This window comes from Chroicocephalus ridibundus, chromosome 16, assembly GCF_963924245.1.
Source record: "Chroicocephalus ridibundus chromosome 16, bChrRid1.1, whole genome shotgun sequence".
In the NCBI taxonomy this organism is placed as follows: domain Eukaryota; kingdom Metazoa; phylum Chordata; class Aves; order Charadriiformes; family Laridae; genus Chroicocephalus; species Chroicocephalus ridibundus.
Window position 1 is genome coordinate 9,615,016 of NC_086299.1, and position 135,059 is coordinate 9,750,074.

Below are 135,059 nucleotides of genomic sequence, written 5' to 3' on the forward strand. Positions count from 1 at the left end.
GTGCACAACTCATCACACCCATGGGATGCTGGAGGAGGGTGTGTGGACACACACACCCCACACCCCCCCCTGCCTGAAATAAATTGTGGCCGCCGAGGCTGTACACAACTCATCGCACCTGTGGGGAACTCAAACATGGTCCCGGATAAAAGTTGGAGGGGGGGGGGGGGGGTGGGGGGGGGGGGGTGGCGAAGCAGCAGCAGGGGCAGGAGGCGCGTGACCCCGTGCCTCAGTTTCCCCACTCTGCCCCCGCGCAGGTGGCCATGGGCTACGCCCACTCGCTGGTCATCGCCCGCGACGAGACCGACGCCGAGAAGGAGAAGCTGCGCAAACTGCCCGAGTACAACCCCGCACCATCTGAGGAGGGGGGGGGGCAGGGGGGGGTTTCCCCATGTGTGTGTCCCCCCCCCCCCGCCTCCCCGCAGCGGGACCCGGCGTCCCGCCCCCCCCCCCCCCCCAAAACCCCGCTTTTCCGAGCCAGCCGCCGTTTAACTACCTGTCCTCCCCATTCCGAAACTTTGGGGGGGGGGGGGGCTGCATGTTATTTCCAACCCCCCCCCACCGCCCCCCCCCCAAGGCTTTTGAGTTCCCGACTGTAGCAGGATCTTTCGGCACATCCAGCTTAGATTTTTTTTTTTTTTTTTTTGGGTGGGGGGGTGTGGGTGTGTGGAAATAACACTTTTTTTTTTTTAATTTGGGGGTTTTTTCTCCCCCCCCAATATTCCAATTTTTTGGCATTTTTCCCAAATCCCTCCCCCCCCCCCTCGCTTTGGGTGCTATAATTTTGGGGGGGGGGGGGGGGGGGGGGGGGGGGGGGGGGGTGTGCCCTGCCCTGTCTCCCCCCCCCTTCCTCATCCTACACACACCCCCCCCGCGGCATCCCTTTATCCCCTCCCAGCATCCCTTTATCCCAGAGGGATTCGGGATCAGCCCCCCCCCCGCCATGGACCACCCCCATCCCCAGCATTTTGGGGCTCCCCTCCCCGCTGTCGTGCCCCCCCCCCCGGGGAAGATCTCAGGTATGAAGAGGGGAGCCCCCGCTCCGCCCCCCCCCCCCCCCCAAAGCATCGCATAAGCTTTTCCTTTGACTTAATTAATTTGGGGGGGGGGGGGGGGATTTTTTTGGGGGGGGGGGATTTTTGGGGGTTTTGGGGTTTTTTTTTTGTTTAATTATTATTAATTATTTCCGCCTGGTATCGGCCCAAAGTCCCTCCCCCGAGGCTGTGCACTGTGCTGGAGAAAACAGGTGCCTTTTTGGAGCAGAGCCCGGCTCTGCCCCCCCCCCCCCGACCCCCCCTCCCCCCCCCCCGCAACCCGTGGGTCATTCGTTTGGGTTTGGTCGTTTTTTAGGGTTTGGTTTTTTGGTTTTTTTTTTTTTTAATTATTATTATTTTTTTTAATGTTATTTTTCCGTGTTTAGGCTTTCTTTGGAATTATCGCGTTTGGGGTTTTTTGAAAGTCCTTTCCGCTCTCCCCCCCCCCCCCCCCCCCGGGGGGGCGGTGGGGGGGGGGATGGAGGGCGGTGGCGTTCGCACCCATTCGGGAGGTTTTGCAGTATAAAAAAAAAAAAGGGGGGTTTTGGGTTTTTTTTTAAAAAAAAATATTTCTTTGGGGTTGGGGTTATTTGAGGGGGAGGGGGGGGGCGCTATTAGAACTAAACCATCCAGGACAGGGAGAGCAGCTGGGCCGGGGGGGGGGGGGCAAAAAAAAAAAACAAAAAAACAAAAAAACAACAAAAAAAAGAAATATTCCGCTTTTTTAGCAATATTCAGTTTTTGGGGGGATGCCCATAAAACAGGGGGGGGGGGGGGCGGTGGAGAAAACACCAAAAAAAAGCCCCCGCTTTTTACCTCTCCCACCCCCCCCCCAAAAAAAAAAAAAAAGAAAAAAAAATAAATAAAAGCATCATTTTTTCGGTTGATCCCGCCCGCCGGCAAAGTATTTTTTAGGAGGAAGCTCAAGGAATAAAATAATGCGGAAGCGCCGGGATCCGGCCTTTAGCGGAGGCTCCTGGGTTAGGGCTGTCGGCGTCTTCTTCGGGGGGGGGGGTTGAGGGGGGGTGGGGGGGGGGTGGGTTTTTATATTTCTTGGAGTAAATGTTTAAATAAAGGCCGTCATTGTGTACCCCCCCTCGCTCGGCTCCCTTTATCCGCCCCCACCCCCCCGGCTCCGCTCGGGGCGTTTTATTTTATTTTTAAATTTCTTTTTTATTTTTATTATTAGGATAAAGTATAAGGATATAAAGATAAATATAAATTTATCCTAACAATCCATAATTATTAGGGTAAAATATATATATTTATATAAAAAATATAAAAATAAAAATTATAAGGAATTTTTAAATTCCTTTCGCGGGACGCGGGCAGGGAGGCTTTTTTTTTTTTTTTTTTTCCCCTCCCCTCCCCGCGTCCCCAAAAGCGCCGCTTTCCATCCCAAAATAGGGTTGTCCGTCCCCGTCTTCCCCCCCCCCCCCAAATATTATATTCGCGGCTCGGCGCGGGTTCTGCGTCTTTTTTTTTTTTTTTTTTTTTTTTTGGCAGGGGCGCGGGTGGGTTTTTTGTGCGTGGATTTTGGTGCGTCCGTGCGCATTATTTTTTTTTTTGTGCATCCCCGGGCGTTTTTCTACGTGCCTACGCGTGCTGTCGGGGCCCGTGGGGGCAATTCGGGCCACAGGCGGGGGGATTTTTACCTCTTTTCCCTGCTTTCGGGGCGTTCCCGTGCACGCCTGGATTTGCCTCCGTGCGCGGGCTCTTCGCCGCACGCGTGCGGAGTTTTGGGCAGGCGCGGGGATGCTTTTGGGGGCACGCACGGGCATTCGGGCGCACGTGTGCGTGGTTTTGGGCACGCGCGCGGATTTTTTCTGCATGCACCTATGTGCCTTTGGTGCACGCGTGTGCATTTCTGTGCGTACACGCGTGGATTTGTGCGTTTGCGTGGATTTTTGGGGCACGCACATGCAGGGATTTGCATATGCCCGTGGATTTTTGTGCATGCATACGCGTGCTCTTTGGGCACGCATGGGGATTTTGGGGCACGCACAGGCACGTGTGTGCGTGGTTTTGGGCACGCACGCAGATTTTTCTGCATGCACCTACGTGCCTTTTGTGCGTTTGCGTGCATTTCGGTGCGTACACGCGTGGATTTGTGCGTTTGTGTGGATTTTGGGGGGTGCATACGCGTGCTCTTTGGGCACACGTGGATTTTGGGGCACGCACGGGCTTTCGGGCGCACGTGTGCGTGGTTTGGGGCACGCATGCAGATTTTTCTGCATGCACCTATGTGCCTTTTGTGTGTTTGCGTGCATTTCGGTGCGTACACGTGTGGATTTGTGCGTTTACGTGGATTTCTGTGCATGCATACGCGTGCTCTTTGGGCACGCACGTGGATTTTGGGGCACGCACGGGCATTCGGGCGCACGTGTGCGTGGTTTTGGGCACGCGCGCGGATTTTTCTGCATGCACCTATGTGCCTTTGGTGCACGCGTGTGCATTTCTGTGCGTACACGCGTGGATTTGTGCATTTGCGTGGATTTTGGGGGGTGCATACGCGTGCTCTTTGGGCACACGTGGATTTTGGGGCACGCACGGGCTTTCGGGCGCACGTGTGCGTGGTTTGGGGCACGCATGCAGATTTTTCTGCATGCACCTATGTGCCTTTTGTGCGTTTGCGTGCATTTCGGTGCGTACACGCGTGGATTTGTGCGTTTACGTGGATTTCTGTGCATGCATACGCGTGCTCTTTGGGCACGCACATGGATTTTGGGGCACGCACGGGCATTCGGACGCACATGTGCGTGGTTTGGGGCACGCATGCGGATTTTTCTGCATGCACCTATGTGCCTTTGGTGCACGCATGTGCATTTCTGTGCGTACACGCGTGGATTTGTGCGTTTGTATGGATTTTGGGGGGTGCATACGCATGCTCTTCGGGCACGCGTGTGGGATTTGGGGCATGCAGGCACGGTTTTGTGCATGCACGGGTGCCTGCGTGGGTGTTTTCCGCACATGGGTGCATGGGTTTGTGCGTGCATGTGGGGTTTCGTGCATTTCTGTGCGTGCGTCCACGGATTTGTGCGTCCATGTGGATTTCTGTGCGTGCACGCGTGCGCATTTTTCTCGTGCACACGCGTGGCTTTTCGTGCGTGCAAATACGTGCTTTGTGTGCACGTATGCATGGGTTTGTGCGTGCGTGTGGAGTCCTGCGTGTGCGCGGGGATGCTCTTTGCGCACACGGCTGCCGTTCTGCACGCACGTGCGGTGGGTTTGCCTGCACGTGTGTTTTTTCACATGCCTGTGCTTCCGCCCGCGTGCGCGGGGTTTGTGCCCGTGGTTTTTTGCCCGTGCACGTGCCTTTCTGCGCAGGCACGTGTGCACAAACGTCTGCATTTTTCTGCCCGCCTGGGTTTTGACGCGTTGCCCACCCCTGGTTATGTGCCCGCGTACCCGTGCCTGCCCACGTGGCTTTGCCCCGCTGTGTTTTGGGGGACGCACACGTGCGTTTTTCACGTGCATCGCCGCAGCCGGGACTGCGTCACCCCACGCAGCAGTTTTGTTTTGTCACACACAAACCCCCCCCCGGGCCTTTACCCGTTTCCATTTGAATCGCAGCGCGGGGAGAGGGGGACGCCCGTGTCCCGTGCCACCACGCGGGGTCACCCGGAGAGTGCAAAAACCCACCTTTCCGCTTCAAACCTTGCGCCCCAGCGAAAGGGAGGCCAGGAGAAAGCTGCAGCCCCTTTTTTATTTCAAACGCAGGCGAGGGCCGCCGCCGCTGCTGAAGGCACTTGCAGGGATGGGGAGAGGGATTATGGGGGAGGGGGAACGTGGGTGCTGAGGCCACTTCAGGGCACCATGTGCCACCATTTGAAGGCGAAGGGCTTACGCCGGACGTTGGTGCCGCAGTGGACCTCCCCCGAGAGGACGTGGTAGGAGAAGTAGTCGTCGATGAAGGTGCAGGTAAGGCCCAGGGGCTCCAGCAGCGCCCGCACCCGCTCCTCCAGGCAGCACTGCCCACCCACCAGTGGTCCAAAGGGCTTGGGGATGCCCAGGTGCCTGCCCAGCACCAGCATGTTCACCTGCGGCACGGGGATGCCGGTGAGAGGACCAAATCCCAGCCCAAATTCCCCGCCCGGGGAGGTCGGGGCGAAAGGAGGAGAGGAGGATGATGGGGGTGTTACCATGTCGGGGAAGAAGGCTTCGGCGCCCATGGTCACGTCGCCTCGGAAGAGCTGGGGGATGTCGAGGATGTCCGGCTCCGCCAGCCCCAGCGCCCGCTTGAGGATGTCCCTGTTCCAGCTGATGCAGCTCTGGGGGGAGGCAGGGGGGTGTCAGCGGTGGTGATGGGGGAGAGAGGGAGGGAGGGAGGGATGGATGGAGGGAGGGATAGAGGGAGGGAGGGAGGAATGGATGGAGGGATAGAGGGAGGGAGGGAGGAATGGATGGAGGGATGGAGGGAGGAATGGATAGATGGAGGGAGGGAGGGAGGGAGGAATGGATAGAGGGAGGAATGGATAGAGGGAGGAAGGGATGGAGGGAGGAAGGGAGGAATGGATGGAGGGATGGATAGAGAGGGATAGAGGGAGGGAGAGATGGGTGGATGGGCAGAGGGATGGGCAGAGGGATGAGTGGATGGACAGGGATGGAAGGAAGGATGGACAGAGGGCCAGAGAGAGGGATGGAGGGGTGAGTGGATGGGCAGAGGGACAACGGAACGGACAGAGGAATAGGTGGACAGAGGGAGGGATGGATAGAGGAATAGGTGGATGGAGGGAGGGAGGGAGGGATGGATAGACAGAGGGAGGAATGGGTGGATGGGTGGTTGGAAGAATGGACAGAAGGATGGATGGGTGGATGGACGGACAAAGGGATGGACAGCAGAATAGGTGGACAGATGGAGGGAGGGATGGGTGGAGGGATGTATGGACGCACAGAGGGAGGAATGGGTGGATGGGTGGTTGGAAGGACAGAGGGATAGATGGAAGGATGGGTGGATGGAAGAATGGGCAGAAGGATGGGTAGATGGACAGACAAAGGGATGGACAGAGGAATAGGTGGACAGATGGAGGGAGGGATGGGTGGGTGGATGAAGGGGTGGATGGACGGACAGAGGGACAAAGGGATGGGCAGACAGATGGACAGGGTGGGCTGGGAAGGAGCCCCCTGCTCCCCTTCCTCACCTGGACGTAATTATTGAATTTCCGGAGGCTTTCATTAGCCAGAATCTCGTTTATCGTCGGCTTGGGCACCTTCTCCAGTCCTGCAGCACAAATAACCAGGCAGGAATTCTTCCCTCAACACGTTTGGGAGAAGACTGTCGGGTCTGAGCCAGGAGCTCCCCCAGTCGGGGGTCACCAGCAGCGAGCTCCAACCCCGGGAAATCAAATCCATGCAGCTTTTTAATTAATACAGCTTATTTCTGCCCCCCAATCCTTGCTGCCGGCAGCACTTTCCAGCCATTAGCTGGGTTTCAGGGGGGCCGTGCGTTCACCCGCCCCATTGCATTTTGCAGGAAAAAAAAGGGAAAAACAACCCATCGAGCCCCGTTTTTCATCCTCCCCTTACCCTCGAACATCGCCGCCTCGCCGAACCCCTCCTCTTGCTTCTCCTTGAGGAGCTGGTAGCAGGCGCTGGGGCTGGCCAGGAGCAGCCGAAAACCCTGGAGAGGGAGAAAGGGATGATTTTTTTTTTTGGGGGTGGGGGGTGGTATAAAGGTTGCACCCCACTTTTTCCGCCCCCCACCCCCCCACCCAGGGCTGTTTACCTTCCTATCGGGCGCAGGGACGAAGCTGAGGAACTCGTCTACGTGGCCGACGTGGAGCCAGTCGGAAAACAGCTCCACCGGCGCTTGCACTTGTTGGGCGATGAGAAAATCCTTGACGGCTTTCGCCATCCGCCGGCCACCGAATCTGGGGAGGGGAAGGGGGGGGGGGGGGGCACAAGGGGGGAGTTGCCATTTTAGGGTGCCCGAGGTGATGCTCTGCTTGCACCCAACCTCAAATTGTGCATAAAAATCCCCTTTTTGTGTTTGTTTGGGGTTTTTTTTTCCCCCACCCCCAGATGCTTTGGTGCCTCCCATCCTGCATCTCACCTGGGGAAGCTGCTGCCGATCAGGATGCGGCCCAAGGGGTACTCCTTGCCCCGCACCGTCACGGGGGGGCTCACCTCCAAATTACCGAAGGAATCAAGGCTGGAAGCACCCTCCGGCGCTTGCCGGGCCACGTAGCCAAAATCAGGGCCCTGGGTAGGGCGGGAAAAAAGGTGACAATTGTTAAAAAAAAAAAAAAAAAAAAAGCAATAATGGTTAAATGGTTAAAAAATAAGCTGTAAGCACACAAAATGCAGCACTCTCAAATCCTCTTTGATGCTGGCTCTTCAAAAATGCAAGGAAAAACCCTTGATTTATTCTATTTTTTTATGTGTTTGCAAAGCTTTATGCCTTGCTGGGGAAGGGAGGAGGAAGGAGTCAGGTACCAGGATGCTCTTGACGGGGAAATCCTTCAGCCCCCGGTCGCGGGGGGAGTCGAAGACGACGGGGAAGGTCTTGTGGGGGGCTTGCACATAGCCAAATTCGACCTCGTCCTGGAGAAGGGATGGAGAAGATGGGGGGAGCCCCCCTGGAGCCGCTGCAGGGAGGACGGGGCTGGGCATCATCCTGCACCCACCTGGATCCAGCGGTCCTGGCGGTTCTCCGGCAGCGGGCAGACAGTGAGCGGGCACTTGGCTTTCTCGGCCACGGCGCCCACGGCCGCCACGAAATCCTCGTTATCGTCCACGCTGGGAAGAAAAATGGGATGTGGGGGCTGATCCAGCACCGGGCAGGATGCGGCCGCCTCCCCGGCACCCACCTGCAGACGAAGACCTCCAGCGGTGCCGCCGTGTTGGGGGTCATGATCCAGGGAGCCACGCGGAAAACCACCGTGTCGGTGAAAATCGGTGTCTCCAGAAAACCCTGAGGATGAGGGAACGGAGACGGGACAGAATTTGGGCTCTGCTGCCCCCCATTAAGGGTCCCCCTGCCTGCCCCGCTCCAGACTCCGCCATGGCCAGTACCTTCTCAGGGCTCTCCAGCAGGGTGACATGGAACGCCACCAGTCCCGAGAAGCCGACGTCGGGGAAGGCGAGCCCCTCCACGTAGAAGATGCTCTCCTCCTGGTGCCGGCTGGGTTTGACGGCGTAGGCAAGCTTCGAGCCCCCCAGCACGTGCTTGTACTCCTCCAGCGCGACGCTGTCTGCGGGTGCAAGCACCATGCGACCCCCTTAAACAACCGACCCCTTTTCCGCCCCGTTTCAGCTCCATTTTTTTTTTTTTTTTCCCTAAAACCTTGCAAAAAAAGGCATATTTCAATCCCATGGACAGGGGGAGCAAAATCACCCGGTGCATGAGATAAAACCCCCGCCATGGGGTGTAGGTTGGGTGCTGCAGAAGAGACACTCGCTCTGCTGCAAGCATTTGGCTTGCGCCCCGAAAATTTGGGTGTGTCTGTCCGTCCCCTGACCCCCCCCCACCAAAGCACTCACTGCCGCCGTAGAAAACCCCGACTTTGTCAGCGTTGCCAAAGTCCACGTGGAGGACGAGGCGGTGGCCGGTGAAGATGGTGCGAGGTCCTCGGGTCCGCAGCACCATCTGCGACATGTCCTTCAGATCTAGGGAGGGGAAAGGGAGTGTTACAAAGGAAAATTGGGGAGAAAACTCTAGGAAAATGGGGGTTCCTTGTACGGGATGTGCCAGTACCGGCGTAGGAGCGGACGGCGGTGTCGCAGTTATCCAGCATCTTGGCTTTGGGGTCGTCGCGGTCGCAGTTCACCAGCAGGATGGCCCCGTGTCCGTCGGGACCCCACGTCCACGTCGCCTGGAGCAGGGGGGAAACAAAGCAGGGCTGGGGGTGTCAGCCATCACCCTCACCCCCCCATCCCATGGTGGTCCCGGGGGGGCTCCCACTCCCCTTCTTTATACCTTATCAAGCAGCGTCCTGCTCACAGCCCCGCTGCGGCTGGTGTCGGCGTCCAGCGAGACCTCTGCAGGGAGAGGGATGCTGGGTGGGGGGGGTGGAGGGGGAAGGCACACATCCCCACCATGATTTGGGGGTGTCCCCCCGCTACTTACCCACGCAGGTGAGGTACAGCATGGCTCTGGCCACGGGCACCCCGCCGGCCTCCCCGAAATACGAAATCCTGACCTGCAAGAAGGAGCGGGTGCTCGCCAGGGTGCAAAGAAGGGCCGTATCCTGCCGGTGGCCCCCGGCACCCACCTTTTCATCGCCCACGTCCTTGCTGAGGGCGTCCATGGCCAGCAGCACCTCGGTGCCGGCGGCCAGGGGCCAGCGGCACACGCTGGAGGGCAACTTGACGCTCTGGGTCTCATGGACCACGTAGAGTTTCACACCCGGTGTCCCCTGCACGTGGAAGGCGACGGCATCTTTGGGTGCAGATCTGGGGGGGGGGAGAAAACACCCGGTGAGAGCCCCAGGGTGGGGTAATGCTGGAATAAAATAATGCGCAGCCATCCGCAGGGGATGCCAACCCTGCCGCGCGCATGAAATCTTGCGACGTGCAAGGAACCCTTGCGACAAGTGGTGCAAAAGGCGACGAATCCTGCGAAATGCAATTGGAACGAATCCCACCACGCGCCGTTGCAGTAAATCCTGCGATACGCGACAAATCCTGCGAAAGGCAACTCCATAAAGTTGCAACTTCAATACGCAACAAAAGCCGCAATTCGCAGCCGCAGCAAGTCCAGCGAAACGCAACGACTCCCACCAACCGCAGTCACGACGAGTTCTTCGATACCCAGGAAACCCCGCGAGACGCAATCGCAGGAAATCCTGCGACACGCCACGAATCCTGCAGAAGGCAACCGCAGCAAATCCCGCGACGTGCGAGGGAACCCCGCAAAATTCAGTTGCAAGCCGTCCTTCCACACGCAACCAATCCCGCAAAACACGATTGTGACAAATCCCGCGAAAGGCAATTGCAACAAATCCCGCACAAGGTGATTACAACAAATCCTGCCCGAGGCAACAAATCCTGCGGAAAGGCAACGGCGCTAAATCCCGCGACGTTAATTGCAACGAACCCGGCGATACGCGCAAAAGCTTGCGATATTCAAGCGCGTCGAAGGATGCAAAACGCAGCAAGTCCCGCAATATGAAATTGCAACAAACCCCGCAGTTATTGTATTAATTGCAAATCAGCCCCACCACGGGCCCCGATTTTTGCAATATTCCATCGCAACGAACCCCGCGACAGGCACCGAGTCCTGCGAAACGCAATTGCAACGCATCCTGCAAAGACACGATGGCAACAAACCCTGCAATATTCCATCGCAGCAAAACCCCAGAGCTGTTTGGGGGGGGATGTACTTTGGCACGGGGCTGCCCGAATCTTCGGATTTCACCCTGTGGCGGGGAGCCCCGACCGGTTGCATCTCCTTAAGAGGGAAGCGAAGCTGGGACGGCGGGGCAGGCTGCAGCTCACATGGCTCCGTCTCGGTGCAAGAAGCCACGGGCGACGGGCCAAGGAGCACAAATCCTCAACCCCGAGGAGGAAAACCCGGATCCGTCCCCGGGGGGGGGGGAGAGGAAAAACCCACCCTGCGGCCAGCGGGATGCTGCCGGCGGCGACGGTGCAGCAGGTTTGGAGGCATTAAGGGAAATATAAATCCCCGAGCGGCTGCTTGAGCTGGGGTTTAAGGAAGCAAAAAGCAAAACCTGCTGCCGAAAAGCACTTGAACTTGGGCAGGGGCCAGCGGAGCAGCTGAAACACCCCGTGCCGGGAGGTGACACCCCGGCGGTTTCACTCCCCGCGTTCTGCCAAAACAAGGAAATATTTCCATTCTGCAGGAGGACGCAGCAGCCCCCCCGGCTGGGATGTGAAATTCAGCCCGCGGTATCACTTAAAGCTCCCAGGAAGGGGGTTTTTGCACCCGAAAATTGCAAAATCCCCCTTGGAGAGGTCACCGTCCAGCTGCTACATCACGATTCGGAGCATCCTTTTCCTCCCGGGGATCCGCATCCCCTGGGAAAACCACCCCCAGCACAGCAGCGTTGCCCCCACCCCACCTCGAGCTATTTTTAATCGGCTTGATTAAGGGGCTAAAAGCAAAAAACCCTAATAATAATTTAAAAAAGCAGATTTTTTTTGTTTCGCCACTTACCCGCGGACATCCAGGGAGAGCTCGGTGCCCAGCACGCAGACGGTGCTGGTGGGACGTTGGGTGGAAAGCTGGACGTGGCGCTGCTGGGCCATGCCGGCGGGCCCCTGGGGCACCCTTGGGTGCTGCGACGGGTGGCACAAGGGGATTTATAAAGCCCGGCTGCTGGGAGGGGATTAACCAAAGCCCGGCTTAATCCCACCTCCGGGCGCCCAGCCTGCGGGCTGGGTGTGCTCGCTGCCCGGCCATGGAGCATGAAACAGCCGCAGCGGGGGGGGAAAAAGCACCCCAAGACACCCACCGGAGTTTTTATTTTTCTTTTTAAGAAGCTCGGGGGTGGGATTTTTTGGTTTTTTTCAGGTTTTTTTTTTTTTCTTCCTCCCCTCTTAGCACAAAGACATGCTGATGGGACCAGCCCCCCCTCCAACCTTAAACCCACGCCATAAAATATTCAGCGTGACACTGGAGCCGAGCTGGGGACGTGCCAGCGCCGGGCTCGGCGGGGTTTTGTTTCTCCTCTTAAAGGGTTTTATTGACTAGCTAGAAAAATTGGCTTTCATTCGCATTTTGGGAGGGTTTGCTTATTTTGGGAGGGTTTTCTTCTTTTTGCTAACTGGGTGCTTGCCCCATCCCCTGGGTGCTGCACGGGGTCGAGGGGTGGGTCCGTCACCTGCGGTGGGGACAGCAGACCCCGCCACGGCTTTAATCGTCTTTCTTTTAATTAAATCCTCCTCTTGGCGTGGGAGAGCCCTTTGCCGATGCAGCTGTCCCCCCACCAACTCCCTGCGGGGTCATGCGCCGCTGGAATTTAATATCGCTCCTCGGGGTGGGGGAAACTCAGCAGAGCCGTAAGCGCAGGGAAAGGGGGTTCCTGGGGTTAGGAATCCTCTTTTTTTTTTTTTTTTTAATTTTTTTTTTTTTTACCAAAAAGTGGGGTGTCAAGAGGGATGCACGATCCTTTCGGAGAGCATCCCCGCTTGATTCTCCGGCACCGTTTGCAAACACGGCGTCGCAGCGGTTTGTACCGGAGGCACAGCTACGCTTTTACATCTCAAAAAGTATGGCTAGAAAAGCAAATTTCTGGGGAAAAAAAAAAAAAAAAAAAAAAAAAGTGGTTTTAGCCACATAATAGCTTCCGGGGTTGCACAGGGCTATGCGATGCCCGGGGCAGGGGAGCAGTTTCTGTTCCTGCTGGGTGAGGGCAGCGCTGGCAGCAGGGACGTGCAGGGGTGCCAGGTCGGATGGGGAAATGCCACGCTCCGTTTGCCATGAAAAGAAGGAAAGAAAGGGCGGTCAGGGCGGCTGCAAAGGGACAAGGAAATTTTCTCGTTGGGGAAGGTGTAAAATGATTTGCATGAGGACGGGACTCTGCCTCCACACCGTGCTGGGGTGAAGAGCTGGTCACCCCAAAGGGAGGTGGTTTTTTGGCCGATAAATTGGGAATTTTTAGGGGGGGATTATTAGCTACAAACCTGGGATAAGGGACTATAAGACTCTTTAGCAGGGGGACGGGGCCTGAAGCCCTCCAAGCAGCCTCCTTGCCTGCTGACACGCATGCGCCACGCTCCCAAAGACGGTCCGTGTCTGTCCTCCACCCACCGTGGTTGTCCCCATCCCATAAAACCACAATTCCCGTAACAAGCCCATGTGCTTAAAAAAAAAAAAAAAAAAACAAAAACACAAACACATTTCAAATGACATTTTCAACCCAAGAGCCGAGGAAGAAAGGACGGGAGATGGGGAAGAGCTGCGCCCTCAGTGTTAATGCAGCTTTATTGGCAAAACCCTTTATTTTGATGCATCTCCTGATGCACCAAAGGCACCTTCATCCTCCAGTTGCAGGACCCAAGCCCGACCCCGGGTTCTTCAGGGCATCATGTGCCACCATTTGAAGGTGAAGGGCTTACGCCGGACGTTGGTGCCACAGTGGACATCGCCAGAGAGGACGTGGTAGGAGAAGTAGTCGTCGATGAAGGTGCAGGTGAGGCCCAGGGGCTCCAGCAGCGCCCGCACCCGCTCCTCCAGGCAGCACTGCCCACCCACCAGTGGTCCAAAGGGCTTGGGGATGCCCAGGTGCCTGCCCAGCACCAGCATGTTCACCTGCCAGCCGGACCAAAAAATCAGTGTTTTCCACTCAAAATGTGTGTTTGCATCAAGTGTGGATGGAAAAAGAGGGGTTGGAGGGGAGAAGGTGCCGGAGGGTCTTACCATGTCTGGGAAGAGGGCATCTGCGCGGGAGCCATGCATGATGAAGAGCTGGGGGATGTCGATGATGTCCTGTTCGCTCAAACCCAGCTCCTGCTTCAGGAGGTCGCGGTTCCAGTCGATGCAGCGCTGCAGAGAGGGAGGACATGGAATTGACACCCCAGGCCATCCCAGCACCCCAAATCCCATGCATGGACCCCTGTGTGCCCTATTGCACCCTGCCCAGATCCTCACCCATCCCATCCCTCTGAGCAACGTCCTGAACCCATCCCCAACCTGAGCAACCTCTTTCCTTTGGTTTTGACACTTCTGCAGTCACCTCCCACTGGGACAATGGGCTGGGGTGACCCAGCACCCAAGGGTGCCTGGCTCCTTCACGGTTGGTCTTCTTGCCCGTCTGCTTTCACGCCACACAGTGCGACTTGTACCACGGTTTCTTGCTCTTCCCCAGGATCTCTAAAAACACTCCCTGCACCCCGAAAGCACCCTGCAGCGATGTGAGCAAACCCACCCAAATCCATGGGTGCAAAGACCCACCTGCACGTGCCTGTTGTCGTTCCTCAGCGACTCATCCGCCAGGATCTCATCGATGCTTCTCCTCTCAGTGCTCTTCAGCCCTGTGTGGGGACCAGAGCAGAGCGGTAAGGGACACCAGTAACAGATGCCAGTGGTCCCCACCAGGCCGCAGGGATGCCCTCGCCTGCTCCCTTACCAACGAGCTGCTTGGCTTCACCGTGGCCCTGCTTCTGCTTCTCCTTGAAGAGCTTGTAGCAGGCATTGGGGCTGGCCAAGAGGAGCCGGAAACCCTGCGGGAGAGAGCCAAGGGCTTCAGGCTTTGCTGCTGGTGGAATATTTTATTCCCACCCTCCTGCCGAGAGACACCACGCTGACTCCAAACCCAGCCCCAGGTGTTGCAGGTTGTACGGGATGCCACCATCACAGGTTGTACGGGATGCCACGATCATCACAGGGTGCACAGGATGCCACCCAGGGACTCGCCGTTTTCCAGGAAGCCACCCCAAACGCAGGTGCATCACCCAGCCACCGTGGGGAGGACAAGCAATTACAACAATTACAAAAAAGGCTTCTTTTTTTTTTTTTTTTTTCTTTTTGGCATTTGCAGAAGAAGCCTCGTGCAGGAGCAGGAACAACTCCAGGAACCGGTACCTTCCTATCAAAGGTGGGGACGAAGGTGAGGAATTCATCCACGTGGCCCACACTCAGCCATTCCGAGTAAATCTCCACCGGAGCCTGCACTTTCTGGGCGTAAAGAAAATCCCTGACCGCCTTGGACATCCTCCGGCCGGAGGCCCTAGGGAGCAGAGGGAGGAGAAGAAAGCGGGCGGCCATCACACCCCTCCCCAAAATTTACCCCCATCCTTCCCCCAAACATCACATCAAGGGGAGAAGCAGCATCTGCACATCCCATTTTAATGGGAAACACCGGGAAGAGGCTGGAAATAGTCTGAGCAATATATGTCTAGATTATATATTAATATATACAAATATGTTATATATGAATATATTTACAGTATATATTAATATATAGTATAGTAATATACATACAAAATATTATATATTACTATATCTATATTATATATAATATATACCTGTATTATATATTAAAATACATATATATTTTATATATATATATATATATATATATATATATATATAGGCTGTATGTATCTATAGGCATCCGGGCATTACATCCCCCGTTCTGTTCAGGCACCTTTGGATTTATTTTCCCCTGTCCCTGTGAATCTTAAATCCCTCCTTATGCAGCGCTTTACGCAGGGGTGAAGTTTTCTTAGACAGACGGCAGCAGGCTGGGAAAACATTAATTAAACTTCTTGTAATAAGGGATAATTACGGTCCCAGCGAGGCTGGGAAAATGCCATTTACCCGCCGCTGTAACCAAAGCAAGCTCCCTGGCTTGCAGCGGGGCTGGGGTGGGAGCATCCCATTTGTTATCCCGGATCAAACCCCATCTGGATTGGTCCCCGTTGTTATTTTTCCAGGAAAATAACCTCCTTTGTGGAGGATTTTGCAGGGCGCTGTTGTTCCCACGGGGCTGCCTAGCACTGCCTGCCCAGAGCAAAACAATTTCCAGTTATTCAGGATTCTACTCTTTCCTGGATTCCCCTGTTTTTCCTTTTAATAGAGGGAAAATAAAAACAAGGCGGGATGCTTACAGCACTGTAGGATCAGAGCAAAAGCACCAACAGTTTGGGAGAAGTTAAAAATCAGAGCGGTGGCAGGATTTTGTAAGGGATGAAGGAATAATGACGCACGTTGAATCCAGGATTTGATGGGAATTGGCCCCAAATTCCCATTTTGATGAGAAGTGGCCCCCAAATTTCCGCTCTGAAGGGTGCAACCTTTTCTCATGCAAGGATTTTCGGTGCTTCCCTGCATCCCGGAAGTAGGGCTTGAGCCCCACCGCGTCTCACCAAGGCAGGGAGCTGCCGATGAGGATCCGGCCCAGGGGATACTCCTTCCCTCGCACCGTCACCGGTGGGCTGACGTCCAGGTTGCCAAAGGAGTCGAGGCTGGTGACCTCTCTCCCGGGGAGCTCACGGGTCACGTAGCCAAAATCGGGGCCCTGGGGAAGAGGGGAGCGGTGATGGGGACTCCCCGGGTGGAGGTTTTGGGCAGGGAAAAGGGGGTTGGCAACGCAACAACGCACCAGGATCTTTTTAAAAGCAAAATCCTTCAAGCCTCTGTTCCTGGGTGAGTCGAAGACAACAGGGAAGGTCTTATGCGGCGCTTCCACGTAGCCGAACTCCAGCTCGTCCTGTTGTGGGAAGAAGAGGAGAGAAAGAAGAGGAGGAGGAAAAAGGGGAGGAAGGAGGAGGAGGAAAACTCGTGGCGGGGTGATAGCCATCTCGGCAAGGTGTGCGGTGAAGGTGGAGCAGGAAATGGGGCAAACTTGGCAAAGCCTGGCAGTTCCCCATAAGCCCAAGGGAAGCGGTTGCCTTGCTCTCCCTGGGGGTGACACCCTACCCAGCACCGTGGCGCCTGGCGTAGGTCACCCCCGGGGAAGCAACTTGGAGCCACAATGGGCAGGGAAGCGGGAAAGGGAGAGCAGGGCTTGGGCACGCTGCAGGGAGCACACGGCACATCCAGCCCGTGTCCTCCTGTAGAGGTACTGTGGGGTCCCTCTTGCAACGGAAACTCTCTTGCAATGCCCCACAGGGTCCCCTCTTGCAACAGGGTCTCTCTTGAAATGTCTCACAGGGTCTCTCTTGCAGTGGGGACCCTCTTGCATTGCTCTGTAGGGTTCCTCTTGCAGTGGGGAGCCCCTTGCAAAGCCCCACAGGGTCCCTCTTGCAATGGGACCCCTCTTGCAATGTTCTATAGGGTCCCTCTTGCAGTGGAGACCCTCTGGTAAAGCCCAATGAGGCCCCTCTCGCAATGGGGCCCCTCTCACAATGCCTCCGTTAGGTCTCTCTTGTAATGGGGCCCCTCTTGCGATGTCCCATGGGGTCTCTCTTGCAATGGGGTACCTCTTGGAATGACCCCTTGGGTCTCTGGACAACGTCTGCGCTGGTTGCCACCACCAGCAGCATCTCCCCATGCTTTAGTTCACGGTTGCCTGGTTCACCTCTTAGCATCTAGGTGCTTGCCCCAGCAACTCAGCTAGTCCCTCCCAGGGGTGTCAGCAACAGGGACACACCCTACATGCCCAGGAGCCTGTAAGGGACCAGGAGAGCTGTGTATTACAAGCATCGATTGATGACCTGGATCCAGCGGTCACTGCGGGTTTCCACCTCCGAGCAGATGGTCAACTTGCAGTTGGCTTTCCTCAGCAGGACCTTCAGCCCTTCCAGAAAGGCTTCGTTGGAGTCTGGGCCCCGCTGGATGCTGGAGGGAGAGGAAGGAGCAAATGCTGCAAGGGGGGATCATGAGAAGCGCCCCCCCCCCCCCCCCAACTCTGCAGCACATTCCTTATTTCTAATTGCACTGGGTAATAGTCCTGCATGTAGTTAGACCCTGGAGAGGGTCCTCCGACCTTTCTCCTTGGGGTTGCAATGAGTGCAGCAGTGCCAGCAGGCTTCCCACCCAAATATTGCCTCCATTATAGCATGCATAAAGCCTGGCTCACCCTATGGCTGCTACGTAGCAAGGAAAGGTCAAAAGCTCCTCCTTGGAGAGTCACCCAAGGCAGGAGAGCAATGGGTTGATGTCCCTCCTACCTGCAGACAAAAACCTCCATAGGCTGCTGGGTGTTGGGCATCATTATCCAGGGCGCCATGCGGAAAACCACTGTATCCGTGAAAATTGGGGTGCCCGGCAAATTCTGCGAGGGGCGAAACACCAGGGAGCGATGGTTGACACCCCACTGTTAGGGGACTTTGCAGGGGATGAGGCAAACCCCACGTACCTTATGAGGAAGCTCCAGCAAGCTGGCGCTGAAGGAAACCAACCCAGAGAAGCCCACGTCGGGGAAAGCCAACCCTTCAACGTAGAAGATGTTTTCTCCACTGCCGACATGGTCCAGCACGTAGGAGAGCTTGTCCGGCCCCAACACGGGTTTGTAGTGGGGGTGTGAGTCACTCCCTAGAGAAACACCAAAATACCCAACCCAAGACGGAGTGACCAACCTGTCCACCGGGCTGGAAGGAGGCACCAGCAAGGAGGTGGCTGATGCCAGCGCGGTTTGCAGAGGAGCGGGTGTGCCTCCTCTTCTCTGGGGAGCACACTTGATCTTCCTCATACAAAGAGGACTCTATACCCTCAGGTCCAACCCTTTCAAGGTGCGTGGCTCCAGTTAAGCATCTAATGATATGCTTGGGTTCCCTGACCTGATTTTCGGCGGGGAGCTGCTGGAGATCCAGCTGCCAGGGTGTTCAAAGGCAAAACGCGCTGCCCAACAAGATGGGCTGCTTTGGCAGCTGGGTCATTGCCCTCACTGAAACGGTGCCGGGAGCCACGCAGGGGTTATCCACCCCGTGGGAACATCAACATTTCAGCAACCCCCCTGAGAAAAGCCTTTTTTTACCCTTTCCCCTTTGATTTTTCCCATATAACCCCAATCTTCTAGAATAGTAGAGGAGCTTTGGGGATAAATGAGCGTTTCCAGCAATTGGAGGTACCCAGCCTCTAGCTGCGGTAAACAAAAAGAAATCGGGGTCCACTCGCCTCGGGGTCATGCATGGATATCTGGGAAGGAAGGAATACTCACGGATAGCATGGAAAACCCGCACTTTATCTGCATCCGACTCGGGGACGTGCAGGATCACCTGGTACTCAGCAAAGATAGCGCTGGGACCTTGAGTCCGCAGCAGCATGACGGACATGTCCTGAAGGTCTACGGAGCAGAAGAAGATGGAAAGAGGGGAGAGAGGTCTTACAAGTGGGAAACACCCCGGTGAGATCTTTTGGGTCCCCTTGCGCTGCAGATGACACCCTACCTGCAGTGGTCCGTATGTCCACCTGACCGCTGTCTGGCCCCCCTGTACCAGGGCTGTCCCGGTCGCAGTTGACCAGGAGCACAGCACCTTGCCCATTGGGACCCCACGTCCACTTGGCCTGGAGGAGAAGCACCCAAAGAGGTTGGGAGTGAGATTTCCCCCATCCCAGCCTCCTCCCAAACCAGGGAAAACCTCACGACCACGCTCAGAGGACAACCCACAACATGCAGTCAAGACTGGCGGGGAGACAGCAGCGATGCTTTCAAGCCACTAAATTTCCTAACCCTCCGCTTCTAGCAGGGCCAGCAAAGACTATTTCAAACAGATCTTATCTTCTAACAAGCCAGACAGTATCTGCCAGGCCTCATCTGGACAACACTACACAGTTTCTAGGAATGCATCTCATCTCGATGTACAATTTGCGCTGCCAATTGGGCTACAGCTAATTACCCGGGTGTAAGTGCTTGGGCATATGCAGATTTGTTGCCAAAGGGGTAAATCTCTTGCTGTTTGCAAAATTTGCAGCTGACTCATTTAGTGGCACGTTTCAAGTCCAAAAAGAAAAAAAAAAAAAAAGAAAAAAAAAGAAAGAAAAGAAAAGAAAACAGAGTATTTTCTCCTATACGATCCTTGGGGCTGGACTGGAGAGGCAGGAGATTTTGGCACGGAATAAGAAAATAAAGTCTTTTCCACCTCAATTAGTACATTTAGATTTTGCCATGTTATTTTCTCTAATTCAGACACCAATGATACCATCCAAGTCCCACTCCCTCCTGGCAGTTTTTAGGGAAGAGACTGTAAACGGCTGCACCCTGCTTTGACCCTCCATACTTTGCCTCCAGCAAAGCTTCTCCTTACCTTGTCCTTCCCTCTGCTCTTCACTCTCCCATTACGGCTCAAGTCCACGTCCAGGGATACCTCTGAAACATCAAGAGAGAAGGAAGCCAATAGCAGGGGAATGAGCTCTGGGTGGCATTTTGGGCTCATCCTTGGCAGTAGTCATGAGTCAGCCAACCCCAACCCCACCTTCACGCCCCAAAGCTGCTCCAGACCCAACGTCTCCAACAGAATGCCAATAGAAAAGCCAACTCGATGGCTTTTTCACGCCTTTCCCTCTTCGGTCTCCAGCTACCTTCTCCCTTCTCGGCACCCCCAGCAGGGACGTACTCACTTCAGGGCATATTTTGTGTTTTCAACAATTTCATATTGATTGTAGAGTTTTTCACAAAGCCAAAACACGGTGGAGGCATGAAAATGTTTTCACCACACGTGAGTGGACATCTGAATAATTACTAGGCTCAATGCAGTGTTTGAGAAGGACTTTCCCTTACAGAGCTCTTCTTGGCCCAATAAAGCAACCTCATCTAAACCCCACTTAAATCTGTATTAAGCCTATCTTAATACAGAAACTCCTCCGAATCGGATATTCGGCTTGTGAAAAACACGGGCACTGAAGCAGAGATTGTCCTCCTTCACGCAGAGAGGAGGGCGTGGAAAAGCTGGAAATGGAGCTCTTAAATCTAAGCAAGAGAAGAGCATTTGTAAGGCAGAAGCCCTGCAGACAGCTGTGGCCCCAGATGGCTCCAGTGGAGACCATCAGTTATGGGACGTGGGAAACCATCAGCCTCTTCAGGTGCAATTTTTGGAAGGCATATGCATGACTTTAGGACACAGGTCTGGCTGTCATGTGAACGCTTTAGAAAATTCCAAATTTAGGGTAATTAATCCATCCAAGTGGAAGGCTCTGCATCCAGACTGGTTGTCTAGACTCCCTTTGTAGTCAGCAGAGGAAAATAGGCATTTCAAGGGAATGATTCATCTCATCCTAAACTTCTAAAATAGGTCAGACAACTGCTCTTTGGTACCTATTCCTCTCCACTAGCTGCAACAGAGGTCGAGGAGGGGGACGCCGGCCAAAGTTGGGTGAGATGGTCTCCTTCGGATCCTCTTCTGCTAACGCAATGGTCTTGGCAAGCAGAGAAGGATGCTTGGTGTATGTGTTGGGTGGGGACATGGCCCAGCCTGTGTCTTTTTTGCACCATATAAGGCAGCATAATAACATTTTAATTATTTCCCTCTTGCTTGTCAGCATCAGTCAACACCCAAACCTTCATTGCACATCACAGATGGGTAGCCCGCGCCCCCCACTTAACTCCCATCCCATGAACCCAACTAGATCTTGGCATCAGAAAGGGTTGGCCAGGTTTTGAACAAGCATTGCTGTAATACCTACCTACGCAGGTGAGGTACAACCAAGCCACCGAGAGCTCATTGCCTTCCCGTCCGTAGTATGAAATCTTAACCTGCAAAGACATCACCACATCGTGACCCAAGTCCCATGTCCCGTCATGCTGAGTAGGTCTTTCCACTCAGTGGGTTGACCAACCAACGCTATACAACAAGCTCATGGAAGGTTCATCCAAGTCATTCTCCATTAATCATAGTTCAGCCGAACCATTTCTGCCTGGACTACTTTTGCTGCCTGGCATGGAGTTTCTGACACCAGCTTTTGCAACCACTGCTGCCTCACATTTAGGGCACAAAATGTGATCATCTCATCTCCTTCTCCTTCTTAGTTTCATTTTTTGTACATGATAACTTCACAATTCTTTTTTAAGTTTGAGTTTCCTCCACGGAAACAAGCCCAATGTCAGTATTACCTAGAAATGCTTGAGCCTGCCCACAATCCTCCACTCTTTCCTGGAAAGTTTAACTTTTTTTTCCAGTTTCAGTGCGCAAAAAGCAACTTACCTTATTGTCATTGACGGTCTTGCTGGTGACATCAATGGTCACTATAATCTCTATATCAGGATCCAGGGGCCATCTGGAGTTAATCATGGGTTTTGTCGTGGGGTTGTGGACGATGTGGACCGTAACTGCGGAGGTGGCATGGACATCAAATGACATGGCACTTTTGGGGGTAGATCTGAAACAGAGAGCAGTGTGGGGTTATAGACCAAGTTGTCTCTCCTGTTCTCCTCTGTGGAGCCAAATACTTGAACCTGGAATTAAAATCCAGCCTTAACTGGGTGGAAAGGACACCTTCAGGTGACGAAACACGTCGTCTGAATTTTATATGTATTATCTCTGTGGTGGTGTTGAGCAAGAAGAGCTCCCACTGGAGCTTTGGCACGTCCGTTCGTGGTCAAGCCTAGATTGCAAATTGCTGAAGTTTGGGCATCCAGCCTCCCTCCACAACAGCAAGAAAACCCCCAAAACTTCAGCATTCCACAACAAAACCCCGACAATGAGCCAGGACAACTTCTGATGTCAGCCATCTGGGGAGATAGTTATCATGGGACCATCCCCTGACCCGAGAGATGCCCAAACTGGAGTAGAGCCCGAATCCCAGCATGGAGAACCCGCACCCCACCTGCATGACGTCCCTTGCCTTTGAAGTGCTGCCTACCTGCTCATTACAGGCCCAGCACCTCCATCCCAGGAGCATGAGTGCTCCAACCTGTCTGCCATCGGGAGCCAGCCTCCCCAGCCACACGCAAAAAGGGACAGAGCAGTAAATTTTAACAGCGAGAATAAAACCAAAAATAAATCCCAGAAGAGATTTATTCCCAGTGCTGCTCTTGGCATGGTATCCCTGGTGCCTGCAGCAGCTTGTAAGGGGAGATTAAAGTGTCATCTCATTCGTCATTCCGTGTATTTAACATCGTGCAACATCATAAATCCACCTGCATGTTGTTGTACACCAGGACTTCTTGAATTTGGGTCTATTTGCCCTGATTTTACAGCCCTCACACCTCAGCATCACCATCAGATTCCCACTGTGCTCCATTTTCTGCCCCAAAACGGACCAAACCGCAGTCAAACCTTGACGCATCCATCACCGAGTTCCCCCTGGCCAGTGCTCTCGGGGAACAAAATGACCCCATTTTTTTTACTTGAAAGAACATTCACCCTCTGCTTTTTTGGACCAAAGATCAGATTTTGCTACTGAGAAGCCAAATCAGCCCATTTAGGGGCTCGAGCTCCATGTTTAAATAGGACTGAGCTCGCTTTCGGTCCAAAGCCAGGGAAAAAAAGTCAAATAATAGGTTTTATATATTCCCATCCGGCTGAGAAGAAAAAGAATACTTTTTAAGGGCAGCTAAAGCTCAATCCAAAGCCCTTCAGAGGGACGACAGCACGTCCTGGCCTGGCTCCAACACACGATCCCAATAATTGCCCCGGATGCGATCCCAACTGGCTTGTCCTGTAGTCTCTATCATTATAAACGTGATTTATTAAATAACGACAACGTAACAGCAGGGTAAATACAGCCTCATATCTGGCCAATAAAGCAACCCCCGTATTTAATGCTGGAAAAAAAATCTCTTTTTGTGAAATCACCCATGCAAACCTGCTGGTGGATTTTTTCTGCCTGAGCCACACATTTTATTCTTTACCCCATTTTAGCTCCGACCAAGTTACTCATCTTGAATTGCTCTTGCCTAATGTTTTCACAGACAGAAATAGATCCCGCTTAGCTGGGGTGTGCATGGGCTTTGCCTGCAAATCGTCATGGCTCGGCTACGCTTCGACGCCTCACATTTGCCAGAATGACGTCCCTCCTTTGGGTGCAGCTCCGCATGGGACGTTGTCCCTTAACACAGCCCCAGCGAGATGTGTCCCCCGTGCACCGAACAAGCTCGCCAAATCCTTGGCTGAACTCATGGTGTGGGCTCAAAATGAGCTCCGATTTCCCCCCTAGCGCTCATTTCTCCTCCAAAGAAAGAGTAAAGACACTGTTGGGCTCCCCCAAAACCCATCAGCCCTATGGAAAACGATGGGGGTACCCCCCATCCCAAGCCTTACCGGCGCGTATCGAGGAAGACCTCAGTACCCAACACGCAGACGCCGTAGCTGGCGTGGCTGGTGGACATCTGCACGACGTGTCGTTGGGGCATGATGCGCCGGGGACTGCGGCTGCATGTGAAGGAAGCTGCTGCCTGGCTTTGTAGGTAAACCAGCACGACTGGATTAAAAGGCAGGGGAATTTTAACTCCTCCTTCCCTCGATGACGGGGTTTAGCCAGGGGACCCTGCCGTCTCCACCTCCACCACCCAGCAAGCTGCCGCCCCACTCGGGGAGATGGAGGTGATAAGGCAGCCCCTGGGGGGAGCCAGGCAGCTCCAGGGAGGGGACACAAGGCAAAGGGGCAGGACAGGGTGGGTGACACCCAGCCCTGCCCTGGGATGCTCGGCAGCGAGCTCTTTTGGGGCTTATTCTCACCTTTTTATTCCCTTATAGATCCATATAAGGACTCCAAAGCTTAATGCATTAAACATTTCAACTCCTCCTGTTGCGCAAAGTGGTTGTTTAGGGTTATTATAATACACAGTATCATTAAAATAAAGCATTTTCTTTAAAACAACCCAAATTTTCCATCTAGCCTCTCCACAGGTGACTCACGGCCTCGGCCACCCCACTAGGGCAATGCCCGAATAAAGCCTAACAAAAGGAAATGTTTGTCCAGGTCGGTCCTTCCCATCATAACAATTCCCGAGGAGTGCGACGGACAGAAACGGGTGCAGGGAAAACTGGTTATTTGGCACGCAGGGAAGGGGAAAACAAAAAAACAACAACAAAACAAAACAAGCTTTCAATGGAAATTAAAAGTTCTCAGTGTTTCGCTTGGACCTCGCATTTCAGGGGAATTGGGGCTTTTGGGCAGGCAGCAAAAGTCTCACGGGAAACATCCCCGTGGCTGGAAGATGTCGTCTACCAGAGATAGGCATCTCTCTCCGGGCCATCCCAGGAGGTTTCACCTGCCTGCGAAGAGGGAAACCAGGTGAGGTTATTCTTGCTGAAGCCGGGAAGGAATTCTCCGTCACGCTCGGGGATGGAGGCAGCAGCTAAAATGGAGGAAAAAGGCAGCGTAGGGACAGAGAGCATGCTGGTAGCCCCGTTGCCACAAGGTTCATCCTCGTAGCCAGGGGGATGGGGCAACGTGGTCCCCATTCTCATGGCGTGTTAGCAATGCAATGGGCAGGAGAGGGCTGGAGCCAGGAAAAACTCGGTTTTACGAGCGGCAGGACCCCTTGCAAGCCAAAAAGGTCAAAGCAAGCTCAGTAGAGCTAGAAGGACCAGTCCCCACCAGTGCACTGAGCCGTGTGTCCTCAGCCGGAGGAGCAGCGACCTGCACGCACCTTCCCCTGCAAGATCAAACCAGCTGCTTTAAACATCTCCCAGCCAGTCTACATTAAAGGGCTCCTTCCGACTTTAATTGCAGCAGAAAAATAACCAACAGCACCATGTCTCGTATGCGAGCACGGCTTTAATAAGATCGTGGGAGCCTGCCGGGGCAGCCAGGATGCTCGAGTGGGAAACGCTAGCGGCACTTCCAGGCTCTCCAGGACCTCGCCTTGCTTGAGATTTTAGATAAAATCCTATTTCCCAAAACCCAGCACGAGCCAAACTCCTGATGTTCACAGACTGGTGAATTTTGTTGGTTCTCAAGCCCTCATGAGGGAACACAAGGCTTCACGCCCCGTTAAAACCCTGTGAGCTGGGGTGAAGCAGAGCTGGCGGCGGGGGCGAGGAGCTCATTGCATCCTCCCAGGAAGAGTCTGGCCACAGCAGCATCTCTACCGAAGAGAGCTGCAAGTTGGATTTCCCACTCGCAGCTGCTGGTCGCACTGGTTTGGACTGGGCACGGTGCTGAGTTTGCCGCCTGCTGTGATTTTAGCATCGCATCCTGCTTGGCTGGTTTGAACCCTGTGCCGGACAGGGAACACACCTTAATCCCCACGGGGTCAGGCTGGTACGGTCTGTAATCTGGAGGGAGGTGGAGGATGGTGGTTTCGGGCTCCCAGCAAGCACGAGGGCTTCAGCAGAGGGTTTGAGAGCATACGCTTCTCAAAATCCACCCGGGATCACACCTATCCAGAAAGGATGGAGACACAGTGCTGAAACCTCATCTTCATTTTGGATTTGGGTTTTTTCTTCGGCAAGTTTAGTCACGGCACATTTTGAGCCACCACAATCACTGCGGATGCTCGCTCAAGCCTAAAACACCTCGTCTTCGTTGGGTGGTACCTACACTCACCTCTTCTTCCTCCTCCACCTTCTATTAGCACCGACATGCCCATGCACAGGGAGAATGATGATTTTAAGTCATCTGGCCCATACAGAGCTGAGTGTTTCTTCCTAATAACACCTTGTCCGGAGAAGTTGCTATTAAGATCCCTGGTACATGACGGATGGGATCCTGCCTCTCCATCAGATTGAGTGAGCTTGGTCAGCCTTGTGTTTTGGGGCTCACTTCATCTTTTTCCCAATTTCAGCCTGGTTTTAGCCATGATGGAGCAATACCTGACCCCCTCAGTGCTCCCCCAGGAACACCACCAATGGCCCAGACCCTCTTCGGGCGTTTCTTCTCACCCATCCTGCACCACCACTCCGTCAAGGAAAGTTTGATAATCTCCCTGAGCCAATAATTACACCTTATTTATTACTCTGCATACGTAATTGCAGGCAGGAACTTTTAAGAGCCATGTCAGCCTAATTACTTGCAATAAGGCACAGCATCAAACCAGTTATCAAGTCCTGCTCCGGTTTGCATGGGGGTTTATTTTCTTCAGGTGCGTAGCTGTAACAGCACGGCAGGAGCATCCCAGGTGGCCACCAAGTCCCTTCCTGGGGACCTGCCTTCCCCATCCTGCTTGGAAGCCAGGGAAGAAGAGCAGGAGGAGTATGGACCAGTAAAAAATGCTTTGAAAGCCAGTAAAACCCATGAGAGGTTGGTCCCCATCCTGGTAAAACACCTGAGGTCAGGACTCGTCAGAGCTGGCTTAGCATCTGCCTTCTCCTGGGTGAGAAAGCACCAGAAATCCCCCTCCATCCTTCCTTCTTCCCAAAATAAAGGCGTCTGCCTGCTGAGCGACTTCATACCTGGCAATCCAAGAGCCAAGCACACCATAAAACTGCTTTTACCCCCTGGGGCTGCAGCCGTGCACGCACCCGGTGCTCACGCTCTCCTCCAGCTTTGCATGAAATTTGCTGCCCTATAAATATCTCCCTCACTGGGACAGCAACAAAGCTACGGGTGGGCTCAGCTTCGCCCAAGCTCCTTCATCCTCACCAGTGGGTTGGTTTCGCCTCCTCGAAGCTGCCTGCCTCTTCCAAAATAAAGCCAGCGCAGGCAGGAACGGGCAGGAATGGGCAGCGCCTCGTGGCTCGATCGGGACAGGCACCTGTTTGCACCTCCTAAACGCAAAAGGTCAGCTTGAAAGGACGCCGCGAGGGGGGACATTTCCCTCCTACTCTTTGCAATAAGGCACGTGCCTGGCAGGAAGGGAGCTGCAAAACCACGCCAAAAACCCTCACCGAGCACCCATGGAGCTTAAAACCCCCTTGCACTCACCGGCTCGGTCCTCCTCGTGGAGGAGATGCTGGGCGACACGGACGTGAAAACCCTCAGGAATCGGCTCGCCGCGGTTGTTTGCAAGCTCCAGCGCTGGGATCTGTTCCCAGGTCCTCGAAATTAGGGCAGGCAGAGATCCATCGGCGGCGGGGAAGTTTATGCAGAGCAGCTCCCAATCTGGCAGATCTGATTTTTAAAAAAAACACCGGAGAACTACTCTGACCAGACTGACTATAGCCACGAAACCACGAGCCTCCAGACATCTACGTGCGTGTGTATATCCGTATCTATATATCCGTCCTGGGATGGTTTACCATGTCTGATCTCCCACCTGATAGCACAGAGCAGAGCCTGCATCGCCAATAGCACTTTCGCACCCTGAAAAATCCCATTCTTGCAGCATAAAACCAGGTTTATTCAGTAACTGGCGCGGGGATTCACGCAGGCTTTTCCTGCCCCTCGTGCGATGGGGACATACAGGTCCTCACGCTTGTCCCCAGCGCCGGCAGCAGGTACGGGAAGGATGCCTTGGATGCCTCTTGGGTGTGATTGTCCCTCTCCTTCCTCCCCAAATGCAGACATTGCAAGGGGTGGGTGCTTTGCCAAAGCCTCCCCAGGAAGGATTTCATATTATCCTCACTGCAAACATTGCTGCAGGGGCTCTGCAAAGACACACACACCCCCCCCCCCAGGCTTGCAAAGACCCCAAAAAGCTTACAAAGAACCTGCATGGCTTGGGAAGACCCCCAAGAAGCTTGGAAAGACCCCTTGGCTTTTACACATGCCAGCACCATCACGCCAGCTGGACCATGGGGGATATAAATACATTTATATTTATATATAGATGTATAAAACAAACCCCGTAACCAGCTAGAAATACTCCTGCTGATTTCAAAAGTCACAAGTGATGCAGTGACCTTGGGGTCTTCCTGTAAGACGGGAAGGCTCTGGGGTTGGGGCGTTTTTTTTCTGGAGAAAAGGAGGATTTAAATAGCATATGTTTTCCTTACTGACAACCAAAATACCAAATCCTCAGGTGCAGGAATCGGGAAGTGAAAGCAGTAAAGGAGAAGCTGCTTTTGGCTCATTTTCTTCCGAACTGGTGCATTTACACTTCTATTTCCACAGCCCACAGGTCCCAGGAAAGCGCAAGGAGGTAAAGCCACCCCAGCCCATTCAATGCCAGCTGCTGGCTCTGCGTTGGGGTAAAAAGAGGGGAAAATAAGTCTCATGCGGTGCATGAGAACAGAGCCCGCTTGTGCAAGCAACACGCAGTTTGGGGGTTTTTGGGTTTTTCGGGTTTTTCGTCGTGTGTCCCCCCCCACTTTTTAAATCATTTCTCTTTCTCATTCCTCTTTCACCAGCGTTTCTTACTACCGGTGGTTTAAACAGATAAATCATGATGCTTCTCTCTCAGCAGAAGGAGCATGCCAGAAAGCTCAGCTCCCAGGTCAGAGTGTCTCAAACAGGGGTCATTTAAACCCAAGTCCCCATAACGTTTTGCCCAGCAGCGGTGCCACCCTGACCACGATACTCTACAAAAGGCACATTCCAGGAGCAAAGTGATTTACATTTTCTTATATTCTTAGAGGAGAACATCTACAGCCTTCAATAAATCCCCTCCTCACCACAAACCTCACTTTTACATGTGCAGAAAAGCAAGAAAACTGCCTCTTTTTTTTTTTTTCCTTTCTAGAAGTTTGTTCAGCAAGGCAAAGCCCTCGGCCGCGTTTGCTCAGGTCACAGCAAAATAAAACAACATCTGCTTCCGATGGAAAACTGGATTTGAGCTTGTTTCCTATGCCCTGGCCACAGAGGGAAGAAAGCACTAAAAAAAAATAAAAGCCCAAAAGGGATACAAATAAAGAACATCAACCTGAACGCTTCCGCTCCTCCACTAATTGCTTGTGGCTTCCAAAATCTGGGGCATAAGTTTGGTTTTTAACATGAATATTTACCTTGACGGTAATAAATAATGCAAACGCCTGCGTGGGCAGCAATTGCTCCCAACGTGCTCTGCTGTGGCACAGGGTGGCAAGCGGCAGGTTCACCGTGCAAAACCGCCTCTGATTTCGCCTCATTGGCAACTCGCTCCCCAATTTCTCTTTGAAAATAAGGTTAAAAAAAAAATAAAAAAAGAAAGGAGTGTCCTGCTCTAGCCTGAGAGCTGGGAAATTGTATTTCTTCCTCCCAAGAGCAGCCAGTGCTTTGCCCTAGAGAGCAGAGTGGATACCCCATGGATGCAAACACCAGCCGAAACCCAAAGCACTGCAAAATCGCCTCCGTGTTGGGCTGCTCATCCCAGTTTGGGGTCAGGGAGATGCTGGACAGACAAGAGTTGGGGACAGCTGGGGGAGCTCCTTGCACAGGGCTGGGAGCCAGCTGGTCTTCAGGCCAGCTGCCCTCCCTCTCCATCCCTTCCCTCCCCTTTGAGATCATTTTCCTGGGGCTTTAGAGGGTCCAATCCAACCGCCCCCTCCTTTCAGACCCGGGTGGCGGCTGCAAATTTGCCATCCCAAACTTTGCAAGCTCCAAAAGCCGATTGATTTGCTCCGGGGACAGTCGAGGAGGAGGGGGGAGGCTTGCCAGGGAGGAAGGAGAAGAGGCTGGGCGCTGCTGGGGGGCTCAGTGCCAACCGGAGCAGGTGGGAAAGGGTGCGCGTGCCCATTGTTGGAGCGCCTGGGCTGCTGCGGAGGGAGATGTCAGGGGACCGCACACTCCGGCTGCAGCATGGAAACCGCATCGAGGCCCTGTGCGTGCTGGGCACCCGCATCTCCGTCGACGTCTATGGGTGAGTGGGATTCCCCAACGCTCCCTTTCCTCCCTCCGTTTCTGCACCTCCACTTTTCTCCTCGCCTTTACCTCCCTGCAAATCCCCCCTCCTCGTTTTGCCTTCCGCTCCCCCAAAACCCACAGCCCTGACACTGTGATTTAATGCAAATTGTGGGCAAAATCCTCCCTGGCTTTGCGAATCCCAGGAAAGCTTTGAGCATCCACGTTTGCATGACACGGTATTTACCCTGGGTCTACAACAGCGACAGGTTTGATCCATTTGCGGTCAACAGATCCGGCATCATCTTGGAAAGCTGCTGGAGAGCGCAGGGATAAGCAGGAGCCATGGGGATGGACTGGAAAGGAGGGGATGCAGCTAGAAGAGGGGAGGAAAACAAGATTTAGTGACCAAGCAGTGTCCTGGGAAAGCATGGAAGTCCCCACAACACCAGCCCTGCACTCCTAAAACCAACGTAACGCATTGCAAGATAATTATTCCCCCAAAGGAAAAAGTTTTAAAGCTCATTTCGTGGTTAATTCTGGTCTTTGCTGCTTTTGCAAATCTCACCCTCGCTCTTCAAGCCAAGCAGCGCAGTTACAAACTCATCTGGCATCTCTCTCCAGGTCAAATCTCCTCCCGGTGGGATTCCCAAAACCCAGAAACAAGGAAACCAAACCAGTTTTTCCATGCATAATTAAATGTAATTTAACAGTTTAAGAAACGCCCGGGCAGCAGCAAACGAGCGCTCAGATTTCCTTCTCCCCCTCATCTACCCGGTGTGGGTTTGGCGGGGCCGTTGGCATCCAGAAACCCAATAAATGATGCTGTAACGGTGATACGGTGCAAGCTCTCGGGTGTCAGGAACATGCATGCTCAAAGGGAGCCTGTACCTCGGGAGCTGCAAGCAGCCCAAAAATAATAATCCTGGAAAGACGGGGAAATTAGGGACAAGAAGCCAGGAGAAGGGAAGGGGATGCGTGGAGGAGCTGGAGAAAAGCAAAGGCACACAAGACTGGGAGCGGTGCGACACCAGCTGCTTTGGGGTTGGATAAAATCACCCTGAAAATTAGAGTTTCCCATGGTAAAGTCTCTCAGCGGGGTTGCCACACCATTACGATGAGCTGTTAAATACCAGGTTTGCCTTGGTTGGAAAACAAACGCGGATTTCTCCATTGAAGTGCAAACCCGAGTCCGGTTCCAGCTGCACGGATTGTTTCGGCTGCGATTATTACAGATTGTAATCTGCACCGGTGGCTACAAAATAGATTCATTTTGCTAAAATAGTGTGTTCTGCCCTAAAAAAAAAAAAAAAAAAAAAAAAAAGACACTTAAAGCACTCCCAGAGAGGGAGGAAAGGGCAGAAAGGTGCCGGCGGTGAGCGTGGAGACGCCAGCGTGCCCAGTCTTGGCTGTGTTTTGGGCAGTGAAATTAATTGCAGTGAGAACCAGGTGTTTTCAGTGCAAACCTCTAAAAAGATGGCGTGTTTTCGGCAGGTCGGCCCCAGCTGGGGCAGTCGCCTTCGGCGTGAAACACACAGAGGGGGTGAGCATAGAGGTGGCATGCCAGGGCCGAAGTGAGGACGGGTCAGCTGCCAGCAGCCCGACACGGTGGCCACTCGACAAGGGGACAGTCCTGAGGTTCAGCATGAGCCAGGCCAGCACCGAAGTCAACGATAACAAGGTAAGAAGTGGGGTGCTGGGGTGTGGGACCTCCATGGAGGTAGAGAATCCTTCCCCAACCAGGGATTTGGGGGTTTGCAGGTAACCGTCAGCTTTTACGCAGAGGGAGGGCAGCCCATCAACCAAGCCGGGGTCTTCCTCACTGGCATCGGTGAGTATGAAGACTGCTGCAATGCAAAAATCCCTCTTCAGCCCTTCAGTCCCTCGGAGTGGGGTGTTTTGATGTCAGGGGCAAAGATGAACCCAGGTTTGTTTGGTCTGGGGGTGGGGGGGGCACTTTTGCACACACTCAACCTTGCCATACCCTGGTCTGCCCATCCAGGGATCTCTCTGGACGTCGATGCGGATCGGGACGGCGTGGTGGAGAACAACAACCCCAACAAGGTAATTCAGCCTCTTCCGCCGCACAGAAAGCCCACGGGCTTGCAAAAGCCTGAGCTTGCTAAGCCCCAGCGGGGTGTTTTAGGCAAGCTGGACCTGGGGGCCCGAGGGACACGGGGCCATCCTGCTCGTCAGCTGCGACAAGGAGAGCCCCTTCACTCCAGCATCAGACTGCAACGACGAAAGGGTATTCAGCAAAGAAGGTAACACAGCTTCAAAAAAAAAAAAAAAAACAAAACAACACAAAACATCATCTAAATCAAAAATGCTCCATTATTCCCCCCTCTTTAATCTTTTTGGAGATGAAATTTTGCTTGGGAACCGAGTGCCCACGAGCTGCTCTCCACCAAGCTGCTGAGTAAGCTTCCCACATGGGGATTTTATTTATTTTTTTTTAATGCCACTCAAACTAATTGTGGTCGAGCAGGGGCACGAAGCACAGGCAGAAAAATAGAAGTGCCAGTGACGGCAGAGCTCGGCACACGGATGCTTCATGCAGGTGAAAGGAGCTCAGGGCAAGGCATGCAGCCAGCGGCTGGGAATACCCGCCTGTTCCTGGAAAACTAAACCCGGAGTCAGTGCCCATCGACTTCTTGAGGCCAGGGATCAGCTCTGCCAGGGCTGTTGAGGGAAAGGGAAAAAAAAAAAAAAAAAAAAAAAAAAAGAAGAAAGAGGACATTTGTTCCAAAGCACAAGCCACAAGCTTTGCTAGCAGGACCGCAGGTTGTTTTTCCAGCTTGCAAAGGCCGGTAGTGAGGGAAGAGCAGATTTCTTGGCATGGGAGATGCGAACCCCACGCGGGAGCACGCAAGCTGGCCAGAGCTGCATGGTGCGGTCACCCATCACCCAATTTCCTTTTTTGTTTTGCACCCCAGAATTGCTGGACATGTCTCGGATGGTCTTGAGGACCGAAGGGCCACAGCGCCTGCCCCGGGGGTATGAAATTGTTCTCTATATTCCTGTCTCCCACGCTGACAAAGTTGGGGTCTTTCACATGCAGAGTAAGTCCTTCCTCCCCTCCTCCTCTGCCCCTTCCTCCTTGTTTGCGGTGCTTTTGAGATCCCTGCAAACTCTTTTCCTTTCCGTCTCTGACCTTGTCCTCTCCACGCTCTTCAAATGGCACTTCTGAAGCAAATCATGCTCTCAGCCTCCTTCCTCCAAATTTTTCCGGCGTTGAACATTTTCTCTTCTTAGTCAATTGGAAAACTTTGGTGATTAACAAGCAGAGGCACAGGGCCATAAAGCCGTTTATCCAAGGTCATCCAGAAAAAAAAAAAAAAAAAAAGAGCCATGTGTCCTGACACCCAGATACTTCATGTCCACATGTGGGCACAGAGACTTATTCCCTGGGACTAAAAGCCATCATCCAGCCCAGAAACGTGCCATGAAGTAGCTTGGCTTTGTTCTCCAATACAGAGGCAGTCTGTCAGTGGGGGGTTTGGTGGTCAGAGGGGCTGCAAAGGCAGAAACCCCATGAAAACATCTTGCCAATGACCGCTCCATCCAAGGAAAGGCTGAGACATTTTTCCTCGCCCTTCTCATCCACAACTGTAAAACTGCAAGCCCTTAACTCCTGTTTTAAGGTACTTCTGCCAGGTGAAGATGTATCCACCCACGGAGGTGGAGAAGCTCCAGCACAGAGGGATTGCGGTACCTCCTTGCACACAAGCAAAATAGGCTTCGAAACCATCGCTGAAACTTTGGAAATTATCCACTTTCCCCTTTCTCTCCTTGCAGACCCCTTCTTCGGGCAGCGCTACATCCACGTGCTGGGGCGGAGGAAACTGTACCACACTGTGCAGTACATCGGTGGGGCCGCCGAGCTCGACTTCTTCGTCGAGGGGCTCCGCTTTCCCGATGACACTTTCCCTGGGCTGGTCTCCATCCACGTCAGCCTCCTGGAGACCCTGGCTGAGGTCTGGGGGCTCCAGGCAAGGGGTGCAGATGGGAGGCCGCAACAGCCTGAGGGGCATGGAGAAGGGGAAGGGGATTGAATGGCGAGCGGTCCTCACTAATTCACCGCAAACATGACCTCAGGGGCAGGGTATCTGGGGAAAATAGCGGTAAACAGGCTGTGGAAATTCCCCAATTTCTGCTTGCCTCCCTCAGGGTATCCCCCATACGCCAATCTTCACCGACACAGTAATGTTCAGGGTAGCACCGTGGATCATGACCCCCAACACTTTGGCACCGGTGAACGTCTTTGTCTGCAGGTAAAGGCCAAGGGATGACCCTTTCCCAGCCAAACCAGCATCAGCCCCACCGAGACAGGCTGGGGAGGTGATGGGCAGAGGGAACGGCAGCTGCCTGCAGGGGATATCAATCCTCCAGCAGCCCTTCATCCCCTTCCCTCCTGCCATCCACTTTCCCAGCATGAAGGACAACTACCTCTTCATCAAGGAGATAAAAAACCTGGTGAACAAGGCCGGCTGTGAGCTGAGGGCTTGCTTCGGCTACATCAACCGTGGGGACCGCTGGATGCAGGTAGGCGGACACCAGAGAGGGGGCAAAGCTTTCCCTCCCTGCTGATGTGCCCCATGAGGGTTTTCCTGCCTTCTTTAGGAAGAGATTGAGTTTGGCTACACCCACGCTCCCCACAAAAGCTTCCCGGTGGTGCTGGACTCGCCTCGAGATGGAGGGCTGGAGCGATTCCCCATCAAGGAGCTGCTGGTAAGAGCAGGACAGTCACTTGCACTGCCTGAGGAGCAGCTTGAAGGATTTTATGCTTACCCTATTTTACTGCTCCTAAAACCCTCCTTGCACTTGGCAAGTCCTAGAATGCATTCCCTGAAAAATGAGAGTTTAACAGCTCTGCATGCAGCTGCACGGAGACGCTACCCCATGCATTTCCAGCTGGGAGGCCACCAACAGCCTCACCCCCCTCAAAGCAAGGATCAGAGCCCAATCCACATCCCAGCCATCTGGAAAACCCTTTATCCAGAAGGTGCTGGATGAGAGAGGCAAGGAGGAGCTCATGCCTCTGGGAACGAAAGGCTCCCGCCAAGCTCCAGGAGAGGAATGGATTTCTTCACCCTGAATATCTGAGCAATGGGCTGGTGTTTTTCCTTTCCTCTTCTATGCCTGCAAATATGTAGCCGCTCCCAAGCAGGAGAGGAAAGGAAAGTGTGAGAGGGTCAATTTACTTGCTCAGAAGGAAGCAAGATGCAGCCAGCTGCCAAAAACATCCCTGTGGGGCTTCTCTGCCAAGGCAGAGCAACAGCCACAGACAGGGCGTGCAAACAAAGCCGCCTGGGAGAGCAGTGACCCTGGCCAGGGCGTTTTGTGAGAGCCCAGCAAAGACAAGCATAGGGAAAAAGATGGATTGAACAATCCCTTTGAGATATCACCAAAAGGCAGGACGTCCCCAGGTAGCCACCAATAAACCCCATAAACCCAGCTGGGCCCTCTGGGCAGCCTTAGCCCCGCTCATCTCTCCAGCAGTAATGGGAGAAGAGGGCAGCGTATTGGCAGCTCACTTTTTTTTTTTTTTTGCTGCATGGCACTTTGGGGAAGGTTAAGCGCTTTCAAAAGCTTTGAAATACATCTTTTCTCATGCCTGAAATGAGTACGTGCAGTCCCGGATTCACCAGGCGGGATGGGAAAGCGCACTGATCTGCTCCTTCGCAAATAAGCCGGGCAACCGCTCCTATCTGCCCTCTTTAGGAATTGCTTTGCTTCATATTTAGAGAAGCAATTTCAGCCTTTGGAGCTGCTAATACATTATACTCCAATTTCTGCTTTGAAGCCTTCCCTAATCCCCACTCCTATCTTTCCAATCTCATTTTCCAGCTAGGAATATTTAGCCAAATGCAACACGCACGGGTCCTCCTCTCGCCCCGGCCAAGCCCTAAGCCCCTGGGACCCCGCGCCAGGGAAAAAGGAGACGAGAGGGAATTAGCCCCTCAAAATCAATCTGGAACTGATAGGACTTGGATGTGACCCGCAAACCTGGGATGAACCAGCGCCTTGACAGTTGAAACCGTACCGGCTCCGTGGTTTATTAAACTGAAATAAGCTGAGAGCAGGTGTTTCATCCTCAGTCCCTCCTGCAGCACCCGGGGAAAGGAGCTGACCCCCTGCCATCCTCCAGATATGCACCCCAAAAACGCATGGAGGACCCCGGCTAAAGGCAGCCCTGCTGCCCTCTCTCTATCCCAGCTTCTCCAAACACCCTCAGTTTTAAAAAAAAAAAATAAATATATCAACTTTTGAGATCAAAGCCATGCACCCTCAGGTCTCCCTGCTCATTTTTACCAACCTGTATATTTGGTTTGCCCCCAAGGAAACCCAACACTAATAAGCGATTGGGATTTAATGCAAACCCAAGAGATACCTGATCTCATCCCAGCGGCTGCCGTGAGCTCCAAGCCCATGTTGACTTGAACCGGAGAGCAAGGACAGGTTCAAGGCAGGATTTTTGTCCCACCACTGCCATTTCTGCCCTGTTTTTAGCATTGCAATCTCTCCTTTGGGCATTTGACCCTGGCACATCACAACCAAGGGTTAATTACCCCTGCATGCACGACGCCTTAAATCCCAGATATATTAAGTCCTGAAAATCAGGGCTTAAATAGGATTTAAGTGAAGCACAGCCCTTTGGGTGGCTCTTACGCCTGGGGTGGATCCTCCTCAGGGGCTGAAGTTCATCTAGCTCCACAAGAGCCATCCAGAAACTCAGCTTCAGGGCTACCCCAGCACCTAATTAGCCTAATGCAGACATTTAAACATTGGCTGTGGGATAGCAGAGGAGATCTCGCCCCAGCTCAACGCCCCAGCTCTACCCCTGGCACTTGCCATTTATTACTGAGCCCAGATGACCCAGAGACCTTTATCCTCTTGCCTTTCCTTTAGCCTCTCGCCACCCATGGGGAGGCTTCACTCTTGATATTTTTACCCACGGGAGCAGCTCTGAGGCCAGCAGAAGGGATAAAAGCAAAAGCATGGAAGCAGGGGGGATTCAGGGCAAAGCCCACAGCGGTTTTTGTTTCCCCAGGGCCCAGACTTTGGCTACGTGTGCCAAGAGCCCCTCTTCGAAGCCATCACCACCCTCGACTCCTTCGGCAACCTGGAGGTCAGCCCACCCGTGACCGTGGCAGGGAAGGAATATCCCCTGGGACGTATTCTCATCGGCAGCAGCTTCCCCACGTAAGAGATGGGAAACCCATGCATTTGGGAGCAAAGAAACCACAATTGTCCCTAAACATCATAAAAAAAAACTTACATTAAGGGCCTCAATTAGCCTTTCCTTAACCATCTGCAGAACTGGTACCCTATGGAGTGGATACACCCAATCTCTGCCTTTACATTTGCACCCTCCTTTCCTTCCCCCACCTTGATCGCAATTTAGGTGTACGGACATATCAATGCAAAAATATTTATCCCCCTTATTCCCTCTCTCGGGGGTATTTCGCCCCCAGATCCGCAGGAAGGCGAATGACTAGAGTGGTGCGGGATTTTCTCTACGCCCAGCAAGTGCAGGCTCCCGTGGAGCTCTACTCCGACTGGCTGTCCGTGGGCCATGTCGACGAGTTCGTCACTTTTGTGCCCACCTCCGACACGAAGGTACCCCAAAACCCCACCCCGCTCCATGCTTTCTCTCCTGAGCAGCTAATCCTATTGGGGCACCTCTAGGGAAAAATCCCAAAGCTCTTTTTTTTTTTTTTTGACAGTTCCAACCGGTATTTGCTCAGGTTCTCACCTCTGTCCCCAAAATGAGGGCTCTGAACACAAAAAGGGACTTGCTGAGCTCATGATCAACACAGAGAAGAAAAAGAGATGCTTGCAAAGGTAGTCTAAGAAATTTAAACCTCAAGATTCACGTGGATTGGCCAGGGCTTACAGCTGCTCAGCATGTCCCAGATGTTTTCAGAAGCCAGCTCTTTCCTCTAGCACAGTTTTTACTGCTTCTGACACAAGATTTTTCCCCCTGGGGAAATCACATCTTGACCTGAAGGGTTCAGAAGAGGAGTATTTGTGTACACACAACACCCCACAAACCCTCCCCACAGCACTTTTACCCTCCTGAGGGCTGTGCTAAGCCCTGGCAAGAGATACCATAAGACCACAACAAGCAGCCTCCAGCGCTCCACCAAGCAGACCATTTCTGACGGTGGGAAGCAAGTCAGGACTGTCGTGATTTGGGCTGAGACCCTACAAATTCAAAAGTCCCCTGAATTGCAACATCAGCCTAGAAACAAACATAAAACCACCAAAAAAAACCCCAGCACAAACCAAAATCAACAACAACCCCACTCACCACCTCAGCTCTCCCAACCCTCCAGCAAACACCCTGCCTGGGGTTTATATACCCCACCTGGGATGGGCAGGATTGGACCCAGGTGCAGCCGAGCCTGCAGTTTTCCTCCCTGTCCCAGCAGCAGTTTAACCCCTCGGGGACGCTCAGGTGGCTATTTGCCAACAGCATAAATCACGACACCTCATTCAGGCATATCCCCTCAGCACCCCATTAAAAAAAGGCACTAAATAACAGCCAAAATGCCTCATTTTAAGAGTTTGGGCTTAGGTTCCTTGCAAAAAGAAGCCACTCAGGGCTTTGGATAAGGCACTTTTGGTGACTGCTTTCCCTCCTGTCTTGTCCCAGCGATTTCGGATGCTGATGGCCAGCCCCGCAGCATGCTACAAGCTCTTTCGGGAGAAGCAGAAAGAAGGTCAGGGTGAAGCCACCATGTTCAAAGGCAAGGGGACAGCGGGCAGCTTCGGCTGAGCTTTGATGTCGGCTGAGACAGCCGGAGCCACCCTGCAGAGCAGCCGGCACGAGGGCGGCAGCGCCTGACTGTCGTGCGGGTATCGGGGGGACATGGGGACCTTTTCCCATGCCGTTGTCCTTCACGGCTGGCAAACGGGATGCCTGCCCACCATACCCAGCCTCCTCAAGCCCTATTTTGGGAAAGCGAGTGGGACGGGAGGGATAAAGCCCTCTGCACGGAGGGGATGCTTGCTTGGTGGGATGGAGCATCTCTGTAAAGGCCAGCAGAGTTCCAGCACGGAGTGGGGACAACCGAGGGGCTCTCGTGTCACCCCAAATTAGCAGCATTTTTTTCTCGCTTGCCCTTGCCTCCCTGCAGCAATGATATTTTGTCAGCCAGTTTGGGCACCCTTTAATTGTCAACACCATCCATCCGCGATGGGGTTGGGGGGAAGATCTCCATACCTTCACAGGTCCCTCTGGGTCACTGCCACCTGCCCGGGACATGGCTGTCCCCAAACAAGGGGTGGAGGTGGTAGCTCTGGTTTTATGGAGCTGGGTGGAGAAATTTAGGAGCTAACAATTCCTGTGGGCAGGAGGATGGGTGATATGACCTTTCCAACGCTCTTTCCAATGGGGAAAGGTTTTCCTCCCACCCAGTTTCCCAATAAACTAAGAATTGGGACTCCCGGCAGCCTTAACCCCAAGCTCAGGAAATGGGGATTTGTTTTTTTTTTTTCCCATCTCTGTGCCCTGTTTTAAGCTGGGCTCCTACCAGTGACGCTTCATTTTGACAGGGCTTTGCATTTGCAGGGTACTCGGGGGCGGACACGAAACGGGTCACCATTAACAAGGTCCTTTCCAACGACATCCTGGTGCAGCAGAACCAGTATGTCCAGGTAATAACCGATATTTCTGTCAATAATTGATATTTCCTGCAATAACTGCCCCAGGGTGGTGCAAAATCTTAAGGGAAGGTGTTGCATTTTGGTTCCCTTCCTGCCTGAGATGGTTTTGGGGGACTGTGCCCACCTGTGTCCCCCTTCTCGACCTGCTCTTCTCCACCCCCTCCAGCGCTGCGTCGACTGGAACAGGGACGTCCTCAAGAAGGAGCTGGGCTTGACGGAGGAGGACATCATCGACCTGCCGGCCCTCTTCAAGCTTGACAAGCAGGGCAAAGCCGTGCCGTATTTCCCCAACATGGTGAGGGGGGGATCCCCGTTCCTCAGGTCCTCCCCAAAATCAGCTTATTCAGACAGGATGAGTCCCCAAAATCGTCCCAAAACAGCACAATATTTACAGCTGCCCAGGAAAAGAAAATATCTCCAACCAGGCTTGGATAAATCCGGGTCTACCACTTTGTGGCTTTGTATTGCTTGTGGTTGGGTTAAACCACGCAGTTTTGAGGCGAAAACCCTCCAAAGCGGTGAAATGGCAAGGTGTGGGGTGCTTTTTAATGATAAAAGAAGGGAAAGCAATGCCGGATTTGGAGGCCTGGGGGAAGGCAGCTGCAAAACGTGGTGTCGATGCCCCATTGTGGGGCGAGGCTGATGGAGGAGGGTGTCCAGCGGCTTTCCTTCAGCTTCATCAGTCCCAACACCGCTGGGCTCCCCTTGTGTCATCCCACAGGTCACCATGATCGTCCTGGCCATGGACCTGGGCATCCCCAAGCCCTTTGGCCCCGTAGTGGGGGGCGAATGCTGCCTGGAGCGGCAGATCCGTTCCCTCCTGGAGCCGCTGGGCCTCCGCTGCCGCTTCCTCGAGGATGTGGCCTCCTACCACGGCCGGCTCGGGGAGGTCCGCTGCGGCACCAACGTCCAGCGGCGGCCCTTCGCCTTCAAATGGTGGCACGTAACGCCGTAGCGGGGCCTCCTTCCCCCTCCACCCTCGCCCCCGGCGGCTTTTTCGGTGTGTGTTGCTTGCAATTCAGTTCATTAATAAATTTGCTGTGAGGAACAAGGCGGGAAATCAATTAATAAGGGGCGATAATCGCGAGAGAAAAGGTGGGAAGCACTCAGGGAGGGTGAGGTGGGGGGACACGTGCCATGTCAGCCCTCAGCACCCACCATTTAGCTCTGCCTGGTGTTGGGGCAGGCAGGAGGGCCTGGGCATCTTCCCTGCAGAAAGAATTCGGCTGGGAATTAAAGGGGGGGGCCGCACTGGTCTCCCTCCACCCCAAAAAGGGGGGATCCAGGCGCCCTGGCACCGCCATCCCCCCTTGTGCCGCAGGACGCGCCACATTCAAGATGGCGCCTCCCGTCAGGCCGCCGCCACATCCAAGATGGCTGCCGGAAGAGCCCGCCCCGCCTTCCCTCCCTGGCCGTGCGGGGGCTCCTTCCGCTTCCGGGGCGAGAGCGGGGTCGGAACTGCGCAACGCCAAGATGGCGGCGGCCGTGGTGGGAGTCTCCTTGAGGCGCGGCGTCCCCGCCCGGCTCCTGCGGGCCTGCCCGCGGCCGGTGAGGGGCCTGGGGTCGCCCTGCGCCCGGCAGCCGGGTGGGGGGGACCCTCGGGGGAGGCGTGGTGCGAGGGGCTGAGGCCTTCGTGGGGAGATGGGGGGTGAGGTGGGCTGAGATAGCGGGGGCCTGGTGGGTGGGAGGGGCTGTGTGGGGTTTGGGGTGGGCGCGAACAGTGGGAGCAGGGGAGCAAGAGCGGTCTGCAAAGGGCCCTGGGAGGGAGCTGGGAGGGCAGGAGGGGGGAAAGAGGGGCCTGGGAGGGAGCTGGGGGGCAGGGAGGGAGGCAGAGGGTTCTGGGAGGGAGCTGGGGAGGAGGAGAGGGGTGCAGAGGGGCCTGGGAAGGAGTTCAGGGGCAGGAGGGGGGACAGAGGGGCCTGGGAGGGAGCTGGGGGGCGGGGGAGGAGGTGCAGAGGGGCCTGGGCGGGAGCTGGGGGGCAGGAGGGGGGATAGTGGGGCCTGGGAGGGAGTTGGGGAGTGGCGGGGTGGTGCAGAGGGGTCTGGGAGGGAACTGGAGGGTAGGAGGGGGTGCAGAGGGTCCTGGGAGGGAGCTGGGGGCAGGGGAGGGGGTGCAGAGGGGCCTGGGAGGGAGCTGGGGATCAGGAGAGGGGGTGCAGAGGGGCCTGGGAGGGAGCTGGGGATCAGGAGAGAGGGTGCAGAGGGGCCTGGGAGGGAGCTGGGGGGCAGGAGAGGGGGTGCAGAGGGTCGTGGGAGGGAGCTGGGGGCAGGGGAGGGGGTGTAGAGGGGCCTGGGAGGGAGCTGGGGGGCAGGAGAGGGGGTGCAGAGGGGCCTGGGAGGGAGCTGGGGGGCAGGAGAGGGGGTGCAGAGGGGGCTGAGGGGGGGCTGTGGGGCAGGAGGGGGGACAGAGGGGGCTGGGAGGGAGCTGGAAGGGGTGCAGAGGGGCTTGGGGGCAGGAGGGGGTCCAGAGTGCAGTACAGGATGGAAAGAAGGTTCAGAGTGGATAAGGGAAGGGGAGATGAGTTTTGGGGGGCAAGAGGATGCGTGAGGGGGATGCTGGGGAGGGTCTGGGGGCAAAAAGGAGCAGGAAGGGGTCTGGGATGTGTTTAGGAGAAGGTAGAGATTGATAGGAGGCTGGGGGGTGCAGGAGATCCAGAAAGGGGTTGGGAAGAGATGTGGGAACAGGAGGAATAGGGATGTGGGACAATTTGGAGAGAGGTGAGTAGGGGGTCAGGTGGCCTGGGACGGGTAGAAGCTCCTGAGGGAATACTGGGAGAAATGGTTGGTTGATCTGGAGCTGGGTAAAGATGTGGCCCAGCTTCTGAGGGTGGGAGCTTCTGAGGGCAGGGAGAGTTTTCAGGGCTGTGAAGGAAAGAGTGTCCGCAGGCACCGCAGGAGCACCTGTGGGTTGCCTTTTTAGTTCGGGGATTATCTCCTCTGCCTCGTGGAGGAAGGAGCCCCAGGACAGAGGTGGTTGCCTGGGCCCAGGTGTACTGCTCCAACAGATCCTTGGGAGGATTTTCCAAAAACTGTACAAACGCCCAAATATGAAGCAGCGATGGGTCCTGCAGCTCTCACCCGGAACACATGGCCTCAAGTCATTTTATTGCTCAACTAAAAGCCGCCCGAAGGGACCTAAGGGCTGTTTTGCTGTTGTTTGAATACAGATGTGTCGAGGAGCTCAGACAGCAGCTGCGGCAGCGCCCCGTCTCAAGAAGTTTGCCATCTACAGATGGGATCCCGATAAGCCTGGGGACAAGCCCCGCATGCAGACATACGAAGTGGATTTGAATAAGTGAGTAGGGCCCATTAGGGAGAAGCTTTGCTGCCAGGCAGGTGCGCTGGGGCTGCGTGTGCACAGAGGTTATCTGACGAGTGATAACAGAACGTGGTTGAGGAGCACTTGAGCTGACAGCTAAAGGTGTTAGCAGACTCATTAAGCTTCAGGGACTGTTAAAACCTTGTTGGAATGCCTCAGGAAGGTGGTGCCTCAGCTGCGTTACAGAGCACCTTGTCCTCAGCACAGGCGAGATCAGCTTTATTTCCTGATAAAGCAGATCTTACTGTGCTTATTTTCCCCTCCTTCACCTGTCAGTGCTAAGTGTGGCAAATGAAACTATCCTGAATGCCAGTGTCTCAACAGCTGTCGGGAGTAAAATGGTCCCTTTGTTTTGTGACTTCTGTGAGGTTTTACCTGTGTCCCTGAGTTGTGTTGAATACTTGAATGTGTTTGTGGCTTTAATAAGCTTTAGTTATATGGTAAATTTGGGGGCATGTACCAAAAGGAAACGTTTACGTGTAGCTCACAATCGCAGACCCAAGAGAAGGCTGTTTTCTTGACTCTTCTCATAGTTTTCTTAACGCTTAGTTACTCCTAGTAACCACCTGCGTGCTTTGGTGTCGCCATCACCAAGAAAGCTCTTACTTCTCCGTACTTCGGAGGGGTGCAGTCTTCTCTGTGTGCAGAAACCTTCACGTGGGCACGAGCGTCTTGATTTCCCTCAGCTCTAGTTGCTGCTGTGCTCTTGCCAGAGGAATTCACCTCGAGCCCTTTCTGAAAGCTTCAGATATGAAACCACGCAGCTCCCTACTTAAGAAGGGCATGAAGGAGAACTCACACTTTTGTGCGACTTACACCAGTTAATCATTTCTGGGTGTTGCCTTGTCTGCTATATATAAAATTACATAAGTTGCCCAAGACTGTTTGGTTTTTGTGCGCAGCACTGCCTCTTGTGACTAATGAGGACAGGCAGACTTGTTAAAACCTGACCCAAGAGGAGAGAACCAGTAGCAAGGTGCTCTGTTTTCAGCTGTGCGTGCTGAACCCTCCCCAGCTGAGCCAAATCTTCAGGGTATCAGCAAAATAAAAGAGCTTCTCTCCCACCCTGACCCTGGGGTGTGCTGAGGCGAATGGATTATGGTGCTGCAAGAGATCTCTATCTTCTTGCCTGGGGTTGGCCAAAAAAAGTGTATTTTTAATTGTAATTGATCGAAGTCATTTTAGGTGCTGCTCAGTTGGGGTGCCAGAGATCAGGGGCTGGGGGTGAATTATACAGGTTCACCGGCTTTGTTTTCTGTTCTAGATGTGGGCCTATGGTGCTCGATGCTCTGATCAAGATCAAAAATGAGCTGGACTCCACTCTGACCTTCCGCAGATCCTGCAGGGAAGGTAAGAAGGATTTTCCAGCCTGCTAAAGTGAAGATTGTCCTTGAAGACTGTTGCTGACAGTGTACGTGTAACCATGAGAAAACGTCAGGGTAGACGGCAATGTACCACTCTCCCCTTCCAGCTGCTGCCTGTGAAATACCTCAATAAATCAAGGAGTAAAGTTAAAGCTCGTATTCACAGGGCGTAATCGCGCAACATTGAGCTATGAGCAGCTTAAACAGCCCCAGTCCTTCCTGTTTCTGTCCTAATCTTGCTCATCTTGCTGCCCTCCAGTGACAGGCAGCGTAGGGAAATCCAGCAAGAGAGATTACAACAGCAAAATTGAGGGGGCAGACATGAATGGGAACGAATTGTAGGGGCTGCTTTATCTAGTGCTGCTGCGGAAATAAGAAAGGGTGTAACTGGAAGACTACTTATGACTTCTAGGAATAGCTTCAGGAATCTTTTTTTTGGCTCTTTGACTAAGCTAAATGATTGATCGAGGAAAAGGCCATCTGGTGGTGTGACATTGCAGAGCGACGGGCTGGTTCTCGTACAGGTACAGATGAGCATGTCTGTTTAACTGCATTAAAACTTACCTGTCCAGTTGACTTTCCCCGTAAAAAAAAAAAAAAAAAAAAAAAAAATCCTAATTCGTGGGTAATGTCGGAGTGCCGAGCTTAAAATGATAGTTGCGGAGATGCGGAAAGGGAGGACGCCTTTATGGCATGACTTTTGATTTAATTAGGTGGGTTTGCAAGTAGGGAGAATTTCAGGTGCAGTTGATGCCTAAAGATGTTTTGACTTGGATCGAAATGAAAAGCACGCTTTAATGCGGCCGTTTCCTGTAGAATCTGCATGGAGGAATTTCATGCAGCGTGGTTGTTCTCAGTGTCTGATATTTAGATAGCCGACACTGTTCCCAAGCAACTGGAATGAATTGCCCTGAATACTTTTCTTTGGGAACCTGAAGACAGATTTTCAAGCTGGGCTGGTTCAATCTTGACCCTTTTTTACCGGGGGTGGGGTGGGGGGCGGCCAAAGAAACCCAAAAATCCTGATCACGCGTTCCTGTTGCGTGCTCGTGGGCCTGTGTCTGCAGTCCTGGTTCCCTCTCCAGTTGACTGGAAAATGCTCGCAACCATTTCTCGAGTGGGAGGAATAACCTTGTTGAAGTGCCAGCCTTTTGTCTGGCAGCGAGGGGAAGGCCAGTGCGTCAGGCGCTGAGGCGGACTGGCTCGTCAGTGTGAGGAGCGGTGGCATTTCTCTGACTCATATCAATTGATATGTGTCAAATCCTCTGAAATTCGAGTTCTGCCCTTTCAACATTTGTCTTCTTTCTAACGTGATGTCTTAAGCACCAGTCGGAATTGGATACCCGAGCTCCTGACCTGAGCAGTATCTGTGACGGTTCTGCGCTGGTTTTTCTTGTAAACCTTGGCCTTTCCTGGGCTACATCTGATCCTTTTATTACTGGGAGATCATTAGCGGTGTCATTTAATCCATTTGTTAAGCTATTTATATGCTGTTTGTTCTGGAGAGTGTCTGTCCTCTCACCTTCGGGAGTTAAGGAATGTCGTTTATGGCACCACTCTACCCTGCTGCAAAGGCACAGAAAGAAGCTTCTGTCTTAGAGACTTCGTTTTATGTTCCTGACCTTCAGGGCTGCTTTTGACTGTAACTGCAGGGCTGATGGGCGATGCGACTGGTTCCCGTGTTATAATCTTAGCGTTAGTTGCTTGGCATCAATACGAGCTTGTGCTTCAAACTTGGGAACAAAGCTGACTGTTTTCCCCACCCTAAGTAGCATGTCAAACTAATGAATGATGCGAAAGGGATGAAGTGTCCAAGCTTTTTCTGCCTGTGGAAGAAAGTTCCAACGCTGAGAATGTGTTTAGGCTTTAATGAAAGTGACTCCTGTGTTTGTTCTTTATTTAAATAGCAACGTGTTTGGCCCAATGGCAACTTCTGGCGTTTTCCTTGTCACGTACAGACTTTCTCGAAGACAACCCAAGGGCATGTTTGGGGCCAAGAGGATCTTCCTCAAGTAGGATAAGAGGGTAAATATCTAATGCTTTATTCTTTCTCTCCCACACAGGCATCTGTGGCTCTTGTGCTATGAACATTGCTGGCGGGAACACGCTGGCCTGTATCAAAAGAATTGACCCCGATCTCAACAAGATCACTAAAATCTACCCTCTCCCCCACATGTATGTGGTGAAGGACCTTGTTCCGGTGAGTATCTGTCAGCTCGTGACCAAGGGTGACACCGTTCCAGGCAGCGTGGGGTTCAGGTTGGGCTGGAAGGGATAACACTGAGAGGTGCTGAGAAGATCAGGTCTCACAATTCACGTGTCCTGCTGGTGTTTTCTGGCTTGGGTGGGTCTGAGCTTCACAGCAGTGACTAAATCTGTCCTTGTTTGGAGGAATGTGGCTGGTTGAGGTACAAAATGCCGCCTTCTCTTGGAGTGGTAGCAGCTGTTCAGTCTCTCGTGCATCAGTTCACCGTACTAAACGTGACCTCTTTGCCTTTTGACTCCTAGGACTTGAGTAACTTCTATGCGCAGTACAAATCCATCGAGCCTTACCTGAAGAAGAAGGATGAGTCGAAACAGGGCAAGGAGCAGTACCTGCAGTCCATAGAAGACCGTCAGAAACTGGTTACTGCTTCTTTTCTACCATTGAAATCCCTTCCAGATAAGACCAGGGTTAAACATTAACCTGCGGTAGCTTCTAGCTCCTTTAATGACAAAGCTGTCTGGTGCAAAACCCGACGTGGGGTGGAATCTGCTCCCTGAAATGCAGTGTCACGGCATGCCTGCATTGCTAGGGGTAACGTATGCTAATGAAATGCAGTCGCGGTTGCGATGGGGCCTCTGATCTCGCTGTCTGCGCTGCGAAACTGGGTGCGTTTGTAAAAACATCGTGAAGGCTGCAGGCTTGTAAAGTTCCAGCGGAGATAAGGCACTGGAGTTTATGCCAGCGCGCGGGGTGTCAGGCTCAGCGCTGTCTGCCTCGCCTAGCTGCAGCACGCTAAGCAACGCTCTCCTGTCGCTGCTTGCCGAGTTTTACAGCCTTAAAAATTAGTGGCAAAAGCGAAACCCTTTTGGATGTGGAGACGCGAGCATGATGTGTTAGTGCAAGTCTTTGGATTTCTGTCTTGAGCACTGTGTTATTTTGAGGGGATTTTGTGGGGATATAATGGGTTGGTCTGAAGTTTCCGCGTAAAACTAAAGGTTATCTGCGAAACTATTTGAACAGCTGGGAGATAATAGCTCTTTAAAGTTTATAGTGCAGGTAAGTCCTTCTGGATTTCCTTGGCTGCTGCAGTAAGTACGATTAAATCAGCGGTTTCTCTTTTGCCTCTGACCTGTCTCAGTGGATCCATCACTCACTTCCCAGTTCAAAGCTCAGCCTGTCAGTGCTCGGCTGTGAATGGTTGCTGCCGTGCCGTCACCGAGTTGGGCACAAAGTGGGCAGGCAGCCTGGATTTGGGCAAGCGGTGAGAGAGAGGTGAACGTGAAGAGCAAAGAGGAAGGGTGTTCCGAGGGGATTCAGTGAAAACCTGTGAGCTGCAGCCTCATCCTCTGCCGTGATCTTTGAAAGCTTTCCATTATGTGTGTTTGCTGTGAAGTTAAATGCCGATGAACAGGCGAGCCCGAGGTGTCGGCAGCTCCGTGCGACTGGCGCTGTGACACCTTAAAACCAGCAGGATTTTAGCCTGAAAGAACCCCTGGCCAAGGGCCACAGTTCGTTCTCCTGCACAGCTTCCTAATGTTATCTGATCCGTGTGCAAGGACTAAAGGGACTCTCCCTTCACATGGGTTTCATACAGTGGCATCCTTGAACTCACTTTCTCGTTCGAGTAGAAATGAGCAAACCTAAAAGCGACTGCAAGAGATGCCTGAATCTTTCCCACAACTAGTAAATTTGCTTTTATCTCATTGTTGAAGTTTTCCTGGCTTTGAGAACGGCCTGAGTGCAGGAGAGACTTGAATGCAGCGTCAGCTGAAAAACTCCCGCCTATTTCTTTAAGCGGTCAGTCGTTAGAAGTGTTACAATTAGAAAAAAAAGTCAAATTCAGAGCGAGAAGGTAACTCTGACTTACCCAGCTTTGGCAAGTCTTTCCAAAAGACTAACGCAGTAGACTTGTTACAAGCTCGCAGGAGTTGTGGCACCGGGTATCTTTCTAAACTAAATTTAATGAGACCTTTGTCCCAAAAGAACTTCCAAATACATAAATGAAGCCAGACTGGACGCTGTCTCTCAGCCTGGGGGGTTGACTGGGCTACTTAGGAGGCTTGGGAGACCCTCTGCTCCCCTGTCTTCTGCCCAGTCTCACTTCTGTGTGGGTCTACCTTTCTTTTCTTCAGCGCCTGAAATAAAAACACCTTCATCTCTCTAAAAAAAGGCGAAACGGCCAAAGATTTCACAGCGTTCCCATGCTGCAGGTGCTTGAAACTCTGAGGGCTTCTCCTGTAGACCGTCGGACAGACTTTGCTCTTTCTTCTCTTCTGTAGCACGGCCTTAAATTGTTAATTGGTTACGTATCTCCTCCTTTCCTACTTACTGGGACAGGCTGGGAGGAAAGAAGGTGGCAACATCAAGCAATTTCCACATTTTTCTTTAGTTTAATGCTTTTTTCCTCCCGTTTTGCACCAAAAAAACCCTAGTTTATTATAGTGATGGAATTGGGTGGATTGCAAGCGTCTTGTTTCAGAGGACGGGTGCGTAGGAATTGCTTTCTTCTGGCAGCACTTCTTCGGTGTAAGGTTTTCGGAGCCGCTCTGTTGCGGCAAGTCACTAGAGGGGAAGGTGGTGATGGGGGCACGTGCTCATGTAAATCCCCTTTTCGAAAAAAGGCTTCGTCACGGGTTTCTGGAGTGGTTTGACTGTGGTCTCCCACCCCCATGCAGGACGGACTCTACGAGTGCATCCTCTGCGCCTGCTGCAGCACCAGCTGTCCCAGTTACTGGTGGAACGGGGACAAGTACTTGGGTCCTGCGGTCCTGATGCAGGTAAGGCCGGATCCCATTTGTCGCGTGCGATCCTGAGGGACTCCCCCAGCTACAAGCGGTTGGCGAGCGCGGGTGGGATGGTATTAGGCAGTCCAGATCCTGGACCAAAATTCTTGAGTTAGGTGTTGCTTTGAAAATCTCACCCTGATTACAACACCTCGAAGAAGCGTTTGGGGTGTCAAATGCCACTGACTTGCAGGCCTATCGCTGGATGATTGACTCCAGAGATGACTACACAGAGGAACGCCTGGCGCAGCTTCAAGACCCGTTTTCTCTCTACCGTTGTCACACTATCATGAACTGCACAAGGACTTGCCCGAAGGTACGTGTGCGTCCTCTGTTTGTCCCTTCTGGGGTTGCTGGCTCGTTTCCAAGCACCCTGTTTGAAACCGAGAGGAAAATACCCGCTTAGGCTTTTGTTTTCCTCGAGCTCGCCTTGGCTTGTTCAGCTTTTTGAAACACGGTGAGCTACCAGCAGTCGCGCTTGTGCTAGTGACCGTACGAGAGGACGTGGCAAAGCCCGGCATCGCGGGAACATCTCTTCCTCGTGAGCAAGGCTGGGACTTTGAGAGCCGGTCAGGTTCCAAGATTTAGGAACGTGACAGTAGGGCGCTGGTCGTGCAAGGGACGCTGCCAGAAAGGGTGCGGGGGAAGTTTGTCCCACGTCGTCCGATCAGCAGCCTGAGCCTTGTGAATAATGCGCTTAACCCCCGCACCGCGCAACCTTAAGCTCCCGACGGTAGCACCTATCCCTGACGTATCGTGCCGCTTTTGTAACGGAGAAAACTATGTCAAGTTTGGTTTTTTTTTTGGAGGATGTGTTTTATGCTGACCTCCTCCTCTCAGGGCATTTTCCAGATGGTCTGGTCTCTCTGGCATTTCTTCGGAGAACCGAGCAAGCTTTTCCCAAATCGAAACATGCCTCTTCCTCATCTTGCGATGCCCTTGTGCCTGTTGTTGGGCGGATTATCAGGTTTTGCTTTCCTGCCAGCCTGGGCTGTTTTCGGGCCAGCCTTTGCTTGCACCTGGCGGGGGGGGGGAGTAATTCTTCTTGAGCTGTAAAGCAATGTGAAGGCAAACGTTTGAGTGGGTCGCAGATTGCGGGGGGAAAAATGAGATCCTAGAGATCTGGGGTTGACGGATGTCGGTCAGGAGCGCCGCATGCTGCATTTTTGTGGTTTTATTTTACTAAAGTGATTCACTGGCTACAGATAATTCCGCCTTTGTATAGGGAGCTAGCTCGTGATCTGGTGTCAGCCGCGGTTCAGCTGGAGGTGAGGGTTGAACTTGCAGAGCTGGCCGCGCGCAGGAATGCGCGTCGTGCGGGGAAGTGGCACGCTGAGGCTCGGTCTGTCGGATTTGCGACACCTTGATGGTTAATAACGCGTTTCCGCTCACGTGCTCTGATCCCGGCTGTCGTCTCTGTCGGCCCTGAAAGGCCGCGCGGTGAGCTGCGCGCCGGGGTCATTTCCTGCACGTTCTCCTCCGTCCCGCCGTGCTGCGGCTGTGATCGCAACCCTGCAGCAGGGCAGTCGTGTTCCCCCCCCAAACCCCACCTCTCGTTTGGAGATTAGGCATGCTTGGTTTGCTAGCTGTGCTGCAAGATTAAGGGCCTTGGCAGCGTGACATGTGCCCGTAGTGTAGAAAAACCTTTGGAAAGCTTAGCTGGCTTTTGTGCGAGGAGCACTTCCATCTTGTGACTTGGTGTCCTCCAATACGCAGCTTTTTTTTTTTTTTATTTCAGGCAAGGAGGGAAAAAAAAAACCCAAAAACCCACCAAACCCCATATCTCTTGTACTGTCACTATCCAGCTTTTGTCGAGCAGTTTCCTGCCTCCAGAAATCGTCTCCTAACACCCATAAAAGCGTTGAATTCAGTCCTGCTTGAGCTTTATTAACAGTTCCTATCCCTCAGCCGCTCGTTCTTCTCTTTGATCCTCGCGTTGCCGATTAAAACCAGTCCTGCAGAGTCAAATGAGCGTTTTTCTTCCAGCACTGGGAGGTGCTGCTGGTTTGGCCCCCGGGTAGAGGAGGTGAGCTCCCAGCGCTGCGGCTTTTCTCCGGCCTGCCTCGCTCTTCCCTTGTAAATTGAGGCCGGAACGCAGCAAACCTGCGTCAGCACCACCTTAAGCCAGGGTTATTAGAGCATATATTGCACCGTAATGCTGTTGAGAGCTGGCCCTCGCTATCCCGCAACCTCCTCGTTTGAAATATTAGGCTGGACTCCAGCTTTTAGGAAAAAAAAAGGGTCTCCTTTGCCAGCTATTTTTACAAGCAGCAGCGTATTTGTGAGTTCGCTGTGACTTTCGTGGGGGCGACGCGGGGTGGACGCTCTTAACGTGCTGATTTCCCGAAAAGCTAACTAAAACTTCTTCTTTTTTAGGGTTTGAACCCCGGCAAAGCAATTGCCGAGATCAAAAAGATGATGGCAACCTACAAACAGAAGGCGACCGCTGCGTAACGCTGTTCCCTAACTGGAAGTGTAACACACCAACATGCTTTACCTGAAAGTAATTTCTACCTGATTTAGGAAGAGAAGGTTCCAGCGGGGAGTTTGGTGTTTCTCCCACAGGTTTGCACGTACAATAAATACTGTAAAGAACAAATAAGAGTTGTTATTTATTAACAATATTGAATTGATGCCTCCGCTGCTGTCGTAGGAGCCCAGACCTTTGGGGTTTTGAGTGTGGGAGCAGCTGGGGTCACCTCGGCGACCCTGCGGTGGGATGGAGGATTTGAAAGCGAGGGGAGATGAAGGGAGACAGAAAATTCCCGTAGGGACCTTGATCCCACGTCTGTGAAGCGAATGCGTGCGTGGGAAGAGACCTGCGAGCAATGAGCCCCGTGGCCATTGGCGAGAAAACAGATGGAAGCGGCTGGGAAAGGGGAATGTTGGAAGAATCTCGCCCTGTTCCGAAATCCCCTGGGCTCCTCGGTGAGGACCCGGAGCTCACAGGGCGCCGGCGTGTGGCAAAATACCGGTGGCGGTGCCACCCGGAGAGGGGTGTCTTGCCGCTGCTGGGCTGCTCATTCTTATTTCGGGTCCTAAAGTAGAAGAGATTGGTCAGAACCAGGGTTCAATCCGTCTCTTGCTTTGGCACGAGTGGTTTTTAGCTCCAGATTTCTCGAGCTTGTGATGGAGGTTGTTGCTTGCTTGCAGCTTCAGGGGGCCGGAGAGAAAGGAAGCGCTTTCTGTTTTGCTGCGTGATAGATTTATTATTTTTTTTTTTTTTATTTCTTTTTTGTCTAGATGTAGTAAAAACTTCTAGAAATACCGTGACGCTGCTTCCGAGACCTGGTGTAGCAGCCAGGGTGCTGCCAGTGGGCGGCGAATGAAGATCGAGGTGGTACAAAGAGCCACGTACGGCTCAGGAAAGACTTGCCCCGAAAATGACTCTGTTTTTTGGTGTTTTGGTTTTTTCCCCCATTTATTTCTCTCTCCTGCAGTAAGGGAGCCTTGTGGCTGTCTCGAGAAGCCAAGCGGACGTTGCCGTCTTAATTTTCACTCGCAGAAACGCTGCTTTCTTTTCCTGGAGCTAACGGCTTCGTTCCCCAGAGCTGATGTAGGACAGGCTGCCGTAGGTCGGGGATTTTACCCTGAAAAATCCACGTGCGTTGGGCTGTTACTGCCCCTATTTTCGGTGCGTCGAGTGAGCTGTGGCTGAGGACGGGTGAGCGTCCGTCCCGGGAAGGGAAGGGGAAGGGATAGGGAAGACCCCGCTGCTGATGTTAGGGAGCGGGGACGCGTTTTCAGTCCTGTGATAGCGATATTTGTGTATCTATTGCATCCTCGTGCTCCGTAATCTCACCTCCCCGCTTAAATCCAAGGGATTCCCATCCACAGCTGGGATGAAGAGAGCTTTGCGACCCGCCTCGTCTCCCGCTATTCCCTTCTCTTTAGTTGGCGTGGGGGCTTTTTGAGCACAAACGAACTGGTTTTTGCCTCGTTGCTGGGTTGGATGGAAACGCTGGTCGAGGTTTTTCTGTTCTGATTCCCAAAATCCGCTTCACCTTTGGTTTGGGGGAGGAAGCGCAAGGCTCTGCCTGAGGCGCATCCAAAGAAAACACGGACTTTTATGTCCCTTCCTGGGAAAGGAACCCAAACTCCCGTGTGTGAAGATGCGTACGGGGGGGGGAAGTGATATTTTTTTATTTATTTATTTATTTTATTTTTTGGCCGCGGGGGTGGTGGGCAGCAGTTTGGCAGCGACTGGGGCACCCAAAAGCCCAGGGGTGGCCGGAGGGGTCTGCGCCGGGTGTTTTTTGGGGGCTGCGCCTCGTTATTGGCCTCAACATCCCCCACACTGCGACTTCCCCGGGGGGGGGAGCCCCGCTGCAGCAGGAGTGTGGGTGCTGTGTCCCCCACCCCCCTGCCATGAGGGCAAAGAGCTCCTTTGGGGGGGGCAGAACCCCCCGCATTTCCTTGCAAAATGTGGGGGGTGCAAAGCCCTTTTGGGGGGCACAGCCTGGTGCTTTTCCTTGCAAGTTTCGGGGGTGCAAAGCCCTTTTTTTTTTTTGGGGGGTGAAACCTGGCGCCTTTCCTTGCAAGATGTGGGGGTGCAAAGCCCTTTTGGGGGGGCAGAGCCCCATGTGTTTCCTTACAAGATGTGGGGGTGCAAATCGCTTTTGGGGGCCACAGCCTGGTGTGTTTTCTTCCAAATTTTGGGGGTTCAAGGCCATTTTTGGGGGCGCAGTCCGGTGCGTTTTCTTACAAGTTTCGGGGGTGCAAAGCCCTTTTTTGGGGCAGGGCCCCCTGCGGTTTCCTTACAAATTTTGGGGGTGCAAAGCCCATTTTGGGGGGGAAGAGCCCCATGCATTTCCTTACAAGATGTGGGGGTGCAAAGCCCTTTGGGGGGGCACAGCCCAGTGCGTTTCTTTACAAGTTTTGGGGGTACAAAGCCCTTTTTTGGGGCAGAATCTCATGCCTTGCCTTGCAAGATGTGGGGGTTCAAAGCCCTTTTGGGGGGGGGGGCAAGCCCAGTGTGTTTCCTTACAAGTTTTGAGGGGTGCAAAGCCCTTTTTTGGGGCAGAACCTGGCGCATTTCCTTGCAAAACGTGGGCGTGCAAAGCCCTTTTTTGGGGGCAGAACCCCCTGCGTTTCCTTGCAAGATGTGGGGGTGCAAAGCCCTTGGGGGGGGGGCACAGCCCAGTGCGTTTCTTTACAAGTTTTGGGGGTACAAAGCTCCTTTTTTGGGGTCAGAACGAGGTGCATTTCTTTACAGGTTTCGGGGGTTCAAAGCCCTTTTTTGGGGCAGAGCCCCTTGTGTTTCCTGACAGTTTTTGAGGGCGCAAAGACTTTGGGGGGGGGGGGGGTCAGAGCCCCCTATGTTTCCTTAGAAGTTTGGGGGGGGCAAAACCTTTTTTGGGGGGCAGAACCTGGCGTGTTTCCTTGCAAGTTTTGGGGGTGCAAAGCCCGTTTTTGGGGCAGAACCCCGGTCGTTTTGTTGTTGGCCCCCTCCGTGTGTCCTTGCTTGGGCGGGGGGGGGGCGGTGTTAAAGGACTACAAGTCCCAGCATCCCCCGCGCGGCGCCCTTCCGCCGGCCCGCCGGCAGCGCGCGCGGGGCTGCGGCCCACGCGTGGCCGCTCGCCATGAGCTCAGGTCAGGGGGCCCGCGGGTGGGGGGGGGGGTGTGCGTTGAGGGAGGAGACGGGGGGGGGGGGGGTTTGGGGACACGGCCCCCACCCTGCCCGCCCCCCCCCGCCCCGTCTCCTGTCGGGCGGCTGCGTGCGTGGCCCCACGGTCGCGTTTTGCGTGGCCCCCGGGGTGGGGGTGGGGGGGTTGCATCGTGCGTGGGCCCTGGGGGGGGGTCGCATTATGAGTTGGCCCCACGGTTGCATCGTGCACGACCCTGAGGCGGGGTGGGGGGGGCGGGGGGGGTGTCACATCGTGCGTGGCCCCATGGTTGTGGTTGCATCGTGCGCGACCCACGGCGGCGGGGGGGGGGGTGGTGTCGCATTTTGCGTGTCCCCCGGGAGTTGTGTCGTGCGTGGCCCCCTGAGGGGGGGGCGGTGTCGCATTATGCGTGCCCCCCCCCCCCCCCAAGGGTTGTACCTTGCGTGGCCCCACGCTTGCATCCTGCCTGCCCCACGGGGGTTGGGGGGGGGGGGGTGTCGCATCGTCCGTGGGCCCCCGGGGGTTGTGTCATGTGCGGCCCCACGCTTGCATCGTGCACGACCCCTGCGGGGGGGGGGGTTTGCATCGTGCGTGGCTCCCGGGGTGTGTGTGTGTGGGGGGGTCACACTATGTGTGGCCCCCGGGGGTTGCATCGTGTATGGCCCACGGAGGGGGGGTCGCGTCGTGTGTGGCTCCCCATGGGGGGGGGGGGGGGGGTGTTGCATTTTGCGTGACCCCTGGGGGTTGACATCGGGGGGGGGGGGGGGTCGCATCGTGCGTGTCCCCGTGGCGGGGTCACATCGTGCGTGTCCCCGTGGGGGGGTTGCATTTTGCCCCCGGGGGCTGTGTCATGCGTGGCCCCATTGTTTCCACTGAACGACCCGTGACGGGGCGGGGGGGGGGGGGGATTGTACTGTGCGTGGCCCCTGGGGGTTTAAATTGTGCGTGTCCCCACGGTTGCATCACGCACGGCCCACCGTGGGGGGGGGGGGGGGTGGCACCGTGCGTGTCCCCACGGGGGGGGGCCGGCATTGGACTTTGCGCATCCTGCGGTTGCGTTTTACAGGGCGCGGGGAGGGCAGCTTTGCCCTGTTTTGCCCCGTTTTACCCTATTTTGCCCGTGGGCTTTGCGGAAGGAGGCGCCGTGGGGTGTGGGGGTGGGGGTGGGGGTGTGCTGCCGCTCCGGGGGTGTCAGCGCAGCGATGTCCTGCGGCCCCCCCCGCCCAACCGGGGGTCGCAACGGTCGGTGACTTTGGTGGGAACGGGTTTGGTTTTACATCCCGTCGGGACAACCCAAAACGGGTCCCGTCCCGTGTGTGTCGTGTCCCCCCCGGCCCAGGTTGCCCAGAGAAGCTGTGGCTGCCCCATCCCTGGAGGGGTTCAAGGCCAGGTTGGACGGGGCTTGGAGCAACCTGGGCTGGTGGGAGGTGTCCCTGCCCAGGGCAGGGGGTGGCACTGGGGGGGCTTTAAGGTCCCTTCCCACCCAAACCAACTCCTTGCAACTTTTTGGAGGTGCAAAGCCCTTTTTTGGGGCAGAATCTTGTGCCTTTCCTTGCAAAACGTGGGCGTGCAAAGCCCTTTTTTGGGGGCACGGCCACCAAACCATTCCGTGACATGATCCTGGGCTTGCATCAAAAGCAGCGTGGCCAGCAGATCCAGGGAGGTGATTCTCCCCCTCTGCTCCGCTCTGGTGGGACTCCAGCAGGAGCACCGCGTCCGGCTCTGGAGCCCTCGGCACAAGAAGGACACGGAGCTGTCGGAGCGGGGCCGGAGGAGGCCCCGGAGATGCTGGGAGGGCTGGAGCCCCTCTGCTGTGGGGACAGGCTGAGAGAGCTGGGGGGGTTCAGCCTGGAGAAGAGAAGGCTCCGGGGAGACCTTGGAGCCCCTTCCAGTCCCTAAAGGGGCTCCAGGAAAGCCGGGAAGGGACTCTGGAGCAGGGAGGGGAGCTGTGGGACTCCTGCCCACACCAGCGCGGGGGACTCCGTGTGAAGCCGCGCGCTGATTTCATCCGCGGGAAACAAAACCCGGGCATCTCCCTGGGATGCTCCGACACCCCCGAACCCCGCAGCCGAATCCCTGCGCTCCACCGAGGCCGCTTCCCACAGCCAGGCTGCTCCGGGTCCACCTTGGGGAGGCGCCGAGCTCGTCACCAAGCGCGTCCCTTCGCGGCGTCTTCGTCGGCATCGTGGAGGCAGGGGTGGGTTTTAAGGCTGCGAAGGACCACGCCGCATTTTCTGGCACCGTTTTTAAGGCTGCGAAGGACCACGCCGCATTTTCTGGCACCGTTTTTAAGGCTGCGAAGGACCACGCCGCATTTTCTGGCGCCGTTTTTAAGGCTGCGAAAGACCACGCTGCATTTTCTCACCCCCGTTTTAAGGCTGCGAAGGACCACGCTGCATTTTCTGGTGCCATTTTTAAGGCCACGAAGGACCACGCTGCATTTTCTGGCCCCGTTTTTAAGGCTGCGAAAGACCACGCTGCATTTTCTGGCCCCGTTTTTAAGGCTGCGAAGGACCACGCTGCATTTTCTCACCCCGTTTTTAAGGCTGCGAAAGACCACACTGCATTTTCTCACCCCCGTTTTAAGGCTGCGAAGGACCACGCTGCATTTTCTGGCCCCATTTTTAAGGCTGCGAAGGACCACGCTGCATTTTCTGGCGCCGTTTTTAAGGCTGCGAAAGACCACGCTGCATTTTCTGGCCCCGTTTTTAAGGCTGCGAAAGACCACGCTGCATTTTCTGGCCCCGTTTTTAAGGCTGCGAAGGACCACACTGCATTTTCTCACCCCGTTTTTAAGGCTGCGAAGGACCACGCTGCATTTTCTGGCCCCGTTTTTAAGGCTGCGAAGGACCACGCTGCATTTTCTGGCGCCGTTTTAAGGCTGCGAAGGACCACGCTGCATTTTCTGGCCCCATTTTTAAGGCTGCGAAGGACCACGCTGCATTTTCTCACCCCGTTTTTAAGGCTGCGAAGGACCACGCTGCATTTTCTGGCCCCATTTTTAAGGCTGCGAAGGACCACGCTGCATTTTCTGGCACCGTTTTTAAGGCTGCGAAGGACCACGCTGCATTTTCTGGCACCGTTTTTAAGGCTGCGAAGGACCACGCCGCATTTTCTGGCACCGTTTTTAAGGCTGCGAAAGACCACGCTGCATTTTCTCACCCCGTTTTTAAGGCTGCGAAGGACCAGGCTGCATTTTCTGGTGCCATTTTTAAGGCCACGAAGGACCACGGTGCATTTTCTGGCCCTGTTTTAAGGCTGCGAAGGACCACGCTGCATTTTCTGGCGCCGTTTTAAGGCTGCGAAGGACCACGCTGCATTTTCTGGCCCCGTTTTAAGGCTGCGAAGGACCACGCTGCATTTTCTCACCCCGTTTTTAAGGCTGCGAAAGACCACGCTGCATTTTCTGGCCCCGTTTTAAGGCTGCGAAGGACCACGCTGCATTTTCTCACCCCGTTTTTAAGGCTGCGAAAGACCACGCTGCATTTTCTCACCCCGTTTTTAAGGCTGCGAAGGACCACGCCGCATTTTCTGGCCCCGTTTTTAAGGCTGCGAAAGACCACGCTGCATTTTCTCACCCCGTTTTTAAGGCTGTGAAGGACCACGCTGCGTTTTCTCGCCCCGTTTTTAAGGCTGTGAAGGACCACGCTGCATTTTCTCAGCCCGTGAGCCGAGCAATCCCGGGGTTTTTCTTGCGCCGGGAAAGGATGTGGTGGGATAAGTGAGCCCCGGATCGGCACCGCTGCCGGCTGCCGCGTGGCTTTACAGCAGAAAGACCCTTTGCAGGGTGGAGGCTGGAAGGGATAAAAGGCATCCCGGGGGTTCGGAAGGGGCTGAAAACCACGGCTGTGGGTTCAGCCCGGCGCTGGCTGCGATGTTGTGCCGGAGAAAACATCCCGAGGTGCTTTGCATCCCTCATGCCGGCGGCGTTTCTTCTGCGGGGCCACGCGGAAGCGGCGCGTCCCGTGCGACCTTTACCCGTTTCTCTTTGAATTTGCCCCGGTTTGGGGCGGAGGAGTTTCCCCGGGGCGAGAGAGGAAGAGCTTTGCGGCAGGAAAGGGAGGAGTGTGACATCCGAGGGCTCTTCGGGGGCCCGTGCTCGGCTCCACGGGGCTCTCCCAGCCGTGCCGCCGCCACCGTGGTCCCCGCTGCCGTGGTCCCCAACCCCGCGCACAGCCCCTCGGACCCCAAAATCATCGGGGGGCTTAAACCTCACCCCTTTTATTTCCCCCCCCTGCTTAATTTAAGGCCACCCAGGTTAATTTAGGGGCGCTGCCAGCCTGGGAGCTGCGGGGGGATGCTCTCATCCCGGCTCAACACACCGGAACGGGGATGGAGCGCGGACCCTCTCTCCCTAAGGGAGGTAGGAGCAACTTATTTCACCAGAATTTGGGGAAAAAATGTGGGTTTGGGCTACGAACCACCTTTTTTTGTCCCCCGTGGCCGGTGATTGCCCAAGCGAGGATGCTCCCGAAGCTGCCGGGCGCTTTCCCCATCCTGACAGGAGGTTTTGGCGTACGGCGAGGTCTTGCGAAAGCGGGTGCAGGGGAGGTCGGGGCGGTGCCCGCCCGGGGTGGAGGAGAAACCTGCCTGGCCGCAAGGGTTTGTGACTGCCGTTGCCTCAGCCGGTGTCGTCGGCACGTAGCGAAGCAAACGCTGGTGGTGCTGCCGGCTTCCTCCGCTTCCCTACAAATCCAGACTGAAACCAGTTTGAGACGGACGGGGACGCTGGGAGGGCGTCTCGCCCACAAGGACTTTATTTTCTCACCCGTCTCAAGGGTTTGATGGGTGTCCAGAGACCGAATCCCCATCTTCCACCTGCCCACCTCGTACGGAGCCCGTCTCGTCCTTTTGTTTCTTCCAGCCTTGGGGCATTTTCCTGACGGATGCTGCCAGGTAGGACCAGATCTCCTGGTCGGACATGTTTGCCCCGGCCGCGTGGCGGGCAGGACAGCGTGTTCCTCATGCGGACGAGTTGATGTTGGCTTGGTGGAAAGGGCGGGAGGGTCCATGCCGTCTCCTCCCAACCCCTTGCTGGGGCTGGGCCTGCAGCCAGCCGTGACATCTCCCATCCCAAAGGAGAGCCTGAAGGCTGCTCCGCAAGATCCTCCTGAGTTAAATCTCGCCCTACGTGACCCAAGCACTGTTTCCCTGTCCTTATCCCTCCTTCCTTACTTTTGCCTCATCCTGATTTTCCATTTCGCCATCTCCAAGGACCTGGGTTGACCTTGCCAGCTCCATCCTGTCAACCAAGACTTTGCTGGCTGCAGTAACCTCCCTGGGTGGACCTTCCTCTTCTTGCATGGAACCTCTAGCTTGCACATGTGGATGGATGGTTGGATGGATGGAGAAGGATGGAGGGAGGACGGATGGATGGAGGGAGAATGGATGGGTGAAACAGAATGGATGGACGGAGGAGGATGGATGGAGGAAGATGGCAGATGATGGATGGATGGATGGATGGATGGATGGATGGATGGATGAAGATGGCAGATGATGGACAGATGGGAGATGGATGGATGGATGGATGGATGGATGGATGGATGGATGGAGGAAGATGGCAGATGATGGACAGATGGATGGACGGATGGATGGATGGATGGATGGATGGAGGAAGATGGCAGATGATGGACGGATGGATGGGTGGATGGGAGATGGATGAATGGACAGAGGAAGATGGCAGATGATGGATGGATGGGAGATGGATGGATGGAGGGAGATGGCAGATGATGGATGGATGGATGGATGGGGGAAGATGGCAGATGATGGACGGATGGATGGGTGGATGGGAGATGGATGAATGGACAGAGGAAGATGGCAGATGATGGATGGATGGGAGATGGATGGATGGAGGGAGATGGCAGATGATGGATGGATGGGAGATGGATGGATGGAGGGAGATGGCAGATGATGGATGGATGGGAGATGGATGGATGGAGGAGGATCGCAGATGATGGATGGATGGGAGCTGGGCGGATGGATGGGGGATGGATGGATGAAGGAAGGATGGATGGATGGAGGAGGGTGGGAGATGGACGGATGGATGGATGAAGGAAGGATGGATGGATGGAGGAGGGTGGGAGATGGACGGATGAATGGATGAAGGAAGGATGGATGGATGGAGGAGGGTGGGAGATGGACAGATGGATGGATGAAGGATGGATGGAGGAGGATGAATGGATGGAGGAGGGTGGGAGGTGGATGGATGGATGGATGGATGGGAGACAGAAGGATGGCGGACACGGCCTGGGAAGCCCTGAGCATCCAGCGTGGACCAGGAGAGCAGAGGGACATCTAAAAGTCTGCTTGGGGTTGGTTTGCTTTGAGAAAGGTGCTTGTAAAAGAGCTGCAGCTGCAAAAGGAGCTTGTGGAGAAGGTCTCTGGGACCGGGCTGTGTCTGCTTTTGGGGGCGGGGGGGTGCTGCTGGGGAGAAAGGCTGCGTTTTGGGACAAAATCTCAGGGCAAGGGCCGGTGCTGGTGTTGGCAAATGGTCCCCAGCCGGGGCTGGGGGTGCTTTGGAGAGGGGTGTTTGGTGCCGCGAGACGCGTGGGCTCAAGGTTACGTCCTCGTGGCCAGCGCGTGTGCTAGCTGTCGGGGCATCCCGAGCACCGTTCTTCCCACTTTCCCCCCCCCCACCCCGAAACCTCGCCGGCGGGGCCACGGGGTGGTTCTCCGGAAGGTGCCAGATGGGGCGAATCCCGGAGCTCCGAGGATGTCAAGCAGCGTTTCGACCGCGCAAAACCCAGCGTCGGCGGGGACTCGGTGCTTCGCCCTTCCCTTGGCCAGCGGGGCTGGTACATCCCTGACCCCCCCCCCAGCATCTGCAGCCACCTCGGGGGTGTCACCCCCCACCTTTAACCCCCACTTTTAGCAGCCAAAAGAGAAGCAAATCCCTTCCCCGGGGCTCTCCAGATGAGCTTTGGCAACGGGAGGAGGGGATGGCCGGTTGCCCCCGCGCCGTGTTTGCCGACGAGGTGTGGCCCGTTCCAACCGGTGGCGCAGCTTCGCCCTCAGCTCCGTCGGTGCCGGATGCGTCCCGGAACGCGTCCGCCGGCGGGCGATGACGGGGCTGTGCCCGTCCCGTCCCATCCCATCCCGTCCCATCCCATCCCAAGCAGAGCGGTGAGTCAAAGGTCAAGAGAGCCCTTTTCCCGCTGTTTTGGGGAGCAGCCGGGATGGGAGGTGAGAAAACCCCCCCCCCGGGAGAGGACGGGGTTGCGCAAGAGCCGCCGGACGCAGCCGATGGCGGCCGTGCTCTTTTCCTCCTCCGAAAGATTTCCTGCTTACAGGATCGTGAAAACCGTAACGATTCCGGAGTTGCGGAGAGAGGTGGGCTGCGCCTCTCGCCTCTTGCCCGGGGAGGTGCCGAGAGCAAATTGGGTTGTTTTCCGGTTGTTTCGCTACTTTTCCCCCTCCTGCAGCCCCCGCCGCCGAGCCTTTGTGCGAGGTGTGTCCCCCCCGCCCTCGCCCTCTCCTTTGTTGGGCTCTTCGGAAGGGCGGCACATGCTCCCGTTTCCCCTGCAATCCCTGCTTTTCCCAGCCTTGTTTCACCTGAAATTCCAGCTTTTCCCAGACACATTTCACCTGGAATCCCTGCTTTTCCTGGCCCCATTTCACCCCTGGAATCCCTGCTTTTCCTGGCCCCATTTCACCCCTGCAATCCCTGCTTTTCCCGGCCCCGTTTCACCTGGAATCCCTGGTTTTATTGGCCCCATTTCAGCTGGGATCCCTGCTTTTCCTGGCCCTGTTTCCCCTGGAATTCCTGCTTTTCCCATCCCCGTTTCCCCTGGCATCCCTGCTTTTCCCAGCCACATTTCACCTGGCATCCCTGCTTTTCCTGGCCACGATTCTCCTGGAATCCCTGCTTTTCTCAGCCCTGTTTCATCCGGAATCCCTGCTTTTCCCATCCCCATTTCAGCTAGAATCCCAGCTTTTCCTGGCCCTGTTTCCTCTGGAATCTCTGCTTTTCCTGGCCCCATTTCACCCCTGGAATCCCTGCTTTTCCCATCCCCGTTTCAGCTAGAATCCCTGGTTTTCCCGACCCTGTTTCACCTGGAATCCCTGCTTTTCCCGGCCCCATTTCACCTGGAATCCCAGCTTTTCCCATCCCCGTTTCACCTGGAATCCCTGCTTTTATTGGCCGCATTGCAGCTGGAATCCCTGCTTTTCCCATACCCATTTCAGCTAGAATCCCTGCTTCTCCCGACCCTGTTTCGCCTGGAATCCCTGCTTTTCCCAGCCCCGTTTCCCTTGGAATCCCTGCTTTTCCCAGGCTTTGACGCTGGCAGCGGGGCGATCTGAGGCCTCCCCTCCTCGCCGGCCCTTGCCGAGCTTCGCCGCCGTTGGCTTTTGCCTCCCGGGGGGGGGAGCTTTTGTTTTAATAAACCATCCCTTGGGCTCATTCCCCCCCCCCCCCCACTTCCCCAGCCCCAAACCCTTGGAGCGGCACCGGCCGCGTTTTGGGAACTGGTTACCCACTGGGTCGCACGGCGAGATGAAGCCCCTGGTCCTGGTGATCATCGAAACCCAGGGGATGGTTTTTAATTAGTTGCTTTTGTCACCTGCAGACGAGCTTTGGGGTCGGAGCGAGCTTTGGGGTCGGAGCGGGGAGCGGCAGGAATCAGGCCGGGGTGGTTTTTTCCGGCGGAGGACGGGAACAGGGGCTCCCAGCCGGGTCTAAGAGCCCTCCTGGAAACCCGAACCCATCCAGGAAATTATTTGCCTGGTTCCAAAGGGTGGGAATTGGTTTGTGTTTGTGCCACGTGTTATCTCCCCGCCGCTGCTCTCCCATCCCGGAGTTGGGCCGCCGCCGCTTGTAGTCGGGCGTGGATTTAAGGGATGAGCGGGATCCGCTTCGTGGGACGGAGGGCGATGGTTAAAATCCCACCCGGAACGACGACGGCGGCGGCGATGCCTCCGAGGATCTCCCGTCTCTCAGGCCGGGCAGAGGGGACCAGCGGGAGCGGGAGGTGCTGAGCCGCGCTGGGCATCCTTAAAACTGGGGGGAAAAAAAAAAAGCACGTTTTGTGCCCGCATCCTCGGCCTGCCGGGGGGGGGGGGGGGGAAGCCAAGGAGCCAACGAGCCTGAAAAGCGGCTGGGAGAGCTCTCCCCGCGCCGGCCCTGGCTCTGCGCCAGCCCTGCTCCCTTCCCCCGGCCGTTAAGCCGCTGGGTTTGTGCCAGTTTTTCCTCCCCGGGCTCCTTTTGGCATCGTTTCCGTGACCGTCACGTGCCGCGGGAGGGTGAGCGGGCAGCGCCGGGGCGCCCCGTGCCCACAGCATCCCCCCCCCCACCCTCCGCCACCTCCCCAGGGCTGCGTGACGGAGGGGACGCCGACTCCAGCCACCTTCTGGGACGCATCCAGGGATGCCATCGGTGCAGCCGGCACCCCAGGCATCTCCTAAATAACCCCTGGGATCAACTCCCCTTATTATTTTAATTCCCCCCCCCCCTTTTTTTTTATTTTGGTTTCGCAGACAGCAGCAGGCTGCTGGGCCACCAGCGGCCGGGGTACGGGACGCTGCAGCGAGACGCCGATAAATCCCCCATGGTAGGTCCGAGGGCTTCGCCGTGGGGAGGAAGGGAATTTTGGGAAGGGCCGGCACAAAAAATCCACGCGTTACCTGCCACACCGGCAGGAGACGGTGCTTTTCCAGCCCCAAAACTACTCGCTTGTCACCTGCCGGGCGTTAAATCGCGCCGGGAGGCTTGGGGTTTTCATCGATTTAGAATTTAGACGCTTGATAATCTTGTTACCCGTTGATTTTTGTGAATGAGCGTCCCCGTAAAGGTGATCTCTTTTCTTGCAGGAGGTCACGGGCTACCAGACCAGGATGTGGCGGGTGGCCCTGTGCCACGCTGGCTCCGTGCTGACGGCGGGGCTGCTCCTCGTCCTCTTCCACTGGAAGCCGAGCCTGGAGGTGCAGGCGAAATGCCAGCCCTGCGCCCTCGGCCAGGCCGACTGGGTCATCATCAGGGTGAGTCCCTGGGCAGGGGGGTACCGGGGTTGGGCCGGGGAGGGGGGGGGACATGACACCGGGGGACCCGGGTTGGGCTCTGCCACCACCCAGGAGGTTCCTTGCTGCTTGTCACCCTCCCCTGTCTGTGTGTGACATCTCCTTCCGTCAAGCGACGCGCTGCCCCACAGCCAGATTATTCATAGAGTCGTAGAGTGGTTTGGGTGGGAAGGGACGTTAAAGATCATCACGTCCCTGTCCCCTGGGCAGGGACACCTCCCACCAGCCCAGGTTGCTCCAAGCCCCGTCCAACCTGGCCTTGAACCCTTCCAGGGATGGGGCAGCCACAGCTTCTCTGGGCAACCGGGGCCAGGGGCTCACCCCCCTCACAGCAAAGAATTTCTTCCCGGTATCTCATCTAAATCTCCCCTCTTTCAGTGTAAAACCGTTCCCGCGTCCCGTGGCTCCCCTCCCTGCTCCAGAGTCCCTCCCCAGCTTTCCTGGAGCCCCTTTAGGGACTGGAAGGGGCTGGAAGGTCTCCCCGGAGCCTTCTCTTCTCCAGGCTGAGCCCCCCCAGCTCTCTCAGCCTGTCCTCACAGCCTGCCTCTGAATAATTTTGCGCTTTCCCCTTCCCTAGCAGCCAGCCTGGCTTTGCGTTTCTCTTTATTGTCCCTAAAACCCCGCCGTCATCGGGGACGGGTGGCCAGGGACTCCCTGCCTGTGACACCGTCCCCGTTTGAAGGAGCTGGGGGTCGGGGGGACACACGCTCCCCGTTTCCCCCTGCTCAGAGTCCTGCCTGTCCTGCAGGACCGATTCGGGCAGTGCTTCACCACCCGCGTGCGGACGGAGGCGCTGGGCGAGGGAAGGTGAGCTGGGATCACGTCCCCGTCGCGATGCCGGGATCCCATCACAACCACAATGCTGGGATCCCGTCCCCATAGCCATGCCGGGATCCCATCCCCGCCGCAATACCGGCATCCCATCACAACCACAATGCTAGGATCACATCCCCATGACCATGCCAGGATCCCGTCCCCGTCGCGATCCCGGGATCCCATCCCCACCGCGATGCTGGGATCCCATCCCCACCGCAATGCCGGCATCCCATCACCACCACAATGCTGGGATCCCGTCCCTGCCGCAATGCCGGGATCCCATCCCCACCGCGATGCTGGAGTCGCATCCCCGCCGCAATGCTGGGATCCCATCCCCACCGCGATGCCATGATCCCGTCCCCATGGCCATGCCAGGATCCCATCCCCACCGCAATGCTGGGATCACGTCCCCATGGCCATGCTAGGATCCCGTCCCCGCCGCAGTGCCGGGATCCCATCACCACCACGATGCCAGGATCCTGTCCCCACCGCAATGCCGGGATCACATCCCCATGGCCATGCCGGGATCCCATCACCACCACGATGCCAGGATCCCGTCCCCACCACAATGCCAGGATCCCGTCCCCATGGCTATGCCGGGATCCCGTCCCCACCACGATGCTGGGGTCCCGTCCCCGCCGCAATGCCAGGGCTCCCGTGGGCTTTCGGCTTCGAGGGAGACGGGCGCTGGGGAGGGAGGGACCGACCATCGGTTTTCCACCCCGAGCAGCCTGGAGCATCACCCCGGGGCCAGGCTGGAGGACCGGAGGACCAGCATCGCCATCGGCGTGGCGGACGAGGAGGAGAGCCGGGACACCATCCGCCTCCATGACAAGGAGGAGGTAACGAACCCTCCCCGCCTCTCCTCTCACCGTAAACCCTCTCCCGCGGCGTCGCCTGCCCTCCTGTCCCGCTAACGCCGTGGTTTTTCCGTCCTGCTCCGCTCAGAAGAACGTCCTGCGGTACTACCTCTTCGAGGGCATGCGCTACATCTGGATCGAGCGGCGGCAGGCGTACTGCAAAGTCAGGTATTGCTGGCCCCCTCCTGCCGCGGCAAACCTCTCTGCGTCTCTCTGCTGCTCTCCTTGTCCCCCCCCTCCTCCCCCACCCAAGAATGATCCTGACCCGCCTGGATGTCACGTAACCACGCCGGAGCTTTTTCCCTGCGCTGCAAAGCCCATCCCCGGGGCGTCGGGTCGGGGAAAGCCGTGCTGCCCGACACCCTCCCCCCCACCACACCGCCAGGTTGTTGATTTTGCCCGTCTTTGTGGGCAGAGGAGACCGGGCGAAGCCGCTTGGCGTCCACTGGACTGTCCCCGCCGCCCCGTGCCGCTCCCGGCATTCCCAACTGTGCCCCTTTTGTTCTGGCTCTTTGGCGCCCGCGAGCCGCTGCGGATGCCGAGGAACAAGATGCTCTCCCTTTCCCAAAGCTTTTTTTTTTTGTTGGTTTTTTTTTTTTTTGTGTGTGTGTGTGTATTTCCCCAAGGACTTGGACGTGGCGTTTGTTCTGCCGGGCCAGGCTCCATGCGGATTTTAACTCCCATTTCTCCGTTTTTTCTTTCCCCTCGGCCTTGCCCAGCCTCTTGGACGAAGGCTGGACCTGTGCAGATCTCCACCTCGCCCAGGCTGGGCTGGACCAGCAAGACCACAACACCAGGTAGGGATCTTCCAGCTTCACGGGACACCCGGGGAGTGCGGATGAGGCTTTTCCAGGGGCCAGAAAATTCCGCAGCGTGGGGTTTTTCTTGCCCCCAGACCTCAAAACGGAGGATCCCGAGTGTGCGGCATTGCCGTGGTGCGGCTTCTCCGTGGAACGGGGCTCCCATGGGGGGTCCGGGCAGGGCGAGGGTCCCTGGGAGTTGGAAAAGTGGCTTTTCCAGGGGCCAGAAAATTCCGCAGCGTGGGGTTTTTCTTGCCCCCAGACCTCAAAACGGAGGATCCCGAGTGTGCGGCATTGCCGTGGTGCTGCTCCTCCATGGAACGGGGCTCCCGTGGGGGGTCTGGGCAGGGCGAGGGTCCCTGGGAGTTGGAAACGCGGCTTTTCCCCAACCTGCCTTTGCTCCCCCCTTGGCTTTTTTTCTCTCCCCTTTTGCAGAAGGAAGATCTACGGACCCAACCTCATCGAGGTGCCCGTCAAGTCCTACGCCAGGCTGTTGGTGGAGGAGGTGCGCGCCCGCGCGGCCCCGCTTCCGAAAGATCGGGTCGTCCCGGGGCAGATCCTTCCCCGGCTTCGTGTCCCTCGCTGGCGGGGAGGGGAGAGGGCTTTAGGAGAAGGCGCTGGGGCAGAGATGAGAGGAGGCAGAGCGGACAGAGCTGCGGAGGGCACCCGTCCTGCCTCTCAGCTCTCAGACAGGAGCATCCCCAGGGAGGTTGCGGAGGTGGCTGAGCGTCCCTCGGGAGCACCGGCCGTAAGCAAAGCCGGGGAGGACGGAGGGCATGCGAGAAGTCAGCCGGTTCATCCCCAGCCCCAGGGAAGGACCGTCTTCTCCTCTGCGTAAACACTTGTTCCTCGAGGAGCCTGGATGGCGGTCTCGCGATGGGCTGGAGGAAGCTCTCGTAGTCCCATCCCCCCCAAACCTGCTCTCTCTCCGTGTTCCCTTCCAGGTGCTCAATCCCTTCTACATCTTCCAAGTGTTCAGCATCGTGCTGTGGGTCTGCGACGCCTATTACTACTACGCCGCCTGCATCTTCCTCATCTCCACCATCTCCTTAGGGCTGTCCCTCTACGAGACGAGGAAGGTTGGTGGGTGGCCTTATTTGGGACAACCATCTCTAGGGGAGTAGACCCCTTTTCTGCTGCTGTTTGACCTCTGTGCTGTCGCTGGACTCCCTCGGAGCCCGGCTTGGCGGGGGACAACCCGTGCTCCAACGGTGGGGCGGGTCTCCTTGTCCTTCGTCCGCGGTCCCGAGCCTTCGAGACCTGTTCTATGGCTGCTTTGCTGGGCTTTTTGGGCTGTCGTTTGAGGTGTGCTGCCAACCCTCCCCTCCCTTGCAGCAAAGCGCCACGCTGCAGAACATGGCCAAGATGTCGGTCGGTGTCCGAGTCCGTCGCCCCAGCGGAGGTGAGTGCGATGTCCGCGATGAGCAAGGGCTGCAGGCACGAAGGCGTTGGGGACGATGCCGGGATGACGTTCCTGGGGACAATACCAGGATGATGTCCCTGGGTACGATGCCGGGATGACATTCCTGGAGACGACACCAGGATGATGTTCCTGGGGTCTATGCTGGGATGACTTTGCTGGGGACAATACCGGGATGACGTTCCTGGAGATGTTGTGGGGATGACGTTCCTGGGGACGATGCCAGGATGATGTTCCTGGGGATGATGCCAGGATGGCGTTCTGGGGACGGTGCCTGGATGATGCTCCTGGGGCCGATGACATCCCTGGGGACAATTGCTGGGATGACTTTCCTGGGGACGATGCCGGGATGACATTCTGGGGACAATGCTGGGATGATGTTCCTGGGGATGGTGCCTGGGGACGACGCTGGGATGACGTCCCTGGGGATGATTTCTGGGGACGATGCTGGGATGGCATTCCTTGGGATGATGTTCCTGGGGACCATGTGGGAATACTTTCCTGGGGACCATGCCGGGATGACTTGTCCTGGGGATGATGCCGGGATGATGTTCCTGGGGACGATGCCGGGATGGCGTTCTGGGAACGGTGCCTGGATGTGCTCCTGGGGACGATGACATCTCTGGGGACAATTGCTGGGATGACTTTCCTGGGGACGATGCCGGGATGACATCCCAGGGGACGATGCTGGGATGACGTTCCTGGGGACGGTGCTGGCATGACATCCCTGAGGACGATTGCTGGGATGAAGTTCCTGGGGATGATGCCGGCATGATGTTCCTGGAGACAATGCCAGGATGACGTCCCTGGGGACGATGCTGGGATGACGTTCCTGGGGACGATTTCCGGGGACGATGCTGGGATGGCATTCCTTGGGATGATGTTCCTGGGGATGATGCCGGGAATACTTTCCTGGGGACCATGCCGGGATGGCGTCCCCGGGGACCATGCTGGCATGACTTTTCCTGGGGACGATGCCGGGATGACGTTCCTGAGCGCGGCCGCCCTTTTTTCCAGAGGAGATGGTGGTGAGCTCGGCAGACCTGGTGCCGGGCGATTGCATCAGCCTCCCCGCGGACGGGACGCTGGTCCCTTGCGACGCCGCGCTGCTGACGGGCGAGTGCATGGTCAACGAGAGCATGCTGACGGGTGAGAGCCCCCGCACCCGGCGGCCTGCGCCCCTCCGCCACCCCACCTCATGCTTTGATTTTGGGGGAGAGGACGAACCTTGTATCTCTGTGGCCCTACGGCAGCCCCTTCCCATTCAGGCTGGTTGGTTCCTGACCCCCTCCCAAGGGTGATAACCCTCCCTCCGTGATGTTCCTCACCGCAGGGGAGAGCGTGCCGGTGATGAAGACCCCTCTCCCGGCCGGCAGCCAGGCTTCTGGCACCATCTATTCCCCCGAGGAGCACAGGCGGCACACGTTGTTCTGCGGGACGCAGGTCATCCAAGCCAAGTCCTACGTGGGCAGAGAAGTGCTGGCCGTGGTGACCCGCACAGGTGACGGATGTCGGGGGGGGAAAACCAGGATGAAGCCTTTACCTCCTTGGGAGCGGTGACTTTGCAACGTGCTTGCCTTCCTCTCCCGCAGGGTTTTGCACGGCCAAAGGGGATCTCATCAGCTCCATCCTCTACCCCAAACCCGTCAGCTTCAAGTTCTACAAGGACGCAGTGAAGTTCGTCCTGTTCCTCGCCGTCCTGGGTACGTCTTGAGCGTGGAGGGATGGCCGGGAGCAGCCAAACTCCTCTTAAAATGGTTGAACCCACCCCATCGCCTGCTCTGCTTTGTAACCGAGCCCGTTCTCCCGCGCAGCTTTTATCGGCACGCTCTACAGCATCCTCATCTTGGTTAAAAACCAGGTAGGGTTGTTGGAGGCGGTGAATCCCCGCGCTCGGGCTGGCACTGGGACCATCAGCCGACGGGGATGAAGATGGGGGAGGGCTATGAGGATGCCCACCCCTCTTCCTCCTCGCCTGCCGAGGTCCCCGTGGGGCAAATCATCATCCGCGCCCTCGACCTGGTCACCGTCATCGTGCCCCCGGCTCTCCCGGCTGCGATGACGGTGGGCACCATCTATGCCCAGAACAGGCTGAAGAAGCAGGGCATCTTCTGCATCAGCCCTCCCCGCATCAACCTCTGCGGGAAGATCCGCCTGGTTTGCTTCGACAAGGTGGGTCTTGGGCAGCGCCATGGTTTCCAGCTCCGGGAGGACTGACCCGGACCCACCACGCTCTTCCCCGCAGACGGGAACCCTGACGGAAGAAGGTCTGGATGTCTGGGGGGTGGTGCCGCTGGAGAACAACCACTTCATGCCCATCGTCCACGAGCCCCGCCGCCTGCCCGCCGGCCCTTTGCTCTACTCGCTGGCCGCCTGCCACACCGTCTCGCTGCTGCGGGCGCAGCCCATCGGCGACCCCGTGGACCTCAAGATGATGGAATCCACCGGCTGGGTAAGAGAAACGGCGGGCAAAGTTGCGTTTCCGTGAAGAGGGAGGCGGCACACGTCTTGCTCTGCTGGGCTCCCCGGTTCCAGAAGGACGGGGAACTGCTGGAGAGGGGACAGCAAAGGGCTACCGAGATGCTGAGGGGACTGGAACCCCTCTCTGATGAAGAAAGGCTGAGGGATTTGGGTCTCTTCAGTCTGGAAAAAAGATGGCTGAGGAGGGATCTTATCAACGATTATAAATACTTCAAGGGCGGGTGTCAGGAGGATGGGGCCAGGCTCTTCTCAGTGGTGCCCAGTGACAGGACAAGGGGTAACGGGCACAAACGTGACCATGGGAAGTTCCATCTCAACACGAGGAGGAACTTCTTTGCTGTGAGGGTGGCAGAGCCCTGGCACAGGCTGCCCAGAGAGGTGGGGGAGTCTCCGTCTCTGGAGACATCCCAACCCCGCCTGGAGGCGTTCCTGTGCCACCTGCTCTGGGTGACCCTGCTCTGGCAGGGGGTGGGATGGGATGATCTCCAGAGGTCCCTTCCCACCCCCACCATGCTGGGATTCTGTCAGAGGGGGTGTTTAAACCAGCCAGGGGTTGGATGGAGCTTGGGGGTTGCGAGGCAGGGCTTTGCCATCCCAGCATCTGCCTTGGTTTCAGCGCCTGGAGATGATGGAGGAAGAGGAGGAGGAGGAGGGTGAGCTTCCCACCTTCCAGCAGTTTGGGACAAAGGTCTTGGCTGTGATGAAACCTCCGCCCGAGGAAGAACAGCCGCGGGACAGGGTAGGTCGCGGGGTCCAGGGTGGCTCGGGCTCCCCAGGTGGTTGTTCTTCACAGCCCCCAGAGAAGCTCCATCCCGGCCCTGACACCCGCTCCCTCTCCTCCCCAGAAGCACCAGTCGCCCGTGGGGATCCTCCGGCGTTTCCCCTTCTCCTCCTCCTTGCAGAGGATGAGCGTCCTGGCCAAGCTGCCCGGCGAAGCCTCGGCCCACGCCTACGTCAAGGGGGCGCCGGAGATGGTGGCCAGCCTTTGCAGGAAGGAAACGGGTACGTGCCCCGGAGGGGGGACGGCGGCTCGCTATCGCTCCCCCGCTGAAAAACGGCCGGTTCTGCTGTTTCTGCATCCCCGCAGCGCATCCCAACGGGAAATTATCCTCGGGGATGCTACATCCCAGAGGCGCAAGGGCTTTGGATTAGCTCCGGCCTTGTGGCAGGAGGAAAACGGGAACCAAAAAGCCAGGGAAGGGGGTGGGAGGCTGGATGAGCATCCGAAGCTCTTCGGTCCTTTGGGAGCTGGGTCCGCGTCGCCCGGGTTCGTTCAGGGATGGGTCTGACCTCGCTTTTCCCCCGGCAGTGCCCCTGGATTTCTCCCAGATGCTGCGACACTACACCACGGATGGTTTCCGGGTCTTGGCTCTGGCTTCCAAACCCCTCGGCGCCGTCTCCACCTTCCAGGAGGCCCTGCAGCTCCCCAGGTTGGTGCCAACCGCTTCTCGCTCCGTTTACGTCGTCTTTGCTCCCAGCGTTTCACGGGACGCTTGGCCTGTCCCGCGGCCTGCGAGGAATTAAACCCTAACCCGTACGAAAGCAGCTGCTGGCTTTTTTGGCTGTTGTTCCCGATTGATGCTCTCAGCCTTGTGTCGAACGGCTCCTTGTCTCCCTCCCAGGGACTCCGCGGAGAGCAGCCTGACCTTCCTGGGCTTCCTCGTCATGAAAAACGTCCTCAAGCCGGAATCTGCGCCTGTCATTCGCCTCCTGAGGAACGCCAACATCCGCCCCGTCATGGTGACAGGTGACCCCGCCGAGGCGGGACGGGGGACGCCGGGCTGGGGGAGGAGAGGGGACACGAGCGCCCCTTGACACGGGGTGGGGGTAGAGGGTTTCCCCACCGGAACTGGGGGTGGGCCGGGGTTGGGGGGTGGCGGGGGGCACGGCGAGGACTCCGCGCCCCTGGTTTGGCGCAGCCCTGCTGCTTGGTGGCGTGTCCCTGCGGGTGGGCTCGCGTCCGGCAGGGTTGGGGGGGGACGGGGACACGCAGGGGGGCTTTTCCGTGGGTGCAGCCTGAACCCACAGACCTGGGGTGGGCGGCTTAAAACGGCAAAACCGGTGGCGGTTTCACCCCCGATCCCGTAAATGTTGATATTTCGTGCGCACCCCGAGTCTCACGGCTGATGATGCCGGGGGGCGGGGGGGACGGGGACGGGACGTAGGAATCGCCTGCGGGTGTTTTGCAAGCCGCTGGCAGGGTTGGAAGCCGCCGCTTTGCTTTGGGGTAGGGCAGAAAGGAGATTTTGACGTTCTCCCCCAAAACTGGGGGTGGGGGGAGAGCAAAGAGCCCCCCGGCGCGGCTGCGGTGGCTGGGAAAAAGGTTTGGAGGTTTGAAAAGAGGTTGGAGCTGCTCTTCTTGGCTCGGCGGCCGTGCGAGCCCTTGCCAGCGCTGGCTACCAAACACCCCCGGGGGGGTTACTAAGTCCCGCCGGGTTCTTTCCGCCAGGAGACAACATGCTGACGGCCGTGAACGTGGCCAGGAGCTGCCGCATGGTGGAGCCGAAAGAGCGGGTCATCTTCGTCAACGCCTCCCCGCCCGGCCACGACAAACCCGCCGCCCTGAAATTCATCCCCGCCGAGCATTCCCGGGGCGAGGAGCAGCCGGAGGTGAGTCCCCGCGACGCCGCCGTTCTTTGCGGGGAGGATTTTGGAAAGCCCGAACTGCCAAGGCCTTGGGGGGAATCTCTTTTTCCCAGCATCGTTACTCTTAAAAACAATTATGGGTGCGATTCTGCCCCTCCTTAAATGCTTCCTTGAGAAGATAACCGCTCTTCTTTCTCCTTGCGAGCACGTCAGGCTGGAGGTGATGCTCCAAACATCCCGGTGGGATGCAGCCGGCACGGTGCTGCCCTGGTCCCGCTCCAGGCTTGGCACGAAGGGCTGGGTGGCACAAACTTTTTATCCAAAATACCATCATTTATCTGCCCGAAATTGAGGTTTAAGGGAAGCTGCTTTACCTCCTGCTCCGTGCGGGTGGAGGAGGCGGGTTCAGCCCGTCGCCCCCGGGGGCTGGAGCGCGAGTCGAAGCCCCGGCTGCGGGGTTAAGAAAGGAGGTGTTTTTCCTGGCAGGCTGCGTGCCAGCGGGATCCCGGCTGCCTCCTCCGGCCGCAGCCCTGCCACTTCGCCCTGAACGGCAAATCCTTCGCCGTGGTTTGTGAGCACTTCGCCGACCTGCTGCCGAAGGTGAGTCCGACGGCGGGGAATCCGACGGCGGGGAATCCAATGGTGGGGAATCCTCCCGGGTCAGCCTCCTCGGGATTCCCTGCTGCAGCCTCGCAGCTCCAAGATAAAATGCCCTGAGGGGTGGGGGGTTTTTTTTTGCCGGTACGAAGTCCCCTCTGCCCTGCTGAGCTGGCAAAGCCCAAAAAAAGCCGGATCCTGCCGGGAGCGCAGGGACGGGGGTGCTGCAGTGCCGACACGAAGCCTTCCCTTCCCTGCAGATCCTCATCCGAGCCACCGTCTTCGCCCGCATGTCCCCCGACCAGAAGACTCAGCTGGTGGGCAGCCTGCAGGAGCTCAAGTGAGTCCCTCCGGCCCCGAGGGGACAAGGGACAGAGGAGGACAAGGGGGTCTCCCTCTGCCCGGAGACTCCTCTTGCGTGCCCGAGTGCTTGGCGGCCGCCAAACCGCACCCTGCCCTCTCCCACGCGTGGGGTGATCCTGAGCGTGGCGGTGCAGCTTTGAAGACCCAGGGCTTTTCCCCCATCCCCGCGTGAAATATCGGATCCCTTCCCGGCACAAGAAGGACACGGAGCTGTCGGAGCAGGGCCGGAGGAGGCCACAGAGATGCTGGGAGGGCTGGAGCCCCTCTGCTGTGGGGACAGGCTGAGAGCGCTGGGGGGGTTCAGCCTGGAGAAGAGAAGGCTCCGGGGAGACCTTGGAGCCCCTTCCAGTCCCTAAAGGGGCTCCAGGAAAGCTGGGGAGGGACTCTGGAGCAGGGAGGGGAGCCATGGGATGAGGGGGAATGGTTTTAAACTGAAAGAGGGGAGATTTAGATGAGATCTGAGGAAGAAATTCTTTGCTGTGAGGGTGGTGAGCCCCTGGCCCAGGTTGCCCAGAGAAGCTGTGGCTGCCCCATCCCTGGAGGGGTTCAAGGCCAGGTTGGACGGGGCTTGGAGCAACCTGGGCTGGTGGGAGATGTCCTTGCCCAGGGCAGCAAGGTGGCACTTGGATGGTGTTTAATGTCCCTTCCCGCCCAAACCTTTCTGTGATTCTCGCCGCAGCTACTGCGTGGGGATGTGCGGGGACGGCGCCAACGACTGCGGGGCTCTGAAGGCGGCCGACGTGGGCATCTCGCTGTCGGAGGCGGAGGCGTCGGTGGCCTCGCCGTTCACCTCCCGCGTGGCCAACATCGAGTGCGTGCCCACCGTCATCCGGTGAGCTGCCGGGAGCCTCCTGGGGGGAGACAAAAATCAAGGCGGGGGGTGTCTCATGGGTGCCTCTGTCTCCTCTTTGGGACAACTCCTGGAAAGGGCGCTGTGGGCGGTGGGTGAGTCTCCCTCTCCCCGCAGGGAGGGCAGGTGCTCACTGGTCACCTCCTTCGGTGTCTTCAAGTACATGGCCCTGTACAGCCTGGTGCAGTTCGTGTCTGTCCTGCTGCTCTACACCGTGAGTCGAGGCTTGCCCGAATGCTCGGGGATGCCTTCGGGCCCCCTTGTCCCCGCTGGGTTTTACCTTGTCCCTCTCCTAAGCCCCCAAACTGAGAGCGGCTGGTTTCTCCTTCCCAGCTCAACACCAACCTGAGCGATTTCCAGTTCCTCTTCTTCGACCTCATCATCACCACCACCGTGGCCGTGCTGATGGGTCGCACCGGTCCTGCCCGGGAGCTGGGAGTGGAGCGTCCCCAAGGGGCCTTGATCAGCGTGCTGGTGCTGGGCAGCCTGCTCCTCCAGACGGCTCTTCTCATCACCGTGCAAGTCCTCAGCTACTTCATCACCGTCTCGCAGAGCTGGTAAGGGACCCGGCTTCACCTGGGATTAGAGTTGTAGAGTCATCGAGTCGTTCAGGTTGGAAAAAACCCTTGGGATCATCGAGTCCAACCATCAACCCCACTCTACAAAGTTCTCCCCTACACCACATCCCCCAACACCACATCTAAACGACTCTTAAACACATCCAGGGATGGTGACTCCACCACCTCCCTGGGCAGCCTGTTCCGGTGTCTGACCACTCTTTCTGGGAAGAATTTTTTCCTAATGTCCAGTCTAAACCTACCCTGTTGCGGCTTGAACGCATTCCCTCTTGTTCTATCGCTAATCACCTGTGAGAAGAGACCAGCACCAGCCTCTCTACAGTGTCCTTTCAAGTAGTTGTAGAGAGTGATGAGGTCGCTCCTCATCAGATTTATTCTCCAGGCCCTTCACCAGCTTCGTTGCCCTCCTCTGCGCTCGCTCCAGCACCTCGAGATCTCTCTCATATTGAGGTGCCCAAAACTGGACGCAATACTCCAGGTGTGGCCTCACTAGTGTTGAGCACAGGGGGACGATCACCTCCCTCCTTCTGCTGGTCGCGCTATTTCTGATACAAGCCAGGATGCCATTGGCTTTCTTGGCCACCTGGGCACACTGCTGGCTCATGTTCAGCCGCTTGTCAGTTGGAACCCCCAGGTCCTTTTCTGCCGGGCAGCTCTCCAGCCACACTGCCCCAAGCCTGTAGCGCTCCGTGGGGTTGTTGTGGCCCTTCACTTCACGGAATCACGGAATTTTTCCAAGTTGGAAGGGACGTCTAGAGATCATCTGGTCCAACTCTAGAGATCATCTAGTCCAACACCTCACTCAGGGCTGCATCCAGGCGGATCCTGACAGTCTCCAGAGAAGGGACCCCACACCCTCCCTGGGCAGCCTGTTCCAGGGCTCTGTCACCCTCGCCCTAAAGAAGTTTTTGCTCATATTTGATGGGAACTTCCTACGTTCCAGCTTGTGCCCGTCACCCCTCCTCCTGTTACTGGGACCTGCTGAAAAGAGTCTGGCTCCATCCTCCTTAAACCCACCCTTTAGATACTTGTCAACATTAATAAGGTCCCCCCTCGGCCTTCTCTTCTCCAGGCTAAAGAGTCCCAGCTCTCTCAGCCTTTCCTCGTAAGGGAGATGCTCCAATCCCTCCATCGTCTTCCTTGCCCTCCGCTGGACTCTCTCCAGTAGTTCCCTGTCTCTCTTGAACTGGGGAGCCCAGAACTGGGCACAGTATTCCACTTGTGGCCTCACCAGTGCAGAGCAGAGGGGGAGAATGACCTCCCTTGACCTGCTGGCCACACTCTTCCCTATGCAGCCCAGAATTCCATTGGCCTTCTTGGCAACAAGGGCACACTGCTGGCTCATGGATAATTTACTGTCTACCAAGACCCCCAGATCCTTTTCTTCAGAGCTGCAACTTGGCCTGGTTGAAGCTCATCCCGTTAGCGTTGGCCCATCGACCCAATCCATCCAAGTCTTTCTGTAGAGCCTCCCTATCCTCACGCAGATCCACGCTCCCGCTTAACCTGGTGTCTCCTGCAAACTTCCTGATGATGCGCTCTATGTCCTTATCAAGATCATCAATAAAGATGTTAAACAGAAACGGTCCCAACGCTGAGCCCTGAGGAACACCACTTGGGACCGGCCGCCAGCTGGAGTTAACTCCGTTGACCACCGCTCTTTGGGACCGTCCATCCAATTAGTGATGGGAATGGCGCAGAGGATGGCAACCAAGCCCTTGGCGTTGGCCAAGGGATGCACCCGGCCACCCTGCAGCGAGCAGCGCCCGCGGGCTCGTGGAGAACAAGGGGTGGGCGTTTGGACCCTCTCCCCGCCTCTCGCTTCATCTCACCCCCTGCCTTCTCCCCTGCCTGGCTCAGGTACGTGCCGCTGAACAGCACGGTGACAGCTCCCCAGAACCTGCCCAACTACGAGAACACCGTCCTCTTCTGCGTCACGGGCTTCCAGTACCTCATCCTGGCCGTCGCCATGTCCAAGGGGTACCCGTTCCGGGAGCCGCTCTACACCAACGGTGAGGATGACACCGGCCGCGTGGACGAAGAGAGACACCGAACATTCACCTCCTCAACCCTCTTCCTTCTCGCCCTCAGTGCTCTTCCTGGTAGTCCTCGTCCTCCTTTTTGGCCTCATGGTATGGTTGACCCTCTACCCGCTGGGCTTCCCCAAGAGCTTGCTGAAGCTGCAGGGCATCGACGACTTGAATTTCAAGCTGCTGCTGCTGGGGATCGCCGCCCTCAACTTCTTTGCTGCCTTCGTCCTGGAGGTAGGTCAGCCCCGGGGCTGGGGTGTTGGGGGGGGGGGGCGACGTTGGGCACACGGCGGGGGGACACGCGTCATCCTTTTGGGTCCCTCCAAGCCACCCCTTTTCCAGGAGTGGTGGGCGCGGAGGGAGCAAGGCTCACCTTGGCATCGGCTCTGCCCCCCTCCTCGGGGTCCGCAGCCTCCCCCAAACCCCTTTCCTCCCCCCCGGCCCCCGCCATCTTTGCTGCAGACCGCCCTGGACCACGGTTTGCTGAGCTGCCTCCGCCAGCTGCGCCGCAAGAAAGCCTCCAAGAAGCTTTTCAAGAGGCTGGAGAAGGAGCTGAGCCAGCAGCAGCCATCCTGGCCCCCCCTTAACGAACCGCTCTTCGCTACGCCCAAGATGTCCATCGCCGTCAGATAGCAGGCGGCGGGCTGTGCGCCCCCCCTCCCCAAGCCTGCCAGCCCTTGGAGACTCTTATTTATTTATCCTGGTAAATCAAGGGATGCGGCGGGCAGCGCGGGTCCTCCTTCCCCCCCCGCCACCCCCATGCTGGTCCCACAGCCCAGAGGAGGAGATGCTGGAGAAGCAAAGTGGGGGAGAAGGTCCAGAAGAAGAGGAGAAATGGTCCAGCTCTTCCTCCAGGACCTCTCCGTGCTGGCCTCGGACCCGTCTCCCCGCGCTGGGCACCGGTACCGTTTCACGGGGGGTGGGGGGTGGACGGGGGACGGACGACGGATGGCGTCCCCCCACTCTTTTCCTCTCCTGGCTGGTTGAAAGCACCAAGAGGAGGATCCCTGATCTTCTCCCGGCGAGGGCATCCCCCCCCCAGCCTCGCCTCTCTGCTCACTGTGAAAGGAAAAAAAAACCCCCCCTGCCGCCGCCCTGGATGTGTAGGAACTGTTTACAAACACCCCCCCCCCGCCACCACCGGCCCCGGCTTGCCATGGATGCTGCGCAGCCCCCCCGCCACATCCCAGGGGACCGGCCGCGGGCACCCTCTCCGCTTGCCGCGCTCCTGCCGAGCGTTTCTGCTTCGGGATGGGACCTTTGTAGCATTAAAAAAAAACAAAAAAAAACAAAAAAAAAAAGAAAAAACCCCAACACCCCCCACCCCCACAGAAAAAAAAAAAAAGCCCCCCATCCTCTTTATTTTTTAACTCTACTCCAAGCGCGTCGCGGTGTGAGCGCGGTCGGGAGGCTGACGTGCCGCTTTCGGTTGCCGTATGGCGCTTTCCTGAGCGTTGGCTAATAAATTAACACTATTTTCTTGAGGGCCTGCTGGCGTGGATGGGCTGGGGGGGGGGGGGCGGGGGGGTGGGGAGCGGGCAAAAAGAGGTTTTAGGGTCACCTCGTTCCTCCTGTCGGGGCTCGGAAGATGCTCTCCTCGACTCCTGAAAGCCGAGAGCGAACCCAGGGATGGCACAGCTGGGATCGCGGCGGCCCAAATAACCGCCCCCCCGCCTCCACCCCCCCACCCCCCCCTCCCTCGGAGCCTTGTTTCCAGCTGGAATTTCCTAGAAAAGAAGAAGAATTGCTGGAAAAAGCCAGAATTGCTGGAAAAACCTCGCTCCTTCGAGGGAGGCGAAGCCGGGAGATCGAGATGCCGCATCCCGCAAGGGGAAGAGCCGATGGCCGGGGTGGGATGGGGTTGGGGAGGGTTTTTTGGGCCGTCTCCCAGCCCGGCTCTGGGATGGAAGGCTGGTTCTTGAGGGAACTCTTCCTGCATGGAAAGTCTAAAACCCCTCCGAGCGCCGGCGGCGCCTCTCTGCCCTCCGGGAGCTGGGGATTAGATCAGGAAATGAGGCACAAGCAGAGGTAAGAGGTTTCCTGAAACCCCAGCCAAGGCTGGAGTTATTAAACCAGCCTTCCTGAGCTTAATAAAAAAAAAAAAAATTTAAAAAAAAAAAAAATTAAAAAAAAAAAAACCAAACCCCAAACACACACACAACCCTCCCAGATTTTTTCCCTTGGACTTGGCGATTTTCAAAACAAAAGGCACCCGGGGATCGGGGAGGGGGGGATCCCCCTTTACACCTTTTTCTTCCACCCACCCCCGGGGTGTTTTGTTTGGCTGGTTTTTGCAGGGTGTTCCTGGCCTCGGCGGTGGGGGGGCGGGGGGGCGGTTTGTAAAGTCCCACTTAATTATTAACAGGCGGCTCCTGCCCTGGGCTAGTGATTACCAGGGCCCGGGGAGGGGGGGCAAGGGCCACGCTGGGTTTTCGGGGCAGGCGGAAGCTTGATGGGAGCTTTGGAATCGTCTGGATGGTTTCATCCATCCTTCAGGCTGGAAAACCAGGCTTGGTAGGAGACGGGAACATCTTAAACCGCCCCCCCGCTTCTCCTCCTAGCCTGAAACGCTGTTTTCTCCTCATTTTTTTTTTTTTTAGAGCGGTCGGACCCTCTTGGCTGTGGAAATGTTCGCGCCTCGGCACAACTGGTCGTGGGGTTGGTGTAATGGGTGCGGTGGGTGCAATCCTGCCCCACGGGTGAAGAATCTCTGGCATCTCCTCCCAGTTTGCACATCCCCGTCCCAGTTTGCACATCCCCGTCCCAGTTTGCACATCCCCGTCCCAGTTTCTCATCCCCGTCCCAGTTTCTCATCCCCGTCCCAGTTTCTCATCCCCGTCCCCGTTTCTCATCCCCATCCCTGTTTCTCATCCCCATCCCTGTTTCTCATTGCCGTTTCTCATCCCCATCCCAGTTTCTCATCCCCATCCCTATTTCTAATCCCCATCCCAGTTTCTCATCCCCATCCCTGTTTCTTATCCCCATCCCTATTTCTAATCCCCATCCCAGCTTCCATCCGCACCCTTGTTTCTCATCCCCGTTTCTCATCCCCATCCCTATTTCTCATCCCCATCCCTATTTCTCATCCCCATCCCTGTTTCTCATCCCTGTTTCTCATCCCCATCCCTGTTTCTCATCCCCATCCCTATTTCTAATCCCCATCCCAGCTTCTCATCCGCATCCTTGTTTCTCATCCCTATTTCTCATCCCCATCCCTTTCTCATCCCTGTTTCTCATCCCCATCCCCATGCACGCCGCTGCCTGTCTCCGCAGACCTTCTCCCTCCATCCCAGCCCCTCCAGCACCCTCCGTTTGGATCAGAACGTGCCGAAAATTTCCGTGTTTTTATCCCCCGGCGCCAGGCTGGGTGTCACCGCCGGGCTGCGGGGTTTTTCTGGGAGCATCCCCAGCCTCGCCGGGATGCAGCCGGCATCCCGCATCCTCCGGAAAGCCGCCAGCGAGCCGGGGGGAAAGAGGGCCCCACGGTCAGCAGTGCCGGCTCCGCCGCCACGCAGGGGCTGCCGCCATCCTCACCCTGGCTGGGGAAAAAGGGGATTTTTTTAATTTTTTCCCCCTCCATCCTGGGATAAAGCTTTCAATCTACCGCAGGGTTGCGGCATCCTTGCCGTTGGGGGGGTGGGGGGGTGGGGAATGGAGCGCCGATGCCGGGATTGGAGTCGGGAGAGGTGGTTGGGATCCCGGGATCTCACATTTTGGGGGGGGTTTATCCGAGATGGCGGAGCAATTCCCCGACCTGATCCTTCCATCTCACCCTCCAGCAGCACAAAACCCAGCTCACAGGGCGCCGGCGTGCTCGGCGCTGCACGACACCCTCCTCCCGCCTTGCTTTTCCAATTCACTTTAAAATTCATCCAGCTGGAAAAAGAAACAAAACAACAAAAAAACCCACCAAAAAAAAAACCAAACCCCAAAAACCAAAAAAAAAAACAAAAAAACAACCTAGATCTGACAACCATCGCATCGATAAGCGCGTATTGCTATATATATTTTTTTTTTTTTTAATTATTATTCCCCCCCCAGCAAGCAGCAGCTGGGGAGGAGGAGGAGGAGGAGGAGGAGGAAGGGGCCGGCTCAGGTGTGGCATTAGGACCCAGCGGAGCCCCCATGTTGGAGGTAGGAGGTTTTTTTTTTTTTCGGGGTTTTTTTTTTTTTTTTGGTGTGTTTTTTGGTGGGTTTTTTTTTTTTCTGTGTTGTGGTTTTTTTTTTTTTTTCTCTCTCTTTTTTTTTTTTTTTTTTTTTTTTAAACTCCTTTCGGAGTTTTTGGAAGCAGAGAGGAGAGAACAAGGCGGTGGGCAAGGGCAGAACCGGCACTAACACCCAGAGCGGGTAAGGACCAGGCGAAAGACACCCCCCCCACCACCACCACCCCCCCCATCCCATCCCATCCCACCCCCTGCATCCTGCAGGGATGCTGGGGACACCCCCCCCCCCTAATTTTGGGGGGGAGTTTTAAAAACTCCACGGGTCGGGGCAGGCGAACGCGCAAAAGCCGTTTTCAACTTTTTAAGCTCCGGAAAAAAAGAAAACCCCCAAAACCCACTTGATTTTTTGGGGGGGGGTGCCGAAGGGGGTGGAAGGGCTTGGGGGGGGGGCAATCTTTGCAGCCTGACAACTCTCGTAGTAGATTTTTTTAACCGCTTCTAAAAAAAAAAAAAAAAAAAAGGGCTAAAAATACCCCCACGTCCCAAGGAAGCCGTGTGTTTTAATTTTTTTTTTTTATTTTATTTTTCCATCCTGGAAAGAGATTGTAGAAAAGGGATATTTTAATAGATCTCTTGATTTTGCCCCCACCCCCTTCTTGTTGGGGGAAGGGGGGGGGGGGGGGAGACGGGAAAATGCGATGTGTGAAAACGGGGGGCGGGGGGGAAGGAGGGTTGGGGTTCTTTTTTGGTGGGTTTTTTTTTTTTTTTTTTGTTAACCTTTGGTCGGGGGCCAAAAAAACTTCGAATCCTTTCATATTCCCTTTGTTCTCCCACTCTCTGGCAACTGGAGAGCTTAAAAAAAAAAAAAAAAAAAAAAAGGAGGAAAAGAAAGGAAAAAAGGGGAAGAAAAAAAAAAAAGCGGGGGGAGGAGGGGGGGGGAAAGGCGGAGGGGGGGGGGGGGGAAGGTGGGGTTTAGCAGAATGAAAGGGAGAGACTGTGGTGTTCTTTCTTCGGGGTTGATTGTTCCCAGATGTGCAGTTGCAAAAACATCTGGCGCGGTTGGAGTCGCCGGACCCCTGCGCGGAGGGGAGAGGAGCTTGGGAAGGGGGACACACACACACACACCCCCCCCTCGGGTGTCATACCCCCAACCCGCCCCCCCACCCTCCCCACCCCCCCAAGAGCTTCCCACCGGGTGGCTTTGGTGGTAGGAGAAGGTGTGGGTGGGGGGAAGGAGGAGGAGGAGGAGGAGGATGGAGGTGGCCTCGTCCCCTCCATGGTTGAAGGAAGACGTCGCGGTGACCCTCGGCGTCGCTCCCGGCCGGGTTCGGAGGTGACGGCGGGCGCTTCGGTGTCCTCCGTCGGCAGGAGAAGACGGCGGCATCGCCGTCGGGGGAAGACGTGACCCAACTGTCCCCGTTCCCCGGCCAAACCCCGCGAGCTTGGGCCAAGATCTCCGAGTTTGGAGGAAATTCAGGGGGAATTAGACCTCGAGAGAAACCTTGGGCGCTTTGGGACAAAAAGGGGCTGGCAGGGCCGGTTGATCCCGAGCCGTGTGGCTGTGTCCTTGGGATCGCTGGAGCAATGGGAGGACGGCACGTGATGCCTCCAGAGATGGGTGTCCATCTGGCCCCAAGCTGTCCTGGGTGGGATACGAGCGCCGGGTCAGGGTGATCTGGGGCCACAGGACGTCGGCGTCAGCATCCCATGGGATCTGGCCATCTGGAGAAGCAGCAAAGGTCAAGATGGGCATCTCCAGTCCCTTTTTGCCACCTCGAGGTAGCCCCAAGCCCCACCGGTGCCCTGTAGTAGCCTTGTCTTGGCCAGGCCCCAGCTGCTCTCCCAAACCCAAGGTCTGCTGGCAGCGCTAGGGCTGGATAAAGCCTCCCAGATGCCGGCCAAGCGCCCACCAAACCCAGAGCCGTGCGTTGATCTCGCTCATCCCCGCGCAATCCCCTTTATCCCAGGACACGCTTCACCTCGGTTGAACCCGGGTCTGGGGCTTCCCTTGTCACGGGAAGCAGATGGGGCTTGTAGGGGACCAGGTCCCACCAAGGTGCAGCTGTGGGTGGGGGATAGAGCACTGCTGGGCGCTTCGTTTGGGACCACCAAAGTCTGACCATCAGCTGAGCTTGGTTATCCCAGCCCAGCTCAGGTAGGGACCGACCTTCTGGTTTTCCCAAAGCTGGGAAGGGTCTGGAAATCAGTTGTCAACGTCTCCAGTACCTACAAGCCTGGGGATGGGGGAGGATGCCTAGAAGATGCAACTACGGTGGTGGTCCAAGGGCACGATTGCTAGAAGATGCAACACTTTGGTCATCTTGAGGACACGGTGGCTAGAAGGTGCTGGGCTTTGGTGACGGTGAGGACGTGGTGGCCTGAAGGTGCTGGGCTTTGGTGACGGTGAGGACGTGGTGGCCTGAAGGTGCTGGGCTTTGGTGACAGTGAGGACATGGTGGCCTGAAGGTGCTGGGCTTTGGTGCTTGTGAGGATGTGGTGGCTAGAAGGTGCTGGGCTTTGGTGACGGTGAGGACGTGGTGGCCTGAAGGTGCTGGGCTTTGGTGATGGTGAGGACGTGGTGGCCTGAAGGTGCTGGGCTTTGGTGCTGGTGAGGACGTGGTGGCCTGAAGGTGCTGGGCTTTGGTGACGGTGAGGACGTGGTGGCCTGAAGGTGCTGGGCTTTGGTGATGGTGAGGACGTGGTGGCCTGAAGGTGCTGGGCTTTGGTGCTGGTGCAGGACATGGTGGCCTGAAGGTGCTGGGCTTTGGTGCTGGTGAGGACGTGGTGGCTAGAAGGTGCAACACTATGTTGATGATGCAGGATGTGGTGGCTAGAAGGTGCAACGCTGTGGTGCTGGTGCAGGACATGGTCTCCAGAAGGTGCTGTACTCTGTTGATGATGCAGGACGTGGTGGCTAGAAGGTGCTCTGCTTTGGTGCTGGTGAGGACACGGTCCCTAGAAGATGCCATGCTCTGGTGAAGGTGCAGTCAGGCCCGTTGACCCCACCTTCCCCGGCGTGGCCTTAAACCTGACGGGGACCGTGCTGTGCTGGGGCTGGAGCCGCGTTCCCGCCCCAGGGTGCTGCACCCCGGGAGCCGGGATGGGTGCTTGGGGTGCCTCCTGGCACGGAGGGGGGCTGATACTTCAGCCCAAACCGCCTAGCAGGAGCGAGATACCAATGGGTCCGGCTTCTCTCCACCCGTGCCTCAGTTTCCCCGCTCCGGCAGCAGAGCCGGGGTTGCCGGGAGGGATTCCCCATCCCGGTGAGCCAGGAAAGCCGACGTCTTTTATCCCTGCCAGCCAAATGGTTGGGTTTGAAGGAGCTTTTGGGGGGGGGGAGAATTCATCTTTCCCCCCACCCCTCACGCCGATTTCCCCCCACCCCCCCCCCCGCCGGGAGCTGGCCTGGGACGAGGGGGAAGGGCAGCCGGGGTCCCTGCCAGCCCGCGCTGGGGAAGGGGGCCCGGCTGCGGCCTTGGCTCGTCTTCCCGTCGGGAAAGCAGACGCTCGACATGCAAATCCCCGCTTGGAAAACGCCGGGGAGCCGCCAACGCCCGAGGCTGCCAAACCCCAGCGCGGGAATTTTCTTGAAAGAGAGATTTATTTTTTTTTTTTAATTATTTTTTTTATTTTTTTTTTTTTTTATTTTTTCCCCTCCCCAAATTTCAACATCCCCTTAGATTTGGGGGATGCCGGAGTACACGCAGCCTCCCCCCGGCGGCGCGGACCCCCGAAATAAAGCCCCTTGCCGAGGAGCGGGGCTGAAAAACCTCAGGAAAAGAGCCCCGAATCTCCGGCTCGTGGGTCCGTTATCCCCGGGGCGGGGGGGGGCGTCCAGATGTGCCCCCTCATGGCGGTGATTCAGACATCCCGGCATTTCTCACCCCCCCGGCGTTTGTCCCTTGCAATTCTCTCCCGGGAGCCAGCGGTCGGGAAGCTCAGCCTGCATTTTTGGGGGAGGTTTCTTTATTTTTTAGGGTTTGTGGTTTTGGGGTTTTTTTTTATATATATATATTTTTTATTTTTTTTTTTTGAGCCAGCTCCCGGGGGCTGAGAGGTGCGCGGCATCACTGGGCGGGGGGGCAGAGAGGAAGCAAGGGGTTTGGGGGGTCCATGTCCCGTCCCCCCCACCCCCCACCCCCCCCACTGACCCCTCCGTTTCCCTCTGCCCCATCCAGACTCCTCCGGCTGCATCCCGGCCCGCGCTGCTCCTCCATCGCTGCCGTCAGGATGAGAGCGGTGGGGCTCTTCTTGCTGTGTCTGCCAGGTGAGTGTCCCCTCCCCGGGGGTCCCCAAGGCGAGGTGACACCCCAGGAGCCGGCCACCCCCCCCTCAATGACGCTTGGGTGCCTGCACCCTTTGGGGCAAACATCACCTTATTGCCTGTTATACCCCAAAATTAACCCCAAAACCATCCTTTTATTGTCCCCAAGGCGAGGTGACACCCCAGGAGCCGGCCACCCCCCCTCAATGACGCTTGGGTGCCTGCACCCTTTGGGGCAAACATCACCTTATTGCCTGTTATACCCCAAAATTAACCCAAAAACCAGCTCTTATATGGGTTGAGACCGGCTCCAACCGGGAGGGCACGGGAGGGGGGGCGTGGGGTCTGGCACCCAAGTCCCTGCTGCTCTGGGGACATCGAGGTGGCACCACGGAGGGGGGGGGCTGGGGGGGGGGGTTGGCAAAGGCGGGATGGAAAGGAAGGCGACAGGGAGCCTGGAGCCAGGAAAACTTTGGGCGAAACCAGTTGGGCGGCACAAAGGCTGGCGAGCAGCTGGGAAAGATTAAGGAAGGGGAAGGGGGGGCAGCGTGGGGGGGGGGTGGGGTGGGGCAGTGTGGGGGGGGGTGGGGGGGGGGTGGGCAGCGGGCGGAAAAGATAAATCCCATCCCAGCATCATTCCCGGAGGTGTCTGGCTCGTGGATGACGCCTCTTGTGAGGAGGCGGAGGGATGCGGGGGCTGGATGGACCACGGAGCATCACGGTGTTGTCCCCGCAGTATCCCGGGGATTGGGGGGGGGGGGGGTGTGTGTGTGTGTGACCTGTTTCTCCCCGCCCCCCCACCCCCCCCGAAGCATCCTGCCGGTGTGATCGCGACAGTTCGTGGAACCCCGTTTCCCCCCCCCCCGCCCCGGGATCGGCGGCGGGATCAGCTCCCAGGGGTTCTCAAGGGATGCGGGGGGCGTCCTGGTCCCCGGGGGTGTCGGGAGCATCGCCGGATGCTGGCCCCTTCCCCGGGGGGGGTAGGGGGGTGGGGGGTAGGGGGTCGTGGTACCCGGGTGCTGCCAGACATCGGGATCGCCCGGGATCATCCCCGCCAGCACCTGGATAACGTAGGAACGCCGGGATGGTTCTGGTCCATGAGCATCCCACTTTCCTCTCCCTCTTCCCCGGGGACAGCCACTGGGGCGGGGAATATTTTGGGGGACGAGGGGGAAGGCGGAGCAGGGAACCCCGAATTCCCGAGCTGGGGGTGGCTGTGCCCCTCCTGGTGATGCTTTTCCACCCCCGGCTTTGTTTTCCAGCAGCGCTCCTGGTCCAGGGACAGTACAGCAGGTTTGAAGGCATCACCTACCCCGAGCCGGTACAATATTCCCAGTACGACCAGCAATCAGGTAAGAGCCCCCTGAACTGGGAGAGGTTTTCTTTCCTCTCTTTACCCCTCTTTTTCCCCCTCTTTTTCCCTTTCTTTTTCCCTTTTCCCCTTTCCCCCTTTCTTTCCCCCTTTCTTTTTCCCTTTCTTTTTCCTTTTCCCCTTTCTTTTCCCCTTTCTTTTTCCTTTCCCCCTTTCTTTTCCCCTTTCTTTTTCCTTTCCCCCTTTCTTTTCCCCTTTCTTTCCCACTTTCTTTTCCCCTTTCTTTTTCCTTTTCCTCTTTTCCCCTTTTTCCTTTTCCCCTTTTTCCTTTTCCCCTTTCTTTCCCCCTTTCTTTCCCCCTTTCTTTCCCCCTTTCTTTCCCCCTTTCTTTCCCCCTTTCTTTCACCTTTCCCCCTTTCTTTCCCCCTTTCTTTCCCCCTTTCTTTCACCTTTCCCCCTTTCTTTTCCCCTTTCTTTTCCCCTTTCTTTCCCCCTTTCTTTCCCCCTTTCTTTCGCCTTTTCCCCTTTCTTTTCCCCTTTCTTTTCCCCTTTCTTTTCCCCTTTCTTTCGCCTTTTCCCCTTTCTTTCCCCTTCTTTTTTTTCTTTTTTTTTTTTGTTTTGTCCGGGCAAATCCACCTCAGCCTGATGCCTCCTTCTTCTCCCACCTTCTCCCCCCCTCCATCCCTTTTCTCCTGCTCCTTAAATTCCCGACCTCCCCCCCCCTCCTCCCCGACCCCTGACCCCCGACCCCTTCCCGCCTCCCCCCTCGGACACATCCCTCTCCTTTCCCCTTCCTCGTGCCGCCACTTAGTTATTAAGCCTTTATTAAGCTTTTTTTTAATTAAAAAAAAACAAACAAACAAAAAAAAACCAAAGAAAACCCCCAAAACACCCCAAAACCCAGGTGGGATGTTGCCCAGGTGCGTTCCTGGGGGTGGCGGGAGGGTGTTTTTTCCCATCACTCAGCTGCAAAAATTTGGGAAGCTCGTGGGAAAGCCCTGGCCCCGATGGCGGGGGGGGGTGGGGGTGGGGGGGGGGAATGGTGTTCCCTCCCCGTACAGTTAAACCCGCTCCGTCCTCAGCCTCCGCTCTTCCTTTCTGTTTTCTTCCCCAGAAATTCAGGATTACTACGATTATCACGGTAAGTGGTTCCCCCCCCCCCCTCCACGGGATGCCGGGGTGGGGGGGCAGGTTTTTTTTAGGGGGGGGGGGGTGCCCACACTGTCTCTTCTCCCTGCAGATGTGACCCCCCCGTGCCCCCGAGGAGCAGTTTCGGTACCAGTCCCAGCAGCAATCCCAGCACGAAATCGTGCCGGCTCCGACCCCAGGTGGGTGACAGCCACTGTCCCCCCCCCCCCCCCTCCGCTCCTCACACCCTTATCCCCCCCCGCACCCTTATCCCAGTGGTGCCCCCCCCCCGCCCCCCCCGCCGGAGCAGCTTCCCGGGTGCCGTAAGGACGCTCCAGCCCTAAAACCCAGGGCAAAAAGGCTGCAAGATGCTTTTGCTCCAGCCCTAAATTTACTCTCCCCCCTCTCACCCCCCCAACAGCCGCTGCCCCCGAGACCGAGCCCACGGAGCCAGGACCCCTTGGTGAGTGTTTTGCCCCCCCCCCCACCGACTCCGTGGGGAGGTTTCCATCCTCTGGGGTGGCGGGGGGGGGGGATGTGAAGGTGGGAGGAAAGCATCCAGGGGGTGCTGAGCCCATCCCCGGGGCGTCCCCTATGGGTTTCCCGGATTCCCCCTCATGGATTTCTCAGACTTCCCCCATGGATTTCCCAGATTATGCCCCCCCCCACCATGGATTTTTCCAGACAGCCCCCCCCCCCCCCCCCCCCCCCCGCTTTTTTCTCCCCGCAGACTGCCGGGAGGAGCAGTACCCCTGCACCAGGCTCTACTCCGTGCACAAGCCCTGCAAGCAGTGCCTGAACGAGATCTGCTTCTACAGGCGAGCAGGGAGGGGGGGGAAACTTCCTTGACACACACAGTCCCCCCCCACCCCCCATATTGTGAGGATCCCCTCCGCTTTTGCGCTAAAACCCCCATCTTTTTTTTTTTTTTTTTTTTAATCCCCCCCCCCAATCCAGCCTCCGCCGGGTTTACGTGATCAACAAGGAGATCTGCGTCCGCACCGTGTGCGCCCACGAAGAGCTGCTGAGAGGTAAATGGGGGGGCGTGGGGGGGGGGGGAACCCCCAAATTGGGGTTATTCACTCCTTTTCCCATAGTGGGGGGGGGGTAAATCCCAGCAACCAACCAAATTTGGGCCGGGCATCGCTCCGCCACCAGTGGACCAAACCGGGATCCCATTTTGGGGCGGGGGGGGGATACTGAGGACCCCCTTGCAGCATCAGCCTGGGTGGGGGGGGGTGGGGGGGGCCTTGCTGCTTCTCCTCCTTGTTTTTCCTGCATCCAGGGATCATTCCTTTCCCGTTCTTCCTCCCTCCCCGCAGCCGATCTCTGCCGTGACAAGTTTTCCAAGTGCGGGGTGATGGCCACCAGCGGGCTCTGCCAAACCGTGGTCGCATCCTGCGCCCGCAGCTGTGGAGGATGCTGAGCCCCGGGGGGGGACAACAACCGCCCCCTCCCCCCCGCCCAACTCTTCCCCCCCACCTTCCCCTGCGCCGGCCGCATCCCGGCATCCCGACCCCTTCCCATCCTCCTCTTCCCGGGCTCCCCGTCCCGCTCCGGATCTTCACCGTGGTGCTAAAGAAACTGTGCATGAAAGAGCATAAAAACCAAAAAAGTCCTTTTTTTTTTTTTTTTTTTCCCCCTCCTTTCTGTGCACATAATAATTAAAAAAAAAAAAAAATAAGGGGGAGGGGGGAGGGTTTATTATTTTTATTACTTTCCTTATTATATTGTAAAGGGGGAGCGGTGCGAGCCCCCGCCGCCCCGTTTTCTACGTAGAGTATCCAAGAGATAAAGCGTAAGGGTCATTGCGGCTCCTGACTCGTTTTTTTTTTGGGGGGGGGGCAGATTTTCTAATTTTCGTGGGGGGGAGGGGGAGTGTTCTAATAGTTTTGGGGGGGTTCCAATAAATTGAGCGATTCCCGGCCATCCGGCGCAGCAGGGAGGGCTGCGGGCAATGATTTTTGGGGTGCTTTAGGGCGTTTGGGAGACGCGAAATGATTTTGGGTGGTGGTTGCGGGGAGGGGGGTAAATAGCACAGCTTGGCGGGGGCTTAATTGGGGGGGGGGGCGGGTCTTACAGAAAACAAGTGCGGTACATAGGTGTTTGGGGGGATTTTCTGAGTCTCTTCTAGAAAATAACGGGTGGTTTGGGGGTTGATTTTGGGGCGCTGCCCGGTTCCCCTATAGACGAGGACGAAGGGTGGGGGCCTGCGGTGTTTAGGGATGGGGCAACCTGGGCCACCACCCTCACAGCCAAGAATTTCTTCCCATATCTTGTCTGAATCTCCCCTCTTTTGGCTTAAAACCTTTTCCCCTCGTCCCATGGCTCCCCTCCCTGCTCCAGAGTCCCTCCCCAGCTTTCCTGGAGCCCCTTGAGGGACTGGAAGGGGCTGGAAGGTCTCCCCGGAGCCTTCTCTTCTCCAGGCTGAGCCCCCCCAGCTCTCTCAGCCTGTCCCCACAGCAGAGGGGCTCCAGCCCTCCCAGCATCTCCGGGGCCTCCTCCGGCCCCACTCCGACAGCTCCGTGCCCTCCTTGTGCCGGTGCTGAGGGGACTGGAACCCCTCTCTGATGGAGAAAGGCTGAGGGATTTGGGTCTCTTCAGTCTGGAAAAAAGACGGCAGAGGGGGGACCTTATCAACGCTGATAAATACTGAAAGGGGGGGTGTCAGGAGGATGGGGCCAGGCTCTTCTCAGTGGTGCCCGGGGACAGGACAAGGGGTAACGGGCACAAACGTGACCATGGGAAGTTCCATCTCAACAGGAGGAGGAACTTCTTTGCTGTGAGGGTGGCAGAGCCCTGGCACAGGCTGCCCAGAGAGGTGGGGGAGTCTCCGTCTCCGGAGACATTCCAACCCCGCCTGGAGGCGTTCCTGTGCCACCTGCTCTGGGTGACCCTGCTCTGGGACTAGATGATCTCCAGAGGTCCCTTCCAACCCCGGCCAGTCTGGGATTCTGTGTGATCCCCATCCCCTTCCCCATGCCCATCCCCATCCCCGTCAATTCCCCTCCCCGTCCCATCCCCTTCCCTTTCCCCATCCCATTCCATCTTCATCCCTATCCCACTCCCCATCCCTGTCCCCTTCCCCATTCCCATCCCATCCCCTTTTCCAACCCCTTCCATTCCCCTCCCATTCCATTCCCATCCCCTTCCCTACTCCATTCCACCCCCATCCCACCCCTTTCCATTCCCCTCCCCATCCCCTTCCATCCCCATCCCATTCCATCCCCACCCCTTCCCATCCCCTTCCTGATCCCCATGCCCTTCCCCATGCCCGTTCCCATCCCATTCCCACCCCCTTCAGTTCCCCTCCCCATCCCATACCCTCCCCTTTCCCCATCCCATTCCATCTTCATCCCTATCCTCTTCCCCATCCCTATCCCATCCCCCTCCCCAGCCCCTTCCATCCCTCTCCCCATCCCATTCCTATCCCCTTCCCTTTCCCCATCCCATTCCATCTTCATCCCTATCACCCTCCCCATCCCGATCCCCTTTCCCATCCCATTCCCAACCCCTTCCCTTCCCACCCCTCCATCCCCCTCCCCATCCCCATCCCCTTCCCCCTCCGCATCCCATTCCATCTTCATTCCTATCCCCCTCCCCATCCCGATCCCCTTTCCCTTCCCCATTCCCATCCCCTTTCCCTTCCCCATTCCCATTCCCTTCCCTTCTCCAACCCCTTCCCATCCCCATCCCATTCCCCTTCCCTATCCCGTTCCATCCCCATCCTATCCTCATCCCCATCCCCTTCCCTATCCCATGCCAGCCCCATCCCACTCCATCCCCATCCCATCGCCACTTGTGGCCTTGGGGACACAAGGGATTCATCCTTCCCTGGGGGCTCAAACCCCCCCCCAGCCCCCCCCCAAAAAAAGCTTAAAACAAAGAGCGGGGGGGGGCAGCTCTCCCCCAAAGCGACAGCGGGACTAATAATTATTATAATTATTATTTATTTATTAGTATAATTTAGGGACCTGGATCAATCCTGGTGTCCCGTTGGCATCTCCAAAAATGCGCCCCCCCGCCCCCAGCGAAATAAAAACCTCGGGGGGGGGGGGGGGGGGGGGGCTGCCAGTTTGGGTTTAATCCACGTTTAATGGTGCTCCAAGCCCCCACCTCGACAACCTGCCCCCCCCCACACCCCCCCCAGACCTCGGGCCGCCCAGTAGCACCAGTAAAAACCCCTTCAAACTCCAAAAATAGCCGTAGAAAAATCCTGCTCTTTGCTTAAAAAAAAAAGAAAAAAAAAAAAAAAAAAGAAAAACCCAAACCCCACCAAAATAGAGTAGTTTTTTTTTTTTTTTGTTAGAAAAAGGAGAAAAATTAGGACCTGCCGAAGGTCGGGGCTCGCCAGGGCCGGGAGGAAGGGAAAAATAAAGCCGGTGACTTGGCTGGTGCCGGGAGAGGGGGTAAAAAAAAAAAAAAAAAGGAGCATTTTCCAACTTTTTGTTAAAAACTGCGATAGAAAAAAGGGGGGGAACACACCCCCCCCACACACGTGTACCAAAAATACGCGAGTGTCGTCGTCCCGGGGGTAAAGTGCGGCTTTTTTTTTTGCTGGAGAGAAGGGAATGTGGCGGGATGAAAACTCCACGGTGAAAACTCCACGGCTTCTCCCCCCCCCTCACCCCTGAGATGAGTTGTGCCGGTCTCTGCGGGGGGGGGACGGGGACGGGGTGCGCAGCCCTAGATGCTGGTGGGGTGACGGTGGAGCTCCTGCCCCTTCAGCAGCGCGATCTGCGAAGGAGGGGGGGTGAAAAAGTTGGGGGGGGGAGAGAAGGGAGGGGACATATGTGTCACCCCCCCCCCCCCCGGGGGTGTCCTGTCCCCCCCACCCCCCCGCCACTGACCTGCTCCTCCAGGCCGCGGTGGCCGCGGTCCCCGGGGTGCGGGGTGATGCGCAGGCGGTCCAGCTCCCGCCGCAGCTCCGGAGACCCCCCCGCGCTCGGGGGTGACGGGTGCTCCAGCGCCGACACCTGCGCCTGGGGGGGGGGGGGGGGGAACGGACACGGGGGGGGCCATCACCCCAAAACCTGTCCCCAAGCCGGGGAGCCCAGCGCCAGCCCCGTATGAGCACCAGCATTCCTACAAACTGGGATGAGCCCAGTGCATCCCAGTATACTGGCATCCCTACAAACTGGGATGAGTCCAACGCCATCCCAGTATATGCACCAGCATCATCCCAGTATACTGGCATCCCTACAAACTGGAATGAGTCCAACGCCATCCCAGTATAAGCACCAGCATTCCTATAAACTGGGATGAGCCCAGGAATATCCCACTATACTGGCATCCCAACAAACTGGGATGAGCCCAACACCATCCCAGTATAAGCACCAGCATCATCCCAGTATACTGGCATCCCTACAAACTGGGATGAGCCCAACGCCATCCCAGTATAAGCACCAGCATCCCTACAAACTGGGATGAGCCCAGGAATATCCCCCTATACTGGCATCCCGACAAACTGGGATGAGCCCAGCACTGTCCCAGTATAAGCACCATAATCCCCATGAACTGGGATGAGCCCAGGAATATCCCACTATACTGGCATCCCAACAAACTGGGATGAGCCCAGCGCCATCCCAGTATAAGCACCAGCATCCCCACAAACTGGGATGAGCCCAGCACCATCCCAGTATAAGCACCAGAATCCCTACAAACTGGGATGAGCCCAGGAATATCCCCCTATACTGGCATCCCAACAAACTGGGATGAGCCCAGCGCCATCCCAGTAAAAGCACCAGCATCCCCACAAACTGGGATGAGCCCAGCACCATCCCAGTATAAGCACCAGAATCCCTACAAACTGGGATGAGCCCAGGAATATCCCACTATACTGGCATCCCTATAAACTGGGATGAGCCCAGCACCACCCCAGTATAAACACCAGCATTCCTACAAACTGGGATGAGCCCAGGAATATCCCACTATACTGGCATCCCGACAAACTGGGATGAACCCAGCGCCATCCCAGTATAAGCACCAGCATCCCAACAAACTGGGATGAGCCCAGCACCATCCCAGTATAAGCACTGGCGTCATCCCAGTGCAGGCACCAGGACCCTCCAGGATGGGATGAGCCCCCAGTAGAGCCCAGCACCCTCCCAGTGCAGGCACCAGGACCCTCCAGGATGGGATGTGCCCCCCCCAGAAGAGCACAGTCCCATCCCGATACAGGCACCAGCACCCCTCCAGGATGGGATGAGCCCCCCAAGAAGAGCCCAGCACCATACTGGTGTAGGCACCAGCACCCTCCAGGATGGGATGAGCCCCCCCAAAAGAGCCAGCACCATACTGGTGTAGGCACCAGGACCCTCCAGGGTGGGATAAGCCCCCAGTAGAGCCCAGCACCCTCCCAGTGAAGGCACCAGGACCCTCCAGGGTGGGATAAGCCCCCAGTAGAGCCCAGCACCCTCCCAGTGAAGGCACCAGGACCCTCCAGGATGGGATGTGCCCCCCCAGAAGAGCCCAGCACCATCCCGATACAGGCACCAGCACCCCTCCAGGATGGGATGAGCCCCCCAAGAAGAGCCCAGCACCATACTGGTGTAGGCACCAGCACCCTCCAGGATGGGATGAGTCCCCAGTAGAGCCCAGCACCCTCCCAGTGCAGGCACCAGCACCCTCCAGGATGGGATGAGCCCCCAAAAGAGCTCAGCATCATCCCCATACAGGCACCAGCACTCTGCAGGATGGGATGAGCCCCCCCAAAAAGAGCTCAGCTCCCACCCCCCGCCATCCCCGGGTGCCTCCACGGGGCGGGCAGCACCCAGGGGTGCCAGCGGGGAGCAGAGGGGCACCCACCTGCAGCAGCTGGATGCGGTGCTGCGCCTGCGCCAGGTCCCGCTCGGCCGTGGCCAGCGCTCCCGCCAGCCGGCCCTTCTCCCCCGAGAGCCGCAGCGAGGCCTCCTGCGTCCGCAGCCTCTCCCGCTCCACCTGGGGGGGGGCAAAACAGGGGGGGGGGGAGCTGGGGAGGGCTCTGCACCCCCCCCACCCCCCCCCACCACCCCCCATGGCACCACTCACTCCAGCCGATGGGAAAAAAATACGTATATAAACATATAACATACAACCGATAAAATACATGCCTATAAAACATACAGGCTATGGCAGGTTATATAGATTAAATAGAAAATGCAGCCAAGAATATAGATTTTACATATAAACGGAGCATATTATATATTAAATATGCTATATATTAAATATAAAATATAAATATATAAATATAAAATATAAATATGCTGTATATTAAATATAAAAGGTAGTAGGTGAAATATATATTTCACCTGTAAATACAGCAGACAATATATTAAGTATAAAATATAGCAGGTGCAATATGTATTTTACGTATAAATATGGCAGATCGTATATATGAAATATAAAATATAGCAGGTGAAATATGTATTTTACATATAATATGTTGCAGATTGTACACATTAAATATAAAATATAGCAGATGAAATCTATATAGTTACATATAAATATAGCGGACTATATATTAGATACAAAATCTAGCAGATAAAGTATATATTTTACATATAACATACAGCAGGTTGTATATATGAAATATAAAATCTAGCAGGTAAAATATACATTTTACATGTAATATATCGCAGATTGTCTATATTAAATATAAAATAGCAGATAATATATGTACTTTACATATAAATATAGCCGATTACCTATTAAATATAAAATGTAGCAGATAAAATACAAATTTCCCGCACAATGTGTAGCAGGTTGTGGGTATTAAATATAAAATATAGCAGACAAAAAAAATATGTATTTACCTATAAATGTAGCAGACTATATATTAGATATGAAATTTAGCAGATAAAATATGTATTTTACATATAATATATAGCAGGTGGTATATGTTAAGTACAAAATATAGCAGATAAATATGTTTTACATCTAAAATACATATCTCATAATAATAATATATATTACATATAAAATATATATAGATATCTCTCTCTATAGATATATATTTTAAGTGCATATAGCCCATATATATAAAAAACTGTATTTTCTGCTTGGAAAATACCACCGCGCTGCCAATGAGCTGCGTCTGGGGTTTTATATTTGATTTTTTCACCCCCGGCCTGGCCCCAAGGATGAATTTTTCGGTGCCCCCCTGCCCCCCCCCCCACCCCTGGGTGCCCCCCCCGCCCCCTCACCTTCTCCAGGGTGTCCCGCAGGGCGCTGCGCTCCTTCTCCAGGCGCAGGGCGACGCGCTCGGCCTCCCGCTTCTCGCCCTGCGAGCGGGCCAGGGCGCGCTGCAGGTTGCCCACCCGCTCCTGCAGCCCGCCCCGCGCCGCCTGCCGCTGCTGCAGGGCCTGCAACGGGGGGGCGGGGAGGGGGGGGGAAGGTGGGAGTCACCATGGGGGGGGTCCATGGGGTGATGGAAGGGAGGGGGGCAATAGGGTGATGCAAGGAGAGGGGCAAAGGATGCTGCTGGGGGGGGGGTAATAGGGTGCTGGGGATGTATGGGGGGCCATGGGGGGGCAAAGGATGCTGCATGGGGGGGGCAAGAGGGTGCTGGGGATGTATGGGGGGCCATAGAGGGGGCAAAGGATGCTGCGGGGGGGGGTAATACAGTGCTGGGGGTATATGGGGGGCCATAAGGGGGGCAAAGGATGCTGCAGGGGGGGTAATAGGGTGCTGGGGGTATACGGGGTGGCATGGCGGGGGCAAAAGATGCTGCATGGGGGGGCAAGAGGGGCTGGGTATATATATTAGGGTCCATAAGGAAGGGCAAAGGATGCTGCAGGGGGGGCAAGAGGGTGCTGATGCTGTGGGGGGGGTCCATAGGGTGATGGAAAGAAGGTGGGGGGGCAATAGCGTAATGCAAGGAGGGGGCAAAGGATGCTGCGGGGGGGTAATAGGGTGCTGGGGATGTATGGGGGGCCATGGGGGGGCAAAGGATGCTGCGGGGGGGTAATAGGGTGCTGGGGATGTATGGGGGGCCATGGGGGGGGGCAAGAAGTGGGCAAAGGATGCTGCGGGGGGGGCAATAAGGTGCTGGGGCTATATGGGGGTCCATAGGGTGGTGCGAGGGGGGGGGCAGGGGCAAAGGTGTGCTGCGTGGGGGCAATAGGGTGCTGCATGGGGAGGTTCAAGGGTGCAAGAGGCTGCACGGGGGCAATAGCGGGGGGGGAGGGGGGGCAAGAGGGTGCAGGGGGCTGCATGTGAGGGGCAATAGGGTGCTGGGGGGGCAATAGGGCGCTGGTGCTGCACAGGAGCAACAGGGTGCTCACACAGGGGTGCAGAAGGGAAGCTGCAGGGGGGCAACAGGGTGCTGGGGGGGGGGGGGTAAAAGGACGCCGGGGGCTGGAGGGGGGGGCATTAGGGTGCTGTGGGGCTGCCTGGGGGTCAACGATGCCGCCCGGGGTGGGCAAAGGGCGCTGCCCGGGGGCAAAGGGCAGGGAATTTGGGGACCCCCACCACCACCACCCCCCCACCAGGGTGGGGTGCACCCCCCCCCCCCCCCCCCGAACCCCGTCCTCACCTCCTGCTGCTGCCGGACCTGCGCCTCCAGCTCCTCCTTGTCGCGCTGCAGGGCCCCCTGCTCCTCCCGCAGCCCCCGCAGCTGCTCCCGCAGCGCTCCCTTCTCCTCCCGCGCCTCCGCCAGCGCCCGACGGGCCACCTCCAGCCCCTCCTGGGACGGGGGACACCCACGGTCACCCCCAACCGACAGCACCCTGGGGGGGGGGGTGTGACCCTAGGGTGCCGGCTCCCACCTGCAGCGCCCGGCGGTCCAGCTCGCCGGCGGCCAGGGCGCTTTGGAGCTGCAGTAGCCGCTCGTGGACCAGGGTGCCATCGGCCAACGCCGTCGCCGTCGCGCTGGGAGCATCCTCCTTCGAGCCGCCCTCCGCCAAGGCCGCGCTCAAGCGCTCCATCGCCTGCTGCAAAGCTCCGGCGCGCTGCTGGCTCTCGGCGAGCTGCGGCCCGAAACGGGGGCGGAATGAAAAGAATACTCTTGGCAAAACGGGCACAGAACGGGGGATTCGGAGGAATTTGTGCCGCTACCTGTTTCTGGAGCTGCTCGGCGCGGTCCTGCGTGGCCCGCGCCTCCGCTTGCCGCTCGCCCAGGGCCAGCCTCGCCCGTTGCAGCTCGCCCTCCAGCACCCGCTGCTGCAGCTCCAGGCGGGTGCTGCGGCTCTCCGCCGCCTCCAGCCGCAGCTTGGCATCCTCCAGCTCGGCTTTACCGGCTCGTACCGCGCTCATCCTCTCCTGCAAGGCACCGGCAGGCTGGCACCCAGCGGTGAGGGATGGGGAGAGGGGCAGGATGCGGCCCCCCACCACCACCCACCACCTCTGCCCATGGCGATGCCCACCTGGGCGGCTCGGCGTTCGCCCTCGGCCAGGTGCAGGCTGCGTTCCAGCGCCGTCACCTTCTCCCGCAGCGCCCGGCGCTCCCGCTCGCCCCGCCGCAGCGTCTCCTCCTGCAGCAGCAGCGTGGCCTGGGCGCTGCTCAGCTCCCCGCCGCGACGCCCTGCCGCGGCCGCGACGCCGTTACCCACCCTACCCGGGGGCACCCACAGGGGCTTCTACCAGTTTTACTGGGGTTTATGGGGGGGTTCACAGGAGCTTTTACCAGTTTTACTGGGGTTCCGCAGGGCATTTACCAGTTTTACTGGGGTTTATGGGGGATGTAGGGGAGCGTTTACCAGTTTTACTGGGGTTTATGGAGGGTTCACAGGGGCTTCTACCAGTTTTACTGGTGTATACAGGGGATGCACAGGGCATTTCCCAGTTTTACTGGGATTTACAGGGGAGGTATGGGGCATTGACCCATTTTACAGGGGACGCAGGGGAGTATTTCCCAGTTTTACTGGGGTTTATGGGGGATGCAGGGGGGCTTTACCCATTTTCCTGAGCTTTACAGGGGATGCGGGGGGGCTTTTACCAGTTTTACTGGGGTTTACAGGGGATGCGGGGGGGCTTTTACCAGTTTTACTGGGGTTCACAGGGGATCCATAGAGGATTTTACCAGTTTTACTGGGGTTTATGGGGGATGCGGGGGGGGCTTTACCCATTTTCTTGAGTTTTTACAGGGGATGCGGGGGGGCATTTCCCAGTTTTACTGGGATTTCCAGGGGATGTAGGGGAGCATTTCCCAGTTTTACTGGGGTTTATGGGGGGGGTTCACAGGGGCTTTACCCATTTTATTGAGGTTTACAGGGGATGCAGGGGGGCTTTTACCAGTTTTACTGGGATTTATGGGGGATGCAGAGGGCATTTACCAGTTTTACTGGGCTTAGTAGGGTCTGCATCGGTCTTTTACCGGCTTTACTGGGGTTTACTGGGCATGCATGGGGGTTTTACTGGGATTCACGGGATTTGCATGGGCGGTTTTCCCGATTTTACTGATTTTAGGGCCCCACCGAGCATCCCGCAGTCCCAGGCAGCATCACCTCCCGCCCCGTGCCTCAGTTTCCCCCAAAGCCCCCGCTCTCCAGCAAGGCTCCAGCATGGGACAAATCACCCCGAACCCCACCGTTTGGGGGGATGCGCCCCCCGAAAATACCCCTCCGTCACCTTCCTCACTCTCAGCCACCAGCTTCTGGAGCTGCTGTGCCCGGGCACCGGCGTTGTCCCGCTCCTCTTCCGCCTCCGCCAGCCGTCGGCCCAGGCTGCTCACCTGCACCCGCAGCTCCTCCTGGGGCGAGAAAATGGGGTGAAAAGGGGGCTTTTTGGGGACGATGGGAGCGGGGAGGGGAAGGGGACGCATACCCGCTCCCGCTGCGCGTCCTGCAGCTGGCGCAGGAACTCCCGCAGGGCTGCCCGCACCGCCTCCGGCTCCGCAGCCGCATCGGCGTTCGGGGTGGAGCCGGGGCTCCCCGGCCCCTCCGGTCCCCCACCTGTATGGGGACAAACCATGGTGGCGTGGGGACATCGGGGCGCAGCGCCCAAGGGAGGATTGCAAGCCGCAGCGGGGTGCGCCGCAACGGGATGCACCCGTGGGATATGGGGGACCCTGGGGATGTAAGAGATGGAGCAGTGGGGTATGGGGGACCCCCAGGGATGGAGCAATAGGGTATGGGGGACCCCCAGGGATGCAGGGGATGGAATAATAGGGTGATGAGGGACCACCAGGGATGGAGCAATGGGGTACGGGGACCCCCAGGGATGCAGGGGATGGAGTAATAGGGTGTTGAGGGACCACCAGGGATGCAGGGGATGGAGCAATGGGATGTGGGGCACCCCCAGGGACATAAGAGATGGAGCAGTGGGGTATGAGGGACCCCCAGGGATGGAGCAATAGGGTATGGGGGTCCCCCAGGGATGCAGGGGATGGAGCAATAGGGTGATGAGGGACCGCCAGGGATGGAGCAATGGGGTACGGGGACCCCCAGGGATGCAGGGGATGGAGTAATAGGGTGATGAGGGACCACCAGGGATGCAGGGGATGGAGCAATGGGGTGTGGGGCACCCCCAGGGACATAAGAGATGGAGCAGTGGGGTATGAGGGACCTCCAGGGATGGAGCAATAGGGTATGGGGGACCCCCAGGGATGCAGGGGATGGAGTAATAGGGTGATGAGGGACCACCAGGGATGAGGGATGGAGCAATGGGGTATGAGTGACCCCCAGGGATGTAGGGGATGGAGCAATGGGGCATGGTGGGGGGCCCCAGGGATGTAAGAGGGGCAGCCGTGGGGTATGGGGAACCCCAGGGATGTAGGGGACAGAGCACTGAGGTGATGGGGATGCAAGGGCTGGAGCAACAGGGTATGGGGACCCCCCCAAAGGGATGCAGTGGATGGAGCAACAGAGTGACGGGGACGCGGGGGATGGAGCAATGGGATACCGGGCCCCCCAGGAGTGCAGGATGCAGAGCACCGCAGCGGGATGCGCTGCAGCAGGATGCATCCCCTGCCCCTAAGCGAGGGACGAGGCACTGGGGGTCCCCAGGGACTCTCACCCTTGTCCGGGGAGCTGGTCTGTACCCGGCCGATGCCCATGGTGCGGCGCAGGGCTGACTGGATGCCTCCCAGGCGGGTTTCGGCAGCCCGGCGCAGGGCCTCGCCGCGGGCCAGCTCGGCTTCCAGCCCCTGTGCCCGCCCCTCGGCCGCGCTCAGCCGCAGGCTCAGCTCCGCCGCTTCGCCCCGCGCCGCCTCCACCTTCAGCTGCAGGTTGCGGGCATCAGCCAGCAGCTTCTTCTCGTTGCCACGAGCCTCCTCCAAGCTGCGGGCCAGGTCCTTCTCCCGCTGCCGGAATTCGCCCTCCGCCTCCGACAGCCGCCGCTGCAGGTGCTGGAGCTGGGAGAGGGGGCGGGGGGGCGGAAAGGGGGTCACAGGGGAATGGTTGGGGTGCAGGATGCAGAGAGATGGGTGATGGGTTACAAGGAATGGGGCAACGGGGGATGGAGAACCCCCAGGGATGGAGCGACGAGGGATGGAGGACCCTCAGGGATGGAGCGATGGGGGATGGAGGACCCCCAGGGATGGAGCGATGGGGGATGGAGGACCCCCAGGGATGGAGTGATGGAGGATGGAGGACCCCCAGGGATGCAAGGGATGGAGCGATGGGGTGATGGGGATGCAGGGGATGGAGCAGTGGGGTATTGGGGACCCCCAGGGATGCAAGGGATGGAGTAATAGGGTATGTGGGACCCCCAAGGATAGAGCAATGGGATATGGGGAACCCCAGGGATGGAAGGGACACCAAAGGATGCAGGGGATGGAGCAACAGGGGATGGAGGATCCCCAGGGCTGGAGCGATGGGGGATGGAGGACCCCTGGGGATGCAATGGATGAAGCAACAGGGGATGGAGGATCCTCAGGGATGGAGCAATGGGGGATGGAGGACCTCCAGGGAGGCAACGGATGGAGCAACGGGGGATGGAGGATCCCCAGGGATGGAGTGATGGGGGACGGAGGACCCCCAGGGATGCAAGGGATGGAGCGATGGGGTGATGGGGATGCAGGGGATGGAGCAGGGGACCCCCAGGGATGCAAGGGATGGAGTAATAGGGTATGTGGGACCCCCAAGGATAGAGCAATGGGATATGGGGAATCCCAGGGACAGAAGGGACCCCAAGGGATGCAGGGGATGGAGCAATAGGGTGACAGGGGACCCCCAGGGATGGAGGGGATTCAGCAACAGGGTGATGGGGGACCCACAGGGATGCAGGGGATGAGAGCGGTGGGGTGCTGGGGACACAGGGGACCGAGCAGTGAGGTGACAGGGGCACCCAGGGACATGGCATCAAGCAACGGAGTAGCGGGGACACCCGGGGACACAGCTATGGGGCAAAAGGCCAGGGACACCTCGATACGCAGGGTACCGAGCTGTGGGGCGATGGGGAGGCGGCGGGAGGTGGGGCAGCGAGCAACGGGACACTGGGGACCCTGAGGGACGCCCCCCACCTCCTTCCTGGCGGCCTCCGTGCTGGCCTCGCTCTCCGCCACCTTCTGCTTGAGGCCGAAGGCTTGGCGGCGGCTCTCCTCCTCCCGCTGCTCCTCCAGGGCCACACGCGCCTGCAGCTCGCCCACCTCCTTGCTCCTCTTGCTGTTCTCGCTGTCCAGGTCCTTCACCTGCCCACCCAGGAGATGGGGGCGGCTTGGGGACACCCCCGATGGCTGGGGAAGGCTGGGGGGGGGGCGATGGGTGGGAGGTGGGGGGCGGGGAGGGGGGAGGAGGTCCCTGCCATCCTCCTCCTCCTCCTCCTCACCTGCCGGCGCAGCTCCTGCAGCTCGCGGCGGGCGTCGAGGCGGGCGCGCTCCAGCTCCCGCAGGGCGGCCCGCAGCTCCGTCACCTCCCGTTCCGCCGCCGCCCGCCCGTCCTCCACCAGCGCCAGCTGCTGCTCCTTCTCCTCGCCGGCACGCTTCAGGCTGACGGAGCAGGGGTGGGGGGGACAAGGGGTTGGCATCACCCGCCCCGGGAGGCATCACCCTGGCCCCAAGCATCTCCCCATCCCTGGCATCGCCCCGAGCATCGCCCTGTCCGGAGCCAGCCCCGGTCCCAAGCGTCCCGCTCCAAGCCATCCCCATCCCAGGTATCCCCCCACCCCTGAGCATCCCCCCCGCCTTAGGTACCCCCCCTGCTGGGTATCGCCCCATCAGGGCAGCCCCCACCCTGAGCACTGCCACCCCAAACTCCCCCTCTGTCCCCCAGCATCCCCCTCTAAGGCACTGCCCCATCCCAAGCACCGCTCGCCCCGTGCATCCGCCTTGTCCCGGGCATCCTGTTCCAGTGCATCCTCCGATCCCCAAACTTCCGTCCCCTTGTCCCGAGTATCACCCTGACCTGGACCATCACCCTCCAAGGCATCACACCATCCCCTGCATCTCCCAACGTGAACATCCCCACGGCCTAATTGTCACCCCGACCCCGAGCATCATTCTCCAAGTCACCGCACCCTCCCATGTATGCCCTTATCCCAAACATCACCCAAACTCTGAGCATCACCCACCAAGTCATCACACCACCCCATATGAGTCCCAACTTGAGCATCCCCCTTGTCCTGACCATCACCCCGACCCTATCTATCGCCCTCCAAGACATCGCACCATCCCCTGCATCTCCCAACTTGAGCATCCCCATGTCCCAAGCATCACCTCAACCCCAGCCATCGCTCTCCAAGTCATCCCACCATCCCATGTAAGTCACAACTTGGGCATCCCCTTGTCCCGAGCATCACCCTCCAAGGCATCCCACCATTCCCTGCATCTTCCAACTTGATCATTCCCCTGCCCTGAGCATCACCCTGACCCCAAGCATCACCCTCCAAGGTGCTGCATCACCACATCTAAGTCCCAACTTGAGCATCTCCTTGTCCTGAGCATCACCCTGACACTGAACATCATGCTCCAAGGCATCACACCATCCCTTGTATCTCCCAACTTGAGCATCCCCATGTCCCAAGCATCACCCCGACCCCCAGCATCACTCTCCAAGGCATTGCACCATCCCCTGCATCTCCCAAATTGGACATTCCCCCTGTCCTGAGCATCACCCCGACCCCGAGCATCATTCTGATCCTGAGGATCACCCTTCAAGGTGCTGCATCACCCCGTGCAAGTCCCACCTTGGGCATCCCCATGTCCCAACCATCACTCTTGTCCGAGCATCACGCTCCAAGGCATCCCACCATCCCCTGCATCTCCCAAACTGGGCATCCCTTTGATCCCAAGCGTCACCCTTGTCCCCAGCATGACCTTCCAAGGCATCCCACTATCCCCTGCATCTCCCAACTTGAGCATCCCCATGTCCCAAGCATCACCTCAACCCCAACCATCGCTCTCCAAGTCATCCCACCATCCCATGTAAGTCACAACTTGGGCATCCCCTTGTCCCGAGCATCACCCTTGTCCCGAGCATCACCCTCCAAGGCATCGCACCATTCCCAGCATCTTCCAACTTGATCATTCCCCTGTCCTGAGCATCACCCTGACCCCAAGCATCACCCCCCAAGGTGCTGCATCACCCCATATAAGCCCCAACTTGGGTATCCCCTTGTCCTGAGCATCGCCTTGACCCCAAGCATCACCCTGACCCGGAGCATCCCCCTTCAAGGCATCGCACCATCCTCTGCATCTCCCAACTTGAGCATTCCCCTTGTCCCAAGCATCACGTCGACCCCGAGCATCACCCTCCAAGGTGATGCATCCCCCCCATGTACGTCCCAACTTGGGCATCCCCTTGTCCTGAGCATCCCCCTGACCCTCACCTGATGCGCTCGCCCTCGGCGCGCCGCAGAGCCGCCCGCAGCTCCTCGTTGGAGCGCCGCAGGGCTTCTTTCTCCCTGGCCTCGTCTCCCAGGGCCCGGCGCGCCTCCTGCGCCTGCCGCCGCTGCGCTTCCTGGCCCTCCCGGCTCTCCCGCGCCTCCCGCTGCGCCTCCAGCAGCTCCCGCCGCCCCGCCGCCCGCGCCTCCGCCACCAGCCGCAGCTGCGCCCGCGCCTCCTCCGCCTGCAGCCGGGGTGGATGGAAGTTGAGGGGGTGGGGGCGTTCTGGGGGGTTGGAAGGGGTCTGGGGCGGGGGGCGGTTTGGGATTCACCTCCCGCAGGGCACTGTCCCGCTGCTTGGCCGCCGCCGTCGCTTGCTCACGGAGAGTCTTGGCCTCGCGTTCGTGGGTGGCTGCCGTCTCCTCCGCCTGGGCCCGCAGGCTGCGCAGCTCCGCAGACAGGCTCTGCAGAAGGTTGAGGGGGGGGTACAGCACCCTGAGTCCCCCCCGGCAGTGTCGGGGTCCCGGCAGGGGATGGCAGTGGGGACGGAAATGCTTGGGTACCACATGTCACACATGTCAGCATCCCCATCGCCAGGGAGATTGCAAGGGGGAGTTGTGGGGGGGGGAGCTTGCAATTAGCGGGCTGCAAGGAGAGGGGGGGGTCACTAGAGCAGCTACAAGCACGGGGAGTGTGTAGTGGGGGGGCTTGCAATGGGGAAGGTGACCATCGGGCATTGGGGGGTGCAATAGGGGAGATGGCCAGGCGTGGGGGCTTGCAATGGGGGGGGCACAGAGGACGCCCAGGCATGGGGGGGGCCATAGGGGATGCTCAGGCATAGGAGTTTGCAATGGCGGGGGGGCATAGGGAATGCCCAGGAATAGGGGTTTGCAAGGGGGGGGGACATCGGGGACACCTGAGCACAGAAAGAGGGTCAATGCTTGGACACGGGGGCTTGCAACATGGGGGGGTGGGGGGGGCAACCCTCAGGCATTGGGACTTGCAATGGGGGGGTGACACCCAGGTACGGGGGCTTGGAAGCGGGGGGGGCACTGAGCATGCCCAGGCATGAGGGTTTGCAGCGGGGAGGGTCATAGGGGATACCCAGCCATGGGGGTTTGCAATGGGGGGGGGGGCATAGGGGATACCCAGCCATGGGGGTTTGCAATGGGGGGGGGTGCATAGGAGATACCCAGCCATGGGGGTTTGCAATGGGGGGGGGGGGCTATAGGGGATACCCAGCCATGGGGGTTTGCAATGGGGGGGGGTGCATAGGAGATACCCAGCCATGGGGGTTTGTAATGGGGGGGGGGGCATAGGGGATACCCAGCCATGGGGGTTTGCAATGGGGGGGGGTGCATAGGAGATACCCAGCCATGGGGGTTTGTAATGGGGGGGGCCATAGGGGATACCCAGCCATGGGGGTTTGTAATGGGGGGGGGGCATAGGAGATACCCAGCCATAGGGGTTTGTAATGGGGGGGGGCCATAGGGGATGCCCAGCCATGGGGGTTTGCAATAGGAGGGGGCACAGGGGACACCTGGGCACGGGGGTTTGCAATGGGGGGGGAGACACGGGGGACACGGAGGACTCCCAGGGATCGGGGGTTGCAATGGGGGCGCCACAGAGGATGCCCAAGCATGGGGGTTTGGAATGGGGGGGGGGCACAGGAGACACCTGGGCATGGGGGTTTGGAATGGGGCGGGGGGAGGACATAGGGGACTCCCAGATATGGGGGGGTTGCAATGGCAGGGGACACCCAGGCATGGGACTTGCACTGGGGGACACGTGGGGCTCTGTGCCATTCTGGGGGGGGTGTCCCAGGACTCTCCCCCCCCTCACCCACCCACCTGCTCCTTCTCCTGGTGGTCGGTGACCTCTCGCCGCTGCTGCTCCAGCTCGGCCGTGGCCTCGGCCAGGCTCTGCTGCAGCCCCCGCAGCGTCTCCCCCAGCGCCGCCCTCTCCTCCTCCTGCAGCGCCAGCGCCTGGGGTGGGGGGGGGCACGGATCAGCCCGTGGCGGGGGGACACGGGAGCTGGGACATGGGGGGACATCGGGGACACCCACCTGTTGCTTCTCGCTCTCGCGCTGCCGCCGCGTCGCCGCCAGCTCGGCCACCAGCTCCTCCTGCTCCCGAGCCAGCCGGCCCCGCTCGGCCTCCAGCTCCTCCTGCCACCCCCCAAAAAATCAGCATCGCGCCCCCAAAAAATCAGCACCGGAGCCCATCAAAACCCATGGTGCCCCAAAAGTCACCACGGCAGCCCCAAAATCACCGCTGCACCCCGACAATCAGCATTGCGCACCGAAAAATCAGCATCGCGCCCCAACGGCCAGCGTTGCACGCCCTCCCCCCCGCCAAAATCAGCAGCACGCCCCCTAAAAATCGGCGCCGTGGTCCGAAAAATCAACATCGCCCCCCAAAATCAGCACTGGGCCCTCCCCAAAAGCACCACCACGCGCCAAAGATTAGCATCACGCCCCCTAAAACTCAGTATCGTGACCCCAAAATCAACACTGCCCTCCAAAATCAGCATCGCGCCCCCCCAAAACGAGCATCGCACTCCAAAAAATCAGCATCGCACCCCAAAATCAGCATCGCACCCTCTCCAAAATCACCATCACACTCCAAAAATCCACATTACGCCACCTAAAAATCAGCATCGCGACCCAAAGATCAACACCGCGCTCAAAAATCAGCGTCGTGCCCCCCCCAAAAAAGAGCATTGTGCTCTAAAAATCAGCATCGTGCCCCAAAAATCAATATTGTGCCCCAAAATCAACATCGCACCCCCCCAAAATCAGCATCGTGCTCCAAAAACCAGCATCATGCCCCCTAAAAATCGGCATCGCGACCCAAAAATCAGCATCGTGCCGCAAAAATCAATATTGTGCCCCAAAATCAGCATGGCACCCCCCCCCAAAATCACCATCGCGCTCCAAAAATCAGCATCACGCCCCCTAAAAATCGGCATCGCGACCCAAAAGTCAACACTGCGCCCCAAAATTAGCATCGTACCCCCCCAAAATCAGCATCACGCCCACTAAAAATCAGCATCGTGCCCCAAAAATCAACATCGCACCCCCGCAAAATCAGCATCGCGCTCCAAAAATCAGCATCGCGCCCCCTAAAAATCGGCATCGCGACCCAAAAAGCAACATTGCACCCCAAAAATCACCATCGCACCCCCTAAAAATCGGCATCACGACCCAAAAATCAACATTGCGACCCAAAAATCAACGTTGCACCCCAAAATCAGCATGGCACCCCCCCCCAAAATCACCATCGCGCTCCAAAAATCAGCATCACGCCCCCTAAAAATCGGCATCGCGACCCAAAATTCACCATTGCACCCCAAAAATCACCATCGCACCCCCTAAAAATCAGCATCGCAACCCAAAAATCAACTTTGCACCCCCCCAAAATCACCATCACGCTCCAAAAATCAGCATCACGCCCCCTAAAAATCGGCATCACGACCCAAAAGTCAACACTGCACCCCAAAATCAGCATCGCACCCCCCCAAAATCAGCATCACGCCCACTAAAAATCAGCATCGTGACCCGAAAGTCGGCATTGCACCCCAAAAGGGGCGTCGCGCTCTAAAAATCAGCATCGCGCCCCCTAAAAATCGGCATCAGGCCCCAAAACCCAACACTGCACCCCAAAAATCAGCATCACGCTCCAAAAATCAGCATCGCGCCCCCTAAAAGTCATTCACGTGCCCCAAAACCCAGCGTTTCTCCTCAAAAACCAGCATGCCCCCACCCCCCCACTCCTCCCAAAAAAAAAAAAGCCCGCAGCCCCCCCGGTGCCACCTTCTCTCGCTGCAGGCGGTCGAGCTCGTCGCGGTGGGCGTCGCGGGCGCTCTGCAGGGCCACCGTCACCGCCGCCGCCTCGGCCGCCGCCACCGCCTGCCGCCGGGCCTGCAGCTCCTGCTCCCGCTCCAGCCGCGCGGCGCTCAGCTCCGCTGCCGGGACACCCCCCCCCCGCCCCCCGCAGCGTGTCAGTGGGGAACCCCCCCCACCCCCCAACCCCGGCCCGGGGGTGGGTTAAGGGACAGGAGCAGGGACACGGTGGGGACGCGGTTGCAGGTGGATGGGGATGGATGGGGAGGGGGGAAGAGGGACGGATGAGGATGGAGATGAGGACGGGCAGAGATGGAGAGGGTGGATGGGGATGAAGATGGGGATGGATGGGGATGGAGCAGGGTAGGCGGGGATGAAAACGAAGATGAGGATGAAGAAGTGGATGGATGGGAATGGGGATGAACACAGGGATGAAGAAGGGGATGGATGGGACTGGGGTCAAGATGGGGATGAAGAAGGGGATGGATGGGAATGGGGTCAAGATGGGGATGAAGAAGGGGATGGATGGGAATGGGGTCAAGATGGGGATGAAGAAGGGGATGAAGATGGGGATGAAAAAAGGGATGGATGGAAATGGGGTCAAGATGGGGATGAAGAAAGGGATGGAGAGGAATGGGGATGAAGATGGGGATGAAGAAGGGGATGGATGGGAATGCGGTCAAGATGGGGATGAAGAAGGGGATAAAACGGGGATGAAGAAAGGGATGGATGGGAATAGGGATGAAGACAAGGATGAAGAAGGGGACAGATGGGAATGGGGATGAAGACGGGGATGAAGACAGCGATAGATGGGAGTGGGGATGAAGACGGGGCTGGATGGGAATGGGGTGAAGAAGGGGATGAAGAAGGGGATGGATGGGAATGGGGATGAAGACAGGAATGATGAAGGGGACGGATGGGAATGGGGATGAAGACGGGAATGATGAAGGGGACGGATGGGAATGGGGTTGAAGACGGGAATGAAGAAGGGGACGGATAGGAATGGGGATGAAGACGGGAATGAAGAAGGGGACGGATGGGAATGGGGATGAAGATGGGGCTGGGTGGGAATGGGGTGAAGACGGGGACGAAGAAAGGGATGGATGGGAATGGGGATGAAGACGAGGCTGGATGGGAATGGGGATGAAGATGGGGATGGATGGGAATGGGGTGAAGACGGGGATGAAGAAAGGGATGAAGAAAGGGATGGATGGGAATGGGTATGAAGAAAGGGATGAATGGGGATGAAGATGGGGATGAAGAGGATGGATGGGCATGAGGATGAAGAAGGGGATGGGCATGGGGATGAAGACAGGGATGAGGATGAAGATGGGGATGGATGAGGGGATAGAGATGGATGACAGTGGTGAGGATGAAGGCCGGGATGAATACGATGAGGATGAAGATGGAGATGAGGAGGAATAGGGATGGATGAGGATGAAGATGAGCGTGGATGGGGATGGAGATGAGGATGGCCGGGACCCCTCACCCTCCAGCGCCTCCTTGGCCTGCAGCAGGCTCCGTCCCTCCGCCTCCAGCTGCTGGTTGCGGGTGTCGAGCTGGGCCAGCTGCTGCTGCAGCTGGAAGATGCTGCTCTCCAGCCCCTCCTTCTCCGACCTGCCGAAACACCGCCCGCCACGCTGCCCAAACCGCTGGGGATGGCGGAGGGCGGGGGAAGAGACACCCTCACACCCCCCCTCCAGCACCCACCTGAGCCCGGCCGCCTCCTGGGCCTGATCCTGGCCGTGGCGCTGGGCGGCGGCGAGCTGGACGGCCAGGCTGGCCCCCTCCTTGGCCAGTCCCTCGCGGGCCCGGCTGAGCCGCAGCAGCTCGTCCCGCAACCGCTCCTGCTCCCCCCGCGCCTGCGCCAGCGCCTCGCCCGCCGCGTTCTGCTCCTGCACCGCCTGGCGGGGCGCGGGGCGTCAGGCGGCCGCTTGCCCCATAGCGTCCTCCCAGTTGCCCCATGCATCCGCCGTGGTCCTCCCAGCAAGTCCATGCATCCTCCCAGTTACCCCATTCACCCTCCCCATCCCTCCCAGTCACCCTCTGCACCCTCCTAGTTGCCCCCTGCACCCTCCCCATCCCTTCCAGTTGCCCCATGCACCATCCCAGTCACCCCCTGCACCCTCCCCATCCCTCCCAGTTACCTCATTCAGCCTCCCCATCCCTCCCAGTCACCCTCTGCACCCTCCTAGTCACCCCCTGCACCCTCTCCATCCATCCCAGTTATCCCATTCACCTTCCATATACCTCCCAGTTACCTCATTCACCCTCCACATCCCTCCCAGTTGCCTTATGCAACCACTCCATCCCTCCCAGTCACACCTTGCACCCTCCTCATCCTTCCCAGTTACCCCCTGCACCCGCCTATCCCTCCCAGTTGCCCCCTGCATGATCCCGGTCACCCCCTGCACCCTCTCCATCCCTCCCAGTCACCCCCTGCACCCTCCCCAGTCACCCCTTGCACCCTCCTCATCCTTCCCAGTTACCCCCTGCACCTGCCCCATCCCTCCCAGTTGCCCCATGCATGATCCCAGTCACCCCCTGCACCCTCCCCACCCCTCCCAGTCGCCCCCTGCACCCTCCCCGTCCCTCCCAGTCGCCCCATATACCCTCCCCGTCCCTCCCAGTCGCCCCATATACCCTCCCCATCCCTCCCAGTCACCCCATACACCCTCCCCACCCCTCCCAGTTCCCCCCTGCACCCTCCCCGTCCCTCCCAGTTACCCTCTGCACCCTCTCCATCCCTTCCAGTTACCCTGGACACCCTGCCCATCCCTCCCAGTAACCCCATTCACCCTCCTAGTCGCCCCCTGCACCCTCCCCATCCCTCCCAGTTACCCCATTCACCCTCCCCATCCCTCCCAGTCACCCCTTGCACCCTCCTCATCCTTCCCAGTTACCCCATTCACCCTCCCCATCCATCCCGGTCCCCCCCTGCACCCTCTCCATCCCTCCCAGTCACCCCTTGCACCCTCCTCATCCTTCCCAGTTACCCCATTCACCCTCCCCATCCATCCCAGTCCCCCCCTGCACCCTCCCCATCCCTCCCAGTTACTCCATTCACCCTCCCCATCTCTCCCAGTCACCACTTGCACCCTCCTCATCCTTCCCAGTTACCCCCTGCACCCGCCCCATCCCTCCCAGTTGCCCCATGCGTGATCCCAGTCACCCCCTGCACCCGCCCCATCCCTCCCAGTCCCACCCTGTACCCTCCCCGTCCCTCCCAGTCCCCCCCTGCACCCTCCCCTCCCCTCCCAGCGCCCCCCTGCCGCTCGCCCCCCTCCCCGCCCCACCTGGCCCAGGTGCTGGCGCAGCCGGAGGTGCTGGCCCCGCAGTGCCCGCAGCTCGCCCCGCAGCCCCCGCCAGCCCTCCTCGGCCGCCCGGCGGGCCCGCTCCAGCCCCAGCCGTTCGGCCGCCCCGGCCCGCCGGCCCCGCTCCAGCCTCCCCCGCAGCGCCGCCAGCTCCCGGCCCAGCTCCCGGCTGCGGCTGCGGCCGCTCTCCCGCTCCTGCTGCAGCCGGGCCAGCCCCCGGGCCAGCTCCCGCCGCTCCCGGGCCAGCCCGGCCGCCAGCTCGCTGGTCCTGGCCAGCGCCTCCCGCAGCCGGGCCGCCTCCGCCGCCGCCGCCCGCTCGGCCGCCGCCCGCTCCCCGCAGCTGCTCTGAGCCTGGGGAGGGGGGGGGACAGCGCGGGTGGGGGCACCTGCTGCTTGGGGGGCACCCAGCGCATGGGGGGGACCTGCTGCATGGGGGCACCCAGGGAACGGAGGGCACCCAGGGCATGGGGGGGACCTGCTGCATGGGGGGCACCCAGGGCACGGGGGGGACCAAGGCATAGGGAGCACCCAGGGCATGGGGGGGACCTGCTGCATGGGGGGCACCCAGGGAACGGAGGGCACCCAGGGCATGGGGGGGGGCACCTGCTGCTTGGGGGGCACCCAGGGCACGGGGGGGACCATGGCATAGGGAGCACCCAGGGCATGGGGGGGACCTGCTGCATGGGGGCAACCAGGGAACGGAGGGCACCCAGGGCATGGGGGGGGGGCACCTGCTGCTTGGGGGGCACCCAGTGCATGGGGGGTGACCCAGGGCATGGAGGGGTACTAGTGCTTGAGGGGGACCTGCTGCTTGGGGGGCACCCAGGGCATGGGGGGGACCATGGCATAGGGAGCACCCAGGGCACGGGGGGGACTTGCTGCATGGGGGCACCCAGGGCACGGGGGGGACCATGGCATAGGGAGCACCCAGGGCATGGGGGGGACCTGCTGCATGGGGGCACCCAGGGCATGGGGGGCACCCAGGGCATGGGGGAGGCACCTGCTGCTTGGGGGGCATTCAGGGCATGGGGGGAAACCAGGGCACAGGGGGATCTTAGGCATGGGGGGGGCACCCAGTGCATGGGGGGTGACCCAGGGCATGGGGGGGTACCAGTGCTTGAGGGGGACCTGCTGCTTGGGGGGCACCCAGGGCATGGGGGGGACCACGGCATAGGGAGCACCCAGGGCATGGGGGGGACCTGCTGCATGGGGGCACCCAGGGCATGGGGGGGGGCACCTGCTGCTTGGGGGGCACCAAGGGTATGGGGGGGCACCTGCTGCATGGGGGGCACCCAGGGAACGGAGGGCACTCAGGGCACGGGGCGGGGGGGGGGGGGGCACCTGCGTCTTGGGGACACTCAGGCCATGGGGGGAAACCAGGGCACAGGGGGGACTTAGGGCATGGGGGGGGCACTTGCTGGATGGGGAGCACCCAGTGCATGGGGGGTGACCCAGGGCACGGGGGGGTACCAGTGCTTGAGGCGGACCTGCTGCTTCGAGGGCACCCAGGGCACGGGGGGCACCAAGGGTATGGGGGGGACCACGGCATAGGGAACACCCAGTGCATGGGGGGAACCTGCTGCTTGGGGGGCAACCAGGGCACGGGGGGCACCCAGGGCATGGGGGGGGCACCTAGTGCATGAGGGGGACCAGGGCATGTGGGGGGGGGGGGGGGAGGCGCAACCAGGACATGGTGGGCCAACCAGAGCATGGGGGGGCAACCAGAGCATGGGGGGCACCAAGGGCATGGGGGGGCACCCAGGGCATGGGGGGGACACCCAGGGCACGGGGGTTACCAGTGCTTTGGGGGAAGCCCAGTGCTTGGGGGGGCACCCAGTGCATAGCGGGGGGGGGGGGGATCTGCTGTTTGGGGGGTACCCAGTGCTTGGGGGGGGTACCAATACATGGGGGGGGGACGACCCAGTGCTCAGGGGGCACCCAGGGCACGGGGGGGGACACCCAGTGCTTGGGGGGCACCCGCTGCATGGGGGGGCACCCAGCGCATAGCCGGGGGGAACCTGCTGTTTGGGGGGTACCCAGTGCTTGGGGTGGGGGGGGGGGTACCAATACATGGCGGGGGGGGGACAACCCAGTGCTCAGGGGGCACCCAGCGCATGGGGGGTGGGGGGGTACCAGTACATGGCGGGGGCGGGGGGGACCTGCTGCTTGGGGGGCACCCAGCGCACAGGGGGCACCCAGTGCCTGGTGGGGGGGGCCGACCCAGTGCAGGGGGGGGGGGGGTGTCACCTGCTGCATGGTTGGGGGGGGGGGGGGGGACGACTTGGTGCAGGGGTTGCACCCGCCGCAGAGGGGGCTAAGCCTGATGGGGGTGGGTGTTGTTGCACCCACTGCACAGGGCTGCACCCGCTGCAGGGGGTCCCGGGGGGGGGAAAGTGGGGGTGTGGGGGTGTGTGTGTGTGGGGGGGGGGGTGGATGGGGGCACCCACCTTGCTGAGCGCCTCTGCCAGCGCCTCCCGCTCGCCCCTCGCCACCTCGGCCTCCATGGCCGCCCGCCTCAGCGCCTCCCGCGCCTCCAGCAGCTCCCGCTGCGCCCCGGCCCGCTGCGCCTCCAGCTCCTCCGCCTGCTGCTGGCTAACGGGGGGGGTGGTGGGGGGGGGGGGGAACGGGGAAGGAGGGGGGGGAAATGCAGCACCCACTCTTTTGCAGCACCCGCTTGGAGGCGGCAGGGCCTGCTGCACCCGCTTTTGGGGGTGGGGGGGAGGCCCTGAGGGGAGCCACTCGCGGGGGGGGTTGCAGCACCCGCTGAGATTTTGCGGCCCCCACTTGGAGTGGGGGGGGGGGTGTGTTCCAGCACCCCGCTGAAATTTTGCGGCACCCACAGGGTGGGGGGGTTGCAGCACCCAGTTTGGGGGTGGGAGGGAGGTGGCAGCACCCACATCGGTGGGGAGGGGGTTTCAGGGGACCATCCGGGGGGGGCTTCAGGGGCCCCCCCACTGAGATTTTGCAGCCCCCACTTGGAGGGGGGGGGTTCAAGCATCCACTTGGGGCAGGGGTTGCAGCACCCGCTTTTGAGGGGGGGGCCCTGAGGGGACCCACTCGCGGGGGGGTTGCAGCACCCGCTGAGATTTTGCGGCACCCACATCGCTGGGGAGGGGGCTTCAGGGGACCATCCTGGGGGGGCTTCGGGGGCCCCCCCACTGAGATTTTGCAGCCCCCACTTGGAGGGGGGGGGGTTCCAGCACCCACTATTTGCAGCACCCACTTGAGGCAGGGGTTGCAGCACCCACTTTTGGGGAGGGGGGGGGGCGCTTCAGGGGACCCACCTGGGGGGGTCGCAGCACCCGCTGAGATTTTGCGGCACCCACATCGGTGGGGAGGGGGCTTCAGGGGCCCCCCCACTGAGATTTTGCAGCCCCCACTTGATGGGGGGTTACAGCACCCACCTTGGGGGGGGTGGGTGGGGGTTCAGGGGACCCACTGGGATTTTGCAGCACCCGCTTTGGGGAGGGGGATGCTGCAGCACCCACTATCTCGCAGCACCCGCTGTCACGCAGCACCCCGGGGGGGGGGGGTGGCAGCCCCCCCCACCCTCCAGGTGTTGGTGTGTCGTGTTGTCCCCCCCCTCGCCCCCACCTGTGCTCCAGCTGCTGGCGGGCGTCCTCGGCGGCGCGGGTGGCCTCGTCCCGGGCGTCCTCCAGCCCCTCGCCCCGGCGCTGCAGCTGCGCCCGCTCCTGCTGCAGGGCACCCACCCGCTGCTGCTCCTCCGCCAGCGCCTCCTCCGCCCGCAGCCGCTCCCTGGCGGAGGGACAGGCGGCCGGCGGTGGGCAGGGGGACAGACAGGTGGACACAGACGGACAGAGGGACACAGGCGGGCGGACAGATGGACATGGGCGTGCGGACAGATGGACGGACGGACACAGGTAGGCAGATGGACACGGGTGGGCCAATGGACGGACAGGTGGACACGAACAGACGGATGGACATGGGTGAGCAGGCGGATGGACAGGCAGACATGGACGGACAGATGGACAAACAGGTGGACACGAACAGACAGACGGACGTGTGTAGGCCGGCGGATGGACAGATGGACACAGATGGACAGACGGACACAGGTTGGGTGGACAGATGGACATGGGCGTGCGGACGGATGGACGGACGGACGGACACAAGTAGGCAGATGGACACGGGTGGGCCGATGGACGGACAGGTGGACATGAACAGATGGATGGACATGGGTGAGCAGGCGGATGGACAGGCAGACATGGACGGACAGATGGACACTGGTGGGCAGATGGACAAACAGGTGGACACGAACAGACAGACGGACACGGGTGCACCGGCGGATGGACAGATGGACACAGATGGACAGACGGACACGGGTTGGGTGGACAGATGGACATGGGCGTGCAGAGGGATGGAGGCGGACACATGGACACGGGTGGGCAGACGGATGGACAGGTGGACACAGACAGATGGACGGACAGATGGACATGGGTGAGCAGACGGATGGACAGGTGGACACAGACGGACAGACAGACATGGGTGTGCAGATGGATGGACAGACAGGCAATGGGTGGGCAGACGGACATGGGTGAGCAGACGGATGGACAGGCAGACATGGACAGACACATGGACACGGGTGGGCAGATGGACAAACAGGTGGACACGAACAGACAGACGGACACGGGTAGGCAGGTGGATGGACAGATGGACACAGATGGACAGACGGACACGGGTTGGGTGGACAGATGGACATGGGCGTGCAGAGGGATGGAGGCGGACACGTGGACACGGGTGGGCAGACGGATGGTCAGGTGGACACAGACAGACAGATGGACACGGGCGGGCAGATGGATGGACAGGTGGACACAGACAGACAGATGGACACAGGTGGGCAGGTGGATGGACAGATGGACATGGGCGAGCAGACGAATGGACAGGTGGACACAGATGGACAGATGGACACAGGTGGGCAGATGGATGGACAGACACACGGGTGAGCAGACGGATGGACAGGTGGACACGGACAGATGGACATGGGTGTGCAGATGGACAGATGGACATGGGTGGGCAGACAGATGGACAGATGGACACAGATGGACAGACGGACACGTGTGGGCGGACAGATGGACATGGGCATGCAGGTGGATGGAGGCGGACACGTGGACACGGGTGGGCAGACGGATGGACAGGTGGACACAGACAGATGGACACAGGTGTGCAGATGGACGGACAGATGGACATGGGTGAGCAGACGGATGGACAGGTGGACACAGACGGACAGACAGACATGGGTGTGCAGATGGATGGACAGACAGGCAATGGGTGGGCAGACGGACATGGGTGAGCAGACGGATGGACAGGCAGACATGGACAGACACATGGACACGGGTGGGCAGATGGACAAACAGGTGGACACGAACAGACAGATGGACATGGGTGGGCAGGCTGATGGACAGATGGACATGGGTGGACAGACAGACACGGGTTGGGTGGACAGATGGACATGGGCGTGCAGAGGGATGGAGGTGGACACGTGGACACGGGTGGGCAGACGGATGGACAGGTGGACACAGACAGATGGACACAGGTGGGCAGATGGATGGACAGATGGACATGGGTGGGCAGGCTGATGGACAGATGGACATGGGTGGACAGACAGACACGGGTTGGGTGGGCAGATGGACATGGGCGTGCAGAGGGATGGAGGTGGACACGTGGACACGGGTGGGCAGACGGATGGACAGGTGGACACAGACAGATGGACACAGGTGGGCAGATGGATGGACAGATGGACATGGGTGGGCAGACGGATGGACAGATGGACACAGATGGACAGATGGACGGACAGACACACGGGTGAGCAGACGGATGGACAGGTGGACACGGACAGATGGACATGGGTGTGCAGACAGATGGACAGGTGGACACAGATGGACACGGGTTGGGCGGACAGATGGACATGGGCGTGCAGATGGATGGACGTGGACATGTGGACATGGGTGGGCAGATGGACGGACAGGTGGACACAGACAGATGGACAGAGGTGTGCAGATGGACAGATGGACATGGGTGGGCAGACGGATGGACAGGTGAACGCAGACGGACAGACAGACATGGGTGTGCAGATGGATGGACAGACAGACAACGGGTAGGCAGACGGACATGGGTGAGCAGACGGATGGACAGGCAGACACATGGACACAGGTGGGCAGGCGGACGGACAGACGGACACAGACAGATGGACATGGGTGGGCAGATGGATGGACAGACAGACATGGACAGCCACATGGACACGGGTGGGCAGGCGGACGGACAGGCGGACACAGACAGACAGATGGACACGGGTGGGCAGATGGACACACAGATGGATGTGCAGGGACACAGAGGGACAGACGGACACACAAGGACGCAGAGGGACAGACGGACAGATGCACACAAGGCTGCAGAGGGACCAACGCGGGGATGCAGAGGGACAGACGGACACACGAGGACACAGAGGGACAGACAGACGCAAGCACAGGGACAGCAACAGAGGGATGGATGGAGTTTGGGACAGACGGACGGAGCTTGGGACACAGGGATGGAGCTCGGGACAGATGGACAGAGCTCAGGAGAGACAGACGGACCTCGGGACAGATGGACAGAGCTTGGGACAGACGGACAGAGCTCGGGACACATGGAGGTCAGGACAGATGGACGGAGCTCGGGACACATAGATGAAGCTCGGGACAGACGGACGGAGCTCGGGACAGACGGACGAACGGACCTCGGGACAGACGGACAGAGCTTGGGACAGATGGACGGAGCTTGGGACAGACGGACGGAGCTCAGGACACACGGACAGAGCTCGGGAAAGACGGACGAATGGACCTCGGGACAGATGGACAGAGCTTGGGACAGACGGACGGAGCTCGGGACACACGGACAGAGCTCAGGACACACGGACAGAGCTCGGGACAGACGGACGAACGGACCTCGGGACAGACGGACAGAGCTTGGGACAGACGGACGGAGCTCGGGACACACGGACAGAGCTCAGGACACACGGACAGAGCTCGGGAAAGACGGACGAATGGACCTCGGGACAGATGGACAGAGCTTGGGACAGACGGACGGAGCTCGGGACACACGGACAGAGCTCAGGACACACGGACGGAGCTCAGGAAAGACGGACGAACGGACCTCGGGACAGATGGACAGAGCTTGGGACAGACGGACGGAGCTCGGGACAGACGGACGGAGCTTGGGACACATGGAGCTCAGGACAGACGGACGGAGCTCGGGGCAGACGGACGGCCAGCGGGTACCTGCGCAGGACCTCAGCCTCTGCCCGCAGCCGGGCCGCCTCTCGCAGGGCCTCGTCCTGCGCCCGCCGGCAGCCCCCGGCCTCGGCGCTGAGCTGCTCCAGCCGCTGCTCCAGGGTCCCCAGCCGCTGCTCGCTGTCCCCCAGCGCCCGCCGCAGGCCCCCCGCCGCCTCCCGGCTGGCCTCCGCCTGGCCACGGGCCTCCTGGGAGGATGCGGGGGGACACACGCACATAAAAAGGGGGGGTCAGCCTTCATCATCCTCATCCTCACCTCCCCCAAACCATCCCCCCCCCTCCCCCCCCGGAGCTCACCTGCAGCTGGAGGTGGCGGCGGCGCAGGGCGGCGTGCACGGCGGCGGCGGCGGCGCTGGGGGAGAGGCCGCGGCCAGGGGACGCGGGGGGACACGGCGGGGGCTCCAGGGGGGGCGGCGGCGGCTGCTCGGGGTCGTCTGCCAGCACCGCCTGGGAGGGGAGACCCCCGTCACCCAGGGGAAACTGAGGCAGGGAGGGGGGAAACTGAGGCAGAGGAGGGGGGAAACTGAGGAATCAGGGGGAAACTGAGGAAGCAGGGGGGGAAACTGAGGAAGCAGGGGGGGAAACTGAGGCAGAGGAGGGGGGAAACTGAGGAAGGAGGGGGAAACTGAGGCAGAGGAGGGGGGAAACTGAGGAAGGAGGGGGAAATTGAGGCAGGGAGGGGGGAAACTGAGGAAGGAGGGGAAAACTGAGGCAGAGGAAGGGGAAACCGGGGCAGGGAGGGGGGAAACTGAGGCAGAGGGGGGGGAAACTGAGGAAGGAGGGGGGAAACTGAGGAAGGAGGGGGAAATTGAGGCAGAGGGGGGAACTGAGGCGGGGAGGGGGAAACTGAGGAAAGGGGGGAAACTGAGGAAGGGAGGAGGGAAACTGAGGAAAGGGGGGGAAACAGGCAAGAGGGGGAAACTGAGGAAGGGGAGGCAAAACTTAGGCAGTGGAGGGGAAACTGAGGCTGGGAAAAGGGGAAACTGAGGCGGGGAAAGGGGACCCCCCGGCTGCAGGGTTCGGAGGGGCAGTGGGGAGCCCCCAGCACCTGGGTGACATCCTGCAGCGTCTGCCGGAGCAGCTCCACCTCGGCGCGCAGAGCCTCCACCTCCGCCGGCGACGGCTCCTGGGCGCGCGAGGCCTCCTGCGGAGCCCAGCGGTGCGGCGTCAGGCCACGGCCGGCATGCGCCGCGTCCCGCCACGCATACTGCATCGCACCCCGGCATGCACCGCGCTCCGCCATGCGTCCTGCATCACACCCCGGCATGCACCACGTCCCGCCATGCATCCTGCATCGCACCTCAGCATGCACCACCATGCATCCTGCATCACGCCTTGGCATGCACTGCATCCCACCACGCACCCTGCATCGCACCTCGGCGTGCACTGGATCCCGCCGTGCGTCCTGCATCATGCCTCGGCGTGCACCTTGCCCCGCCATGCACCCTGCATTGCACCTCACCGTGCACCGCCGTGCATCCTGCATCGTGCCTTGGCACGCACCGCGCCCTGCCCTGCATCCTGCATCACGCCTCAGCATGCATCATGCCCTGCCACGCGCCCTGCATCGCACCTCGGCATGTACCGCACCCGCCATGCATGCTGCATCGTGCCTCAGCATGCACCGCCATGCATCCTGCATCGCGCCTTGGCATGCACCGCGCCCCGCCACACGTCCTGCATCGCACCTCGGCATGCATCGCACCCTGCTGCCTGGGGGTTGCGCCTGCTGCATGTGGGGTACCCAGGCTGCAAGGGGCTGCACCCGCTGCATGAGCTGAGCCTCTTGCATAGGGCATCAGGCATGACGCTCTGGCATGCATCACACCCCGGCATGCATCATGCAACGCACCCCGGTGCGCGTCGCACCCTGGCACGCACTGCACATTGCACCCTGGCATGCATCGTGCATCGCGCTCCAGCGTGCACCATGCCTTGCAACGCACTGCATGTGCAGAGTTTGGCATGCGTCGTGCCCTGGTGTGCGTCACACCCTGGTGTGCGCAGCACCACGGCGTGCAGCATCCATCGCACCCTGGTGCGCAGCCCAGCCCAGCATGCACCGTGCACGGCGCCCCAGCGTGCATCGCGGCTCAGCACGCATCATGCACTGTGCTCCTGCACGCATCGCGCCCTGCTGTGCCTCGTACGCCACGCTCTAGCACGCATCCTGCCCCGCTGGGCATCGCAGCCCCGGCGTTGGTGCGCATCACGCCCCGGTGTGCATCACGCACTGCACCCTGGCACACATCCTGCCCCAGCGGGCATCGTGCGTTGCAGCTTGGCATGCACGCTACCCAGGTATGCGTTGTGCATCGTGCCTCAGCCTGCATCCCGGCTTGGCACGCATCCTGCCCTGGCATGCGGCACGCATTCTGACCCAGCCTGCATCCCGGCTTGGCATGCATCATGCCTCAGCATGCAGCGTGCATCGTGCCTCAGCATGCATCGTAGCTTGGCATGCATCTTGCCCTGGCATGCAGCACGCATCCCGACCCAGCCTGCATCCCGGCTTGGCATGCATCATGCCTCAGCATGCAGCGTGCATCGTGCCTCAGCATGCATCACGGCTTGGCATGCATCATGCCTCAGCATGCATCGTAGCTTGGCACGCATCCTGCCCTGGCATGCAGCACGCATCCCGCCCCAGCCTGCATCCCTGCACCCCCCGCCTCATCCCATCCCGGGACTCAGGGTGCCCCGCGCTCACCAGGTTTCGCAGCTGCAGGGTCAGCGCCTCCACCGCCCGCTCCTTCTCCCCATCCTCAGCCCGCAGGCGCTCCATGGCCGCCGCCAGCTCTGCCAGCCTGCGGCAAAGACACCGGGCAGCAGCGCAGCCCACCCTGCACCTATCCCCTGGGATCCCCTCACCCCCCCCCCCAGAAAAAAAACAAACAAAAAACCCCACCCCCGCCGGGTACCTGGCGTTGAGAGCGGCTTTCTCCAGGTCGGCGTCCCGCGCCCGCGCCTCCAGCTGCTGCTCCAGCTGCGCCAGCCGCATGGCCTGCTTCTCCCGCGCTGCACCCGCCTGGCTCTCGGCCACCCGCAGGTTGGCAGCCAGGTGGAGGCAGGCGGCGTGGGCAGCCCTGCCCGCCCGCGACGCCTCGTGCCTCAGCTCCGCCAGGTCCCTGCGGCGGGACGCGCAGGATGATCGGACTCGGTCACCTCCGCTCCCCGGGGGAACCCCTCCCTGGGACCCTCCTGACCTCTCGGTGGTGGCTTTCATCTCCCCGAAGTGACGCCTGAAGGCCACCACCTGCCTCCAGAGGGTCAGGAGCCGGCTGTGCTCGTTGCTGAAGTAGGCGTTGAAGGACTGCCCGCCGGACGGGGCCGTGTCGGTGCCCACCCGGCGCCCACCGGCTGCCCAGGTCCCTTCCCCGTTGCGGCCACCTCTGCCTTGCAGCCCCCCCGCCAGCATCCCCATCTCCCCCAGCCCTCTCCCTTTGGTCCCTAAACCTCCACGCAACAACCCCCCCACGTCGGCACCCATCACCCCCCACGGGTCTCCCCAGCCAGCAGCCCCCCACCCCAATTCTCTTCCACCCTGCACGGAGAGGGATGGGGGATGCATCCCTTGCATCGCTCTCCCATCACGTGCCGCCTCCCCAAATCCTTCCCCAGGCAACATGCCCCATGGCCCTGCATCCCTCCCTGGTGGCCCTGCATCCCTCCGCATGCCACATCCCTCTGCCTCACATCGCCCTCCCATCACATGCCACATCCCCTGCACCCCAAATTCTTCGTGTAACATCCCCCAGGGCTCCGCATCCCTCCCCGTGATCCTTCATCCCTCCCCACATCCCTTTCTGTGCCGCATTCCCGCATCCCTCTACTTGCATCGCCCTCCCATCACGTGCTGCACCCCCTGCACTGCCAAATTCTTCTCCGTGCAACATCCCCCATGGCCCTGCATCCTTCCTGGAGGCCCTGCATCCCTCCCACGGGTCCTTCATCCCTTTCCATGCCACATCCCTGCATCCCTCTACCTTCCATCACCGTCCCATCACGTGCTGCACCCCCTGCACCTCCAAATTCTTCTCCGTGCAACATCCCCCATGGCCCTGCATCCCTCCTGGTGGCCCCGCATCCCTCCCCGTGATCCTTCATCCCTCCCCGCATCCCTTTCTGCACCGCATCCCCGCTTCCCTCTACTTGCATCGCCCTCCCATCACGTGCTGCATCCCCCCTGCACCCCCAAATTCTTCTCCATGCGACATCTCCCATGGCCCATGTCCCTCCTGGCGGCCCTGCATCCCTCCCAGGGGTCCTTCATCCCTTTCCATGCCACATCCACACATCCCTCTGCCTTATGTCGCCCTCCCATCACGTGCTGCACCCCCTGCACCCCCAAGTTCTTCTCCGTGCAACATCCCCCATGGCCCTGCATCCCTCCTGGTGGCCCCGCATCCCTCCCCGTGATCCTTCATCCCTCCCCACAGCCCTTTCCATGCCACATCCCTGCATCCCTCTGCCTCGCATCCCTCTCCCCGCCACCCTCCCATCCTGCTCCCTGCTGCGTCCCCGAGCATCCCCCTGGCCCTGCATCCCCGGGACCCCCCCCAAACCTCCTCCTCGCGCCTCCACTCGGCCTCCCGCTGCTCCAGCTCGTCCCGCGCCCGCGCCCAGTCGGCCGTCAGCTTGCGGATGTCCTCGCTCAGCGCCGCGTTGGCCACGTTGGCTTGTTCCAGCTGCTCCCGCAGCATGGAGTTCACCTGCACCAGGCTGCTGCTCCTGGGATGGCGGGGGGGAGTCACGCACAGCCGCAGCATCACCCCATGGGGGCGGGGGGGGGGGGGGGGGGGTCCCGCAGCTCTCCGGGGATCCCCCCTTTTACCTCTGCTGCTCCTCCTCCAGCCGGATCAGGGCGTTCTCCAGCTCGTTGCTGCTCTCCTCCTCCGGCTGCGAGCTGCTCGCATCCAGCTGGCTCTGCGGGGACATCGGCCCGCTCATTGTCACCCCAGTTTGGGGATGGGGGGAGGATTTGGGACAGGGGGACCCTCCCCCGAAACCATCGCTCACCGTCAGCCTCTCCTGCTCCAGCTCCGTCGCCTTCTCCAGCAGCTGCTGCTCCACTTCGCCGCATTTCTTCTTGTACTGCAACACCTGGGCGGAGGGGACGGGGGGGGTGACGCTGCAAAGCTGGGGCAGGGGGGGTGGTGTCCCCAAAATGTCCCCGTGTCCCTCGGGAAGGATTTACCTTGGCTTGGAGCTTCTGCACCAGCTGGGCTTGCCGCTGCTGGCCCTCCTGGTACGCCTGCAGCTTGCGCTTGTAGGCGGCTTGTTCCTCCTCCAGCAGCCGCCGCAGCTCGATGTTGTGCTGGGCCAGGCTCCGGCTCTCCGCTGTCTCCCCCTCGCCCGTCTCCAGCCGCAGGGTTTGCTCCAGCTGAGATGGGATGCGGGAGATGCCAGGGATACCCCCATCCACCAAACCGGGATGCTAAAGCCTCCCCCTCCTTCCTTCCCCCAGCACCCACCGACTTCGCTCGGGACGCCCCGGCCCTGGCTCAGTGGCGGCGATTCCCCTTGGGCTATTTTCCTGATATTTGCTTTTTTTTTTTTTTTTTTTTTTTTTTTTTTTTTTGCAAATAACCAGGCACGAACAGAGGGGCTGCCCCCCGCCGAAAAAGCCCCTTGGTTCGTGTCCCCCCCCGCCAGGAGCCACGTTCAGCATCTGGCCGCTGCCCAAAGCCCTGTTTAATTCCCCCGTTGCCGTGGCGAAGGGATGCAAAGGCGAGGGATGCCGATGCTTCCTGAAAAGCAGCGGGATAAATAAAATAGGGATGGGGGGAGGGATGCTTTGTGCATCCCGCAGGACAAGCCCCGACAAGCCAGGACGGGTCCGGACAAGTCGGATGCACGGCACCGAAATTCCCATCACCGGGACGCCGCGGCATCTCCCCCTCCGAGCGCGGGGAACGCCAAGGTTGCAGCTTCCCACCGCCTTGATTTAGGGGTTAAAACGGGGGAGTTTGGGGTTAAGCCAGGGGGTGACTTTACCCGCTCGCTGATGGCGTTGTACTTGATGGCCAACTCATCGCGCTCGGCCCGGCTCTGAGCCAGCAAGTCCTCCACGCGCGACAGCTCCTGCTGCAGGATGCGGTTCTCCTCCTGGAGGGACAGCAACGAGGACATGGCCCCCGCGACGGCCGCTGCGGGACGGGGACGGGGCTCAGGACGCCTCCCGGGATCGGGATCCGGCTCCGGGGATGGAGCCAAGATGCCCTTTGTTCTTGAGCTGGGCCTTCCCCACGTGCTCGGCCGAGGCAACAAAAAGCACTTTTCTTTCCCCCAAAATGCAAAGGCTTGGCCCCGCGCCAGCCCGACACACTCAACGCAGTGCAGTTTGCAACGGCAAATCGGCCGCCGATCCGCGCCTGCGGTTGCAAAAAACCACGGCGAGCGCGCGTTTGGAAGGGCAAGACCGCGGCAGGCTTGCGGTTGCGATCGCGAGAGCGCTGGCGATTCGCCGCTGCCGTCACAAAACCGCCGCAGATTTGCCGTTGCCATCGCCAAGAGCGCCGCAGATTTGCGCCTGCGATGGCAAAACCGCCGCAAATTTGCGGGTGCGATGGCAAGACGGCTACAGAAGCGCGTTCGCGCTTGCAAGACCGCAGCGGATTCATAGCTGCAATCACGAAACTGCCGCGAATTTGCAGTCGCCACCACAAAACAGCCGAAAATCTCCGTTTCTGACCTCGAAGCCGCTGCAGATTTGCAGTCACAGTCGCAAACCCGCTGCGGATTTACAGCTGCAACCGCAAAACTGCGTCAGGTTTGCAGTTTTGATCCTAACACTGATGCAAATTTGTGTTTCTGATCGTGAAACGGCGGCAGATTCGCAGTTGCAATGACAAAACCGCCGCAGGTTTGCGCTTGGGATCGCAAACCCGCCGCAGATTCACAGCCGCTGTCACAGAACCGCTGCAGATCTACAGCTGCAGTCGCAAAACTGCCGCAAATTTGCGGTTATCGGCATTAAACTGCTCCAAATTTGCATTTGGGATCATGAAACTGCTGGAGACTTGCGTTGGCAATCACAAAACTGCCACAAATTTGCGGTTATCAGCATTGAACCGCTGCGAATTTGTGTCTCTGATCACAAACCCGCGGCGGATTCAGAGTGGCAAGTCACAAAACTGCTGCGGATTTACAGCTGCAACCGCAAAACCGCTTCGGGTTTGCAATTTTGATCGTAAAACTGCTGCGACTTCGTGTTTCTGGTCGCGAAATCGCTGCAGGCTTGCCTTTGCAATCACAAAACCGCTGCGGATTTGCAGCCGCAGGCACAAAAGCGCCGCGGATTTATAGCTGCAATCACAAAACTGCCTCAAATTTGCCGTTACGATCATTGAACTGCTGCAAATTTGCGTTTCTGACCACGGAAACCGCTGCCGATTTGCGTTCGCGGTCGCAAAACCGCTGCAGATGTACGGCCGCAATCGCAAAACCGCTGCAAATTTGCAACTCCGGTCATAAAACTGCTGCAGATTTGCGTTTCCTATCCCGAAACCGCTGCAAATTTGCCGTCGCAAGCGCAAAACCTCTGCGGGTTCATGGCTCCTGTCACGAACCCGCTGCAGATTCGTAGCTGCCCGCACAAAACTGCCGCAGATTTGCAGCTACGATCGTGAAAGCGCTGCGAATTTGTGTTTCCGATTGCGAAACGGCTGCAGACTTGCATTTGCAACCCCCAAACCCCTGCAGATTTATAGCCGCAACCGCAAAACTGCCGCAAATTTGCAGTTATCGTCATAAAAGCGCTGCGGATTTGTGTTTCTGCTCGCGAAACCGCTGCAGGCTCCCAGCCGCGACCGTGAAACTGCTGCAAATTTGCAGGTTGGATCGTAAAACTGCTGCAGAGTTGCGCTTCTGATGGCAAAACAGCTGCAGGTTTTGCACTTACGGTCGTTAAACCCCCGCAGATTTGTCCTTGCGATCACGCAACCGCCGCAAATTTGCCGCCGCGGTCGCAAAACCTCCGCGGGTCCGGAGCCGCTATCGCGAAACTGCCGCAGATTTGCAGCTGCAATTGCCAAACCGCCGCCAAATTCGCCGTCGCGATCATCGAACCGCTGCAAATTTGCGTTTCCTGCCCCGAAACCCCGGCAGTTTTGCAGCTGCAATCCCAAACCCGCTGCAGATTTTTAGCCGCAGTCGCAAAAACTGCCTCGAATTTGCAGTTATGATCATTAAACCCCTGCGGATTTGTGTTTCCTACCCCAAAACGGCTGCAGATCCGCGGCCGCGATCCCAAACCCGCTGCCGATTTGCGGCTGCAATTGCAAAACTGCCGCCAAATTCGCCGTCGGGGTCGTTGAACCGCTGCAAATCTGCGTTTCCTGCCCCGAAACCGCTGCAGGTTTGCAGCCGCGATCCCCAAACCGCTGCACGTTTCTGTTTACAATCCCGAAACCGCTGCGCGTTTGCCGTTGCAATCGCAAAAACTCTGCGGATTCGGAGTTGCTGTCCCAAACCCGCTGCGGATTTGCATTTCCCAGCACAAAAGCCCCACTCCCCCCCCTCTAAAACCACCGTAAAAGTGGGGTTTTTTTCCCCAAACCCGCCGCCCCCCCCCACCCCGTGCCGCGGCCGCTCCCGCGAGAGCAGCCACCAGTTCCCGCTGGGGACAAGGAGTGGGGGGGGGACGGGGACGGGGACACCCACCTCAACCACAGCCTCCTCCGTGGGCTCCGCTTCCCTCATGGGCTCCCCGGGATGGCGGGGGGGTCCCCAAGCCCCGCGCACCCCCTCGCCGCGGCCTCCTGGCTCCGAAAAAAACCCACCCTTTTCCTGGGATTTTTGGGGGCCGCGGTTTGGGCCGGTCGCCTGCGAGCGGGGAAAAGCGGATGCGTGGTCGGGATTAGCCCGAAATCCTGGGTTTTGTTTTGGTTTTTGTTTCTTTTTTTTGTTTTTTGTTTTTTTTTTTTGTTTTCCCCTCCCTGCGTGACGGAGGGAGCGGGGACCCTCCTCTTCCTGGCCACCTCGGGGGTCCCCACGCCACCGCCGGCGACATTTTACCACCCGCCCCCCCAAAAAATACCACAAAATATTCCGTCCCCCGTCCCCCCCACCCCCTTCCCTCCCCCCCAGCCTCGGTCAAGCTTTGTAAATAAAACCGACCAACCTCTCGGCGGGAGGGGAAGGAGGAAAATAAAGGAAAATATAAAAAAATAGCAGCTCCCGGCGCTTCCCCGTAGCCAAAATGGGTGGAAATGGGCTCACTTTGCCGCTCTGACCCCCGCCGGGCAGGATGGTGCTGGCCCCCGCCGGGGAAAAGAGCTCCTTGGAGAGAGTCAGCCGGCCCTTTCGTTAAATCCCGGCCCTCGTTAAGCTCATTAAAAGCCAAGGGTTTGCTCTGGCAGGAAAAGCCTTGGGGTGGAGCGTGGCAGGGTTGCTACGGGGGCGAAGCGGCATTAAACCCCCCCCGGGACGTGTGTCCCCTCTAACGCAGCCGCCCCGGGGCAGCAATTTTTACCCCCCGGGGTAATTAAAGGCTTTCTGCCCCCACTCCAGCAGGGAAAGCCATCGGTAAATCCCCAAGGCGAGCTCAAAATCCCCCCGTGGCGGGGGCTGGCGGCATCCCCGCTCCCAAAATAAATCAGGGATCCAACCCCGAGCCACGCTCCGGAGAGGGTCGGCATCTCCCGGCCGCTCGCTTCCCAACCCCGAGCCACGCTCCGGAGAGGGTCGGCATCTCCCGGCCGCTCGCTTCCCAACCCCGAGCCACGCTCCGGAGAGGGTCGGCATCTCCCGGCCGTTCGCTTCCCAACCCCGCACCCCAGCAAAGTGGCATTTCTCCTCCCCAAGAGGATTTCTGGATTCTCAGACGCCTCCGGTCAGCGGGAGCTGCATGGAGGTTCCCCCCTCGCTCCGGGGATGCAAAAAATCTTATTTTTCCCCCCATTTTTCTCCTCACCTTCCCCTCCCGGAGCCCTCCGCCACCATAAAAGCACTGCTAAGCAACAAGCGTCTGTTGTGCTTCGCTGTCCCACAGAGTCTCCTCGACAGCAGGAAGGAGGGGGAACCACAAAACTCACCACAGTCTCCATTGTGGGGGGGTGGGGGGGTTAAAAACAATTAATATTTGGCATTAAAACCATTTTATTATTCGCTTTAAATTGACACAGCTCTCACCTGGGTTCGCACGCTCGCTGCCAGGCGAAGTGAAGCCCCGAAACCAAAATGCTGGTCATCCAGTTGGAAATAGAAATAATAAAAAAAAAAAAAAAAAAAACAAACCCCGAGGCGCTGGAAAAAAAAAAAAAATAAAAAATATAAAGCGGGACTTTGTAGACTGAAAAGCCTTAATATAAATAGGTAAGAAAATATTTATTTGTTTAAAGAGGAATCTCAGCCCCAGCTCTGTCAAAGAGACCGACTCCGTTCCGTCCTTCATTGCGTATATCGCGTCATAAAATGTCCGCAGAAAGAAGTAAAAAAAAAAAAAAAGAGAAAAAAAAAAATATTAATAAAAATCTCTCTTTTCAAAATAGAGGTGAAAAAATAATCTTCCCGGAGCAAGAAAATAAGGAATTTCAGCATCAAAACGCAGCGGTCCGGCTCCGTCCCCGTCCCCCCCCCCTAATCCCGCATCGCAGAGAGAAGCGCTCAGAAAATAAGTGGGGTGAAGCCTCGGCAGCTGGTTCGTCCGGAATCCGCAGGCGAGGTGTCTCCCGCAGGACGCTCCCCGCCGAGGGAAGGATTCATCCAGCCCAAATACGCGAGGAGAAAAGCTCCCAGGAGGCTCCGTCCCACAAACCTTTCGCCAAAATTACCTTAATTAAGGCAGAGTTTCCCCCCTGCTCCGAGCGCTCGCTCGCCCTCTCGTTAATTAAGGAGAGGTGACGAAGCTGACGGCTTTTTTTCTTTTTTCTTTTTTTTTTTTTTTTTTTTTGCAGAAAGGAGAAGCCTCGGAGGTTCGCTGCGATCCAGGTAAAAATATACAAGGCCCCCCCAAGGCGGAGGGCGCTGGCATGGAGTGTTTTAAGGCACGTGTTCCTTTGCTCTCCGGCATTTGTTTCAGCGTTTCGACGCCGGGGGTGGGCCGGGGGGGGGGGGTATATTTAAGGAGCTGGGTGTGCCGAAGCCCCTGCTTTGGTCCTGAAGGAATGGTGACGATCCCAGCACCCGCGCGCGGGGGAAGAAGGGACGAGGGGCCGGGCTCAGAACTGAACCCAACCTGCGTTCGCCTGAGCCTGGTTAGAAGCCGACCTGGAGAGAGAGAGAGGGAAAAAAAAGAGGGGAAAAACGAGCTTTTAGACACTGAAAGGGACTGCGGAACGTGGGGAGGGAGCCAGGGGGCCAGAAATGGGTCCTCTGGGGTCGTGCCAAAGCTCTCCCCACTGCACGGCACCGGTGCTGGGAGGAAGAGGAAGGCAGCGCCCACGGAGCTGCTCTGAACCGGGGGAATTTGGGATACACGCTGTCAGAGCCGCTTTTAAATCCCAAAGGGGTGTTTGCACAGAGCCACGCCCCCACCCCCAGCAAAAACAGCGGGATTTGGTTCGGACGGGGGGGTTTTATCGCTGCGGGCATCGCCCGTGCCACATACAAACCCCACACGGCCTCACCCCGAAGCTTTGGCAAAGTCTCCCCAGACATCGGCGGCAGCGGCAGCAGAGGGGGCAGCAGCGGGCTGCGGCCAGGCCAAGAGGGAGTCTGTCGGCAGCCAGGAAAGTCGGGAAGAGAGAAAACAAACATCAGGAGTTATTTCCCACTCTTATTCCCAGATTCCCCCCACTCTTTGCCCAACTTGGATGGATAAAAGTGAATCTAAGGAGCTTTAGTCGTCGCCGCGTGATCACGGACCTGTGATGGGGGTACCCGGGAGGTGGGCGGGTGTGGAGAGCGAAGACGGCCGCTCTCCGGAAGGACAAACCGACGCGGAAGATTTTCCTCCGGGAGGTGGTGGGAGCAAGCTCAGGCCCCCAAGACCTGCAGGACGCGGTCTGGTGTTCCCTGTTGTTCCTTCCTTTTTCTTCATATTCTGGAAGAAGAGAGGGGAAACTTGGGTGGTATCACATTTAAATCCAGAGCCGGAGCGCGATTTCTCCCAGGGACGGCTCACACGAAACCAAATTGCTTTATTCTGGGGGAAACATCCAGCTGTGCTGCGACATCCCACTGCCAGAGGAGCAAGAGGCATCAAAGTAAGGATGTTTTTTATCCGCAAACCCCCACCACGAACTCTCAGACCTGGATCTGTAACTAGGAACACTAAGACACCCCCTCACTGCACGTGGCGTTATCACAAAGGGCTCTGCACCGGGCTTCCCCCTGCACGGGGATTTTGGGGAGAAGCCGCTGCTTCCTCTTGTGCCAACCCCAAGGGAAACGTCGGGGGCGGATTTAGCTGGAAAAGCCCCTCACCGCGATGTTGAGTTTGATGGTTTGCCCCTCCTTGAAGCCCAGATCCAGTTTGGGTCCCTGATCGGGGTTCTCGGCCTGTTTGGCCAGCTCGCTCTGCTGCCTCACCCACCTGCAGGAATTAAATAAGCAGAAAAGGAGACGTCAACCACCAGCCTGGGGCTCTCCCGGACAAATCCTGCTCCAGATCATCCCCTCTGCCCAAAAGCAGCTCTTCAAAGGTGCTGGATGTGATCGGAGACCTCACCAGCCGGAGCAAGGTGCTACGGGCAGCGCCGGGGGAATGATTCCTATCAACGGCTCGAGCCGCATGGACGCTCCGGCCAGCAGCACATCCCACCCTGCCCCAAAACCCGGCTATCTCCCAGCAGCCGGAGCAGCGTCCCAGTCCCTCAGGAGCAGCCCCTTACTGGTGGCATGTGAAGAGAAGGAATGGAATTAGGGAATTTGGCCAATTTTAGACTGGGAAGCCCAGTTTGGGAGCCTGCTGGGAAATACTTGAGGGAGGAAGAGCTGCCTGCACAAAGGCTGCGCAGAGGAACAGGCGTTTCCACCTCTTTACACCACGCTTGCCCACTCAAGCACGACAGGAGCCGACAGCTTCCTCTTCCTCTCCGTTTCTGGCAGACACGGGCAAAAAGAGCTGAGGGGACACGGGGAGAGGCGCAAACTCACTTAAAATGGTCTTGGAGAGGCGCAAACTCACTTGAAATGGTCTTGGAGAGCCACGTTGAAGTCAAAAGCATCCCCTCGGTCGACAAAGCCGACTCCGATGAAAGCTCGGCGGCCTGGAGAAGGAGGAAGAGTAAGGAAGGGCTGGAGCCACAAAGTGGCAGAGGAAGAGGGAGGGGATACCCCATCCCACACACCACCGTGCCCTCTGCCTCCTCCAGCTGGAGCTGGGACTCCGGAGACTGAGCTATGGGCCTGGAGATATCTTTAGCTTGTTGGTTGCACATACGGGCTTAGTAAAACCCGCTTTTAAATTAATACAAGACAAAGCAGAGGTTGGCATCATGGTGATGATTTTTCACGCAGAGGCGTCCTCATGCTGACATCGAGCAGCAAAATTAAACTGGTTTTATTCCTAGTGAAGGACAGAGCACAGTTGGCACGTGGGAGTGAGATAATTCATCCCTTTGCCACCGTATGCTGGGAATATTTAGCCCTTGAAAGCAAGAATCCTTCACAAACTAGAGCAGCGAGGGCACTAAAGGCTTTCTGAGGCGATTCCCCCAATCTGTTCCCCACATATCGCGACGTACCGTTCCCATCTTCAATCCGGATGACAAAATATCTGCTGGAGTCCGTCACGCTCTCCACAGCGATGCCAGGGAACTGCTCCACGGGCGCCTGGGCAAAAAGTTCTCCTGAAAAAGAGAAATGGAAGTGGGTTAACACCGGGGCGTAGCGTCCCTACATCATGTTCCTCCCCACAAAGAGGTGTGGAGCTGTCGCCTTCCCCCCTTCTTACCTGAGGTCTTGTCTTCTAGCTTGATGTACGCGATCTTGCCCTTGGCGGTGATCCGTAGCCTGCCGCTCCATGCTGGCTGGTCCAGCTGCCACTCTGCAGCTCTGGAGAAAGAGGAAATGGCGACCAACGTCTGAGCTGCCTCTCACCGTCCCAGGCAACACCACTGACCTATTTTAATGCCCCCATAACACGTCACAGAGCTTATCTGCCCAACTCCCCTCATCAACAGCACCGAAGCAGCGCAAGCGAGAACCTGCCTGCACCCACGCTCGCTGCGGAAGGAGGTGGATTTGTCACGACATCTGTCGTTTCCCTCCAAACCAGCTGGGCCCCTGCAAAACCGGGTGTCAGGTCCCAGCGGGGCCCGGTTAAGAATTGCATAAGAGGTTTCGCTTCCCTTTCCACCGGATCTCCAGCTCGAAAGCAGTTTCTCGGGGGTGCTGAGCCGCACTGGCTGCAGCCTGGCTCTGCCAGGGCAGCCTTCAGTCCAGGCTGAGGACTGAGGAGCCCCAGAACACACGGGGGGATGGAGATACCCCGCTGTGGGCCGGGATAGGGGGCAGAGATACCTCATAGGGGGCGGGCCTGGCTGCCCCACGGTGAGGGGCAGGTCTCCTACACCTTACGGGGAGGGGACGCCACGGGGAGGGGGGCAAACCCCACACAGCCCCATGACAGGAGGGGCAGACAGCCTGCGGGGAGGGAGGGGACAGCCGCCACGTAACCCAACGGCGGGCAGAGGCACCCCACAGCGGGAGGGGGAGGAGGGGAGAGGGGCAGGCCCCACCTGTAACCGCGGTTGGAGGCCCGCGGCGGCACCCGGTAGACGTGTACCGCCGGCTTCACGCACAGCACCGCCTCGTACTCCTCCTCCTCTGCCGCCGCCATGGCCGCCATCGCGGCGGAACTCCGCCCGCCGCCGCTCTGCCCCCCCGCCTCGCTGCTCCGGCCCGCCTCTATGGTAACGCCCCCGCCCCGCCCAC

The 135,059-nt window shown here is 58.1% G+C and overlaps 9 protein-coding genes across 24 annotated transcripts in view; 5 read left to right on the forward strand and 4 right to left on the reverse strand.

Moving 5' to 3' along the window:
- RCC2 (regulator of chromosome condensation 2) overlaps positions 1 to 380 on the forward strand; it is a gene marked incomplete at both ends in the record, with an annotated part of 7,581 nt that extends 7,201 nt beyond the window's left edge. Inside the window, 1 exon segment of the mRNA XM_063354121.1 lies at positions 258 to 380. Coding sequence (XP_063210191.1) covers positions 258 to 380 — 123 coding nt within the window.
- Positions 381 to 4,624: 4,244 nt separating this feature from the next.
- On the reverse strand, positions 4,625 to 11,359 carry LOC134524073 (protein-arginine deiminase type-3-like). 2 transcript variants are annotated; one of them, XM_063353737.1, is made up of 16 exons: positions 11,152 to 11,359; positions 9,248 to 9,428; positions 9,103 to 9,175; positions 8,953 to 9,014; positions 8,731 to 8,848; positions 8,517 to 8,642; positions 8,049 to 8,227; positions 7,844 to 7,947; positions 7,661 to 7,772; positions 7,470 to 7,577; positions 7,087 to 7,235; positions 6,760 to 6,904; positions 6,561 to 6,654; positions 6,176 to 6,255; positions 5,177 to 5,305; positions 4,625 to 5,051 (listed from the first exon to the last, which is right to left on the reverse strand). In XM_063353737.1, the coding sequence occupies exons 1-16, from the start codon at positions 11,241 to 11,243 to the stop codon at positions 4,878 to 4,880; spliced, it is 1,926 nt and encodes a 641-aa protein (XP_063209807.1). In that variant the 5' UTR covers positions 11,244 to 11,359; the 3' UTR covers positions 4,625 to 4,877. The 2 variants fall into 2 exon arrangements, with proteins under 2 accessions (XP_063209807.1, XP_063209806.1); XM_063353736.1 differs by having other exon boundaries at positions 4,625 to 5,074; positions 11,152 to 11,356.
- A 1,625-nt stretch (positions 11,360 to 12,984) lies between these two features.
- Positions 12,985 to 27,191, reverse strand: LOC134524098 (protein-arginine deiminase type-1-like). The gene is made up of 16 exons (XM_063353777.1): positions 27,130 to 27,191; positions 21,522 to 21,696; positions 21,004 to 21,073; positions 19,629 to 19,690; positions 18,771 to 18,888; positions 18,542 to 18,667; positions 17,741 to 17,916; positions 17,553 to 17,656; positions 17,097 to 17,220; positions 16,043 to 16,150; positions 15,807 to 15,958; positions 14,521 to 14,665; positions 14,066 to 14,159; positions 13,891 to 13,970; positions 13,357 to 13,482; positions 12,985 to 13,248 (listed from the first exon to the last, which is right to left on the reverse strand). Exons 2-16 carry the CDS (start codon positions 21,675 to 21,677, stop codon positions 13,015 to 13,017), a joined length of 1,875 nt encoding a protein of 624 aa, XP_063209847.1. The 5' UTR covers positions 21,678 to 21,696; positions 27,130 to 27,191; the 3' UTR covers positions 12,985 to 13,014.
- A 2,637-nt stretch (positions 27,192 to 29,828) lies between these two features.
- LOC134524111 (protein-arginine deiminase type-2-like) lies at positions 29,829 to 40,559 on the forward strand. The gene is made up of 16 exons (XM_063353798.1): positions 29,829 to 29,920; positions 31,396 to 31,582; positions 31,663 to 31,732; positions 31,904 to 31,965; positions 32,048 to 32,165; positions 32,838 to 32,963; positions 33,700 to 33,878; positions 34,072 to 34,175; positions 34,335 to 34,446; positions 34,525 to 34,632; positions 36,956 to 37,107; positions 37,380 to 37,524; positions 38,564 to 38,657; positions 39,482 to 39,567; positions 39,743 to 39,871; positions 40,298 to 40,559. Exons 1-16 carry the CDS (start codon positions 29,829 to 29,831, stop codon positions 40,529 to 40,531), a joined length of 1,998 nt encoding a protein of 665 aa, XP_063209868.1. The 3' UTR covers positions 40,532 to 40,559.
- A 454-nt stretch (positions 40,560 to 41,013) lies between these two features.
- SDHB (succinate dehydrogenase complex iron sulfur subunit B) lies at positions 41,014 to 51,850 on the forward strand. The gene is made up of 8 exons (XM_063353799.1): positions 41,014 to 41,124; positions 42,744 to 42,871; positions 44,160 to 44,245; positions 46,323 to 46,459; positions 46,768 to 46,884; positions 49,141 to 49,242; positions 49,442 to 49,564; positions 51,625 to 51,850. The coding sequence occupies exons 1-8, from the start codon at positions 41,050 to 41,052 to the stop codon at positions 51,700 to 51,702; spliced, it is 846 nt and encodes a 281-aa protein (XP_063209869.1). The 5' UTR covers positions 41,014 to 41,049; the 3' UTR covers positions 51,703 to 51,850.
- Positions 51,851 to 54,787: 2,937 nt separating this feature from the next.
- ATP13A2 (ATPase cation transporting 13A2) lies at positions 54,788 to 79,518 on the forward strand. Of its 5 annotated transcripts, none has more exons than XM_063353723.1 (29): positions 54,788 to 54,840; positions 64,329 to 64,402; positions 64,662 to 64,829; positions 65,617 to 65,675; positions 66,415 to 66,526; positions 66,633 to 66,712; positions 67,264 to 67,341; positions 67,780 to 67,849; positions 68,289 to 68,423; positions 68,680 to 68,746; positions 69,782 to 69,913; positions 70,098 to 70,265; positions 70,357 to 70,467; positions 70,579 to 70,625; positions 70,748 to 70,936; positions 71,010 to 71,216; positions 71,862 to 71,984; positions 72,091 to 72,247; positions 72,555 to 72,675; positions 72,868 to 72,992; positions 73,695 to 73,855; positions 74,318 to 74,431; positions 74,689 to 74,768; positions 75,471 to 75,623; positions 75,759 to 75,855; positions 75,975 to 76,198; positions 78,080 to 78,231; positions 78,311 to 78,483; positions 78,712 to 79,517. In XM_063353723.1, exons 1-29 carry the CDS (start codon positions 54,831 to 54,833, stop codon positions 78,880 to 78,882), a joined length of 3,558 nt encoding a protein of 1,185 aa, XP_063209793.1. In that variant the 5' UTR covers positions 54,788 to 54,830; the 3' UTR covers positions 78,883 to 79,517. The 5 variants fall into 5 exon arrangements, with proteins under 5 accessions (XP_063209793.1, XP_063209792.1, XP_063209794.1 ...); XM_063353722.1 differs by lacking the exon at positions 54,788 to 54,840 and adding an exon at positions 58,432 to 59,217 and having other exon boundaries at positions 66,636 to 66,712; positions 78,712 to 79,518; XM_063353724.1 differs by lacking the exon at positions 54,788 to 54,840 and adding an exon at positions 58,432 to 59,750.
- A 2,393-nt stretch (positions 79,519 to 81,911) lies between these two features.
- MFAP2 (microfibril associated protein 2) lies at positions 81,912 to 90,760 on the forward strand. Its single transcript, XM_063354122.1, is given in 12 exon segments — positions 81,912 to 81,938; positions 82,315 to 82,383; positions 82,529 to 82,596; positions 86,591 to 86,679; positions 87,942 to 88,028; positions 89,103 to 89,129; positions 89,229 to 89,236; positions 89,238 to 89,316; positions 89,538 to 89,579; positions 89,847 to 89,934; positions 90,074 to 90,147; positions 90,439 to 90,760. Coding segments are annotated over 12 exon segments (762 nt in total). The 3' UTR covers positions 90,543 to 90,760.
- Positions 90,761 to 93,247: 2,487 nt separating this feature from the next.
- On the reverse strand, positions 93,248 to 130,222 carry CROCC (ciliary rootlet coiled-coil, rootletin). 11 transcript variants are annotated; one of them, XM_063353668.1, is made up of 36 exons: positions 130,153 to 130,215; positions 129,020 to 129,062; positions 126,234 to 126,344; positions 125,434 to 125,619; positions 125,256 to 125,339; positions 125,071 to 125,162; positions 124,802 to 124,967; positions 123,443 to 123,549; positions 123,158 to 123,364; positions 122,947 to 123,043; positions 121,285 to 121,380; positions 120,534 to 120,683; positions 120,225 to 120,424; positions 116,548 to 116,709; positions 115,401 to 115,545; positions 112,936 to 113,304; positions 111,350 to 111,543; positions 111,129 to 111,256; positions 109,610 to 109,761; positions 107,861 to 107,962; positions 107,645 to 107,779; positions 106,127 to 106,258; positions 105,800 to 106,038; positions 103,802 to 103,961; positions 103,497 to 103,664; positions 102,050 to 102,386; positions 100,859 to 100,986; positions 100,664 to 100,784; positions 99,460 to 99,617; positions 99,152 to 99,355; positions 98,863 to 99,063; positions 98,631 to 98,780; positions 97,300 to 97,377; positions 95,924 to 96,055; positions 93,967 to 94,098; positions 93,248 to 93,853 (listed from the first exon to the last, which is right to left on the reverse strand). In XM_063353668.1, the coding sequence occupies exons 1-36, from the start codon at positions 130,179 to 130,181 to the stop codon at positions 93,803 to 93,805; spliced, it is 5,346 nt and encodes a 1,781-aa protein (XP_063209738.1). In that variant the 5' UTR covers positions 130,182 to 130,215; the 3' UTR covers positions 93,248 to 93,802. The 11 variants fall into 11 exon arrangements, with proteins under 11 accessions (XP_063209738.1, XP_063209730.1, XP_063209729.1 ...); XM_063353660.1 differs by having other exon boundaries at positions 93,250 to 93,853; positions 97,300 to 97,458; positions 128,901 to 129,062; positions 130,153 to 130,222; XM_063353659.1 differs by having other exon boundaries at positions 93,250 to 93,853; positions 97,300 to 97,458.
- Positions 130,223 to 130,392: 170 nt separating this feature from the next.
- Positions 130,393 to 135,042, reverse strand: NECAP2 (NECAP endocytosis associated 2). The gene is made up of 8 exons (XM_063353671.1): positions 134,864 to 135,042; positions 134,077 to 134,177; positions 133,868 to 133,972; positions 133,309 to 133,390; positions 132,606 to 132,714; positions 132,045 to 132,222; positions 131,807 to 131,894; positions 130,393 to 131,447 (listed from the first exon to the last, which is right to left on the reverse strand). The coding sequence occupies exons 1-8, from the start codon at positions 134,971 to 134,973 to the stop codon at positions 131,399 to 131,401; spliced, it is 822 nt and encodes a 273-aa protein (XP_063209741.1). The 5' UTR covers positions 134,974 to 135,042; the 3' UTR covers positions 130,393 to 131,398.
- Between the last annotated feature and the right edge of the window lie 17 nt (positions 135,043 to 135,059).

Coding starts and splice junctions, on each gene's coding strand:
- LOC134524073 (XM_063353736.1), bottom strand. CDS start 11,243: ATGGCCCAGCAGCGCCACGTCCAGCTTTCCACCCAACGTCCCACCAGC. Junction 8,228..8,516: donor CGGGGTTTTCTACGGCGGCA/GTGAGTGCTTTG, acceptor TTGCACCCGCAG/ACAGCGTCGCGCTGGAGGAG. Junction 7,236..7,469: donor TCCCCGTCAAGAGCATCCTG/GTACCTGACTCC, acceptor CGCCCTACCCAG/GGCCCTGATTTTGGCTACGT.
- LOC134524098 (XM_063353777.1), bottom strand. CDS start 21,677: ATGTCATTTGATGTCCATGCCACCTCCGCAGTTACGGTCCACATCGTC. Junction 18,889..19,628: donor AGAGCAGAGGGAAGGACAAG/GTAAGGAGAAGC, acceptor CTTCTCCTCCAG/GCCAAGTGGACGTGGGGTCC. Junction 18,668..18,770: donor GGACATACGGACCACTGCAG/GTAGGGTGTCAT, acceptor TCTGCTCCGTAG/ACCTTCAGGACATGTCCGTC.
- LOC134524111 (XM_063353798.1), top strand. CDS start 29,829: ATGTCAGGGGACCGCACACTCCGGCTGCAGCATGGAAACCGCATCGAG. Junction 32,166..32,837: donor AAGGGTATTCAGCAAAGAAG/GTAACACAGCTT, acceptor TTTGCACCCCAG/AATTGCTGGACATGTCTCGG. Junction 37,108..37,379: donor ATCGGCAGCAGCTTCCCCAC/GTAAGAGATGGG, acceptor TTTCGCCCCCAG/ATCCGCAGGAAGGCGAATGA.
- SDHB (XM_063353799.1), top strand. CDS start 41,050: ATGGCGGCGGCCGTGGTGGGAGTCTCCTTGAGGCGCGGCGTCCCCGCC. Junction 46,885..49,140: donor TAGAAGACCGTCAGAAACTG/GTTACTGCTTCT, acceptor ACCCCCATGCAG/GACGGACTCTACGAGTGCAT. Junction 49,565..51,624: donor GCACAAGGACTTGCCCGAAG/GTACGTGTGCGT, acceptor CTTCTTTTTTAG/GGTTTGAACCCCGGCAAAGC.
- NECAP2 (XM_063353671.1), bottom strand. CDS start 134,973: ATGGCGGCCATGGCGGCGGCAGAGGAGGAGGAGTACGAGGCGGTGCTG. Junction 132,223..132,605: donor CCATCAAACTCAACATCGCG/GTGAGGGGCTTT, acceptor CTCTTCTTCCAG/AATATGAAGAAAAAGGAAGG. Junction 131,895..132,044: donor CCCGGGTACCCCCATCACAG/GTCCGTGATCAC, acceptor GGCTGCCGACAG/ACTCCCTCTTGGCCTGGCCG.
- CROCC (XM_063353659.1), bottom strand. CDS start 130,181: ATGGTGGCGGAGGGCTCCGGGAGGGGAAG. Junction 115,546..116,547: donor CGCCAGCAGCTGGAGCACAG/GTGGGGGCGAGG, acceptor CCCCCCCGTTAG/CCAGCAGCAGGCGGAGGAGC. Junction 100,785..100,858: donor AGGACGCGCAGCGGGAGCGG/GTATGCGTCCCC, acceptor TTCTCGCCCCAG/GAGGAGCTGCGGGTGCAGGT.
- ATP13A2 (XM_063353725.1), top strand. CDS start 61,767: ATGAGCTTTGGCAACGGGAGGAGGGGATGGCCGGTTGCCCCCGCGCCG. Junction 67,850..68,288: donor CCAGGCTGTTGGTGGAGGAG/GTGCGCGCCCGC, acceptor GTTCCCTTCCAG/GTGCTCAATCCCTTCTACAT. Junction 72,248..72,554: donor CCTTTGCAGGAAGGAAACGG/GTACGTGCCCCG, acceptor TTCCCCCGGCAG/TGCCCCTGGATTTCTCCCAG.